The sequence below is a fragment of the Tamandua tetradactyla genome, chromosome 3 (genome assembly GCF_023851605.1).
Source record: "Tamandua tetradactyla isolate mTamTet1 chromosome 3, mTamTet1.pri, whole genome shotgun sequence".
In the NCBI taxonomy this organism is placed as follows: domain Eukaryota; kingdom Metazoa; phylum Chordata; class Mammalia; order Pilosa; family Myrmecophagidae; genus Tamandua; species Tamandua tetradactyla.
Window position 1 is genome coordinate 53,949,594 of NC_135329.1, and position 144,179 is coordinate 54,093,772.

The 144,179-nt window shown below is 41.0% G+C and overlaps 1 long non-coding RNA gene across 1 annotated transcript; it reads right to left on the bottom strand.

Moving 5' to 3' along the window:
- Positions 1 to 745: 745 nt before the first annotated feature.
- LOC143676081 (uncharacterized) lies at positions 746 to 72,236 on the bottom strand. The gene is made up of 3 exons (XR_013171802.1): positions 72,128 to 72,236; positions 68,370 to 68,568; positions 746 to 1,736 (listed from the first exon to the last, which is right to left on the bottom strand). It is a non-coding gene; the product is annotated as an uncharacterized LOC143676081 (long non-coding RNA).
- Between the last annotated feature and the right edge of the window lie 71,943 nt (positions 72,237 to 144,179).

Here is a 144,179-nt window from a genome sequence, read left to right on the forward strand (position 1 = left end):
CTTCTGCAAGGAGTGTCAGAGGGGGGCCTGAGGGTCCCCAGGACCTGGGAAGGGCCATAGAGTCAAAGAAGGGCACTGAAATGGGCAGTCACCTCTCACCATCTTCCTATCATCACCCTAGTGTTATTGAAATGAAGATAAAATATGAAATTCCTTATTCTCTGGACATTCTTAGCCCATTTGAATATCATTTTGTTGAAAATCACAGCTCATGACTTTCTTCTGTCTGCTTCTACAATGTCTTTTCCCTGCAATTTTACACAAGTAATAGTATGTCATTACATCATTTCATCAACAAACTTTAAATGGATATGGGATAAGGTAATTTTTGAAGAATTTCTTAGAACAATGGTCATATTTGATGACCATTCCAGTGATGAATGTCAAAGAAGTACACCTTGCTATCTGTCTTTTTTAAAATATTTACTCTACCAAAACCATATTTTTTCCCAATCAAAAGTTTCATGATGCATTTTCAAAAGCAAAAGGCCCAGCTTAAGCTCAGGCAAAGTCCACCATTGTAATTGAGATATGTCTGGGAAGGACTGGCTGAAAGGTGAGGGTGGACCCTCCAGGGCTCTATTTAAATTAAGAATGAAGGGCCCCCAAGAGATTCATCCTAAGGTTAGATTTCTCTAATAGGAATACAGTTTTCATCCAATAACAGTGCATCGAATTTCACAGGGGAAAGACCATCCCAAGTAATAGAGTGGTCTTGGCTCAGATTTATCCCCCATAGATTCTTGGGTTCATCTTGGATTACAGAAGTTGGACGTGTATTAGAGAAAAAGGCCTTTGGATGGAAGTGACAGAAAACCTAACCACAATGGCTTAAACAAATAAGAAGCTATTTTTCAGGTGCCAGTTCATTGCTGAGTTCTCTGAGGTTGTCCTGGCCTTTTCCTCACAGTTTTCAGTTTGTGGAAATTGCTCCAGCTATCACATCTGCATGTGTTCCATTAGAAAGGAAGAACCAAACCCTATAGCAGAAGTTTTCAGGAACTCTAGGCAAAATCTTACTTGCTTTTTGTTTCTTTTTTGATCAGTGTTGTACCACATGGCCATCTCGAGCTAGAAGGTAGTTTTCTAGTTTGTTAGCTGCTAGAATGCAGTATACCAGAAGTGGGATGGTTCTTTTAAAGGGGGAATTTATTAAGTTGCAAGTTTACAGTTCTGAAGTTATGAAAATATCCAAATTAAAGTAAGGCTATAGAAATATTCAATCTAAGGCACCAACAAGAGGTTACCTTCACTCAAGAAAGAGTGATGAAGTTCAGGGTTTCCTCTCAACTAGAAAGTCATATGGTGAACATAGCAAAGTTTGCTAGCTTGCTCTCCAGGCTTCCTGTTTCATGAAGCTCCCCAAGGGGTGTATTCCTTCTTCATCTCCAAAGGTCTCTGGTTGCATGAGATCTGGTGGTTCTCATGACTCTTTCATGGCTCTCTTGTCATTCTGAAGCTTTCTCCAAAGTGCTTCCTCTTTTAAAGGATTCCAGTAAACTAATCAAGACCCACTTGGAATGGCTGGAATCACAACTCCATGGAAGCCATCTAATCAAAAGTTACCACCCACAGTTGGGTGGGTTGCATCTCCATTGGAGCAATCAAAAAGTTCTCAGTCAGCAATATTGAATGAAGATTAAAGGACATGCTTTTCTGAGGTCCACCACAGATTCAAACCGGCACAGGTAGCAAAGTGATCTGGAATAAGGGTTGATACAACCAGACAATAGTATCTGCTCTGAGGGGAAACAATAACAAAGTATTAGGTTTTAGAGTAAGCAGCAATGCTCTAATATCCATAGTTTCAAACAAGGAGAACAGACTTCTTATATCTGTGAAGAACAAAGAGTGACTCAGGGACATTAAGGATGGTTTCACATTGGCACATTGGTGATGGGAACCCTTTCAGTGTTATCTGCCCCTCACTCCTCACCCAACCCACACCCCCCAGGTAGCACTAGGAGGAGGGCCTGGGAACACTAGGACTGGTCCTCAGAGCCTCATCAAGGCCCTGTCAAGAAGTTTAGACGTTAATATATTCCTCCCAAAAGGAGCTGGAGCAGGAAAGGAGAATAACGGAAGATGACAAATGAGGGATGAGAAGGAACTGTCATGTGTCCGTATAAAGACCCCTGGGTTCTTAGAAAAAAATTGAGTGAGATTTTGCATGGACTAGAGGTCCAAAATTAAAATCCACTTTCTGAATCCAAAGCCCACAATTCTTCCTCAACATTGCACTTGTTCAGATGATTTAAATTTTACCTGAAGGCTAATTTTTAATATTTATAATATCCCATCTTATCTAAGAAGATTTAAATTACTCTTACAAAGACCCTGACACCTATTACTGTTGTGTACTAGACAGGTAGTGTCGTCTTTAAGTTTTGAAGATCAACATAGGTGTTGGGAATCTTACCAAATGTATCAGAAGGTGGGAAATCCAGGTAAAACTCTGAACCCCATACTCCTCTAGGAATATCTAGTCTAAACCAGGGTTAATGCCGTTGCTGCAGAAAAAAGTCACCCTTTAAACTGGTCACAGGATCAGGTCACAAAATCTAAAGGCACCAAAAAACTCAGTAATTGAGATGAATTATATGTGAATTCAATATTTAAAAAAATAAAAATTAATGCAAAAAAAAAAACATGTTGAACAAAATAGCAGAATTTTAAATAAAGTTTGCTTGTTTTATGAGCCTTGCAATATTAACAGTCATTTCCAATCAGCAAGTGGTCCTCAGGTCCATACATGGCCATGTGGACAGCTTCTGGACTGACAATGGGCTATGAACTGGTTGGGCAACATGAGGCTTTATATACATATATATATATATAATCTTTTTTTATTATATAGCTTTTTAAAACTTTTTCCACCCCATTCAGAATGTGGGAGGGTATATTTTTTCAAATTTAAAAAGTAACTTTATTGAGATAAAGTTTATAAACTATTCAATGCACACATTTCAAGTATACAGTTCATCACTAACAAACATTTGATTTATACCATATATAAGTATATATGCATATATATTTTTTAACTTTTTTATTGTGTGATATAACATACACAAAGCAAAGAAAGAAAAAGCAATAGTTTTCAAAGCACTCTTCAACAATAGTTACAGGACAGATCTCAGAGTTTGTCATGGGCTACCATACCATCATCTCAGATTCTTCCTTCCAGCTGCTCCAGAATATAGGAGGCTAGAAGGAATAAATATGTTTTCATCATCACAATTAACTTTTTTCTTTCTTCTTTGTGAAAAACAACACATATACAAAAAAGCAATAAATTCCAAAGCACAACACAACAATTAGTTGTAGAACAGATTTCAGAGTTTTGTATGGGTTGCAATTCCACAATTTTAGGCTTTTACTTCTAGCTGCTCTAAGATACTAGAGACTAAAAGAAATACCAATTTAGTGATTCAGCAATCATATTCATTTGTTAAATCCTATCTTCTCTTATAAATGTGGGAGGATATTTTGATAAGTATATATAGGAATGCACAATTTTCCTTTTGCCTTAGTTTCCAAATTGGTTCTAAAACATGACCCCAAAACAGGTTATCCTTTAGTCACCATAGAAAGACAGACTCTAGACTGAAAAACGAAGAGGTCCTAGGATGTCCCGAATGAGTTTGCCAGCTTTGGAAGGGCTAATCCCTTCCTGTGCACACATACAGACAACTTCTGCCTGCTGGTAACTCCAGCACTGCTTTCCAATCTCTTTTTCTTCGGGAGAGACTGCGATTTAAAAGTGACCCTAATAATATTGGAACAAACTTGTTTCTCCCAAAAGACCCTGATGTATAGTAGTTAGCAGCCATGAAACATGTTCCTTATTAATGGGAGCACTGCTAATTACTTTAACAATAATAGAAAGGCTAGAAGGTATTATATTGGATACATGACAATACAAACAGAACTAGGTTAATTTGCATTAAAAAGGTTGCAAGTGCAATTAGCACCTCATTGGTATGATATAAATGCTAATTTATACAGATCCCAAGTGACCCCCAAATTCCTTTCACCAAACCAGCCTTAGTGATGTTTTAGAAAACACAGCATTGCCCACAAAGGCAGAGAGCAATTCCATCTGCCCAGCCCTCTTTGAAGGAGTGTGGATGAGAGACACAACTGCTAAACTCGAGTGTCCACTTAATCTAGATCACGGCAACGTTCAAAGATGAAAGGCCCTCCTGTGGGAATTCCACTCAAGCCACAGAACACTCTGTGTTCGGAGAGAAGCCCGGGGACCAACATCAAAACTGTGCACACAACAGGACGAAATGACACGAAGACCTTCAGACGGTTGTCGGCATGCTGGGTGGGGAGAGGGCTCCCAGAGAACTGCACAGCCAAGGTTTTCCTCTGCAAGCCAGCAGCTCATGATGATCAAAGTGATTGCCTTAAATAATTGATTTATTTATACCAGTAAAGAAAAGCTCTGGAGGGCTGTGAATATGATGAGGTATAATCACACCCATTGGGAATTAGAGATACTCAGATGTGCCCTGTGCCTGGTGATGCCCTGAAGGTGTGATTAGGGTATCATACATCAAAGGATGGTATCATAAAACATTTTGACCAGTAAATCATTTCATAAAGTTCATTTTACACTACACTGCCAAAGAGATTTCTGCTGCCCTTTTTATTCACCATGAATCCTCTATAGGGTAGGAGGAGAAAAAGTGGGGGAGGTATTGTGAAGGGTAACTGGGGAAGGGGTAGCTCGCTGGGTAGGAAGAATCTCTCATTCTCATTTCTACTTGCAGGTACAATGACATTCAGGATATGGTTAAACATACACACTCACACATACACTCACCTACAACGGAGACAGCTTGTGTCAGAATCTGTCACCATTCAAGATTTTTTTTGAGACTACAGGTGGGAAGATAGTGGAGCAGGAAGCTCCAGGAATCAGTTCTTCCACCAGAAAAACTATTAGACAGACACAAATTGTCAGAATCAAGTATTAAAAACTTCAGAGTCCAATTTAACACCATACAACATCCAGGCAAGAGCAGGAGGAAGAGGCTGGTAAATTATGGCAAATATCTGTAAATAGTTCCACTGAGCAGTGGTGACAATTGCCTATTCCCCACTCTCACAGCAAGCAGCAGTGGGGTAAGGTATCTGGGGTAGTTTGCTTGCCAGAAAAGGACATAAAAATCCACTACCCCACGATCTGGGGTAGGCACAGATCAATCACTGATCACAGCTTTTGATGAGCTGCCCCAGTTCTGAGTGCAGCCATTGCTGCAACCCCCCACGCCCACCCCATGCGGAGGTGGCAGGGCATACGTAAAGACAGTATGTTTCCTCAGAGCTGTGGAGGACAGTTGAAGGGCTACATTTCCTGAACAGGTAAAGAAAACACCGCTTTGGGAGCCCTACAGGAAGCTCCTGGTGCCCTCCTGGCCTCTTGCTCATCACCTCTCCAGGAAAGTTTGGAGGTGGCTTACACTCCCATCATGGGTCCTGGACCTGTTATGCTAGAAAAGACTAACTTGGGAAACTCCTCTCTGGCATGTCCCCACTCCCAAATGTGCCCTCTAGGCAAAAACAGCTTTAGACAAGGAAGCAAGGTAAAAATTGAGGTGGACAGCCTGAGGCAAACGCTTACTAGCTTTAAGTTCAGCAATGGAATGGCCAGGTGTTTCAGTTTGCTAGCTGCTGGAATGCAATATACCAGAAACAGAATGGCTTTTAAAAGGGGTGATTTAATGAGTTGCTAGTTTACAGTTCTAAGGCCAAGAAAATGTCCCAATTACAACAAGTCTATAGAAATGTCCAATCTAAGGCATCCAGGGAAAGATACCTTGGTTCAAGAAGGCCGATGAGGTTCAGGTTTCCTCTCTCATCTGGAAAGGCACATGGTGAACACAGTCACAGTTTCTCTCTTGGCTGGAAGGGCATATGGCAGACACGGTGTCATCTGCTAGCTTACTCTCCTGGCTTCTGGTTTCATGAAGCTCCCCGGGAGGCGTTTCCCTTCTTCATCTCCAAAGGTTGCTGGCTCATGGACTCTCTGCTTTGTGGTGCTACAGCATTCTCTGCTCTCTCTGAATCTCTCATTCTCCAAAATGTTTCCTCTTTTATAGGACTTCAGAAACTAATCAAGACCCACTCAAATGGGTGGAGACATGTCATCCCTTAATCCAGTTTAACAACCATTCTTGACTAAATCACATCAACCAGGGAGATGATCTCATTACAGTTTCAAATATACAGCATTAAATAGGGATTATTCTACCATTAAGAAATGGGATTTATATTAAAACATGGCTTTTCTTAGGGGGCATACTTCCTTTCAAACCAGCACACCAGGAGAGGAAGAAGTTCTGTCTCCTAAGAAGTAGAGGTGGTATTCAAACTCCTGTATACAGGGGAACTCCTTCCTAAGGAGACTAATGAACACAAACCCAGGATTATACACAGGTCCAGAAAAGATGAGGCGAACCCTATACTATGCAGGCTCCTTGGGCAGAATTTCCTAACAGGGGGGCTGACACTCAAGAAAAACTCTGGCATATCACCAACTGGTTAAACTCAAGAAACAGACATCTCAGAGTTACATTAATCCCAGACTTAAATTCTCATATATTAAAATGTACACTGAGCAAAAAGATTACAAAACAAAGAAACAGGAAGCAATGACTATCCAAAGGAAGAGACTAAAAATCCAGTAAACAATCAGTAAGACTAAATAGACATACTGAACAAGGATTTTTAAAAATTATCTTTAATATGCTCAAGGAGAAAAAATTTTAGAAAAAGCTAAAGCTCAGTGTTCATGAGGGAAACAATGAATGAACACTATGAGATTCTCAATAGAGAGAGAAATTCTAAAAAAGAACCAAACAGAAAAACTGGCAATAAGCAGGTTAGAACTAGCAGAAGAAAGAATCAGTGAACATGAAAACAAGAAAACTGAAATCAGTCAGGCTGAGGAGTAGAAAGAAATAAGAATTATAAAAAGCAAAAAACAGCTAATAGAACCTCGAGGACACTATCAAGCATATCAATATATATATTACCGGAGTCCCAGAAGGAGAAGGAAGAGAGAAAGGGGCAGAAGGAATAGTCAAAGAAATACTGACAAAGAAACTTTCCAAACTTTTACTAAAGATGTGAACATGTACAGCCAAGAAACCTAGAAAATACCAAACAGGATAAATATGAAGAAAAAGACACCCTAATATGTTTATTACACTATCAAATGCAAAGAATATTTCCAAACAAACAAAAGCTGAGGGAGTTCATGACCACTAAACCTCCCAAAAGAAAAGGAGCATTCTGAAAAATGCAAGAGAAAAGCAATGTGTTAGGTGCAAGGAAGCCCCAATTAGATAAAGTATCAATTTTTCATCAGAAACATGGAAGCAAGAAGGTACTGAGTTGAAATACTTAAAATGCCAAGAGAAAACAATTGCCTGCCAAGAATTTTATATCCAGCGAAACTTTCTTTCAAAGATAAAGAGAAGTGACATCATCAATATAACAATATAAGACATCCCCTGGAAAGACTTCTCAGAATCAACAAATAACAGGACAAATCTCTCTTGCTTAGAACTGCAGAGGATGATAGAGACTGGAAAAGGAATCCATAAATGCTGAATCAAATAAAAAGAAAAAAATTCCATGATTAGGTAAGAAATTTCTGTCCCAGATTCACTAATATGGAACCCTCCCCTTCACTAGGTCCCTTGCAGCTTGGGAGTTGCATGGAGGTAGCATGGCCAGAATCCCTTCAGCCATACCAGTCACAGTAGTAATTTAGAACCCCATGCATATCCAGGCACAGGAACCCAACTCTGAGGGACCCAGGGAAGAATACAAGCTACTAAATCATACTCCATACAAAAGAGGACAGGGGATGGAGGTGAGGCAGAGAAAGGCTATATTACACAGGCTTCTCTAGATAAATAGAACCAACAAGAAATATCTGTAAATATGAGATTTATAAAGGTGTTTACACAACCATGGGAATGGAGCAGTCCAACATCTGCAGGGAAGTCTGTGAAGCTGGCAGCTGCAATGAAGGGTCTTGACGAACTCCACATGAGAGACTCACTGACTGAAGCAGCAGCAAAAACCCCTATTCTTCCTTAAAGTCTTCAACTGATTGGATTATCTCATTGGTGGGAGACACGCTTGAGTTGATCACAGATGTAATCAGTCACAGATGCAATCAACTGACTGATGATTTAATATGCCAACCTTCTGGTTTATCAACCAAGCATGAAAAATCTTTGTATCAATGGTCAGACCAGTGCTTGCCTGACCAAACTGGGCATCACCACTTGGCCAGCTTGAAACCAGAACCTAACCATCGCAGTTCACCCCTTGTCAACTGGGTAGCTATACATATCACCTTGAATCACACTTAATTTCCAAATAGAACACAATAACAGACACACATTTCATCTAACAATACTCAGCTGTCCTGTATACAACCAGAAACACACTACATCTCTCAGAACAGGGTGCAAATCCTTAGGTAACATTCACTGTTAAACTTCATAGCCTATGACTTAAATACTATAACATAAACAATACAACTACATCTTAGGATAAGAAGAAAACAAGAAATTTGCTCATGTACAGATGCAAACATACTCATAACAAAGCAGGGAGGAAATATTCATACAATCACAGTACATGTTTCTGTAACTGGGCACATGGACATAGTTCATATTTATCACTACCTTTTCCACCTATTCCACGTTCCCTTTACATTCAGCAAACTCTTCAGCTGGCTGTGGTTTTTTCCCAGGTGGGGTGACTCAAACCCTCATTCCTGAAATTTCTGGGCCCTTGGTAGTCCTGCCTGAATTTTGTTGTTGCAGTTTTCCATTGACTTTAATCACAGGGCATGGTCATACCAAGAGACGCCCTGCAGGATCTCCTGTATTCCAGGAAAACCTTTCTTCACCTCCATTGTGTAGTTGCAGTCCTATTTCCCCCTTATAGTCAGGATCAATCACCCCAGACAGAACAGTAATCCCCTTTTGTGCCTGTTGATTCAGCGGCATGAGAAACCCAAAGTGTCCGGGTGGCAGTCTTAACTTCCAGTTCAATAGAATCATTGCTGTGTGTCCTGGTAGGAGCACTCCACCTTTTGGAACTAAGACCTGTAGACCAGTAGAGCTTAAGGTTTCAAGAACAGGAAGCAAATATTTTCCCTGTGGATCATTAAGGGTGATAGTGAGTTGTGCCACTCCCATTTGATTCCTGGCTAGGGGAGAAATAGCGCCATAGAGTGGATGCTGATTCAGAGGATATACAACTCCCTGGAGAACACTGCCTCAGCCTTGCAAGATATTGCCACCTAATTGGCACCACAATTGGGTCTTCAAAAGGCGATTTGACCATTCTATCAACCCAGCTGCCTCTGGATGGTGGGGATCATGGCAAGACCAAAGAACTCCATGAGCATGTGCCCATTCCCACATTTCATTTGCTGTAAAGTGGGTTTCATGCTGGGTGGAATACTGTGATGGTGGATAAGATATTCTGTAAGTCCACAGATGGTAGTTTTTGCAAAAGCATTGAGTGCAGGGAAGAGAAAACCCAAATCCAGCTTATGTATCTGTTCAAGTTAGAACAAATCACTGCATCTTCCATGATAGAAGTAGTCCAATGTAATCAACCTGCCACCAGGTAGCAGGCTGATCACCTCAGGGAATGGTGCCATAACAAGGACTGAGTGTGGGTCTCTGCTGCTGGCAGATTGGGCACTCAGCAATGGCTGTAGCCAGATCAGCCTTCGTGAGTGGAAGTCCATGTTGCTGAGCCCATGCATAACCTCCATTCCTACCACCATGCTCACTTTTTTCATGAGCCCGTTGGGCAATGGCAGGAATGCTGAGAAAAGAAGATGACTTGTCTCCACAGTACAGATCATCTTATTCATTTGATTATTAAAACCCTTCTCTGCTGCAGCCACCCTCTGATAAGCATTCATATGGGACACAAATATTTTCATGTTCTTTGCCACTCAGAAAGATCTATTCACATACCTCTTCCCCAGACCTCTTTGTCACCAATTTTCCAATCATGCTCCTTCAAAGTTCCTGACCATCAAGCCCATCATTAGCAACAGACCATGAGTCAGTATACAAATGCACCTCTGGCCAGTTCTTATTCTAAGTAAAATGAACAACAAGGTGCACTACTTGAAACTCTGCCCACTGGAGTATTTCCCTTCACCACTGTTGTTTAAGGATATCTCAGAATGGGGTTGTAGTGCTGCAGCTGTCCACTTCCAGATGTTCCCTGCACATCATGAATAACCATCTGCAAACCAGGTCCAAGTTTTCTCTTCCTCAGTCAACCAACTATAAGGAATTCCCCAAGAGGCCATAGCTTTGATCTGGAAAAGAGAGGGTACTGTGGCATGAGTGGGGACATGGGCATTTAGGCCACTTCCTCATGCAACTTACTTGTGCCTTAAGGACCTACTCAAGCCCTATCTCTTATATAACATTTCCACTTTATGATAGAGTGCTACTGTGCACACCAATTTTATAGCTTGGTGCATTAGATAACACTCAGCTCATGATAGGCAACTCAGGTCTCATGGTAACGTGGTGGCCCATCATTAAGCATTCAGTCTCTACTAAGGCCCAGTAGCAGACAAAGAAACTGCTTCTCAAAAGGAAGGTAGTTATCTGCAGCAGATGGTAAGGCTTTATTCAAAATGCTAAGGGTCTGCATTGTAATTCTCCTATAATGGCCTGCCAAAGGCTCCAGATAGCAGATCCATCACTGGATTTGCTGAACCATATGGCCCTTAGTGGCAGAGCAGCTTGCACAGCAGCCAGGACCTGTTGCACAGCCTCCTCTCATTCCAGTTCCCACTCAAAATTAGCAGCTTTTCTGGTCACTCGGTGAAGTGGGCTGGAGTAGAACACTCAAATGAGGAATATGCTATCTCCAAAATCCAAAGAGGCCAACTAGACATTGTTCCTCTTTTTTGGTCATAAGATGGGCAACAGCTTATCCTTCAAAGAGATAATGTCAACATGATGCATAGCACTGGACACCTAGAAATTTCACTGCGGTGGAAGGCCCAAGTGTTTTTGTTGGATTTATCTCCCATCCCCTGACATGCAAATGCTTTACCAATAAGTCTAGAGTATTTGCTACATCTTGCTCACTAGGCCCAATCAACATGATATCCTCAATATAACGGAACAGTTTGAAGTCTTTTGGGAAGGACAAATGATTGAGGTCCTTTGGATAAGATTATGACACAGGGCTGGAGTGTTCAAATACCCCTGAGGCAGGACAGTGAAGGTATACTGCTGGCCTTCCCAACTGAATGAAAACTGTTTCTGGTGGTCCTTAATGACCTAGTGAGAAAAAAACATTTGCCAGAACAATAGCTGCATACCAGGTACCAGGAAAAGTATTTATTTGCTCAAATAATGATACCACATCTGGAACAGTAACTGCAATTGGAGTCACTACCTGATTAAGTTTACAATAATCCACTGTCATTCTCCAAGACCTATCTGTTTTATGCACCAGCCAAATAAGAGAGTTAAATGGGGATGTGCTGGGAATCACCACTCCTGCATCCTTCAAGTCCTTAAGAGTGGAACTAATCTCTGCAATCCCTCTAGGAATCTAGTATTTCTTCCCATTCACTATTTTGCTAGGTAGGAGCAGTTCTAGTGGCTTCCACTTGGCCTTTCCTATATAATAGCCCTCACTCCATAAGTTAGAGAACCAATTCAGGGATTCTGCCAGTTGCTGAGTTTGTTGATTCCAATTATGCATTCTGGAACTGGGAAAATGACCACAGAATGGGTCCAGAGACCCACCGGACCCTCTGTGAGACAGACTTGAGCTAAAACTCCATTGATCACCTAACCTCCATAAGCCCCTACTCTGACTGGTGGACCAGAGTAATATTTTGGGTCTTCTGGAATTAGCATCACTTCTGAGCCAGTGTCTAATCATCCCTGAAATATCTGATTATCTTATTCTCCCCATTGTATAGTCACTCTGATGAAAAGCCAAAGGTCTCCCTGAGGAAGGCTTGGGAGTAGGTTAACAGCATAAATTTGAGCCGTATTAAAGGGTTCCTTCCCCAAGGGTACCCAGCCCTCCCCTCACTCAAGGGTCTATGGGTCTGTAAACTGTCTGAAGTCTGGGAATTTGTTGAGGGCTGTGACTCTCTATTTTTATAACTCAAATTAGACTTTTAGTCACTTGAACTAGAATTCTTCTGCTTGTACAGCTCAAACAAGAACTTAGTAGACTGACCATCTACTTTACTTCTAGGTATCCCATGGTCTACTAGCCAATGCCACAAATCTCTGCAAGTAGGATTATTTTGACTGCTGCTTTGAATTTGCTACCCAATATGGTGTCCACATGCACTTTGTCTATGGTGATTAACTGTCACCACATGACTTCTGCCAACTCAGGATCCAGTCATTCCCATTCTCTTTAAGGATTCCAAACCAGTGCCAGCATTTCCCACAGTAATATATGACCTACAGAGAAGGGCAACTACAGAATTGTTCAAGGAGAATGGAACTTGTCTCATGAATTATTTCTCAAGGTTCTGGTAAAAGATGTGTCTTCTGAACATTCCTGGGGTATATGAGCAGGTCTTCCGTGATAAATCCACTCTAACATTCCTATCGCTCTAAGCCTCTGGATCACTCCATCTACATTATATCAGGATAGTTCTGGCATTTCAACCTCAGGTAATGTCAGCCACCTTTGGATTCATGTTTCAGCCAACCATCCAAACACTGTTTCTAACCCCTGGAGATACAACATTGAATGCAGAGTCTCTGCGTAGTGAGCCTATATCAATAATCCAGCTTGATCTAATTTTATATTCCTTCCACCATTTTTCCAAACCCTTTATATCCTTCCCCACACATATTCTCCTGATTTCTGTCTATATAGACTGTAAAACTCATGCAGTTGTTTTGGTTTATAGCGTGCCTTCTCATGGGTCACACTTTGTACCTCACCTTTCCAAACCTATTGAGACTTTAGTATACTTATAAGCCTTGAAGAAAAGAGGGGTAGTGGGAGTGGATCATAAAAATAAATAGACGTGTCTTTCAAGCCAATTACCTCAGGGCATTCCATTGCAGTTTCATCTGATGAAACAGGATTTGTTGCTCCAAACAAGAAAGTGAGGACTGTTTCCACAAGGGAGATGGTTACAGGGTTAGCATGCATTGAAGGCTTAATCTCTTTAGGTGGAGGTTTGATAGCAGGCTCCTCTGAACAGACTGGAGATCAAGAAGCTCTTTCATCAGGTCAGTCTGTTACAGGTCTATCAGGCAAAGACTCAACAGATTTCATGGAATACATCTCCCCATCACCATCATTATCAAGGCATATAATCTCAACCCAAGTTTCAGGATCCCATTCCTTTCTAATCAAATCCCTTATTTTAACAGCAAACACCCTGCAAGATGTAGATTTTAGTTTACATTGTAAATCTGCTACTCACACTATGAGCTGTGTCTGGTTTTCAGAGACCTCAAGTCTGCAACCAGAGGAAATAAGATTTTCTTTCAAGGCAAACTTTCATACAGCATTTAAGTTTTAAATTTGAAGTCTTCAGCTCAGCCCTTTCCCTCATCACTGCATCCAGCTTATCTAATAATGCAACAATGTGAGTGAGCATCATTATACCTCTTAATTCCACAAAACTCTGTAAAGATGTCAAAAACACTGTCACCAAGAGCCTTGCCCCATATAAGTGTATAGTTAAAAGAATCTAATGTGATATTTTGAATATCTCCCTTGCCAAATCAACCCATGGACTTTCAGTGCCACCTTGATTATTAGGAACAGAGTCATTGGTGCCTCTGAGTCTAATCAGAGTAGAAAACCAATCATAAAAGCCAATTTTTAAGATTCTGTTTCTCAACACCACTCCCAGTACCAAGCTGTATTAATCAGGGTTCTCTACTGCCATGGTTAGGTTCATGTGTCAGCTTGGCCAAGTGGTGGTACCTATTTGTCTGGTTGGGCAAATGCCGGCCTGTCTGTAGCGATGAGGACATTTTATAGAATTAAATCATGATCATGTCAGCTACATCCACAGCTGAATACATTTGTCATCAGCCAAAGGGGAGTGCCTTCTGCAATGAGTAATGCTTAATCTGATCACTGGAAACCTTTTAAGGAGGATTCAAAAGAGACAGGCTCTTCCTGTCTCGGCTGGTGAGCCTCTCCTGTGGAGTTCATCCAGACCCTCCATCGGAATTGTCGGCTTCACTGTCTGCCCTGCAGATTTTGAACTCTGCATTCCCATGGTCACATGAGACACTTTTACAAATTTTATATTTGCAAGTGTTCCCTGTTGATTCTGTTTCTCTAGAGAACCTTAACTAATACATCTACCAACAGGAGATATCTGTAAATATGAGATTTATAACTGTGTCTCATGTAACTATGGGAATGGAAGAGCTCAATATCCACAGGGCAGGTTGTGAAGCTAGCAGCTACAATGAAAGGCCTTGACAAACTCCACAGGAGAGAATCACTGACTGAAGAAGCAGTCAAAACCTCTCTTCTTCCTTAAAAAATCTTCAGTTGATTGGGTTATCCCATTGGTGGGAGGCACATCTTAGTTGATCACAGATGTAATCAGCCATAGATGCAACCAACTGACTGATGATTTAGTACACCATCCTTTTGGTTTATCAGCCAGCCACAAAATATCTTTGTAGCAATGGTCAAGCCAATGCTTGCTTGACCAAACAACTGGTCATGAACACTTGGCCATATTGACACCAGAATCTAACCATCACAAAGGCCAAAGAAAAACTTATGGCTAGAGGTGCACACACTCAAATCAGTTTCTATTGGCTGGACCACCTAAATACAAAACAAGCTTTTCTGAAGTGGCACATCCTTCTGAATTGACTCCATTTAGGTCCCAGGTGGGACACTCTAATGGGGAAGAAACAGGAGGCAGAAAATCCTCCTGAAAAGATAAGGGAAATGGGGGGGGGGGGGGATTAAACTGAACCACTGTAAGACAGAACTGGAAAATGTAATGAACAGGGTACACTGAATGAAAGAGAGAATCTAAACAAATCATAGGTGCTAGGGAGAAAATCTTGCACAAAAATAAACCAAACAGTTCAAGATCCCAGAGAAGGAACAAAGGAAAAGAAGATTTCTCCTGAAGGGGAAATAATCCACACAAAAAAGTGCAATTTTAAAAATTGTACCACATATCCAGGGAAAGAATCAGATGAAGAAGAGCTGAGAACACATGAATGGTTAAACCCAGGCTACTTTAAAGATCTAAAATAAGTTGGACCAAGCCCCAAAAAGACCCTTAACAAGGAGCCAATCAACAATAAAATCCTAGATAAGAGGGAGAAATGAACCTTCAGAGTTAACTCATCAAGATAATCAGATGCCCAGATATCAGCAAAATATTACAAGCCATAATAAGAAACAGGAAGACATGACTTAGTCAAGGAAACAAATTAAAACATCAGAGGAGATACAGAATTTGGAACACTAATCAACGAAGTTCAAATAAATCTAAATCAATTAAAGGAAATGAAGGAAAATATAGAAATAGAGCTAAAGGATATTAAGAAGACAATGTGTGTGCATAAAGAAGAATTTGAAATAATAAATAGCAAAAATAACAGAAATTATGGGGATGAAAGGCATAATGATAGGGATTTAAAATATACCAGAGGCATACAACAGCACATTCGAAAAGGCAGGAGAAAGAATCAGTGAATTAGAAGAAAGTAAAATCTAAATCATATAGTCAGAGGAATAGGATATACATCCAAGTGCACATAGATCATTCTCAAGGATAGTCCACATGTTGTGCTACAAAACTAGTCTCAATAAATTTTAAAATATTGAAATTATACCAGACATCTTCTGTGATCATAATCGAATTAAGCTGGAGATCAATAATAGGCAGAGAACTAGAAAATCCACAAACATATGGACATTAAGTAACCCTCTTAAACAATCTTTAGATCAAAAAAATAAATGGTAAGGAAAATCAGTAAACACCTTGAGACAAATGGAAATGAGAAAACAACATATCAAAAGTTATGGGATGAAGTGAAAGCAGTGCTGAAAGGGAACTTATAGCCCTAAATGTTCACATTTAGAGAGAAGAAAAGGCTAAAATAAAAAAACCTAACTGCACATCTGGAGTACCTAGAAAGAGAACAGGAAACTAAACCCAAAACAAACGCAAAGAAAGAAATAACAAAGGTAACAGCAGAAATAAATGAAATGGAAAGCATTAACAAACTGAAAATTTGGTTCTTTGAAGAAATTAATAAAATTGGTAAACACTTAGATAGATTGAAAAAGAAAAAAGATGCAAAAAGTAAAATCAGAAATGAGAAAGGAGATATTACTACTGACCCTACAGAAATAAAAAAGCTCATAAGAGGCATCTTAGTTAACTAATTCTGCCAGAATGTAATATACCAGAAATGGAATGGCTATTATAAAGGAGATTTATTAAGCTACAAGGTTACAGTTCTCAGGCCTTAAAAACTCTGTGACTAAAGAAGTTTTTGCAGGGTCCCCTCAGTGAAATGGGGAGAAAAGAGAAAATATTTGACTTTCCCATTTGGAGAATTTCTGATACTCTCACAAGGTGTGGGGACAACCAAATCAATAGGACAAGCCCCCAATCTTGGGATTTGCACCTAAGAAGCTTATTCCTGTGAAGGGTAGGCTAAGCCTACTTAAAATTATGCCTAAGAGTCATTCCCAGAGAACTTCTTTTGTTGCTCAGATGTGGCCTTTCTCTCTAAGCTGATATGGCAAGGGAGCCCACTGCCCTCCCATCCTATGTGAGACATGACTCCCTTGGGTGTGAATCTCCCTGGCAACGTGGGACAGAAATCCCAGGATGAGCTGGGACCCAGCATCAAGGGATTGAGAAAACCTTCTTGATGAAAAGGGGAAAGAGAGAAGTGAGAAAAAATAGAGTGCCCATGGCTAAGAAATTTCAAGCAGAGTCAAGAGGTTATCCTGGAGGTTATTCTTATGCATTACATGGATATCCCTTTTTAGTTTATGGTATATTTGAGTAGCTAAATGGAAGTACCTGAAATGTAGAGCTGTACTCCAGTAGCTTTATTTCTTGAAGATGATTGTATGAAGATATAATGTTTACAATGTCACTGTGTAATTGTGAAAACCTTGTGCCTGATGTTCCCTTTATCTAGGGTATGAACAGATGAATAAAAAATATGGATAAAAATAAATAAATAAACAAATAATAGCGGACAAAGGTTAGAATATATTGGATAGATGGAAATACTAGTGGTCAATGAGAGGGAGGGGTAAGGGGTATGGTATGTATGAGTTTTTCTTTTTATTTCTTTTTCTGGAGTGATGCAAGAGTTCTAAAAAATGATCATGGTGATGAATACCCAATTATGAAATGATATTGTGAGTCATTGATTATACACCACATATGGAATGTTTGTATGTTAAGAATGTTTGTGTTTGTATGTAGTTTTGTCAATAAAAATGTTTTTAAAAAATTTTTAATGTCAAAATTGAGGCATCTAAGATACTTTGACTCTGAAGGAAGGCCGATGTCTGTCATGTGGGAAGGCATGTGGCTGGCATCTCCTCGTTCTTGTTCCTGGTTCCTTTGCCTTTAGCTTCTGATTTCTGTTTCTTTCTCTTTAGGCATCTGTGTGTTCTGGTTTAGCTGCTCCAGGGCAAAACTCTGGGTTTCATCTCCTACCTTAGCATCTCATGGAAAGGCATATGGTGACATCTGCTAGGCTCTGGTTCCCATCTAGTTCTGTCAGCTCTCTCAGAAAGTGGTGTCTCTTGGGGCTTCTGCATTTCCAAACATCTGCAGCTAAGCTTTCTCCTAAATGTTTCACTGCTAGTTCTTTTAGCAGCTCCAGTAAACTAACCAAGACCCACATTGAATGGGTGCGGTCACATCTCCATCTAATCAAAAAGTCACAAGCACAATTGTGTCACATCTCCATGGAAACTACCTAATCGAAAGATCCCACCCTACAATATTGCATCAGCATTAGAAGAATAAGGCTTTTCTGGGGTATGTATCAATTTCAAACCAGCACAACTGGGTACCATGAACAGTTATATGCCAACAAATTAGACAGCACAGGTTAAATAGACAAATTTCTAGAAACACATGAACAACCTACATTGACTCACAAAGAGATAGAAGATCTTAACGAAGAAATTACAAGTAAGGAGACTGGATCAGTTATCAAAAACTTCTTAACCAAGAAAAAGCCCAGGACCAGACAGCTTCATGGGTAAGTTTTACCAATAATTCCAAGAAGAATTAATATCAATCCTGCTCAAACTTTTCCAAAAAACTGAACAGAAAGGAACACAACCTAACTCATTCTATGAAGCCAACATCACCCTAATACCCAAGCCAGATAAAAAAATGACAAGAACATAAAATTACAGACCAATTTCTCTTATGAATACAGATGCAAAAATCCTCAACAAAATACTTGCAAATCAAATCCAACAGTGCATTCAAAGAATTATACACCATGATCAGGTAGGTTTTACCCCTGGTATGCAAGCATAGTTCAACATCAGAAAATCAAGTAAATACATAACATTAACAAAAGGAAGGGGGAAAAGTACATGACAGTTTCAAATGACACATAAAAAGCATTGGACAAAATCCAGAATCTTTTCTTGATAAAAATACTTAGAAAACTAGGACCAGAAGGAAGATTTCACAATATGATAAAGGGCATATGTGAAAAACCCACAGCTAACATTGTACTCAATGGTGAAAGTCTGAAAGCTTTCCCTCTAAGATCTGGAACAAGACAAGGATGCCCACAGTCATTACTGTTATTCGACGTTGTACTGGAAGTTCTAGCCAGAGCAATTCAGCAAGAAAAATAAATAAAATGCATCCAAATTGTAAATGAAGAAGTAAAAGTCTCCCTGTTTGCAGATGCCATGATACTCTGTTCAGAAAATCCTGAAAAATCCATAACAAATCTACTAGATCTAATGAATAAATTCATCAAAGTGGTGGGGTACAAGATCAACATCCCAAAATCAGTATTGTTTCTCTATAGTTAAAATGGGCAATCAGAAGAATAAATCAAGAAACTAATTCCCCTTACATTAGATTCTAAAATAATCAAATTTCTAGAATAAATTGAATCAAGAATATAAAAGATGGGCACAGAAAACCACAAAAAGTTTCTAAAAGAAGTGAAAGAAGACAAATAAATGGAAGGAAATTCCATATTCAATTATTGGATGACTCCATATTTTTAAGACATCAATTCTGGCCAAAGTGATTTACGGTTTCAGTGTAGTCCCAATCCAAAACCCAACAACTTTCTTTTTCTGTGAAGAAATTGGAAAAGAGCCAAAGCCATCTGGAAAAAGAATAAAATTGGAGGACTCTCATTTCCCAATCTTAAAACTTATTACAAAGCCAAAGTAACCAAAATAGTATAGTACTGGCACAATGATAGACATATAGGCCAATAAAATTAAATCTAGAGCTCAGAAATCAACTCTCACTTTTACAGCTTATTGATTTTTGTCAAGGATACAAAGATCACTCAATTAGGAAAGAATAGTCTCTTCAACAAATGGTGATGAAAAAAAAATTGGATGTCCATGTGCAAAAGATAAAGGTGAACTTCTACCTCAAACTACATACCAAAATCAACTCAAAATGGATCAGAGACCTAAATATAAGAGTCAGAACAATCAAACTCCTTAAAGAAGATGTAGGAAAACATTTTCAGTGCCTGATGTTAGACAATGGTTTCTTAGACTTTACATCCAAAGCACAAGCAATGAAATAAAAGATAAATGAAAGGGGTCTCATCAAAATTAAATATTTTGGGTGCGTGGGTGGTTCAGTGGTAGAATGCTCACCTTCCATGCAAGAGACCTGGGTTCAATCCCATGATCATGCACCCCCCCAAAAAAATTAATTAAATCTTTTGTAAATCAAAGGACTTTATCAAGAAAGTAAAATAACAATCTATTTAATGGGGAAATTATCTGGAAACCATATATCTGATAAGGGTTTCATATCTAGAATACATTAAGAAATCTTTCAACTCAAACCCAAAAAGATGACCTAATTTAAAAATGAACAAAAGGCTTGAATAGATATTTCTCCAAAGAAGATCTACACATGGTCAATATGCACATGAAAAGATGCTCAACATCATTAGCCATTAGGGAAATGCAAATCAAAACTACAATGAGATATTATTTCATACCTAATGGAATGGCTACTGTTAAAAAAAAAGTAAAATTACAAGAGTTGGGGATGTGGAGAAGTCAGAACATATAATGTTTTAGCCACTGTGGGAAACAGTTTGGCAGTTCCTCAGAAAGTTATGTATAGAATTACTATTCACATATGATTTGGCAATCCCACTTCTAGGCATATACACAAAAGAATTGAAAGTAAGGACTTGAAAAGATATTTGTAAATCAATGTTGTTAGCAACATTATTCACAATTGCCCAAAGATGGAAGTGACCCTAGGATCCATCAACCCATGAATAGATTTTTTTAAAAAAACGTGGTATATACAATGGAATATTATTCAGCCATAAAAAGAAGGAAATTCTGTAACATGCAATAATGTGAGTGATCCAGACACAAAAGGAAACCGCAGTGAACCCTAAGTGAAACCATAGACTATGGTGAATAATATAATTATAAAAATGTGCTTTCATTAATTGTGACAAATGTACCACATCAATGCGAAGTGTTAATACTAGAGTGGTATACTAGAATCTTGTATTTTATGTATGATTGTTCTGTAAACCAGTAACTTCTCTGATTTAAAAAATAAAATCTTCCTGGATGTCCCCAATGTAGGGACACCATGACAGCACTCCCTATTCCCCACAACAGCATTTCACCAGATCCATGACTGATCTATGGTGCTGAAGGCAGTGCCTCAAATCCAATTGCATTCACTGTATTCCAAAGACATATTGAGCACCTGGTGTGTTCAAATCCCTCTGCCAGATACTGTGAGGGCTGGAGGGGGTATTCAGAGCAAGTCTCCAGGACAGTGTCATACAGCAAAGAAGAGAAACAGATTGCATGACTGAAAAGGTTTGGACAGTGATAAGGAGATGGAAGCATCCCATGATGAAGAGGAGAGTCTAAACAAAGGCACAGAAAAAAATGCCGAAGAGCAGTAGCACGATTGGAATATACGAGCATGCACTGCATCGCCAGCAAACACACAAGGAAGTAAATACATAAAACGGGAATCAACCCAGCAAATATGAGATACGATCCCTAGATTAGATTAAATATTAGATATCAAACATAATTTAATATTTATTCATTTAATAGTTAATATTTTAACTATTAATATTATTAATATTTTAAAATATTAACTATTAAATAAATATTGAATTTAATGTTAAATAGATTAAATACATCCCAGAATATATTCTCAGTGGTCTGTGGCTTTCTTTCGAAAAATTATAAAATATTCAGTTTTCATTTAAAAGAAAAAAAAACACGAATGCATGCATGTTCTGGGTCACCCACTTATGTCTCTCATAGCCACAGAGCCTCAGTGTTTGGCTTTGGGTTGGCAGTTGCATTGGCTCCACACAGCTCTGCTTTAATTGGTGTAGGCTAATGGGGAAAGAATAGAGCAGACAATACACAAATAACGAAGTTGAGCCAAGTGAAAGGTCAAATGACATCACAGAGCATGATATGAATGAAGTTTCGCAGAAGTTCAAACAGAGGGTCCTGGTGGCAGAGCTGAGTCACTCAGCTGGGGCCATGTGAGAATGCCAGACTCAACAGAACCGGGGCCCAGCAGCCAGAACCAGGCTCGTCCTAAGAACAGCAGTTCCGTGTCAGCAAAACATCATCCTACCAATTTGAATTTTATTGGCTTTCAATTCAGTTTATACTTGATTTTAAAAATTGCTTTGTTTTCTACAAGCAGAAGAGCTATTAAGCTCTCAAAGTTGATCCCTAGTTGTGTGTTCGCATATGAAGCAAACTTGCTTGAAACAATGCCAAGGGATTGAGTGTTTGGGGGTTCTTTCCTTTAAAAGAACTGCAACATTACTCGACTTCGAGGATCACAGCCCCTGACCGTGAGCTTCCTGATGTCAGGGGCCGTGTCCTACCCATCCCTGAACTTCTGTGACAGTCAGCAATGGATAGTGGCAGGGATTTAACAGGACTTGAAGAATCACTGTGGCAGCAGGTATGTGGCAGCAGGTACGCGGCAGCTGCTGCGGGCAGAGAAGGCAAAGCTCCCCCTGTGGCACAGCAGGTTTTCATGGACAATGGCCACCTGGGCCCTTTGGATGGTACCGGATTACTAGAGGAACCGAAGCATGTTACCAAAGGACAGACTGTCCAACCTACGCTTGGAGAGCTGCAATTAACAGAGTAGAGGCCAGGAAAACAGAGATTCCCACTGTCACTGAACTTCTAGGATACCTTTCCCAGTATTTCAAGGGATGCTTTATATATTGTTCTCATTTTCTGAATTTTTATCATAAGCGGGTGTCAATTAGGTTTCGAAAATTTAAAATGCTGAAAAGTATGATTACCATCCAGAATTAACAACTATGAACATTTTATCATATTTGCAACCAATGTTTTTATGCATATACACTTTTAATAACAAATATAATGCAGATACAGTATCTGTAAAAGAAGTAGAAAATGGAGAAAGAGGGATAAAGGGGAAGGAAGGAAGGAAGGGGGAAATAGAGAAGAATATATAAGAAGGGGAGGAAGGAAGGAGGGAGGGAGGAGAAAGAACTAATTATGCATAAAGTACAAGCACATTTTTCAACCAGTCCCCAGTTTGTGGGTTCTGACAATCAGAACCCACAAACATTTTTAAGATTGTTATCAATAATATTAATCTTATTCCTCTCATCCTCTCCCTTCTATACTTTCACATGCATTGACATAAGCCATATAAAACCTTGTTTTGTGAATGTGATTATTTTGTTTTATTCATCAACTTCCTTTAGTTCTAATCATATTGACATGCACATATCTATTTCAGTCCTTTTGATGGCTTTATAATTTTCAGTCTTGTTAAAATTTCATTTTATCCATTTCCTTAATAAAGGACATTTAGGATTTTCCCAATATTTTGCACTTAGAAAGAATGCTACAGTTGCATCCTTGTCCACAGGTTCTTAGGCACTCGGAGTGTTTTTCTAAACTACATCCCTAGAAGTGATTTTGCAGAGTTGTGCTGTGCACTTTAAAAATTTTGTGATTCTGATTGTCAAATTGCTTTCCAAAAATAGCTCTTGTACAAATTTAAACTTCCTCCAATAGTGTATAATGGGTGTCCATTTCCTCACATTTTTCCTAATTCTTGACATTGTCATACTTTACACTTTTACCAAGCTATTTCATAATTTTTAACTTTATATCTTGCTTTCATACACAATTTGGGCATATGAGTAAGATTGAACACCTTTTTATATGCTTGTTAGCAATTTTGTGTTTCTTATTCATTTTCCTATTGCATCATTTTTTTCTTTTTGATTTATGATGCTTAATATACAAAAACACCAAATTTTTAAATATTGGTTTAATTTAACATTTTATAGTGTTCATGATCATGGGAAAGATTTAAATTTTGATATTGACAAACTGTTTTGTATATTATTTGTTTAAAAAATCTCTCCCTACCCTGAAGTAATGAAGATAATCACCTGTATTTTTTTCATTAGTTTTAATTTTTTTATTTTTCAGGTTTAGGTATTTAATCCAGCTGAAATAATGTTTTGCATATGCTCTGAGTTAGTGGTGACTGCTTTTCCACAAGCAAAGATACTTATGTCAATTATACTAATTCCATTCATTTAATAGTAAAACTGCCAACACAAACAGTGGATCCTAAGGTCAATCATGGGCTACAGTTAATAGTACAAATATAAAAATATGCTTTTATCAATTGTACCAAACGTACCACACTAATACAAAGTGTTGATAATAGGGAGGTATAAGGGAACCTTGAATTGTGTGCTTTTTTTTGTAAACCCACAACCTCTCTAATGTAAAAAAAAAAGTTAAGCTGCTTCTTTCATGTGACACATACCACAAGAGTCTCTTTCTGTGCTCTCCTTTGCTCTATTTAGCTATTCTTATGCAATACCACACTCTTTCAATTCTTACAGCTTTGTAACATGTCTTGATATGTGGAAGAGAAACTCTCTCATTCTTTTCTTATTATCTTGGCTCTTTTTGTTGTGGTGGTGGTCTTCATGTATATACATTTTTAAATAATGTTATTGGATTTCATGAAAAAGTTATTATAATGACTGGATTCAAATTGCATTTGATTTATGGATTTTCTGGAAAGAGCCAACAGCTTCACAAAATTAAGTACTTCAATCCACAAATACTATACGTCTCTCCATTCATGTCCTTTCATGTAGGTGTCATCATCTCCAAAGAGATATTAGGAGATGGATGTCCTCTCTTACATCTTCTGCTTGGTTTTGCCACACATGGTGGTGATTCAAAGGAAAGGAGGATCAATTCTTCCATAGAAACAAAAGAACTAGAGCTGGTTCTTTGGGAAAAAGCTGTAGATGTAAGATGCAGACCCTAAGCAGAGGTAATAGAAAATCAAATTCAAGATCATATGCAAATAGTTTGATTTGGCTTGAGTGAGGTGACTGTGGGAGAATGGGTGAAGATGAAATCCCATATGTGGAAAGAAGCTGAGTCATGGTGGAAGGAAGAGTTTCTCCCTATAAATCACCTTCTTTAACCAAAGTGGTTTTCCCTGGTGTTTCCCATTCAAGCAGCCCAATATGGAGGTAGCCATGGCCTTAGAGTGGAAATATTGTCTCGATAATTCGGAGAACCACTGGATGCATGAAAGAAAGGAAGCCTTTGGGATAGGGTCTCCTTGTGATTTCCACAGGTTCTAGGCATTTTTGGCTTCATGGACCCCTTCCTCTATAAAATAATATTAAAAATTAGTAGTTTACAACCATGTTTGTGTAAAGATGAATATGTTCATATTACATATTAAGAGATTTTCTTCAATCTAAAAGTTCCTTGTTTTCTTCTGATTAAAAAAAAAAATTGTGTAAGCCCCTTAAGGTATTATAGGTCTTAAGTATTGTGCCTCTCCTTAATGGATAAACTGACCCTGCTTTGAGATGTTATATAAGGATAAGGCTGTCAATAACGTTGATGACAGAATAGAATTCTTAATGAGGCTATAAATCTAATGGCTCAATATGTGTGAGCTAGTGGCTCTCAGATATTGCAATCTTGATCTGAAGAAGAGGGAAAAAAGAGGAAGGAAGGAAGGGAAGGAGAAAGGAGGGAGAGAAGGAGAGAGGGAGTGGAAAATTCTAAAGGAGTGGAGGGCAAAAGCATGCCTCTGCATACAATGCATCTAAATTACAGAGTTAATGCAACCAACATTTATTGCACACCTACTCTTCATTCGTTCATTCTTTGAATCATCATTCTTTTGTTTCTTCAGCTCACAGCAGAGCCCTACTGTCTGCCAAACTCCGATGATTCAAACGTGAGGAAGTGAGCTCCTTCTTTCTATGGGCAAAACACTTGGGACAGGCAATGCCATACCTAGTTTGTCTCATTATGTTCCCAAGAACACTGATGCAATAGAATCTATTTCCTAGATGGCCAAATTAATTAAAGCTACATGACTAAAAGCAATCAGCTGGAAACATGGGAAAGTGAAGTTTAAAGGAAAGCTTCAGACACTCCCTTTTAAATACAAGCTGTGTGGCCTGACAGCTACCCCCAAAGGAGGTTTTTATAAATTATTTTTATTATTAGAAAAAAAAATCTGGCATGAAGGCATTGGTTACAAAAGAAAATCCTTGCCAGTAGGAATCTTGAGTAGACTGTATCTACATTATAGTTGTCCAAACACAGAGAATTGACTGATTGGAACAAGGGACCAAACAGGGGCCACCCCACACAATGGTGAGTGCAAAACAAGTGAAAATAAAAATTACGCTTTTCACAAGCCCCTCGTTAGAATTAAGGGAAAAGAAGAAGAAAAGACGTGTTCAAAAGTTGCATTTAGGCTTCAAAACCTGCTGCTGAGTAATTAGAAATAGAATACTACCGTTCAGTGTACAAAAGAGTAAGGAGTTTGGATGTGAAAACTAAACATTGGGATGTGAAAGTTTCAAGTAAAAAACACAAAGATTAATTACTATATGCATTGGATTTGCAGGAAAAAAACAGCTACCATCCCTGCCTGCTTTCATGCAATTTGCTGTATAAAGTATAACTCTGAAGTATATGTTTTCCTTAATGATTTTTTTAATGCAAGGAAATATATGTAGTTGATAACATTTCATACCTAAACTCACTTGCCAGGCAACACACTGTTGAAATTGCCAAAATTCAGAAAAATGTATTCGATTTTAAATTCACATTTGGTGCATTTAAACCTTTCCTATTCTCCACACTTTATAAATATTAATTAATGCTCCTTAAACCCGTGGTAAGTATTATCACCCCTGTTCTATAAACAGCGAGACCAGTATAGAGAGAGCTAGATGGATCAAAGAGGGAATTTGGTAGCATGGGGCATGGAAATCTCAAATTCTGGGAAGACATTCTCACATTGAGGCCACTGGGAAAGGATCAAAGCGACAATTCTAGTTCTCTAATTCCAGAGTTAGAATGGATCCTGGCACAAGATGGCACCAAAAAATACATATATGGAAGGGAGGGAGGGAGGGAAGGAGGAAAAGAAAGGGTGGAATAGGATGGGAGCAGAACAGGGAGTGGGGTTGGTGGTGTGTCACATCAAAACTTCAAGAAATTATTCTGAGGGTTTTCCTTAAGGTAAAGAGATAAAGAATAGTGTGGTTGTGCTTATTATTTTGATGGTGAGAATTAAGGGACTGCTTGTGTATAAAGAATATTTTGAAAAAATACAAACTTCTATGAAACCCAGAAGCTATTTACTTACCAGATTGCTCAAAACTTATTTTTTTTATCTTCATTTAATGAAGTTTTTCAGCTACTTCTATCTTTTAAAACAAGTCCATTATGGACCTGAGATTTTTCTCTTTTCTGGAAGTAGAAGTTCCCTTTTAGTACCTAGGACATCCCTGGACCAGCATGGCTCCCCATCACATTTATGTCATTCCATATTAGGATAATCTTACTTGGAATGGTAGGTCCCCACCCTATCTCCCATACACCATTCCCTCCCTTCAAGCTCTTCGAAGAAGACTTTACTACAATTTGTCATTATTAGGAGATGCCACAATCCCCTTCCCTAAGCATGAGTACCTTTCCTGCTTATACTTTTAAAGTTTGCATACACATGAATGTATTTTAAAACCAATATAGCAAGAAACTAAGGTTTATCCTGTGCTCGTCATTAGAACAAAGGCTGAAGGATAAAAAATTGGCATCCTCCTTACATTACTGAAGTGACCAATCCAGCATCGATCTCTTATAAATACCAATCTGGATATTTCTATTCTAGGTATGAGAGCACATGACACTCCATCCACCAAACATGTGCAGCCAGAGATGAGACCCCCAGCTTTGGTGGCAGATGAAGTAAGTACTAGAATCCCCTGGCAGGCTCTAGTGGTGCGACTATTAAAAGTTTTGCCAGCAGTGAACTGGGGAAGGATACGCATGGAAGGGAATGCGTAGACAAGTGCATTCTCAGACATCTGAGAGGTTCAGAAGAAGTAGTAATTATAAGGATGGTGGAAATGAATGACCGTTGCTGAGTGCCACCATTTATTGGAGAAAGAGAATGAAAACCTGATAGTTATTTATCACCAAGTGTGCAAATCAGAGGACCTCCCTGGCAGCATATAAGAAGACTCTCATTTCTTTTAGTTAGAGGGCAGAAAAAGCTGAAGTTCAACTCAGGACAGAGATATAAACCTAGCAGAGCACAAAAAAGTTTGAAATCACAGCTTGACCAGCCTGCCATGACAATGTCAGGATGCTGATAGGGAAAGAGTGGGACCCTGATATTTGGATTGGGGACTCTGGGTCAATGCCTAGAGACCTTGAGAGTCCTCTGAGCCTGCAGTAGTGATCCTCTTTTCCCTGTTCAAGGACAGTATTTCTGCCTTGCTTGAAGATGCTACAGAGAACTCTACCTTCCAAGACAATGTGCACGTCCCCCAGCATCTACTCCCACTTCCTTGGCAACAAGACCAATAACAAGGTTCAAGTCACACCAGAACCCAGATGGAAGCACTGCCTTGCTGCAAGTGGAAAGGGACACTGTAGGACTAGCCAAGACAGATTGGCAGGACCAGGAAAATCCACACACAGCTGAGTTCTGAGGGTGCTGGATCAATAGAGGCAGAGCTTAAGCTTGGAATCAAGGTGGGGGGGTTATAATGGAGGCACATATTCTGTGATACAGGGAATTGAACCCCAGCAAGGCCCTTAGGCTGTGCTGTTAACACAGTACCTGGAACTGGATGGCTCTCAGCAACTTGGAGAACACAGTGGTCCACCCTAAGTAAAGAAAAATGCCAAACTGCCCATCAGACAATAGAATAATGGAGGGAAAGCCTCAGGAAACTGGGACTTTAATAGGAATTATATTACCTAAGGTGGGACAATCAACCATGTTCTCAAGAGAGCCTAGAAAATACTCCATTTATCAAAGTGATAAATAATGTATTGGTGAGAGGGGTTATTGAAAAGCTCAGTGGGACCATTGTACTGTTACAGAACCAGACTGCCTACTGAAAATGGGAATAATAAAATCCTGGAATACTAGAAGCTAGTATAACATTTAGAAGCAAAGTGGGCACAATTATAATGGGCATGAAGGCTAGAGGGGCAGGCAGAGGAGATTGGCCCAGAGAGGGTGATGGAAGTGGTTAATAGAACACAGCATGCCTAGGGTATGATGGATGGGCAGTGAACAAGGGCATTGCTCAATCTATGCACTCAAAAAAAGAGTGGGGACAGGGTGTGCACAGGTGGTTCAGTGGTAGAATGCTAGCTTTTCATGCAGGAGACCCAAGTTTGATTCCCAGACCAAGCACTGCCCCGCTCCCCCCCCCCCCCCGCAAAAAGGCAAAACAAAAATCAAGGAAGAATGATAAAATGGCTGAAGGAAACTGCCAATAATAAAGAAAGAAATCCAAGTCCTGGACTGAGTTTCAGACCTGGGGCCCACTGTCTCAAGGAGATGCTGGGTCCCCTGAGGAAAGGACTCTGCAACACCACAGCAAGTATATACTTTAACAATTCCCCGAGTCCTTCCCAGAGAGAACATCTTCTGCCCCACCTGGAGCTCCTACATGGTTGAGTTTAAGGAAAGCCGTTACCATCCGCTGGAGTCTACCTGGATTTTGTAGGGGCCAGGCTGGTGGGGCCATTCGGCCATTTATTCAGGTAACCACAGAGTAGAGAAAGACATTTTGAGGACCATTGGCCCCAAGATCTGAGATCACACTGATGACTGGGAACCCAAAGCATGTTCATGATCACCTCTGTTAAACTGGAAGTATGTGAGGGTTACTGCTAAAAGGAGGCTTACTTAGGTCTAGCTCAGAGGGGCTCTCTTAGGTCCATAGTAACAACTAGCACTCACCTCCCCAGGCCCCAAAAGTATAATACAAATGGACTTTGGAAATCGGCTGAACATTGGTTTTTTGGTACATGAGTTAAGAGCTACCATAGTAGATCAAATGGAGGCCTCCGAAATGACCCACCACTACCACTAGCACACACACCGAGATAGAAAATCAAAAATAATATTCTGGAGTTGATGCTGGAGATCAAAGGCCTAAAGAATGCAGGGATTGGCCCTAAAGACACCTATTTAATTCACCAGTCTGGCCTCTACAAAATCCAGATAGGCTCTAGAGGATGGCAAAGGACATCCACAAACTCAAGCTAGAAATAGCTGCCAGGTGGGTTAGCTCTACTCAAGCAAATGCACTTGTCCTCAGACATATGGAATATGGCCATTGATCTGGTTAAATATATTCTATTCCATCCTTATTAAGAAGGAGGACTAGAAGCAGTTTGCACGCACATGGGATATTTGATTATTTGCTCAAGACAAAGAAGGAAGATTGGAAGATTGGGGAAAGATATGAGCAACAAGTATGTGGATGGATCAACGGAAGCAGGTACAATGTGTGAAGAACTTTGTACCACATGTAAATACCCACCAGAGTGCATCCACCATGAAAAATTAAAAAAAAAAAAAAATTAAACATCCAAGAAAATAGCTAGCCAGTTGCTGTCAGCTGACCTCTGTCACCTACCCACCACAGTGTTGGCCCAAGGGACAATTCACCTTGACTAGAGTCAATGCATATTCCCATATAGGTTTACCTTTCCTGCCTGAGGGCTCCAGCTATCTCTATTACCCAAAGACCCACAGAGCATTTGATCCATCAACTTGGCATCCCACATAATGTTGCATCAGCCCAGATTTCCTGCTTTACAATGAGAGGTCCATATAGCAAATGTCTATGGAATCCACTGGCAATCCTTTTGGATTCTGCCACTTCCCAGAAAGTTCCTGAACTGACAAAATGGTGGAACTACCACTTGAAGTTGTGGCTAAGGCACCAGCTTTGAGATGATATGCTGCAAAGCTGGAAAACAGTATACATCTAAATTAATCACTGTTGTATAGTGCTATGTCCCCAACAGGTAGAATACATGAATTAAGAAAAAGTGGTGTGAATATAGGAATGACTGCACCAATCATCTTTTCATTTAGGTCATTTGTATTTTACCATGCCATGCAATTTTGATGTGCTGGACTAGAGGTTCTGATTCCCAAAAGGGGATACTTCCACACTTCAGGCTCCTTGTGTCTAGTGGCCAGCAGGCAAGGAAAGGAACCACCACGTTGGCAGGGGTAATTAAGGCTGACCTTCAAGACAGGTAAAGCTACTGTTACACAATGAGGGGAGAAAAGAATATATATGGCACCCAGGAATCCATGGAGGTGTCTCTTACTATTTCTGTATCCAGTTTTGCTGGTAAATGCACAAGATCAGCAGCTTTCACATGAAAAGAGCATGATGACTGTATTAGTAGGGTTCTCTAGAGAAACAGAATCAACAGGGAACACTTGCAAATATAAAATTTATGAAAGTGTCTCACGTGACCATAGGAATGCAGAGTCCAAAATCCACAGGGCAGGCTGCGAAGCTGATGACTCCAATGGATGGCCTGGATGAACTCCACAGGAGAGGCTCACCAGCCAAAGCAGGAATGCAACCTTTCTCCTCTGAGTCCTCCTTAAAAGGCTTCCCATGATTGGATTTAGCATCACTAATTGCAGAAGACACTCCCCTTTGGCTGATTACAAATGGAATCCGCTGTGGATGTAGCTGACGTGATCATGACCTAATCCTATGAAATGTCCTCATTGCAACAGACAGGCCAGCGCTTGCCCAATCAGATGAACAGGTACCACAACTTGGCCAAGTTGACACCTGTCCCTAACCATGACAATGACCAAGGACTCTGCCTCTAAATTGTGAAGGTCTGGGTCACCCTACCAGGTAAAACACCTAGAATAGGTAGTAGAAGATGGAGACATTGAGCATAAGTTGAAGACTCAACACTAGGTGAAGAGACAGAGGTTGTAGTTCATTCCATTAACCTTCCTTTTGAGTTTCCCCAAGAAAAGAGAGTAGGCAGAACTCTGACAGTGCTGTTCCCAGATGAGGTGAACCTACTATATGAAATAAGTGGATCTAAATGATAAAAGGGGTGAGGTGTAGAGGTCGCTGTGATGCACCACCCCAATCCCCCTTCAAGACCAAGGCACTCTCTTCACCAACTGTCAATAGCATTGGCTGCTGAAAACTCACAGCTGAGTCCTTGTTCAGGCATATTTTCCAGCACAAAAATCTCCAACTCAGAGTCTCTTTCCCAGAGAACTCAACCTAAGACATTAATGAAAGAACACAGAAAGAGGATTAAACACAGGACTAAGTTCTGAGAACATGCAACATTAGAGGTAACAAAACAGAGGTCCAGCAAAGGAGACTTGGGAGGAGCAGCCCAAGGAAAGGGAAAGTTAGGAGAAAAGTATCTCCCTAAAGTGAAGAACAATTATTATTTCTGAATGATCAAGAAGGGAGAGAGATGTGCTCTTTCAATTTGGCAACATGGAGTAACTGGTGACTCTCATAAAAACAGTTTCGGTGGGATGGTGGGAATGAAAACGAAACTGGAATTGTGTTAGTTGCTTATTGATACTGTAGCAAATAATCAGAAGTTTGGCAGCTTAAAACAACACAAATGTATTATCTCCCAGTTCCATAGGTCAGAAATCCAGGTGCACTTGGCTAGTGCCTCTACTCTAGGTCTCCCAAGGCCAAAATCAAGGTGTCAGTAAGCCTGGACTTTTACCAAGAAGCTCTGGGGGAGAATCCACTTTCAGATTCATTCTTGAATGAATTGTCGGCAAAATTCAGTTCCTTGCAGATGTAAGGCTGGGTTTCTTTTAATTTGTTTTGTTTTGTTTCTAACTTTCAACCAGGAGTCCCTCCCAGCTCCTTTAGACTTACCTGCATTCCTTGTCACATTGCCTAGTCCATCTTCAAAATAGCAACTCAAGTCCTTCTCATGCTTGGGATCTCTCTCACTTCTTCTTCTGCCATGTCTCCTCTGTTTCTAGCCAGAGACAGTTGCCTGCTTCTAAAAGCTATGTGATTAGATTGGGCCCCTTTAGATAATCCGGGTTAATCACCCTCTTTTGAAGACTTTAACTTTTACTATATTTTCAAATTCTCTTTTGCCATGTAATGTAACATATTCACAAATTCCAGGGATTAGGGTGTGGTAATCTCAGTGATGGGGGAGTACATTCTTCTGCCTTCTTCATGTGGCAGTAAAAAGAAAACTTCTTTCAAATGCTGTTATGAGAAGCATGGGCAGCATTCTACCCACAGAAATGGGTGGTAGATAGGGATAGATGTTGTGTGGAGGACAAAATGAAGGTGCTGGAGAAGATGAGATGATTGAAGGAGCAAAGTCATTCTGGAGCAGTAAGGTGGAACCCAGCACTCCACTAGAGTGCTTCACCTTTTATAGGGGGAGAGACAATTCTTTACTGTCATGTTCATTCATATACTCAAGCACTCATTCAAAAATATTTATTGAGCACCAACTTTATGCCAGGCACACTTCTAGGTCCTGGAGATAAGCAGTAAATAAAACAGGGGTGGGTGGGGGGAATCTCTGCCCATGTGGAGCTTAATTAACACTAGTTGCTATTGTTGTTATTTGCAGAAAATAAAAGATCAGAGATTTGGGGAGGAAAGGGGAGGATGCTTAGAGAAGACCAACAAATAGAGTTCCACTTGGAGGACCTTGTAGCAAAAGGCCCTCAAATGCGAGGTCACTCTGGCTGTGTGAAGAGTGTATTAATAGAGATACTCAATGTAGAAAGGAAGGAACCATGAGAACAGGCAGGCAAAAGCCAATGAAAACCTCGGCCAAGAAGATGGCAGTGAAAAGACTGAGGAGGGGACAGATGTGGTGGGCATTTAAAAGTAATTAGTTCAGGGCAGGCCACAGTGGCTCAGTAGGCAGAGTTCTCGCCTGCCGTGCTGGAGACCCAGGTTCAATTCCTGGTGCCTGCCCATGCAAGAAAAAAAAAAAAAAAAAAGAGCCATTAGTTCAGTGTAGGATATGAAGGCGCACAGGGAGAGTGTAGGGGATGCCCAGCATATAGTTGGTGCTCAATAAATGTTTATTGTTTCCTTCTTTGGTCTTGGGCAACTTAAAGTCACATTAAGGAAAATAGGAACCTGGGAAGAAGAAAGAGGGGGAAATAACCATCTCAGCTTTGGAATGGTCAGGAGTGAGGTATTTGTGGGTTCCCACCCCCAAGTGCAAATTCATGTGTGGAAATTAAAAAAGAAATCTTGACTAAAGGTGGAGATGTATCCATACAAAAGTGATCATTGAAATGGAGAGAGATTTTAAGAGATGTGGAACACTGTGACAAGACTCTAGAGAAGGGGGCCAGGTAGGAAAAGGTGAAAGCAGTAATTCAGCTGGATGACCTGAAATAAGTGAGAACACTGGGAGTAAAAGAAGGAGCAGTTGTGATGTCACATCATGCTGTCACATTCAATAATAGCAAATAGTGTAAATGAATCATTGGCTTTGCCATCATGGATGGAGAAGTGTGATGGTGTTTCGTCTGTGTTAACATTTATACTGATCTACAGAACTTTCCATCTAATTCCTTTATTATAATATAGTCCCTTATCTTCTCTCATCAACAATGAAAGAGGATAAAATTCAGTTAATACATGGATTTGCAGGGTGAGACAACTAAATGACTATCCTTATTTTGTTTGATATATTTTTTTAATTTTGAGAAACTGTGATAATTTAGGGAAAGTCACAATCGTAGGACATCCCAAGCGTACCTGCCTGCTCTCTGCTCTTGTGCCTTAAAGTAAAGCATGTCTGAGACCAGGGGTTGCCCGTGTGTGCAGAGGCCAAGGTCAACATTCTTATAAAGCTCTCCTGGTGAAAAGAGAAATAACTATTGAAACAGAAGAGAACTTTTAAAAAAATTAGCATGGCATTCTTAGAGAGACTTGAGATGCTATTAGAGCCATTTAAGAACAAACTGCTTTGGAAAAGGAACAGAGAGCAAGAAAGCATCTTTGAAGTTTACAAATATGGGTGTGTGTGCTGGTTTGAAAGGATGTATGTCCCCAAGAAATCTAAATCCTATTTCATAAAGGCAGAATAATCCCTATTCAATACTGTATGTTTGAAACTGTAATCAGATCATCTCCCTGGAGATGTGATTTAAACAAGAATGGTTTTTAAGCTGGATTAGGTGATGACAAATCTCCACCCATTTGGGTGGGTCTGTTTCTGGAGTCCTATAAAAGAGTATTCTAGTTTGCTAGCTGCTGGAATGCATTATACCAGAAATGGAATGGCTTTTAACAAGGGGGATTTAATAAATTGCTAGTTTACAGTTCTAAGGCTGAGGAGATGTCCCAATTAGACAAGTCTATAGAAATGTCCAATTTAAGGCATTTGGGGAAAGATACCTTGGTTCAAGAAGGTCAGTGAAGTTCAGAGTTTCTCTCTAGTCAGAAGGCACATGGTGAACACAGTCAGGGTTCCTCTCTCATCTGGAAGGGCACATGGCGAACACGGCGTCATCTGCTAGCTTCATCTCCTGGCTTCCTGTTTCATGAAGCTCCCTGGGAGACATTTTCCTTCTTCATCTCCAAAGATCGCTGGCTGGTGAACTCTGCTTCTCGTGGCTAAGTTGTTCTGCTCTCTCTGAATCTCTCATTCTCCAAAATATTTCCTCTTTTATAGGACTCCAATAAACCAATCAAGACCCACCCAAATGGGTGGAGACCTGTCGTCCCCTAATCCAGTTTAACAACCACTCTTGACTAAATCACATCATTCAGGGAGATGATCTGATTACAGTTTCAAACATACAGTATTGAATAGAGATCATTCTACCTTTACAAAATGATATTTTGATATTTTGATTAAAACATGGCTTTTCTAGGGGGCATACTTCCTTTCAAACCAGCACAAAGAGGAAACATTTTGGAGAAAGAAACAGATTCAGAAAGAGCAGAGCAGAACAACATAGCCACAAGAAGCAGAATCAACCAGCGAGCGACCTTTGGAGATGAAGAAGGAAAATGCCTTCCGGGGAGCTTCATGAAACAGGAAGCCAAGCAAGGAAGCTAGCAGATGACGCCGTGTTTGCCATGTCCCCTTCCAGATGAGAAACTCTGACTGTGTTCACCATGTACCCTTCTACTTGAGAGAGAAACCCTGAACTTCATTGGCCTTCTTGAACCAAGGTATCTTTCCCTGTAAGCCTTTGATTGAACATTTCTATAGACTTGTTTTAATTGGGACATTTTCTCAGCCTTAAAACTGTAAACTAGCAACTTATTAAACTCCCCTTTTTAAAAGCCATTCCATTTCTGGTATATTGCATTTCAGCAACTAGCAGACTAGAACAGAGTGAATTTTAAAAACTCAACTGACAGGTTAAATAAAAGATTGAACATAGCTAAAGACCAAGTTACTTACTTGTATAATAAGTCAAGGAAATTTCCAATAGCGCAGGCTAAAACAGACAAAGAAATGGAAAATATGAAAGGAAAGTTTAAAACATAGAAGGTCCAATATGCATCTAATCTATCTATCTCCAGAAGAAGAGTACAAACTTAATAAATAAAGCATGGGAAAATCCCCTAAGCTAAAGACAGACCTGATTTTTCAAATAGAAAGAGCACACCAAGAGATGAACAAAGGGGAACAAAAAGAACCTCTAACCAGCTATATTCTGTTCACATTTCAGAACTTCAGAGATAAAACAAAAACCTAGATGCCTCTAGAAAGGAAAAACAAAACAAAGATTACCTTCAAAGGACAAGAACTAAACTGGCATCAGACTTCTCATCAAAAGAATGTGGTATTGAAAGACAAGGGATGAAGACATTCAAAATTTTAAGAGAAGGTTATTTTGAAATGAAACTCAAAGCATCCATCAAGTGGTGCACAGGAAATAAAGATATTTTAAGAGTTGCAGGATTCAGAAAGATTTAGATCTCTTTCTGAAAAAATCGCAGAGCAGTGAAAATTTTCAAGGTACTCTTCTTAGCACTTTGCATGTATATCTTTTTTAATCTTCACATCAACTCTATCTACTTCATCTATAAAATCCTAATTTTATATATGAATACACTGCGGTGCAGAGAGGCTATATGCCAGCAAGATGAAAAGGAAACTCAGTATATAAAAGATGCTATGAAGTTTAACTTACTGAACTAGCAAGGAGATCATTGAAAACAAGACCTGGGTTAACAGCAGGACAATATGCCTAGAAAACAATGGGTCCAAATTAAAGAGAAAGTAAGAGGATTCAGCAAAAAAGGCCTTCAAGACAAAAAGCATATTGTATAATTAAGAACCTGGAAATTCTTCAAGGCATGTTAGAAGTGTATGTCCCTTTTGTCGACAGGTATAAAAAATAATAATAATAAAGAAAAAGGAAGCTGGAATCTCCATGGGGATAATAGGGAGCTTGCTATATAAGGAACTCATGATCCTAATATATGACTTAATTTTGAGTAATGGATAGAATTTAAGACCAAAAATTTAGTCTTAAACTTGACCCTTAGAAAATATTTCTTCAAATAGCACTGGTTTATATCATAAGAATATGTCTTTGCCTATTTGTTTTATGAAATATTAAATAATCATAATAAAAATACTGTTGTTTTTTTGGTTTTTTGGTTGTTGTTGTTTTTTTTTACTTTTTATTTCCAGAATTAATCCTTAGAACCATGGAAAATTTATAAACACCATAGAACATATGAATTTTTTAAATCCTGATGACATAAAAATACTGGCGGTAGTTTTCAATGTGGGAAGAAAGCTGTGGATTATACTGGTGCTCATTTCCTCATCTTTTTATAATGGAGAATCAGCAGGTAATGTTTAATGTAATTATCAAGAAATGGATAAACACATTACTTAAAACTTTGAAGCCACAGAAAAACTTCACGTAAACAACAGAAGTCAGATCATGAGAGATGGAAGAAAAAAAGGCACTAAATTCTGTATCTTTTCTAGTAAAGTGAATAGGCATTGTCCAAAGTTGACTGATCAAGAAAATAGAAGCAAAAATAATTTTAAATGAAGTTACGGTGGGAATTTTTAGAAAATTGGAAGTGACTTATTACGGGGGCACAGAGAACTGATTACTTTTTATTTTATAATCATCAGTAATTTTTCTGTTAGGAAAGAAAATAGCTGAAGGATGAAGTCTATTGAAATCTTTCTAGAAGCTAATAATAGATGCCAATAACAAAGCATTACTGAAAATAATGAATTTTTGAATTTTGAAATGCCTGGAAGTTTCTCTCAAATTACAAATCTTCCTGTGTTCCTCCAAGTCCTACTTATCCAACGTACTACTAAGTTCAAATTAGAGAAATCTTACCTGTAATTGAAGCCAGCTGCAACCTTTTTGACAAGTACTAATTGCCGATAATGATTTAAGTGCTGCAAATTCACATGCCACAATTGTTTTAAATAAGGGAGCCTCTCACAGCTTTCGCTGAAAAGAACTGTTAATCTTGGCTGCTGACTTATCAAATCCTTCAGTCACCTGTTTGCCATCATTTTCATGAGCTGATAACGTGTTTATTAGAGTCATAATGTGCAGGTGGAAGGATAAAGGTCTCATTTGATGGCTTTGGAATTTCATTAAGCATTTCTATATGGGACAAGTTGGCACAAGCCTCAGGCTTGGTGATAGAGAAAGACAATAAAGAGACATTTTTTAATTCAAGACAAATGAAAAGTGGGCATTCATTTCACATTAGTAACATTAGATGATATAACTGGGTAAGAGCCATAAACTATCAGATTGTCCTTTTAACCTGCTCTACACCAAGGGTCCCTGGTACCTATCAAAACTGGAGGCTGCTAATTCGAGGTGAGAAGTCTTCCTCCCACATTCTGTATCCTTGTCTCCTTTTGGGTGTGTCTGATCTTAGCAATGTGCCAGCTCCCTTTGTCTACTTATTGCTAGATTTGGGGGCGCATTCACATACTACTAGCAGGAACGTAAGTGGAAACAACTCTTCGTGGTGGAGGGAGAAACCATGTGGCATTATATGTCCAAAAGTTGACATACCTTTTGACTTTGCAGTTCTATGGCTAAGGATTTATCTTAAAAAATAACAATGGGAAGTGTGCAAAATTTTGGCTGCCAGGACCTTAAGCAGAGTATTTTACACAGTGGTGTAAACAAAACCGCCAAATGGCCAGCAATGGGGAACTGGGTCAGCACGTTACAACTCAGACAGTAATGGATAGGGCAGGCGGCCACTGGATGCCTGTAGCTCCGACCCCTGTGCTCAACAGCTGAGACAACCATTTCACAAGGAGAACGCGATCTTCAACAAATTGCTTCAGCATTGTTAGGCGCCAATTCCCCATTTTGCAACATATGAGTGCTTACCTCATCTGGTCATCAGGGGATTAAAATGTACAGTGTCAACTTGATAAATGCTACTTAATAACAAAAACCATTAATATTAATAATATTAAACTATTCAAATCATGTTGAAGATGAAGCTATCCTGATGCAAAAGATGTCTGTGGGAGTTAGTGGGGGGAAAGTAGTGGGTTTTTTTTTTAACCTTGTTAAGGAAATACGTCAAAACAACGTCGATTTTCCCTGAGTGATAGAATTATGAGGATTTTACTTTCTTTCTGATTCTGTGTATGTATAAACTTTCTACCAAAAAAAAAAGGTATTTTGCTTTAATAATTAGGGGAAAGACAAAAGAAATTTTTTTTTTTTAATCTTGTTTTAGATTACTATTGTGCACAGAGCTGCAGAATTGGAAGAAATTTTAAATATTCTCTAATCCAATCCTCTCACTCTTCTGATGAAGAAAGTGAGACAAGGGAGAAAAAATCTGATGCCCTTCCAGCCTCTGCCCCCTCTTTCATACAGAAAACAAGCATCGGAACCCCAGTGGGGAAAGCCAGGTCTCCTGCAGCCTCACCAGCCCAGGTGGAATTCAATGCAAAGCATATTTATCTGGGTATGTCCAGGGACGAGATCTTCATCTGTTCTGGAAATGGCACAGTGTCTGGCATATACTAGGGACTCAGAAGATAGCTGTTGAAAGAATGTATGAATGACTCTGAATCAGTTGCGTACCGAAATGATTGTCCTCTAGGATAGAGCTATGAAAGCAGCAGCCAATCCTCCTGGGGGTATCCAGGAAGGCTTCCTGGAGAGGATACAAGGGAAGGAAGAGTCCAAGAGGTTTACAGATGGAGCAGACAAGCACAGGAAACAGAAATGCATATGAACTGGGGAAGAAGCTATTATCTTAGTATATGGTAAGGCTTAAGTTCTGGGCCAAATAATGTGTTCGGAAACTAGGGAAGGAAAAAGGACCAGAACTGAGTGCCATTCTTCCATGTATTCCTAAGCCAGTTCGCTCCTTAGGAAGAACAATTTAAGGTAAATTGTTAATAGCTGATAATGGTTTAATGTATTTTGTGTCCAGATAACACTTGCCCTTTCCCTGGGGCCTCTGTGACTTCACCCTCAGTAATGTGAGGATTGGATGTAATTAGGGCGGGTCTGGCAGGAAGGGGTTCTGGGCCAGGGAGGGCCAAACACCCTCCGTAAATCACCTCACAGTGACAGCCAGCTTCCCCACCCACCTGTATCTCTCACCAGAGAGGCTGTATAAAAGATAACCCATACACCTTTCCGCCACCATTCCAACCCCCAGACCGTCTCCCACGCCCTCCAACAAATGTGCTCCAGGGGACATTTTTGTGATTTTTTTTTTTCATTTAAATCACGTTATCCCTTCCATCTGCTCTTCCATACCTCTTAGAACTTGAGAGGTTAAAAAAAAAAAAAAAATACAGTCACTGGTTGCCCAAGACTTAATTTTTCACCACTAGTGCCCTGTTTCATAAGCACTTAAGACATCACACTTTGTACTGTTGGAACCCATTATTTCCCTGGGAGACTTGATGTCTGTTTTGATAGGAGCAATTTATCACCCTGGTGAAATCATACTGCTGTTTGGAAGGCAGGGCCCAGGATTTATGAATCCCAAGAATGAGTTTAATTCCCAGGGGTAGAAGCAGTATTAAAAGATTTGGCCTGCTGCACCTGTGGCATTTGAGACAGTGGCTTCCATAGTGAGTGGCAGCTGAGCCTGGCACCCGCCTCATGTCCCACTCACACCCACATCTATATTGTACTGTAAAGTCTTCCCCTTCCCAAGCAAAGAGAAAGCTTGATTTAGGGAATGGAAACCAATTAGGTTGGGGGTAAAATAATGGTTTGGGTTAATAATGAACTCAAAATAATAAAATTGACTTGAAGAGCATTATTCAATCTTTTTTTAATGTGTGACATTTTAAATTGATTTTTGAAACTATGATTAATTGAAAATGTTTTTTCAAGGAACCCATGCTTCAATTCCAAATCAAGTTCTTGTTCTCTTTGGGCCAAGTCCACCTCGCAGTCTAGAGTGTTTATGTGTTCTTGTGTGTGTTGTAGTCCATGAATGATGTCACATCAAGATACTGGTCCTCAACCTTGACTGACATTGAAACAACTTAGGGACCTTTAAAAGCTACTGATGCCTGGTTCCCACTCCTAAAGAGTCTGATGCAATTGTTCTGGGGTACAACCTGACCATCAGGATTCTCTTCCCGGGGGATTCTAATGTACAACCATGTTTGAGAAACACTGTTCCAAGGTAATGAATTTTATATTTTTAAAACAAATGTAGCAGAGTTTCAAATTAGATGTTCTTCTTCTAATTCATCTTTCTGAATAGTTTTATTGATCCGGTCATTAATTGTAGAGATATGTCTTACATCAGCATGGCCAAGCATCATGAATTGTCTTTACTTTCTTTAAAACTAGGGTGCAAATCAACAGTTCTAGCTCTTAGTAGTACTTTTGCTCATGAGTGGTTTCCAACCTATCAAGCAGCTCAGTTGTCTCAGTTTAGCTTCATGTGGTATGTGGTATTTATTCGTTGGACCAAATAGTGGGCCCTCATTTTCTGCTCATACTTCTATTCATCATCCCTGTTCCTCACCCAGTCATGCCCTGGGCCAACCCCCTGGTAGACAGGTTATGTACATTATTTCTCATTAGAATAATGAAGGAGACACAGTTCCTTCCTTAAAGGAGCTGACATCCGGTGAGGAGAGTAGACAAGTTAGCAGAAGGGTGAGAAAGCACCGTAGGAGAAGTCAGCTGAGGGTAAAAAAGGAAGACAGAAGAAGGGCATCTAACAGTCTTGGAGGAGGGCAGATGGCTATCACAATCACAAGAAAAAATACTGGCATTGCTGCAAAGCCACTTTATCACTGAACTCTTAAAATACTGATTATCATCTGTATGGCATGGAAAAAAAACACAATATATAGGTATCATTACTTTTCTTCACACTTTTATTCAGTCCTTCATTGGAACTAAATATCTTTATCCAACAGTTAAGACTGAAAATATCAAGTTTCATACACCAGCTGATGTAGATATTCTTCTGTTTGGGGCAGGGGGGGTAGGTAACATCTACACCAAAGACCCCCTGTTTTCATCTGGTTGGTTTCATGGTCCCTTTAAAAGTATGAGACTTTCATCCAAGGACGTATCTCCACTTCGGTAAGGGGCACACTTAATCTGTCACCAGGGATGAGAATGCTGTGGTTTCTGGGGTTTCGTTTTAAACATCACTGACATTGGGGATTTATTCACATAAGTAGTTAAGCACATCATAAAGCTTGTACCTATTTTAAGACCAAGTGAAGAATACTGGAGACCCAAGGACCATCAAGAATTCCCAGGCAGTAACCTAAGAGAAATGCCACCAGTGAGGAACAGGACAGAATGGGACAAGGTAGACTTGTCCACCCACTCTTAAGGTACAGCTTATATGGTTGCAGGAAAAGTAAGCACAAAATAGGACATAAATCAAAAGATTTGGGGTAGGTCAATAATATGAATAAGGGAGTGAGTTCACATGACTTTCTCCTTTCCCCCATTTGAAATTAATTTAGGATCTGATTTTTCATGTTATGTTCTTGCAGAATTGGAACTCTAAAGGCACTAGAGATAATTTAACCCAATAATAATTTACAAATGAGAACACTAAGGTCCAGAGAGGTGCATTGATGGCTGAGGTCCTGCTGAGTAAAGGTCAGAGTGAGAACTAAAATGTCAGGTTTCTGAACTCCCACCCCATGGTATCCCCAAGACCTTGTAAGATTGTCACTAAAGGTACTCTAATTTCCAATGACACTATGAGAGCAAATCCATCGCTGGTTCACTCATGCAGTGGACACAAATGTTTGGCTACTGATTTTGAGTGTAGAAGAAACCTAAGCTTATTTTTTTTTACTATGACTAAATTGAATTTCCAAGGTTAGATTTTCCTGTACAGAATTAAATCAAAGCTCTAGATTACCTAACGCCAAGATGAGGTAGGGCCAGGTGGGGCTCACAGGTGCACCTAGTCCTTGGTCGCTGTCATCCATCAACATGGTTCCCACAAAAATGTTCTCATTCCATCTAGTTTTCAGGGTCAGTTTATGCAACTGACTCTTGCAGCCTCCTTGGCTCAATCATGATGCTTCTGCAGGTCCAGCAGGGCCACTCATCCTCTCTGGCCACAAAGAAACATTCTGAGCAGTTTCTCATACTATCCCTGGGTAAGACAGGCCACAGGGTCCCTGTGAGAAGGCTGTTTCAGGCTTTTTTTACCTTAATATCGATGAAATTTTTTCACCTGCTAGGACCAGGGAAATTCTGGGGTCCAGCCACTTACTATCCTGTGGCTGCACCCAAGACATTTCAGGGGTGACAGAGGGGCTTCTTCCCTCTAGCTAGGAGTTCTATATGGATCTATATGAAGACATGTTTGGGGATTCTATGTTTGGGGGTTCTGTAGGGATTCTCCACCCACCCCTTGCAACCAAGGACTCAGAACAGGTGAGGGGTGTGGGGAGAAAGCACAGCCTTCTTTCCTATTTCTTCTTTCCTTTCCCCAATCCCTAGAGCCTTTGCTTAGCTTCAGGGCAATGGTGGGGGGGGGAGGTCCAGTATTCTTCCAAATGTATTGTTTATAATTGAGTGTTTTGAAATTCAAAAGCCAAGAATTGACTTCCCTATTCTGCTGTGTTATGTCTCCCCCGTGGCAATGAATGCTTAGCTTTCCCCAGGTAAATGGTTATGGAGCAATAGGGAATACAAAGGAAAGAAGCAATGAGTAATAACTCACCACATTACTCTACCTTACCACTATCAATGTGCCAGCATGGCCAGATGCACAACTGGAGTCTGCAGGTGGGTCGACAATGCCTGATCCATCGCCACATCCTGCTCTTCCCAACCCAGTCAATTGCAAATTCTTCAGCCACTGAGGGGACTCAAGATAAGCATGAGACGTTAGAGAATTAGTACAAGCCATCTCCACTACCAAGGATTGAAAGAAACCTACAAAACAGTATTCTTATAAAGATGGCAGGTAGGGTATGTAAACCCTTTGCAGGGTGCATGTATATAGTTGTTGCACAGTAAATAGTAGCTGTTATTTAAATCTTTCTCTTCGGTACCATCATTAACATCCTTTTTAATAACTGGAGTTTCCACTTGGCCTCTTTCTGGTTAACCAACTGGTAGAGTATTACTGAGGAGATACTAGGCCATAATTTGGGTCATCATCCAGGCTGCGTGGAGGAAGACACGTTTGAGAGTAGCCTACATTTATAAGATTCTCTAGAAAATGTGAACCACTACTCACAAAAGCAATTTGGCAAGTGTATGAAATGACTCAGGGCAAGCCCATACCCATTTCTGGAAAAACAGCTCAAACCACTTTGTCTTACCAAGAGTGAGTCTGTAGCACAATTATTATGAGTTATAGGCCATTATATGAGCTCAAGCAAGGGGTTTCTGTAGCCCCACCCAATGACTATGTTGGTCAGCACTAACGTCTCCCTCCTGTGACTCTCATCAGGGTGTTCTCTCAAGCCTACTTCCCAAAGATTCTGACTCAGAAGTCTTGCCACATGGATGAAAGCGCTTCATGGGGGAGAAAAAATTTCAGAAAACCTCTGCAGGAATTGCACCTGAGAATTCTTCCAACCCCAGAAGGACATTCCAAGTAAGAACAGGTGCAGCTTTGTCAGGTTTCCCAGGCACGTCTTGTTGGATGTGTCCCAGTCAGACTTACTATACAGCATTCACGTTGGTCAAAAGCATAAAGCAAACTTCTACCCAGCCCTTTGTATCATGTGGCTATTCCTCAGATTTGCCTTTGACAAGGTATGCTACTTTCAGATTGTTGTACTGAATAATCAAACTAATATAACTACCATCCTTTCTCATCTTTCATGTTCCTAAGAGCTAGGGGTGTCTTGATCAACAATCTCCTAAAACTGCATTTTACATAAACTTGGAGCTAGCCCTGACTATGCCCAGACCAACACCTCTTGGAATAGGTTTCCCTTCAGTGGAGTCCTTGCCAGGGTAAACAATTTAAGGCACCAATGTTTAAATCCAGTTTCTTCCAGAGCTCTACTCAGGCTCGCGATTCCAAACTGTCTAAGTTAACCAGTTATGCCAATCAGAATAAATAACTGGGAACTCTGCAACATCCATTAAGAAATGGTTTCCATTCAGTCGAACAGTGAACTAGGTCAATTATTCTTTCTCTCTGTTTTGTTTTGTTTTTTTTAACAGCAAAATTCCAAGTCAGACACCAAGAGCTGGATTAAGATCAATGGCTTAGCCAAATAACAACTCCAGAATCGGGACAAGAGTAAAACACTAGCTAAGAACCCCCAATGACATGGTGCTTACTCTACCAGGCTCTTTTCTAAGCACTTCACTTACATGAACTCATTTAGCCCTCAAAATGACCCTACATAGCCAATACCATCACCACCCATCACCCTCATTGATTAATGAGGAAACTGAGCCACAAAGATATTTAGGTCACTCAACTAGTAACTGGTTGTGTTAGTTAGATTCAGTTGTCAACTTGGCCAAGTAAGCATACCTGGTCTTGTTGCTGAGGACATAAGCCAATGGTACGTGAACCTCATCTGTTGCTAATTACATCTGCAGTCGGCTAGGAGGCGTGTCTGCTGCAATGAGTGCTGTTTGACTTAATTGGCTGGTGCTTAAATGAGAGATCGCAACATAGCACAGCTAAGCAGCTCAGCATTCCTCATCTCAGCACTTGCAGCTCAGCCCAGGCCTTTGGAGATGCGGAAAGAAGTCACCCTGGGGAAAGTTGTTGGAACCCAGGGGCCTGGAGAGAAGACCAGCAGAGACCATCCTGTGCCTTCCACGTAAGAAAGAACCTCAGTGGAAAGTTAGCTGCCTTTCCTCTGAAGAACTAACTAAATAAATCCCCTTTTATTAAAAGCCAATCTGTCTCTGGTGTATTGCATTCCGGCAGCTAGCAAACTAGAAGGCGTTTGGATGTGGGGCTAAGGACAGAGTTTTTTCAGAAGCACGATAGTCACTATGTAAACTTTAAACAAACTCGTAAAAGCACCAACCTTTTCTAAGGCGGTATCCAATCATCCCCACCCGTCACCTCACTTATTCAGGTTTACACAATCAGTTTTTCTTCCATTGAGCAGGTATCATGCACTTGGAATCGGGCAAGGCTCATAAATTGAATAAAATGGATTACCCAGCCTCAAGATGTCTGACGATTGCAATGCATCATCACAATGATCCATGAGGGCTACAATAGGGGTGAGAAGGCTACTTCCTTTACGAAGATGGTCGGAGAGCTCTTATGGCCATTTCCCAGTTAAGGAATGCAGGACCAACCCCACCTTGCAAAGTTTCTCTAGACAAAACCTGTTGAGCCCAGGCATCCTGTCAGCTCAGCACACACTATAATCAGGCCAAAGGATAAGAAAAAAGCGACCACTCACTGGTTTCTGGGCATGGCTTCCTCTTGCCTTCCCTCCAACCTATTTAAAGGTGATAAGCCGTTATCGCAGAAAGTGGAGCATGGCGTGTTTCCCCCTCCGTGAATCCATGTTCACAGAGAGACAAAGGGAAGGAAACCATCCTGAAGAGGAGACCCTGCCCCATTCTCCAATTCAAATGTGGAGAAGGAACCAGGCAGGTTATCGTGATGAAAAAGGAGCCAATGTGGTCCAAGATAAGAGCGGATATATCCATAAAGGCAGAAGATGAGGTGATTTCAAAAGGTCTTTAATTTCCTCCCAAATCCATTCATCCGTAACAAACTTAATATTTTCATTTGACACCAAAAATATGCCTTCATGAATTACTTGTAAGAAGCATGTTAGCAGAAAGCTGTTTCCTTTTGATCCTGTTACTAAATACAGTATAGTGGATATAACTCATGGAAGACACTCTTAATTTACTCACAAGGATGTGCTCAGACAGAGGAGTCAGAGGGCAACTGGCAAAGTGTCTGCTGAGGGAGCTTAGGACACTCTTTTCGGAGTCTTCAAAACTAAGGCAGATTCTCACTGATTAAGGGCCCTGTACAATGGCATACGGAAGGAATACTGACGTCTCAAAGTTCTTACTAGAATTCAGACACTTCCTCCCATATCACTGATTCCTCTCTCACTGAAAGAGGACAGTAGAGCATCAAAATGTCCTCCCAAGTGATGCAAGGAATCCATTCCGTCTGTTCATAGTTTAGCACAGAGCTAGACAAATGGCAGGGACTTGAAAAATATGCCTTCCTGGAGGAGAACACAGAATCTGCAAAAAGAATAAGATTCAAAGGTTTCTTGGGCAGGAAATGCCAAAGAATGAGGTGCCTTGAAGACAACTAAGAAGGAGAAAACAGTATGGTCTCTGAAAACCAAACCACCCTGCTCCCCCAAAAGCCGTTCAAAGGCTCTGAAATATAAGGCCTGTTTGCAGTATTAAATCAAAGACCCCTCTTCTCTAGGCTTGGCTATGAATCAAAGTGTCTCCTGGGCCAACTTCCCCCTTCCCCATCCCATCCTCAGCAAAAACAAAAGGAAGGGGACACTGCAGACAAGGCTATGCTTTGTTTTCAAGGTAGTATGTCTCTTAGATTAGGTGATCTTCCAAAATGAACAGGTGCAGACCCAGCCACTCAGAGTAAGTCTCAATTGGGCAGTTTGCAAACTGTGTTGAGTGTTGGTCTTAGCCAAGGCTCCTCTCTCACCTGCAACCTTTATCATTGGGCCATTTTCAGTGCTCATTTTGGGGATCCAACTTTTAGATGGGCAGCAGGCAAGTTAAGTGTTGGATCCAAGGGACCATCAGAGCCCTTGCTGAGATTCTCCGCCGCTTGGCCAGAACTGGTCTGGAATAACCCGCAGACACACACTTGCACCTGCAGCCCTGTGGTGGCCGCCTTTGGAGCCCCGGACACCTCGAGGGGGCAGTCAGACGCCCCCGCCTGTCCCAGGCGCAGGGAGGGGGGAGGAAGATGGAGGGGAGGTGCCCCGAGTAAGTCCCCTGCAGAGGGAAAGCTACACTCGCCAAGTTTCCGAGAATGCCGGGCCCTCAAATGCATTCTCAGGACTGTCGCGTCACCTGTGTCCACTAAGCTCTGGGCGGAGCGCAGTCCCCGCCCCTGCCGGGGTGGCAGGGATGTGCGGCCTGACTCCCGCCCCGCCCAGGGCGCGTGCCAGCTGCTCCACGGTGCTGGCCGAGAGGGGCGACGACCTCTGTTTCCGGGCGGCACCCCCACTCCGAAGGGACCGATGCACCATCCTCTACCATCCTCTGTCCCCATTCTCTTTGCGCGCCACCGTCACCACCACCCCCCCCACACCCCCCCCCCCCACACCCCGGCCTCGGGCCGTTACCCGGGCTCCAGCTGGCTCAGTTTCCCACCCGGTGCCGGGGAGGGAGGGGGTGGGTAGAGAAGAGCAAATTGGGGGTGCGGCGCCCACCGTGCAAGAGGTCCGTGCAACCGCAAACTTCTTTCTTTCCTAACGTCACTTAATTTTTTTTTCTCTCGATTCGCAATTCCAGGACACCTTGTGGATCTGCCTTAAGGAGAATTAAAATCAATCCTTCCAGGAAAAAAAAAACGAGCCTTGAGAAATAAGTAGGGTCTTACTGCTGTATTTAAGTGCTGTTAAGTAGATAACTGAAAATAAGCACAATCACACAGCCCTGGTTTCAGTGGCCTTGCTCGCAACCGTGGGTAAATCCATAATGTGAAATAAAACGTCAAAAGCCAGAGGCTGGCTAAAGGGAAGGAAGAGAGGAGGGACTGCAAACAGAGTCTTCCCACAGGAACAATGCCTCCTTCCCCTGGAGGTGTGGATAAACAGGAAACTAGTGATAGCATTCTTAAAAGGTTAGATAAGAAACGCAGGTGCAGCCCTACCTGGTATTTATCTTTCTGGCTTTTACTTGCTAGAAATATTTATTCTTTATTATCTACTATACTATATTTAGGAGCCCATTGGATCCTGACCCTTTCTGTTCATCTTTCTTCTTCTTCTTTTCCTTTTTCTTCTTGTTACCTTGTTGACATAAGCAAGCAGTGGTAATTGCATGTATAGACCTGTGAACGATTCTCACTCCCACGCCCTTCCCATCCCACAGTCTCCCCTCTCTTCACAAGTAAAATAAAATCAACGTCCCAGGTGTTAAAAGCACACTGAATAACAATTATACAATCAGAATAAAAATTAAGCGCTAGATTACACAACAGGAAAATATCCTGTATTTTTTTCTGCCTGAGCACTCTATTAGTCCCTTGAACTCCCACAGAGCTTAACCCCACGGTTGCAATACTTTTCTTCTCATTGATTTTTAAGGTATTTCTTGAAAACCTAATTTCCAACACAGGGAATGAATGCTGTTCAAATGTGACACGCAACCAAATTGATGGGAGCAGAGAGGAGATTCGAGTAATTGCTTAGCATGGGCCGGCACCTGGAATCGAACCTGGGTCTCCGGCATGGCAGGAGAGCTCTACCTGCTGAGCCACGGTGGCCTGCCCTTTTCTTTTTTTTTTTCTCTTTGAATTTGTTGCTACAACAGGGAGTTGGGGGGACGGGACTAGTCTTACGGGGTCATGTTATAGACCAAACAGCTCCTCTAGTTTCATAGGTTATTTTCGTGTTTATGATGTGTTTCCCACTAAATAAGTCTTACCCCGCTGCTGGCTCCGTTATAAAAGACACTGCGGAGTGGGGGAAGGGTGAGCATGCTCATGTTCGCACAGGTGCACAGTCAGAAGAAGCCGGGATGCCAGCCCAGGTCCCACACCTTGCAGCAGCCCATCAGCCCCTATTCTCACCTGTGGTCAGGCCAGCTGGCCCACCGAGCATTACCTCTGAACTGATGTCAGGATTCAAACTCAAGCCTCCAGGCATTAAATCCCACCCATCTCTCCATCTGAGCCACAACTGTTGAAAGCACTGTGACACGACCAGGTAGAATTTTACATTACGTCGCACACTGGTTGTACCACTGGAACAAACCACAACACCTCTGCAAATGCAATTTTCAAAAGCCAGTGGGTTCCCAGACTTCTGTTTGGCTCGTAGAATTGCACCGGTCTTTTTCACCTTAGTAAGTGCCAGCTCTTCCCTATCGAGCATGCATGTTTCTTTCCACTACACTCCATACACTCACACATAAGAATCTGACACAGCAAATCTTTCCAAGTGTCCTTCTCAATTACTGATTCCCTAAAGCAATCAGAAAGTAGTGATGACTATCAGATCACATCATGGTTTCATTAGATCCTTTAAACCCTACTAATTTTTTAGGAAATAAGCATACGCAGTAAGTTACGCTCTAATACAGTGTCTTATTCATGGTAGGTGCTTGGTGAATGTGCATTGTTGGACCCACAAGCACTGAAAAAGCCTCTGATAATTAACCGCCCTTCTGCTGCTTCTATTTGAATGCACCTAAGAACTAACATGTTTGTTTTGATTCCTGATGCTCTGATGCCACCTTACCTTCCTTATCTCTAACAAACCCTCCAATTCACAGACAAAACAGTCACTGATCACCATAAATTAGCCTTAATGTGGATTTCACATGAGGATATTAACTTCCTTGCCTCCAAACCAGCACAAATATAACTTTAAGATTCACCTTCCCAAAGAAAGAACTGTTTTCTTCCTAATCTCCTCAAAAGTCTGCAGTGGCACCCCCTTACTGCTCAAATTAAGTAAAATGCACTGATCTCAAGGCCAATGAGTATTTCTTGAGCAAATGAATATATAAATAAAAGAATGAAAATAGTTACTAACAATTCCCATTTTCTAACTGCCCATTTCTCCTTGTGCGGCTAGGTCAGCCTCTAGCACTTTTAGACTTCATGAATCACTGAACTAAAAAAAAAAAAAAAAAAAAAAAAAAAGACTGGGGCCTAAAAAGAAAGTGGAGTTTCTAACTTTCTATTTTGTCAAGTCAAGCTATTTTTGAAGGACCGCCTTCACCATCATTTCATAAAAGAAAAGTCCGTTCTAAAGAATAAAAGAAAGTTCTTTCCATTGCACAGATGTAGTAAGAAAACCCTTTCATAATTTTTCTTATTTCACCCAAATGATTGAAAATTTTATCAATAATTGAAGCTGGCCTGAGCAACACCATTTGGGAAACATTCTTCTTTATCATACCCTCTGCTCCCAGGCACACTTCCCATGTCTCTGACACCTGCTACACCATTCCCTGTTATCCATTCTAGAGTTGGCAATGGCTATCTCCTTCCCCTTAAACCCTGCAAAAAGCCACCAGTCTCCATGAAACAGCTTAGATTTTCCTTCCTGGAGCATTCTGTGACCCAGGCATTTGGGAAGGGGCCACCACTGATCTTTAGGGAGCACACAAACCCAACTGTGTCTGCATCTTAAGCAAGAAGAGAAACCATCACCTTTTATTTCTTTTTATCTCATGTTCCCCAGCATCCAGACCAATGTCTGTTCATATTATTGACTAATTTACATTCTTACACAGCAGATTCTGCCCACTGGGGGGAAGGAAAATGGGCCCCACTCCTAAAGATTTCTTTAACATGCAAAAGAACTAGAAACTTGAAATCCAGTCACTGTCCAAATGAAATTCCTTACAACTGATGTTATAGGCAATTTAGAGTCTGAATAAATAACAGGTCACTTTTGGCCTCATCAGAGATTACCTAGCCTGAGGTCAGACTGCCCAACATAAACAACGGGACAGAGAAGTTCTGTCTCTTAGACATGAAGAAGGCAATGTTTTGAGTTATTTGTTTCCCTGACCTAAAATGCCCTCTGCCCGCCTCCAAATCCTGCCTGCCTTTCAAAACTTAATTCAGGTCCCACCTTCTCCAAACAGTCTTTCTTGCCTATTCCAGCTCTCTTGAATCTCTTCCGCCTCTAACTCCAACATCACTTCTAGTCCTTCAGATTAGCATTTAATTATAAGTCTGTCTCGTCTTATTCTCCATAGTTTCACGTGGGTTATTCTGGTCTCCCTAAGTGGATTTTAGTGGGCAGGGCCAATGTCTTCATGTCTTCTTCTTTTTCTGAGCCCTCCCCGAGAGGCCCAGGTGTAGCCCTAAGAACAAGGAGAAGCTGAAATGACTTAACTGATAGGTTGATTAGATCTTTCCATTTATGATCGCTAATGCATTCTCTCTGTGACCCAAGACAGGAATTTGCATAAGAGTTGACTGGTAAGACTACTTTCAAAAGCTGGGCAAGAGCTGTTACTTTGATTCATTAAAACAATATTCTAGCCAACTAGTCTACCTTCTCATTAGATTCTAGTTGGGAAGTACAAGGGGAAAAAAAAACAGTAAGCAATTATTATTTGCAATGCATTGTACTACCTACCCAAATAACTATAAGATATGGACTACAACAAGTACAGTAAAAGAAATGCAAAGTGCTAATGGAGCTCAGAGGAAAAAAAAAAAGAATTTTTGACAGAGGTGATCAGGCATGTGTTCATAGAAATGGAGCCAGTAGTAGAAGTTGCCAAAATTGTAGAATCAATCAGGCCTGGCTTTAAGTTGGGGCTCTGGCCTCTCCTGGTTGTATGATGTTATGCCTGTGATACTTTGTTTCTCGAAGTGTAGGCTGGGGATGAGCAGCATGGGCTTTATCAGAGAGCTTGTTAGAAATGCTGAACCCCCCACCCAGAGGCTACGTACACAGTAAAGTTTGAGAAGCCTGCTGGAGGGGATGAAAGTTGCTACTGCATCCTGGCATCCACTTCTTCCATGACAAGTAGTGCTTCTGTTTCACTTTGAAGTAACTACCCCTCCCTTGTGAATCACTTGCTGTTTTTGTTTGGCAAAAGCTGAGGAAATGCAGTATACCAGAAATGGATTGGCTTCCACAATGGGGATTTACTAACTTATAAGCTTACAGTTCATAGGCTATGAAAATGTCCAAATCAAGGCATCAACAGGCAATACTTTCTCCCTGGAGACTGTCTACTGGGGATCCTTAGCAACTCTGTCACATGGCTAAACACATGGTGACATCTGCTGGTCTCTCCCTTCTCTCCCGGGTTTTATTGCTTTTAGCTTCTGGTTTCAGTGGCTTCCTTTCTGTTTCTGTGTTTTCTCTCTCAGCTTCCTTGTGGCTTTTGTTTCTGTGTCTTTCACTCTGTCTTTTATCCTCTTATAAAGGACTCCAGTAAGAGGATTAAGACCTACTAGGGATATACCTCAAATGAAATAACCTAATCAAGATGTCCCACCCACATTAGGGCTACACCCACAGAAATGGATTAGTTTCAAGAACATGATCTTTTCTGGGGTACAGACAGCTTCAAACCATTACACTCGCCAATTGGTTCAGAGACAGAGCTGAGCTTGCATTCAGACATTCAGAGTGACTGGTCTAAAAAAGGCATATGGTCTAGGGCAGGACAGGCAGGTAAGTTAGACAAACCTAGGACTGGTGTTAGAACTCTCTGGAAAGCTGAATTACTCTTTATCTCAAGATGAGAATTACAGAGGGGTTGTCATGACTGAATAGCATCTTATGACTGCTTGGGACCTGAAAAAAATGGATCCAGTGGGCCAAGGAAGTGGAGCAGAGAGGAGACAAGTTAGACACCCTTCTGGGTCATTGTTTGAGACTGGATGGAGAGAGATGTGTCTGAAGAACTGTTTGATTACATGATCCAACATTCCCTATTTGCTTGAGTTAGTTAGGATGGGGTTTTCTGACATTTGAGAATTAAGCTCGCTTCTCCATTTTGGGACACAGGAGATGGTCTGAGCACTGCTAGTCCTGATGCTCCTTCATGATTGTTATTGCAGTTGGCTTGCCTTGAAGTCTGTGCAAATTATCAATCACTCCAATTTAAACTGGATGAAGAAGGAGAAACTCCAAATAAGTTTTAGTGAATGTTGACTAATTTAGACAAATGGAGCTTTTCAGGCTAGAAGAGATCAAAATCAGAGGGTCAAAAATTGAGGGGCTTGAAGGTGTAGGGCCTTAAAGGAGAGAGCATGAGACCAGCAGTATTAATAGAAGTCCTTTGTAAGATATCCCGTTATCCCAAGAGAGAGAAAAATTCTTCCCATCCCCTAATGTGTCCTTCTAAGTCTGAGCTGGAGATAGAGAGAGCCTATTTGGTAAATTTCAGAAGCTTACTTCAGCTTTGCCCTTCTTTTTCCTCTCTGGAGCAAGCCAATTTGCAGACCACATGTTCTGCTCTGCTGTTCTAGGATTGGAGTCATACCTGAACCAGCCCCTCCATGTGAGTACACTTGATCCAGGCTAACTAAGGTATCCTAAATCTGAGGTCATTATAGCAAGCCATGCAGCCAACATGCTTAAATGCATACGTACCAGTTTGAAAATCCATATCCTTTAATCCTGATTCAATATTGTAAGGTGGAAACCCTTTTGATTACATTATTTCAATGGAGATGTAAGGCTCCCAGTCATTTGTGGGCATGACCCTTTGATGAGATTATCTCCAGGAAGGTATAGCATGCCAAATTGTGTTTGTGGCCTTTTGGTTAGATGGAGGTGTAACTCCACCTGTGCAGGGTGGGTCTTGATTAGTTTATTGGTAGCCTTTAAAAGAGGAAACATTTTGGAGAAAGCTCAGAGCTGATGCAGATTCTTGAAGAACAGTTGCTTCAGAGCTGACAGAGACACAGATATTTGGAGATGCTTGGAGTGCTGACAGAGAGAGCCAATTCCTATACACATGCAGAGCACAGCAGATATTGCCGTGTGCCTTCCCATGAGATGCTAAGCAAGCCAGAACCCACAATTGTGTTCTGAAGAAGTTAAGTGAAGGCACACAGACATTTAGAGAGGAAATCACAGAAAACACAGGCTGTAAGCAATAAACCCAGGAGCAAGGGACCAACAGATGCCAGCCATGTGCCTTTCCAGCTGACAGGCATTCCAGATGGCATCAGCCTTTCTTGAGAAAAGGTAGCCTCTTTAGTGCCTTAATTTGGACATTTTCACAACCTTAAAATTGTAACTTGCAACATATTAAATTCTCTTTTTAAAAGCCTTTCCCTTCCTGGTGCCTGCCCATGCCAAAAAAGAAGCCTTCCCTTTCTGGTATATTGCAGTCTAGCTGCTTAAACATACAGCATATCCTTCAACTGGGCCTCCATTTGGAGTTAAAAAGCTTCCACCTTTACTCAATGTTTCATTTCTTAATGTGTTCTGAAGCCTGGCAGGGAAGAACAGTGCAGTTTTTGGGGACCTCATAAAAGCTGTGGTATTCAGGATAGGTTGGAGAGGGCTTAGATGGAAAGACAGGAGCCAGCTTTGAAGCCATTGCCAAGGAAAAGGCCTGAGCTAGTGAGATAGCAACTATAGAAAAGAAAGGACAGGTGTGAGAGATACTGAAAAGGAAAAAAATCCATAGAAATTGGTATTTTCTGGCATGCAAGCAAGATAGAAAATGAGAGGGGAAGCATCAAGGGTGAGTTCAGTTTGGGGTGCACAGGGTGTCTTGATGGATAAATCCAGTGGGAGTTAGAAACATAGGACTGAGGTTTAGGAGAGGGAAAAATAGTACTGCATAGAAATGAAATGCAGACATATAGCTGTGAATGAAATCCAGGGGAAGAAAATGTGGAGAGAAAGAGAAGTCAGCTACAGACATAGCCATGTAGACCATCCATGTTTCAGAGATTAGAGGACAAAGAGGACTGGACAAAGAAAATTAACAGTCAAAGGCCAGAGTCCCAGGGGAAGCATGGAAACCAAAAGAGTAGAACTTCAAGAAGGAGAGACTCTCACAGGGATTAAAAATACATAAATAAATAAACTACAGGAGCTCAAGGAAGTCAGTGAGAAGACCCCAGCTTGACCCTGATTGACCTCAGAGAGCAGTTCAGGGAGCAGGAGGTAGCAGAAGTCAGGTCACAAGGCCCAAAAGGCTAAGCAGTATTTTAGGGCACTCTCTTTCATTCCCATCCAGGAGCTCTGCTGGCCACAGAGAGAGTGAGCACAAGAGACAGAGCTAAGAGAAGACTCCTTGGGCAACTGAAACTGCCAGTTTGGATGGGGAGCAAATATCATCAGGATCAAAATCTTGGTAAAATGTCATGGTCCCACCTAACCATATAAAGTCCATACCACCTGACAGGGAAACAGTAGTCCTAGCTACAGCAAGTGTAGACACCCCTTGCCTGCTGCTGAATTCCTGCTCCATTACTCCATGTTGTTTCTGATTTCAGCTGAGATGATGTCCCAGAAAGATAACTATTTTCTCATAGTTATGCTTCTTTAAGTACTTATTAGGGAAAAGAAGGAAATAGAAAAAGAAAGCTGCATAGGAGGAACCACAAGATTACAGAAAAAAAAAAATCCTTCTGATAAGTTGCATTCAAATCACCTACTTAGGAAAGAAATTAATGTTAACTGCTAAGGTCGAAGAGTGAAGGGAAGATGCTGCTCTGAATTTCTAGCTCCAATTTTTCATCCTGGTCACACATTATGATTTCTCTGTGGATTTCAGACTTTTATTCTACCATTTAAAGCAACCACGCAAATTTTTACCAGCCCACAGTGTCAGAGAGTGGCTAGCAAGCTGCCTGAGTGAGTCAAACTGAACTTGGCCCATTGTAAATGGATTCTCCCACTGAGTAACAAGGCCAGGTGCTTTTATTGTCAATACTCACCTGCCACTGGCATCTAAGGAGAAAAATTCCCTCTGAGGTCATCAAGGGTCAAAATTCTACTTAACAATCTCTCCTGGGGATGGGGTATTTTTTAAAGTGGGGGGGTCAACCAACTTAAGAGAAATATTTTACCCTAAGTATTTCAAATTGAAAACGAAAGTATACTTTCTACTTTACAACATATCATTCTCTCCACTGATGAGAATGAAGGATAGGAAAGGATTTGTAGAACTCTTAAGGAAAACTTTTGCAGGATGAGGATATTTTGATAGATTCTGCAAGGCCAATTTAAAGAAACTAATTTGGCTGAAGCATTTCAAGAGGAAGTGTTTTACCAATGTAATTTTTCTAAGATGCTTGGGCTGAACACTTAGACATTTTAATTTCAATTTCGAACTAATCTCATTGTTCAACTCTACAGACATTATGATAAAAGGACTCAACTTCCTGCGAAGTGAAAGAAAAAGCCCTGTAACACGTCCATATGGGCCTATTATTCATCTCTTGCACTGTGATTACTATGTGCTCAATAAATACACATTAAACCTTTCACCAGTCTTAATTACTAACATGAAAGCAAATTTTTGCGTGAAGTCTATTTTATGAAAATATTATCACGGTCCTCCACACTAAACTAATCGGACACTATTTTCAGATTCCTTGCTTTAAATTGAATCTATTCCTAGTCATTACTTAGAGCCCAAGCAAACACATTCCAGAAGCCATCAACACTTGGTAATCTCAGCTGCAAAGGTAATGATTGTTCAACTCCTTCCTTGCCAGAGCAGTGGAGAGCAAGGACTTTAATTAAAAGGAGCGGCAGGCTTTTCCACGGGCTTTGGCACCCAGTTGAGAGTCTGCCTGATAAATTAGGGTTGACCAGAGAAATGATATGGCCACAGGTTCATTGACAGTGCACTGGGCATCTAGCTATATGCATGTGGGTAAAATCAAAGAGTTTAGCTTGAAGAGGGAAGTCATGGCTCTCTTCACATACCTATACACACACACACACACGAACACACACACACACAGATACCTCTCCGTGCAAAGCAATGTTGTCTCTCATTTCTGTAACCATCCACTGCCCCTTGCCCACAGTAGGAAGAGAACTGCATCAGCAAAATAGGCACCACCATTCTTTCTTTCTCCCACTTGCAATTATAGCCCAGCATCTCAGCTCAGCTCGCAGGGACACTCACTTCTGACCCACTTTTAAAATGTGCTTAAAAGTGATCAAGTCAGGGTGCGAAGGTTGTTCAGTGGCAGAATTCTCGCCTGCCGTGCAGGAGATCCAGATTCAATTCCCAGCCCATGCACATCCCAAAAAGCAAACAAACAAGCAAAAATTCACAAATGATGCTGCAATAATGGGATGCTCACATGGAAAAGAGAATGAAATGTGACCCCTACCTTAGAGCATACAAAAAAAAAAAAATGATCTAGTCATTTTTTTAAGAAAGGATGCAGATGGAACTTCGCCTGGCTATTTTATGAACATTACCTCATACTTCATTCTAATGAGAAACAGCCACACTTCAGAGAGGTTGTCATTGGTTATGATGTAGTTATGAAGTGTCTTTCCAAAGAGGCTGTTAAAGTGGGCCCTGTTACATGTGGGTTTACACTGGAGTCTGAAACAATGGGTAGGAGCTTTGCTTCTAACAATGCAGCAGGCGGCAGCCACTAAGAGTTTTAAGGCATCTCCCCTCTCTCAGCTTCAAGCAGCTCCTCGGGCTGTGATCAATGTTTCCAATTGAAGTGTGTGCCGGAAGCCACACACACCCCCATTAAACAATCAAGTATGACCGGCACCATATTAGGCACAAAGAATACAGAGATGAGTAGGTCCCAGGACATCCTATACTGGGAATGCTTGACAGGTGTGCACCATTAGACTAAGTGTAACTCTAGACCCTTAGAGGTAGCCTACTATTTGACCTGAACAGATTTTCTACTTGGGTTGCCATTAATTAAATGAGGGAAAGCCAACATACTTTTCTCAATAATGTATGTGACCTCGATTATACAGTCGTTGGTATGCCTTTAAAGTTGTTTTTGGAACTATGGCATATTTCAAACGTACAGAAAAGCATACAGAATAATGTAACAGATATCTGCATAACCATCCAGGAGATTTAATCATCTTTAAAGATATGTGGCAAAACAATTCAGATACAGTTGAAGCCCTTTTTATGAATCGTGTTAATATAGTTTTGCCTGTTTTAAAATATTATATAACTGAAATGTGCTACTTATCTTTCAAAAATTAGCTTCCTTCACTCAGTTTTGTGTTTTGAAGAGTGATTCACACGAATGCAGTACATGTACCATACGTTTTAACTGCTGTATAATATTCTGTTGGGTGAATATACCACAAATTTGACTATCCTGGTCCTGTGATGAATATTTAGGATGTTTCTAATTGTTTTTCAACGCAACTTTTTCCCATGACTCTTTAGGCAACGTGTTGGAGAATTTCCCTAGGGTCTATCGGTAGAAGGAAAATTGCTGAGTCAAAAGTATGCAGAGCTCCACCAAATATTGCCAAATTGTTCTCTGAAGAGACTGTATCAATGGACATGTCCACACAAGGGTGTATGACAGTTCTCATTGCTTCACATCTTCCCTAATACCTTGGTATTAAAAGACTTTTGAATTTTTGCCAATCTGATGGGTATGATAGTGAACATAATCTTTGTTTGATTTGCATTTCCCTGAGGTTGAACTTGTTCTCATATATTTACTGGTCTTTCAGGTTTCCCCCTCTTTGAATTGTCTGATCATATTCTTTCCCCATTTTCCTTTTTGTTTGTCTTTCCTTACTTTGAAAGAGTTATTTACATATCTTTAAACTTCTTTTTTATTGGTTATATTGCTGCAAATATCTTCCCCCCAATATATGGCATGTCTTTACCCTTATTTAACAGGGAGTTTAGTTTTGGTTTCATTAAATTTATCAATCTTTCCTTTAGAGCTATTGCTTGTTGTATCTTGTTTAAGACGCTTTTACATCCCAATGGTAGAGATTGTTCTTCTGTATTTCTACTTTCTCATCTAAATCTTTCATCTCCTGAGTTGATTCTCTGTTTTTTGTAAGGGAAGGATCTAATCTAATTCTTTCCCGTGTGGATAATCAAACATCCCGAATGGCAAACCCACACATTTCCCATCGATTTGCAATTTCACCTCTGTCCTGGGCCAACTTTCCATATGGGTCCATTTCTGAGCTTTCAGATCAGCCCAACTGGTCCCTTTGTCTGTTCTTGCCCTGATGTTCCATTACCTTAATAACTATAGCTTTTAATTAAAGAAGTCTTGATATTTGAAGGGCAAACGTCCACATAGTTTTCCTTTCAAATGGTCTTGCCTACTCTTTCTCTTACATATTAATTTTGGGTTTATCTATCCAAGCTCTATGAGATAGAATTTATAGGTCAACTTTTAAGGGTGAAAAAATCAAATTTATAGCATTGAATTTATAGATCAACTTTTAAAGGTGTATCAAAATCTTTGTGATATTGTACCTTTCTATCCTTGAATACCCATATAGGTCTTTATTATGCTGGTCTTCTTTCATCTCTGAAAATAATCATTTTTGCCATTTCTTCCATAAAGACACAGTATACCTTTAGTTAGAATTTTCTGTTCTTATGCATTGGGTCTCTCTCTATTGTATTTTCCAACTGAATCTTGTGATGTAAAGGAACATTCTAGATTCTTTTTACATCAATTTTCCAGTGTTGGGAAACTTTCACACTAATTCCAAAAGATTTTCTGTAAATTCTCTTGGATTTTCTATGTATACAATCATACCATCTGCAGAAAAAAATGTTTATTTCTTTCTTACTGATATTTAATACTCATTACATCTTTTCCTTGATTCGTGACTTGGGCTACAACCTCAAATACAGCATTGAATAAAACACTGTTATAGGGTATCCTTGTCTTGTTTCTGGCTTTAATGGAAAGGCTGTTGCAGTCTAACCAATAAGTATGGTATTTGGTGCATGGTTTTGTTGGCTTACTTGCTAGATATGCTATAGCAAGTTACTGAAATTTTCTTTTTTATTTCCTGGTTTGCTTCAAGTTTAAATGAGCATTGAATTTTATCAATTGCTTTTTCTGTATGGGTAGATTGTTTTCTGTTTTTCCCCTTTAATCTAGTAGTGTGGTAGGTTTTGTGTTTTATTTTTTGTAGTTGAAATATTCTTTCATTCCTAACATAACTCCCCCCCAATCATGATGGATTATTTTTCTTAAATGATACATTTTGATCATGATATGAGATCTCATTGGCTGGTATTTTATTCAGAATCTTTGCCTTTCTGTTCGTAAGTAGACTTGTTTATGGCTGTTGTTTTCTTGCACTGGTTTACTCTGATCTGTTTCATCCTAGGGTCTAGTATCATGATGATATCTAAATTAGTTTCATAAATTAAGTTGGTTAGCTTTCTCTCTTTTTCTACACTCTGAAATAGTTTTTATGTAATAGAGATTGCCCACTTGTTCCTTAATAGTTTACATAAATCAACAACAAAAAAAATATCTTTGGGCCCGGAGTTTTAATTCAGGGACAGAGTTTTGACTATGAATTGTATTTCTTCAAATGTTATAGGATTATTCAGGTTTTCTATTTCTTCTTGAATTTCAAATTTATTGGCACAAAATTGTTCATAGTATTCTCTATTAATTGTTGAAAACATCTACTATTTCTGTAATTATACCATCCTTTCTATTTCTAATTCTGCTCATCTGTGCCTTCTCTGCTTCTTGCTAAAGGGTTTAATATTATCATTCTTGTTTTTTTTTTCCAAAGACTAACTTGTGTCTAATTTTTTATTTTTGTTTCTCTCTTTCTATTTTGATCTCCTCAATTTGTGGTTTTGTTTTGTTCCCCTTATTTTCTATTGATTTATTTGTTTCTATCATCACTGTCCTTGGGTTTATGCCATTATTTTTCCTAGTTTCTTGAGTAGAGCACCTAACACATTTTTTCTTTCTCCTGTACTGTAGCAAATGGACTTAATCTATAAAGTCACCTGTAATAACCACTTTACCTATGTGTCATTGTCATTAGTTCTAAATATTACATAATCTTCATTACAATTTCCTTTTTATCTTGTAGTCATTTAAAAGTGCATTTTTAAATTTTCCGAACATATAAGGGTATTTTAGTCTCTTTTATGTTATTATTTCTAATTTAATTATAGTTAGATGAAAGAATGACTTTTTCTTTGAAATTATTTGAGGTCCACACATATTTTAAATGCACCATTTGTACTTAAAAAGAGAACATGTTCTTTGACTTTTAGGTGTAAGATTTTATATGTATTTTGCATATCATTACCTTATTTGTGTACGTCAAATATGATATAGTCACTAATTTTTTAGTCAAGTTAACATATCAGTTTATGTTAGACTTGTTTGAAAATTTCTCATTGTGATTATATTTTTAATTTACCATTTACTTTTTTTTTTTTTTTTTTTTTTTTTTTTTTTGCATGGGCAGGCACCAGGAATCAAACCTGGGTCTCCAGCATGGCAGTGAGAACTCTGTCTGCCCCTGCCATTTACTTTTATCAATTTTGCTTCATAGACTATATCGTTAGAAACATATCTTCTTGAGGGATTGTTCCTTTTTTAATCTTTATACAGAGTCCCTCTTTATCCTTTTTTAAAGTTTTTGGCTTGAACTCTATTCACCTGATATTGAAATTTCAAAATCAATTTTCTTCTGGTGAGAATCTGACTGACACACATTTTCTATCACATTTCCTTTGACTTTCTTTGTCATCGTTAGTTGGTTGTGTCTCTTGTAACAAACAACTGGAATTTACATTATATCCCAATTTGATAGTCTCTGTCTTTGAATATGTAAATTTAACCTATAAGCATTTGTTATGTTTATTAACTTGTTTCAACCACCTTATTTCATGTCTTCCGCATACCGTATGTTTTTTTCGGGGAGGCAGAGAGTACTTCATTTTTCCCTCTCTGCTTTCTGCTAAATTGATTCACCTCGTCTGGTTTTGTGATTGCTCTATCTGCCCGCCATGTCCCCTAGCTCAGGTTTGGTCTGGTGGTTGCTTCCTTGGTCTCCTAAAGTTCATAGCCCCTGATGTGTCATTGCTCTAAACACCTGCTAGCAGCACCTATTCTCCTCTTTTCCTGAAATGGGAAGCCCACTTCAGGCCCTGGTTTCAAACCGTAGACTGGCTCAAGGCCCCACATAACCTTGGGCATTTTTATTTGTAGTCATCCCAAAGGAGCTGGATTCCTGGTTGCCCCCTTCAGCTTCTGGACCCAAAGCCTAGGCAACCCTCTGCCTTAGCCTCACTCACACCTCTCCATCTGGGTCTCGCTTCTCATCTGTGGAAAAAGAGTTTGTTTTTGATCACATCTATGATTCTTAAAAATTGTCTTTGCATGCATTTTCTATCCTTGTTATGTTTGGAGCAGAGGGTTACTTTCAGAGTATCAAACTGCAATACTTTTTTGACCAGCAGTCTGTTAGACTCTCATCTTTTGATAGACAGTAAAGGGTCTCTTGGAGTTCAGTGAAGCATTACATATTGAAATATCATAATGTTTTATTACTGTGTCATGGGACTTAGGGGCCTAGTAACCAAAATGAGCATCTTCCTGAACCCATGATCATGATGAAATGACCTCCGATTATTCCAAGCTCCCATCATGGAATTGGGATGGTAGAATGATAACAATACAGACTTTGAAAGGAAAGAAAGTCTGTAAATAGCTGATATATTTTCTGATGAGAAAAAAAGGCCCAGAAAGAAGAAGAAATGGGTGCAAACCAAATAATACAGGGATGGGACTAGAATCCAGGACTGTACCAGGCAAGAAGGGATCCCAGATATGAATTCTTCATTTGCTAGAGCTGCTAGGACAAATACCACATGAGAATTTATTTTGTCACAGATTTGGTGGCTAGAAGTCCAAAATCAAGGTGCCAGCCAGGCTATGCTTTCTCTAAAGTCTATAGCATAGTGATGATGGTATTCAGACAATTCTCTGTCACATAGGGATCTGTCTCTTCTCATCTCTTCCTCTGGCTTCTACATCCATGTTCCATTTTCTTTGCTTAGAAGGTCTTGAGCCATATTGAATTAAGGCCACCCCTCTCATTCAGTTTGGCCTCACCTTAACTGATAACATAAAGTCAATATTTGTAGGACAATGGGCTGGTATGGAATGGGTCTTTTGTGGGAGGCTATGATTCATCTCCCAAGATCCCCACACCAACTACTTCATTCTACAAATAATGAAACTGTGACATGTCCAAGACCATGCAGGGAATCAGTGTGAGAGCCAAGACTGGAATCCCAAGTCTACTTTCATAATGCTACTTTCATTATCTTAAACTAGGGATTCGCCCCCCACCCCTGCCACCCTCTCAATGACAAAGCATGCCTTTCTATCCTCTGCCTGTATATATTCAGGAATAAAATCATTCATTCATCCAATTTTCATTTTAAGTGCCAACAGGCCTTTTGGCTGTGCTTCTGGGCACCTACAGAAGGATACAACTGCAGGGAGCTAAGCAATGGCCCCAAGCCATCACTTGACTATTAAAAAATGGCTTGAAGCCCCTGTAAATGATCAGTGAAGAGAGGTAGAGGTAGGAGTTGTAAGCAAAAAAAAAGACACAGAGGTTAGTGAAAGGAGTGTGACATTGGTTTCAGAAGCTGTACCTGTGAGGACTACAGGAAAACTGTGCTAACTCTTGCGAATCAACCCACAAGAAACCAAAGTACAGAAACCAGAATGCCAATGTATTCATTCATGATGAAAACAAAATCCAACTGCCAAGGGGATCAGCTCTTACTTACTAAGGCCAAACAATGACTTCCTGTAGGCAAATTCCACGGGAAACCAAACTACAATCAGAAATTTGCTTGGCAACCTTGGAGTGAAAACAGGGAAAATCGGATATGATTTCACTGTCTCCTGATGTTAGGAGCCACCATTTCTATTTTAGGGCATCATGGGATGCTGGAGGTCAATGACGCCAGGACCAGGGGAGCTTTTCCTGCAAAGGATGGATGCAGCCAATGTCTGTGCCCTAACTCCCTTTCCTCTGCTTCCCTGACTGCCCAGTCTCTTCAGAAACATATACTGTCATTAGACATGATAATACCTTTTATCTGACTATAGTCAACCAATGCTTAGGAGAGAGCCAGGCTCTTTTGTTTCTATAATTTGAGTTATACATTAATATTTAAAGCAAGTCCAACATATTGAGGGCTAGAAGACGCCTCATTTGGCCAGCAAGGAAACTGAGGCTCAAAGTGGTTAAGTGGCTCACACATCCAGTTTGCACAGATAGCGATTGTCTGAACTGGCTTTCAACTGAGGTTTTAATCCAATTAAAAGGGTGAAAATACAAAGCACTGAAGGTTAAGTGGCTAAATTTGGCATCTAACCACATCAACCTCTGAGGTTAAGAAGCTTGAAAAGTAGGGACCATGACTTCTACTTCCTTTATCACTTCCTGTAGTGCCTGATCCAGAATGTTAGTCAATTCAAGAACTCCCTACATGCCGGCAGTGAAGGTCTTCATGTTTTCCCAGATGGACCCAGACATACACAGAGGCATAGGATACTACACATTTTTTTTTTTAATTTTTCCCATGAAGTCACCTTTCCATCTACACCAGGTTTACTTCAAAGGAGCATAGAGTATCTCTTCCTGGATCTGTCTCCCTCTTCTCCCTGCCCCCCATTCCTCTGGATCTTTTCCACCCTTCTTCCCTCCCACCCTGGAGTGGCTCTTTATTCTCCTGGAGTTGTGACTATTATTTCTGTCTCCATCCTTAGAGGCTGAGGTAGTCCTACTTGTGTGTCCTGGACTAGCACACCTCTGTCTAACCATGGCCAACACCCTCATCCTAAATTCACCATCTTTCTTGGCTGACAAAGCCTCTATGCTTTTCTCCCATCCAACCACCCATTTGTTACACTACACTGAGTGCTGAATATGAAGTCAGGAATGGTTCTAGTCTCTGCTCTCCCACCAACTCAATGGGTAACCTTGAAACTAACAGTCTAACTTCTCTTGGCCTCTGTCTCCCCTTCTGTAAAATAAGGAGGTTTGAGCTGAATGGTCTGTGAGCTCCATTCCATCTCCAATAGCCCATGATTCTTTGTACATGGGCATTTTTAGGTATTATTGAAATGGGGCATAAAAACATTATAGTTTTATGGCAGACCACAGTGGCTCAGCATGCAGAGTTCTCGCTTGCCATGCCAGAGACCTGGGTTCGATTCCCAGTGCCCACCCATGCAAGATTAAAAAAAATATATATATATATAGTTTTAATAAACATGTATAAAGAACTATATTCTGATGGAATAATAGGTCTTCTTAAGATTATTATACCAATATTGTAACGTGACCGGGAATGATTTTGTGGAAGTCATTGCTACATGGTTTATAAATATGAATGACTGCCTTGATCATAAAATATCTGAGCAAGAAATTTAGCTTTCCAATATACTGTTTTTTATGTTTTGTCTTTTCTGGTAGAAAAAGATATCTAGCTGTATAATGCCCAGATGATTTGTCCATTTTCAAATACACATTACAAACAAGAAGAGTAAGTATTAAACATGTAAGGTAATGCAACCATGTTTATTTAAACTTGTTGTGTGCAAGCAACAAATTCTAAATATATAAGTTGTACTGGCAATTCCATTTTTAAAATCTGTTTCTATTGAGGAGTCTTTCCTTTCTGATATCACTGGCTTCCCTTTTCCTCATCCCATGGATTCCTGAATTAAGATCCACTGATATTAAGAGGCTTGTGGATGTATTCCAACGGGCCCTTAATCTCCTAAAATTGTAGGGGGAAAAGTGTTGAGATTATGCAATTTTATAGTCTAGATTTCATTTTATTCTCATAAAGCACCCTTGACCCCAAAATGGCCTCTGATAATGCTTTTTGTTCATATGCTGAGTAGAAAAAATTTCAAGCAAGTCCTATGAACAAGCAGCTTGGCAGAAAATATCTTGGCTTTATGTCCCCACCAACATCAAGGAAAACTAGAGCTTAACCCCACAAGAATAGCTCTCAGTTAACTAGCACACCCCATAGAGCCTCATGTATCTATAGAAGTAAAATAAAAATGCAAGTCGATAAACTAAACTTCTTTGAACTCAATGTTTCTTTGCCTGCAGAAGTTAGATTTTCCCTCATGAGTGGCTTCTATGATATCTTCATTGAGACAGTTGGCTGAGAATCTCCATATACCAAATGTCTAATCTAACACCTCACCTTGTACAGCTGTTACTGGAAGAGACTTGGCTTCCAATCTCACCCAAAATCTTTGCTTCAATTTTTTGTTTTCTCCTTCCATCTTTGCCAACAAAGCCACTTCCTTGTCTTCGAGGTGCCTCAGGATCCCACTTCTACTTCTTTCTTTACTTTCATTTCTCATACCTTGTCTTGAGCCATATCCTCCTGCTAGAAGCAACTCCCACTTCCTGCTAGCCCAGAACCTTTTAGGTACTTCCTCCACGGCTGTAGTCTTTATCAGGAGCTTCTACACTCATATCTCTAGGGGATATTTCTAAACCACCCAGTGTACCCTGGTTGAGAAATCAGCAAGTTGGTGGGTTCTCTATAAAATAGGTTGGGTGCTAAAAACCAGGAGGCTTGTCCTATTTCCCCATGTCCTGTTTGAGACCACATAAACCTGCTAGTTTCCACCTCTAAGCAAATGCAAGAGAATATTCCTCATACAAGTCCCTGTAATTTGGTGCCTAATTTTCTTTTCCCATTTTGTTAGGATAAAGATGGTGAGCCAGTGTTCAAATCCCAGCTCCAGCATACCAGCACTAACTAGCTTGTGGCCTTGAACCCCTAACCTGTGTAAGTCTCAATCTAGCAGGCAGATAAGACACAGTCTATACAGAAATAGCAAATTCAAAGTGGGTATTAGATGAATTAGATGGGGATTAGGTGGCCAGATGAGCCAAGAGCTGTAGGATAGAGAGAGAGAGAAAGAGGGATCCTTTCCAGTCACTTTGTATTTTCTATTTGTGTATAGACCATATCTTACCAGCCTACTAGATTTCCCATAAGAAACGAAGCCCATATCAAGAAACCCAAACTTAACAAGGTATTAACAGCACCTTAATGGTCTTGGTCATTTCCCCAGGGAGCTGGACACATCCCAGGGAATTACAGATTTCTCAAACTCAGTCAAAAATCAATGCCCCATGAGGGCAGTGCAATGGTGGCTATGTGGCCAAATTCTTGCCTGCCGTGCTGGAGACCCAGGTTCAATTCCCGGTGACTGCCCATGCAAAAAAAAAAAAAAAAAAAAAATCAATGCCCCATTTTCTGGACTTATAAGTCTGTTGAGAATCCAGAAAGACAACCAAAGTGCAGTTTTCGTGGTAGTTCTGTTGGAAGCTATTCCCAAACATCAGTGTCCATTGTTTCAGCTGTTAGATTTGGCTCTTAATGGTGCCCAGGATGGTCAACACCTGAGCTCCCTACCCACCTACCCCCACCAGGTATTATCAGGTGAGACGTCCTGGTTGGATACTCTTCAGGAAAGACCGATGAATCATGTTGATGAAAGCTGCAGAGAACAAGGACTCAAAAAGGATCTCATACCCACCTTATCCTCAAAGGGCCATAGGAGCTACCCCTGTTCGACAATGCCACTACCAAAAATACCACTCAGGTTCTTACTTCATCAAATCCTTCAAGAGAGTGCTGCAATGGAAAGAGCACCAGCGTCAGGCCTAGCTGCCTTGGCAGTTATCAGTTCTGTGACCTTGAAGAAGTTCTTGAAATTCCCCAAGTCTTTGTTTCATCTGTAAAATAAAATTAACAACTCCAATTTATAAGGGTTCCATAAGAATTAAAGGAGATGGTGTGGGCAAAGTCTTTTGCACATGGTAGGTCCTCAATAAAGGATAGCTAACATTGTTATCATCATCATTTTGTTGCATACCTAAAACTGGAATGATTCATTACAAGAAAATCTAAGAATTGTCCCAGTAGGAGCCTGGAAATCCTACAGTCAAGAACAAATTGTGAGTATGAGCCTAATAGTCCAAATATGGTAAAAAGCACCACCACCACCCATCCCAAAACATATACACACACACACACAATTAGTGTTAGAATCTGAGGGCCCATAAAAAATTGCTAGGTCCCTGATGCACAAATTAGATGCATTTCTTAGGGGAAGTTACAATGTTTAGTTTCCCTTCTATTTCTGGAATCAAGTGGTCCCAGTAACCATCTCCAAAGGCTAGAGACTGATAGCTGCATTTGGTGTCAACAAATTGTTAAAAGGCAGATCATTTTCCTGTGGTTTCTCACCCTTGCCCCCTCCCAGCAAGTTACATCAAATTATCGATAGCTGCCATGGCAACAGTTAAAACCCTACTCACCTGAGAGCTCCCCCCAACCCGGCTCACCCCACCTCACCCCCACCCAACTTTTGGCATAGTCCTGTTTGCAATCAGTCCTTTCAGATCCCTGAACAAAGATTATGCTGAAATGGCTTACACAGCCACGGCCACGAGGTGAGTACTTTGTTCCTGAAACCAGGTGCTGAGATGACAAATACTTCCCTTTAACCGTTGGGGCTTATTATCAAACAAGGAATCACAGGTCTGATGCGCATTAGAATAATCTGATTGATGGAAACAAGGAAGAACATTAACCAGACCATCAACCTGTGAGCAATTTCTGGAGAAATGTGAGCCAAAGAAGTGATACTTGGCTCTACAAGTAGCCATTGTTTATAACATTTATACAATGGCACCACCTGAGAAAGCAGCCACTCTTTTCAGTGCTTAACAAAAAACAACACAAAAACTTCCCTAAAATCAGCATAGCACGAGTCAGTATAACAACTTCCACCTGCTAGCTGTTAGGGCTGTCTTGAACACTTTGCCATATTCAGAAATGTTGTTTCAAGTACATTTAAGCAGCAAAAATCAATAAGGGAAAATCACAAACTCTAACTACAAGAAACTCAGAGGGGGAGAAAAAGCAAGCTTTCCGAACCCATGTAGCTCTTTGCCAGACAAATGACAATGACAGGTGTTGAGATTAAAAGAGAAGGGACACAATGCCCTTTTCATTGAACTTCAAGGGTAAGTTCTTTTGGTTTGCAACAGCATTTGCCAACCCCTTACCTAGGAGTCTCTCCAGGGATGCAGGAGACATTTCAAGCCTCTCAAAAGAACCCACAAAGTGGCTTTAGAAATAGAACTAACCTTTCGCAAGGTGAGAAGTCTGGTTCCATTATTTATCTTAGGGAGAAAAGAGAACTATAGGGAAAAAGACCAGAAATAATGCCACAAAGAATACCAACTAACTGAATTAATAATTTTGAATACTGAGGAATAGATCTACTCTTCTTTCATTCAGCCAGCATTTATTAGACACCCACTATCTACTGACACCATGGGAGTTACTTGGGGATATAAAAATGAATAATTCTGGGTCTGTGCCCTGGAAGAGCTCATATGGGAAAGATATGCACTAAAAACACAGTTATGAGACCTTGAACAATCACTGTACCCAGAGTAGGTATGAGCTGGTATGGAAACCAACTTCTCTCCTTGGAAGTTCAAGGACAGGGGAATTTTGCCAGAGAGAGGAAGGTGGAGATGGGACGAGAAAGTATGATATTGGAAGTCTAGAAATGTGAGTTCCAGCCAGACCCTAAGGCACACCTTTTACTTCCTTAATGCTTTACTAGAATGTCTGCCAACTATAGCTGATGACCAATGTAAAGTTTGTTGAGAAGATACGAGAACCCATTCTGAGATGTTTTAAGATACTAAAATAATTACTTTTGAGAGGTCTTTCATATTAGCTGGACTTTTGGTCCTGAGCAACTTGATTCATCTTGCCACATTTTTATTACTTATTAAAATCAACTATGATTTTGAAAACTATACCAAAACCTTAAAGATCTTCAAATATAGTTCTGTATTTTGATCAATTAGGGAGTATTTACTGAACACCTCAACTGCCACAATCTGCTTGACATCTATAAGTAAAGCCTTAAAAATGCAACTAAGCAAGAGCATATCAATAGCATCAATTCTCTGGTTTCCCTTTACATTTCTAATGGTTTGGTACTCAGCTAGTAAATGCAATTTTTTCTTCAAGAAAAGATCTGGCCAATTATCTTTGTCTGTCTTCTTCTGTGCAAATTGTTTAACTTGCAGCAGAAATAAGGGTAATGGCATTTGGCAAGAGAAATAAATGTTATAGGTAGGGGTTGGGGATTCACCAACTCCAGCAAATGGACCTACAAGCTAAAGTTGCATATTTGACATGTATGGTACTTACAGCAGTAACAGATTTAAGAGAACCAGTTGATGACTGGTACCAACAAAAGTCAGCAATTCGTCAGAAGTAGCCCAGGTTCAACCATACAATAGAATCTGTACTTTCCTTCTATACACACATCTGTCATTGGTCCTTGTGCTTTGCAGGAGGGGGTTTTCTGACAATGCCCTGACTCTGTCTCTTTCCCCTTTCTTGTCTGAGCTATATCTGGGCACTTTTTTTTCTCCAAGGGGACAGAGGAGAAAGAGTGCCAAGATTACTGGTGCATTAAACGATTGAGAAATGTTTGCCATTTAAAGCTGTTTCACTTCCTGCCTCATACCACAAAGAAGCTTTTTAATATAGTCTTTGCTTTTCTTAATGGCACTATAGATCTGGCTTGTTTTGTCCATTTTTAGTTTTCAAAACTGGGTATGACCATGAAATGCTTGATTTCTACTGCTTTCATAAGACATGTTTTGAGGCAACCAATTTAGGGAAGAAAGTCAGTGGGTTCTCACAGGAGGGCAAAGAGGAGGATTGGAGCATATGGGCATGGCAGAGTGGGAGCAGAAGACAGGCAGAGAACAATGGTTTAGGTCTTCATTCTGCTCTTTTTAAGCCCCCAAGTGGAAGCCTGTGGCAGCTGAGAAGGTTCCTGAATGTACTCAAGCCAGCTTTGGTTCCCATAAGAAGCTGAGCCCTCAGGCTACTGTGGGACAATGATGAGTTTAGAAATTCCCAGAGCAAGTGTCCCTGAGCTTGGCAGCCTCCCTTGCTTGCTAAACCCAAGGGTTGGCATGTGACTTTTCCCAGCTCCAGCCAAAAAGAGAGACATTATGAATTATTTTAAGACTCCCCAAGATTATTCCCAAAGCAAGAAAAACCCATACTGCATAAGTCCTAGCCCTGAAACGCAGCAAACATCAGAGCTAGCATTGCCCTGTCAAGCATGCTGTTGCTACTAAAACCCAAGTTCTCCATATGACACGCAGAATACCTAGTGCAAAATAAATAAAGCTACAGCTCCTTAAGCGCTTACTCTGCCCCAAGTACTCCACATTTCACACTCACCTTCTCATTTGACCTTCTTGACCAGTCCTCAAGAAAGATGTTGCTGTGTTTCTCCACAGATGAGGAAATAGAAACATACAGAGTCTAAGTGATTTGATCCGAGTCAGCTGCTAATACAGCAAAGCTCGAAGGGTGTGAATGTACAGTCATGCCCTTAATAAGTATGAACATTGCTCTGTGGCTTCCTGGTCTACCCCCGAATTCTTGAAAAAGACCCATTCCTAGCAGTGTGACCATATGTATTTCATTCAATAATTATTCAGCAAAGTCCTACTCTTCTGTAGGCACCGGAAAGGAACAGACGAATAGACCTGCCTTCAGTAATACAGTAGCTACTGACCACATGTAGTTATTGATCACTTGAACTGTCTTTAGTCCAAGTTTAAATGTGTAAAGTATAAATTACAAACTGGATTTTGCACACTTAATACGAACAAAAAGGAATGTAAAATATCTCTTTCTCCATCATTTTTCTATTGATTACATGTTGAAATAACATTTTGAAGATATTGGATGAAATAAAACATTTTCTAATGAATTTCACCTTTTTATTTTTTATTTTTGAAACGTGGCTGCTGGATAATTTAAAGTTCCATACATGAGTCACGTATTTCTAATGTCAGCACTGCTCTAAAGAAGCTGATATCTGGTGAAGCTGGCAAGTAAATAGAGTTATTCCTATAATACAGGAAGGCAAAGAAAGTGAAGGAAGCACAGAGGAAGGTTATGGGAAAGCAAGTAAAATACTGTACTTGGGTTTAATGTACTAAAATAGATTGAGCCCATCTTATCAGTGGTCTAGCTGACTAGGTGGATAAATCTACCACACTCACCAGCTTTTGCCACTGAGACCCAATAACAGCCTGCTAAAATTACAAGGACTAGATTAACAGTCCAACAAACTTTGGCAGCACGAAGACTACTGGATTCGGTTGTGGACTCCAACTTCAGTTTACATACATGTTCTGCTCTGATTTACACTTTTATCCAGGTTTCAATCGTATCCAAAATTACTCCAGACCCCAAACCTCCCTCTTGGCCTGGAGAAGTTCAAAATCCCACCTATCTTATTTTTTGAATGAGACCAATCAACATGGCAGACTGTGACATATACTATCTGTTGCCTATTCAGTATCTTTTCCTCCCTTCCTTCTTTCTAGAAGAATCCCATTCAGATTCAGAGCAGCCATGTGCCCAACCCCCAGGTGATGGGTCACGATGGGGCAAAGCCAATCTTGACAACCCTGCTTCTCAGTCGCTGGCCTCCTTATTAGATAGGGCTAGTGTGTGACCCAGTTCTGGCCATTGAGACTAAAGTAGGAAGCTGCTTTGGGGCCAGTGTCTGGAAAGTGGTGTTTTCTTGATAAAATAAGAAGAAAAAAAAGAGGGGGCGGGAAATGGCTCTCCTTGCCCCGCCCGCCCTCCTTCCTTCCTCAGACTCAGGCGTGACGGCTGTAACAGCTATCTTGCAACCATTTGGGGAACCCCAAGAAAATTGCAGAACCTTCGTGCTAACATCACTGAACTGCTAAACCAGTGCCAGCAGCCACATACTTCTAGTCTTTTTGTGATGTGAGGGAAAATAAATCCCTAATTATTTAAACCACAGCAGTCAGATATGCTGTTACTTGCAGCCATTGACATTCTCTACTGATATACAAACCAAATGTGAAAAGGGAAAATAATTTGTCCAAAAACTTAGACCTACCCCAAAGAAACTCGGTCATCTTTGCCTAACAGCCTCTTTCAACCAGAGTTCCCAGGGTTCTCTTTGGACCTCTAGGTATCCTTTCCTTTTGGACTTCCTTCTGCATCATTCCCACACCTATTTGAGAGATGGGAAAACTGAGGATCTATACTAGCAGTTATTGTTGAAGATCTACATGCAGCGTTCTTATTTCCATATTTCACAATTACAGTGACAGGTTCGCTTCACCAGTATAATATGTGTAATTGGTTTCTGTCCCGAATGTATAAGAACTTACAGAAATTAATTTATTGCTCCAAAAGCAATAAAATGTATGCTCATTTCCTGTCTGCAGAAGCTTAAAGTCAAATATTTGTTGATTAAAGAAAAATTATTTTCCTGTCCTCTCTTTGTGGAAAATGCTGTCTGGTTGTCTATCCAATGGCAATTACCTTTTATTCTTCACCATTCAATACCCATTTTTATTCAGATATCTAGAGCCATAGGCTTGGGGACATCCAGCCTCTCTTAGCCTTAGGGAGTAGGTCTTTATTATTCCAAGCTGGTAATGATTATTTCATTCCCCTTCACAGGGAATTGGTTTAGGAAAGGACATGAAACATAATTCTGGCCAATAAAATGTGAGAAGTGTACTAGGGGACTTCTGAGAAAACCTCCCTTCTTCTGAAGAAGGGACATTACATAGGCTAGGCTACAGAGACAGTGGAACTAAATCTATAGGAGCTCAACACAGTAGATGTTTCTTTTTGCTGCCTTTAGAATCCATTTCCAGTGGCTGGGAAAAGGGGAATAAGGGAGAAGTGTAGGGTGTTCTGTGCCGTGCAGTTATTCAGAGACCCAGACCCAGGCAGATGGTCACTGTGCCACCTTTAACACATGACTTCCAAAGTCCACCTGGGGGTCACATCCCAGTTAGTCACATGTGAAAAGAGCCTCAAGGATCATGCCTGGAGGATATTATAGGCCAAGCATGGAAGTGGTACACGCAGTCCATTGATTAAACTTAGTCACATGACCATACCTGACTGCAAAGGAGGCTGGGAAATGTGGTCTAGTTGTGTGTCCAGAAAGAAAAGGGAACAGATTTGGTGACTACCTACAAGTGTCTGCCTCTGGACACAAGAAAGGTATGTGCCCTCTTCTTCTCTTTGGTCATGAAGGTGTGATCTTTGTCGCTGCTGCAGCACTCTTGTAACCTGAAGGTACAAACCTGAGAAAAAAGCCAACACAATGAGGATGAGCAAGTTAAAAGGTAGCACAAATCTCTCAGTTCCTTGAAAAGGTTAGTAGGCTGGAATTAGCCATCCCTACCACTGCCCTGTCTCCAGACTTTTTGTGAAGTAGAATAATAAACACCCTCACTGTTCAAGCCATTCACATATCCCAATCTACTTCCCAGGAATTTTTACCCATGGTGAGAGTATCATTGACTGGAACAACTCTATTCCTTCTTCCACATGGCAGTCATTCAGATATTTGAGCCTATTGATCTCATCTCACTAGGACTCCTCTCTTCTCCATACAAAAATTCCTAATAGAAACTCTCTCCCATTCTTGGTCACCAACAACTCAATAGGGAAGGGAGACAATCCTGAGTGAGAATCTACTTAAATTCAGGCAGCCAAACATGGGAAGAAGGAAAAGACAAAAGCTATGGAGTCAAATGGAACTAGATGCTAATCTCAGCTCTGAATGTGCAAGTTATTCATGTCCCTGAACCCACATTTCTGCATCTGATAAACCTGGTTCCTAACACTTACCTTGCAGGTTTTTGTGAAGAATAAATGAGATGATTGTATATGGAATCTAGTAGGTACCTAATTATAGAAGATAATAGTATTCAATGATACATCAGTTACAGGGTGGTATGCCTTCTCTATTTTAAGATTTGTACAAAGGCTCACAGAGATGAAGTAACTTACCCAGGGTGACTCAGCCATGAAGTAGCAGAACTAAGGCTCAAACCCAGCCTGTCTGACACCAAAGCCTGCCCTCTGGTACTAAACATGCTCCCTGCCAATTATCAAGCCCCAATATTTGTGGATTACCACATAGTAATAATGACATGCTCCAAAATGACAAGAAAGCCCCAACGTAAACCAACAAGAAAAACATCATGGTATATAATGGGACTGCTAATGAAGATTTGATTTAGGATCCGCTACAACTGGTATACCCATCCTTGGCTGCACACAGCTCAGATACACATATCCTCCATTCCTTTCAGTATGAATCCCCTGACATGCCATGATCACACATACATGCACAAACATATGCCTGGCTGCCTGATCATGACCTAATTATGAATTAGCTACTTCTCTTCCCTCTGTTGGAAGTGTTCCTTCCACTTCTCTCAGGACCCTCTCAACCTTCTCCCTTGACCTCCATGAAACCTTCCTTCTACTTTCAGCCTATTCCTGATGTCATAGAGCAGTGTAAAGAAATGAAGATGGGCTTTAATGTTAGCTGATTAGGCTAAAATTGCTCCTCTGCCATTTTTCATATGTATAATCATAGGTAAGTTATCTACCTCTCTTAAGCCTCAGTTTCCTCATCTGCAGAATGGGAACAAAGAATCCTTCTTTGCATGTGAGAAATAATATATGTAAAGAGATGACACAGTGTCAGGCAAGCATAGGGTCAGAACAAGCTAACATAATTTATGAGGTCCAATACAAAGTGAAAATACAAAGTCCCTTGTTCGGAGATTACTTAGAATTTCAAAACATTGACAGCAGAGCATTAAGTCAAGATGGCCTTTCTAAGCACAGGGCTCTCAGCAATTGCACACTTCTCACCCAATGAGAGAGTAGATGCTCATGAAATGGTAGGTAATACCATCTCTTCCTTGCCTGGCCCTACTTAGTACCTGCTGCCTGAGCCAGAGGTTTTCCTTTTGGTATTCTACTCTATGCCATTTTTCCTAGTAGCTCCTTCAGGTCAGGGTGACAGAGCATCCCTGAAAGCAGTAGGCACCTGAAGTTGCTAAATGTGAGTATCCTTTAAGCAAGTGGATGCTAACTGTTCGTCATAACAATTTCACAAAGAAAAAGAAATCATACAGATCTGAAGATCTAATGTGGCTTTGAAAAAAAAAAAAAAGACTAAAATCAGTTTAGCAAATCAGGTTAAACTTGTGGCCTGCTCCTCTTGACAGCATTCCCTAAAAGTACAACTTAATGACTCGGCAAACAGTTGCATTTTTATTGGATGCTAGTAGTAAACGTGCACAAAACAACTCTCTGCTGAAATGGAGAATTCTTTGGCACCACTTTAACCAAGCTCATTTGTGTATTTTAAAACAATTTGCATCTGGCCTCATGCTATGTTGCTCTTGCCTGCATTACACCATGGTGCAAATGTGGGATCACTGCAGTAGAACATACCCCCAGCCCCCAGACAGCTCAGCTTCCACAACCCACCATCACCTTGGTCATGGCCATACAGCCATAACCACTATACCCTCCTTTCCAGCCAGATCATCTAACAGCAACCGCACTGGCTTCCAGAAAGGGGTCTGGTTGGATGCCCGAAGGACAGGTTCAAACAATACAAATCCAAAAGTTGGGACCCAGTGGCAGAGGCCACGCCAGGCATTTGGGAGCTTCCAAGTAGCATCTCAGCTATATTTTCACCCATTCATGAAGTGATGATAATAATGACAATGAGGCTCGTTCTGTTTGAGTTTTCCAGGCTTCTCCTTTCCTTATTGAGAAGACAGAGATTGTCTTCAAAACCATTTGTTCAGCGTCTCCACTTAGCGACTTGTGCCTAGAGGCTGAAGGAGGACAGGGTATGGTCAGCTGGCGGGCAAGAGTGGACATGGAGGATTCTAAGGGTTGGCCAGCAGCTTTTCCCCATTAACATGTTAAAGAGAGGAGAGAGAGAGGGAGAACAATGCTGACCCCGTGGAGACAGTTAACTCCCTTTTTTTGACCTCCTTCTCTTTTTAGCACAGGAGACTCCCATTTACCCCATCTGGCATAGGTCCAGGAGGTTGTAAAATGCTGTTCATTCATAAACTCCAAAGCTTTAAGAAGTGGGTGGTGACAATGGTCTTGGGTCTGTTTATCAAATGGGAAAACACACACACACACCCCAAACACAGGGCATTTACTGTAGATCATAGACGACACTAGGCTCTTTTCTTAATATCATTTCACAATCTTCCCATCATGTAGAAGCAGCAGCTCAAGCTCTTAGAGGTCAGGAGACGTTGCACCAGGTCAATGGCTGTTAAGTGGTGGAACTGGGATGCAAAGTCAGATTTGACTGAATCTTATCTGCTACCTTCCACTGGCACCTAGGACAACTAGCTAGGCCAGGGAAAGAGGAAGAGGCCCAGGAGGAGGCCCAAGACACAGGAGTGTTGGGCCATCTTGCTGCGAGGCCCCAGAGTGTTGGAGGGATGTTGGCCCTCCTGGTCTTTAGTATTAGACCTGCAAGGTGCCGTCTCTGCTCCTGCCTGTCAGTCTCCTCGGCAACATCTGCAGTTCCAGAGATGGGACAGGGCAAGAGTAGGGGGACCTGGCTTGGGAGCTCCTGATGACAAGACCTGGACTAACCCATCCTGCATTCTCTGCTGCATGGTTAGTTTGTTGAATTCTGTTACTTTCTGTTGTTTGAATCATTTCAAAATATTTTTAGGTCGTACATGCTCAGTAGAGAAAATTAGGAGGAAAGAGTACTATAAAAAAGAAAAATAAAATTATCCATAAGCCCATTGCTTAGCTATAACCAATGTTTATATCTTGATGTACCTTCTGGTCTTTTTAAACGAGATTATTTATACATAATTAATTCCTGGGAGTGGAAAAATGTTCAGTAAAAAGGCTGGGCACATTTTTAAGACTCTTAATCAATATTGCCAAATTGCTCTCCAGGAAGGCATTACCAAGTTGTGCTGTCTTTGTTGGTTGCCTAATGAGATTAGTTGGAATTTTATATAGGTAACAGGGAATTTTTAGCTGGCTGAGCTAAGGTCTAGCCTGCTGTACCTTCTCCTAAACAAACAGATCAGATCTATTTGCATCCAAGGATATACAAGGAAGTTTTAAATTTTGTAATTAGGAGAGTAGCTAGGGGTATCTACTGTGGGGGTGGAGGAGGGCCAGGAGGAAAATGGAGGAGAGGGTATGATGTTTCTACCCCAACTGTCCTCCAGGTTGGGGCTCCAAGAAAGAGGAAAAGATAGCAGGATTGTAGACCAGATGTGCTGGGGGACTCTGGAAGGCAGCAGATCTGCCTCAGCTCTAGAAGACTCTTGGAAAGAGGCCGTTCTTCCTATCTCTAAAGATAGCCTAGCACCCTTCTGGTACCTTGAGGGTTGGAAATTTGGGGAACCCCTGGAAGATAACACCAACACAGATAGTCGCTTCTCCCAGTAGACAAGGGCAGCAGGAAGACATCTGCATGCTCATTCACATTGTAGCCTCGACTAGACAGAAGGCAGAATAAGGCAGGAAGATTAACATGGCCCCAAGCAACTGGATTTGGGAGATAGGGGAGATTTGATGGGATGTCAGAAATAATTGGGGGTGCTATGAGAGGAAGTTCATACTATCACTCAGGTGACAGCTCCTGAGCAAATAGACAACTAAATTAAATATTCAAAATTTTTCTCCATGACTGGTAAGTATTGGAATTGGTTTATCATGACTGGAATCTACTCATCCATTAAGGAACCAAGGCTGAATGGCCCACATTTGTGGCTTCCTACCTCCATTAATCTTGGTTGTAAAGAGAAAGGCAGGCAGCAAAAGCCTCAACTGCCAGATCTGAAACTCTGAGCCTGAGTTCATAATCCCAGAACTCAAACAAAATTTCCATCACATTCGTCTATTTCTAACAGCTAAAACCTAGGGCTGGCTAAGAGCTTCACAATGCAGCAGCTACAAGAAAATGTCGGAGTCAGAGTAAATTACACAGTTAGAGTATACGTTTGGCAAAATTAAGAATAGTGCTTTAATTTATACTTCCTTAAAAATAAAACTGTTTATTCAAGAGAGCTTTCTGCCTTGTTAACAGAAATTAGCAGATGAAAATGTATTTCTACTTCACAAACGTGGTGGAGGTTCGCAAATCGCTCATTGCACACTTGAGACAAAGTCTGAGCAATGTTTTGATTTATGAAGGCCAGGAATCAAGGCATAGGGCTTTTCCTTAAAGTTCAAGGCCTTACGAGAGATATTTTAGAAGAGAAGTCTAAATAACCACCTTTCATATATCAGCTGTCTGATTGATATTTTTTTTTTTTTTTTTTGCTATAGACTTGGCCAGCATTCATGTGGGCCACCAGGGTGGTCATATGATAACCCAATAATAAGATTAAAAAATAATAATAGCAACAACAAAGAGCTACTGATTGTAAAATACTTGTTACTTAAACGTATTAGCTCATTTCATCCTTACTACACCTCTGTGTAAGGATAATATTATTAAACTCATTTCACAAACGAGACCACTGAGACTCAGAGAATTCAGTCATTTGCCCGTATTCAAATACTAGGTAACTTACTCAAACCAGGTCTTTTCTAACTCTCTGAATTTTACACTCTCAATCCCTCTGCTCATGATGCACTTGCCCCCACAAAATTAAAAGTAACCCCCATTTATGGGTTGCATACTGTCTTCCACATATTTTCGTTTTTGTTTGCTCTCTGGCAGGGTCACATTTCATCATTTTCCATATGAGTAACTGTTATTGCAGCACCATTTGTTGAATTTTTGTTTGTTTGGTTGGTTTTTCTTTGTTTTGCTTGTTTGTTTTTTGTTCGGGAAGTGCATGGACCGGGAATTGAACCTGGGTCTCTCACATGGCAGGTAAGAATTCTACCACCGAACTACCCTTGCACCCCCTCTTCCACATATTTTATATACACTGTCTGGAACCCAGCAAACCTCTCCAACAGACCATCACCTCCACAGGTAAGGAAACCAAAGTTAGTTAGTAGGAGAGCCAGATCCAAGCCTGGGTATCAGATCCCAAAGCCTGATTTCTCCCATTTCAAGTTGTTCTCTTTTCTGCCAGCCTGGTAAAATCAACTGAGGGATTTCTAAAAAATTCTGATGCCCAGGCCTTACCTGAGAGATTCCTATTTGCTTGGGACCCAGCCTTCTGCATAATTTTTATAACTTCTCAGAAGATCTTAGCATGTGCAGCCAGGTCTGATAACCACTGCATCGCCTCCTTCATTCCTTGCAAATGCTTCCCCAGTGGGCACTAGGCACTGTGCCTCTGAGTTTACCACAATGAACAAGACCCACTTCCAGGCCCATAAGAAGTGGACACAAATGGCCATACAACTTGAGAGGCCTGTTGATCAGAGATGCCAAGAGAGCTTAAAGGAGGGATGTAGGGACCAGTCTGGCTTGGGAAGGGGAAGGGGACTTGTCAGGAAAGGATTCCATAATGGAGTGGATGACTTAAGGGTCCGCCAAAAGGAAAAAGGAGAAAAATAAGGCTACCCACTATAATGCCTCCTACTTCACTTTATTGCTACATGGGCTGTAAAATACAGTTCACTGGGGACCCCATCAACCTCGGCCTCTGCCTGCCCTTTCATTCCTGCTTGTGGTGGGCAGGAGGGCACCCTTGCCCATCAGGCTGGAGTTGCTGAAGCACCAACCAATTTGCTTCATACATGAACCCAATTAAGTAGGAACCCTAGAAGTCAATTTTCACTTCAGCTCTAAAAAGCAAAGTGAGGTTCTGGGCTGAAGCAGAGTGGTTCGAGATTTTTCACTCTAATTTGGACACCTGCAACCTAGAGGCTAAGAGAGCTGGTGCTGGGGGTGACAAGGAAACATTCCATTCCCATGGGGATAAAAATTTGAACTTCCAGCAGCTCAGCTGGGGTCACAGGAAGTTCCCCTTTACCAAGACTAGTTCCTATTGTCAGAAAGAACAGGGTGACTTCTGAGCAGCTTTTGAAGGGCTGAATCAATCACCTACATTTCAATTCCCTTTTCTCATCAAATGCCAGCAGTGAAATTGCTGAGCTCATCAGAATTCTGCAGCGATGGAAGACGAGACCACAGGAGTTGAGAAATAGGTCACCTAATTGGGTGGGAAGGTTACCGTGTGGTTTCATTTAACTAGGTTGCTGGAAAGCACCCAGGCCCACAGTTATTCCCTGCATCACCCTCTCACTCTAAAGGACTAGATTTTCAGCTTCAAAAATTCATTCCTGTGGAGAAAGCAGCATGGGATGTGGACAGGGCACAGAACCTGTTTTTGCAATCAGACCCATTCATGTTGTAAAGATTTCTGAATGCCTCCCAGAAGCTGCACATGTGCTAGGCACCAGGGAAACAAAGTTCAAAAATGCTCAGTCCCCACTCTCAAGGAACTCATATTCCAGCTGCTCTCATAGAAGCTCACTTCACAGGGTAGAGAACTGGAGATGGTGCAGGAAGCCAGAGTGCAGTGGTGATCCAGGAGGCCAGCAGGAGGCAGTGGGATTGCTCAGAGGAGAAGCTTCAGGGCCACAGAGCTGAGCTGGTTTTGAAGGATGAATAGGAGTTTCTTGGATATAGAAAAAAAAGACAAGAAAAGTGGAGATGGGGAGCAGGAAAAGGACAGGGCAGAAAGGACAAGTTAGGAGCAGTGAATTTAAAGAACTGAAGACAGAGAGAGCCTGGACCCATTTGGGGAGCATGGAAGGGAAGGGGAGTGAGGGAGGGGCTGATAGGGCAGCCCCGTGGAGTGGCTGTTTAATAACTTTGCTCTGCTAGGCAGGGGGAACATTATCCCAAGGGTACTGGAGATATTTTTTGATGGGTTTTTTTGGGCAAAGGAGAAACACGATCAGATTAATGTTTCAGGAGAGCCCTCTCGGCAGCATGGAAGACGGTGGGCATGGGAGCAAGCCCAGCAGTCTGCAGGACTGGGGAAGAGGCAACCTCACCAAGTGAGAAGCAGTGATGGCCTCGCAAAAGACAGAAATAAGGGACAAATCTTCGAGGTAGACTCTGTGACTGAACAGGAGAAATAAGGGAGGTAGGATCAAGGATAATAGCTGCTGTCATGTGATGCCCACCCTGCCCTGGCTTAACATTTGATTTGCATTATCGTGCTTAATCTTCGCAACAATTACTTGTTGGAGAAGCTGTTATTGTCCCCATTTTGTAAACGGGGAAACTGAGGTGCAGAACAGCTCAGATCACAGAGCCACATTCCCTCCATTGTCCAGTCCCCAATTAGACCATCCTCAGGTGGCTCACGTGGTCTGGCTCGAACTGCTGGCAGGATGGTGGCCAGGCACAGAGGAGCCGGAGACTAAAGGAGAAGCATTGGAGCGTCCAGGGCAGTGCTGTCCTCTAGAATGTTCCATGATGCTGAAAATGGTCTATAATTGTGCTCTGTCCAATATAGTAGCCCAACCGAATATGGCTACTAGGCATTTGATAGAAGGCTAATGAAACTGAGGAACTGAATTTTTAAATTTTATTTCATTTTACTATATTTAGTTTTAATTTAAATAGCTATATGTGACTGATGGCTAGCATACTGGCCAGCTTAATCTAGGGTTTATATCTAGCAAGTACTTTACACAACTAAAGCTCAGGAGGGTGCTTGAGCTAGAAATTTATTAACAATAGTTTCCACTTACCTGGGCCAGGTACTGTCTAGCTTAGATAATATCCATCCTCAATTGATGAGAAAACTAAGGCTCAGAGAGGCGAGTAGCCCTAAAATTGCACATTAGCAGTTGAAGAGTCAGGGCTTTCCACCTCAAAAGCCCACGTTGTCAGCTCTCTCTTGCCCCACCCCACACGCCCCACCACCTGAGTCCTCTGTCAGGCATAAGGATGAGAGTGTAGACCTTTGAGCTTGAAAACTGCAAAACCCAAGAATGCATAAAATCACACAGGGAGTGTGGAGAATGAAATACTTAGGAGATTTGGAGAAGACAAAATGAAAGCTAGGAGGAAGCACCCAGAAAATCAGAAGAAAATCATCGGTCATTTTTTTTTTTCATTAATTAAAAAAAAAATTAACTAACACAACATTCAGAAATCATTCCATTCTACATATGCAATCAGTAATTCTTAATATCATCACATAGATGTATGATCATCATTTCTTAATACATTTGCATCGATTTAGAAAAAGAAATAGCAAGACAATAGAAAAAGAAATAAAATGATAATATAGAGAAAAAAATAAAAATCAAAAATACAAAAAATATATATAAAAAACAAAACAAAACAAACAAACAAAAACAACTATAGCTCAGATGCAGCTTCATTCAGTGTTTTAACATAATTACATTACAATTAGGCAGTATTGTGCTGTCCATTTTTGAGTTTTTGTATCTAGTCCTGTTGCACAGTCTGTATCCCTTCAGCTCCAATTACCCATTATCTTACCCTGTTTCTAACTCCTGCTGGACTCTGTTACCAATGACATATTCCAAGTTTATTCTCTAATGTCGGTTCACATCAGTGGGACCATACAGTATGTGTCCTTTAGTTTTTGGCTAGTCTCACTCAGCATAATGTTCTCTAGGTCCATCCATGTTATTACATGCTTCATAAGTTTATTCTGTCTTAAAGCTGCATAATATTCCATCGTATGTATATACCACAGTTTGCTTAGCCACTCGTCTGTTGATGGACATTTTGGCTGTTTCCATCTCTTTGCAATTGTAAATAATGCTGCTATAAACATTGGTGTGCAAATGTCCGTTTGTGTCTTTGCCCTTAAGTCCTTTGAGTAGATACCTAGCAATGGTATTGCTGGGTCATATGGCAATTCTATATTCAGTTTTTTGAGGAACTGCCAAACTGCTTTCCACAGTGGTTGCACCATTTGACATTCCCACCAACAGTGGAAAAGTGTGCCTCTTTCTCCGCATCCTCTCCAGCACTTGTCATTTTCTGTTTTGTTGATAATGGCCATTCTGGTGGGTGTGAGATGATATCTCATTGTGGTTTTGATTTGCATTTCTCTAATGGCCAGGGACGTTGAGCATCTCTTCATGTGCCTTTTGGCCATTTGTATTTCCTCTTCTGAGAGGTGTCTGTTCAAGTCTTTTTCCCATTTTGTAATTGGGTTGGCTGTCTTTTTGTTGTTGAGTTGAACAATCTCTTTATAAATTCTGGATACTAGACCTTTATCTGATATAATGTTTCCAAATATTGTCTCCCATTGTGTAGGCTGTCTTTCTACTTTCTTGATGAAGTTCTTTGATGCACAAAAGTGTTTAATTTTGAGAAGCTCCCATTTATTTATTTCTTTCTTCAGTGCTCTTGCTTTAGGTTTAAGGTCCATAAAACTGCCTCCAATTGTAAGTTTCATAAGATATCTCCCTACATTTTCCTCTAACTGTTTTATGGTCTTAGACCTAATGTTTAGATCTTTGATCCATTTTGAGTTAACTTTTGTATAGGGTGTGAGATACGGGTCCTCTTTCATTCTTTTGCATATGGTTATCCAGTTCTCTAGGCACCATTTATTGAAGAGACTGTTCTGTCCCAGGTGAATTGGCTTGACTGCCTTATCAAAGATCAAATGTCCATAGATGAGAGGGTCTATATCTGAGCACTCTATTCTATTCCATTGGTCAATATATCTATCTTTATGCCAATACCATGCTGTTTTGACCACTGTGGCTTCATAATATGCCTTAAAGTCCGGCAGCGTGAGACCTCCAGCTTCGTTTTTTTTTCCTCAAGATACTTTTAGCAATTCGGGGCACCCTGCCCTTCCAGATAAATTTGCTTATTGGTTTTTCTATTTCTGAAAAATAAGTTGTTGGGATTTTGATTGGTATTGCATTGAATCTGTAAATCAATTTAGGTAGGATTGACATCTTAACTATATTTAGTCTCCCAATCCATGAACACGGTATGCCCTTCCATCTATTTAGGTCTTCTGTGATTTCTTTTAACAGTTTTTTGTAGTTTTCTTTGTATAGGTCTTTTGTCTCTTTAGTTAAATTTATTCCGAAGTATTTTATTCTTTTAGGTGCAATTGTAAATGGAATTCGTTTCTTGATTTCCCCCTCAGCTTGTTCATTGCTAGTGTATAGAAACACTACAGATTTTTGAATGTTGATCCTGTAACCTGCTACTTTACTGTACTCATTTATTAGCTCTAGTAGTTTTGTTGTGGATTTTTCCGGGTTTTTGACATATAGTATCATATCGTCTGCAAACAGTGATAGTTTTACTTCTTCCTTTCCAATTTTGATGCCTTGTATTTCTTTTTCTTGCCTAATTGCTCTGGCTAGAACCTCCAACACGATGTTGAATAATAGTGGTGATAATGGACATCCTTGTCTTGTTCCTGATCTTAGTGGGAAAGTTTTCAAATTTTCCCCATTGAGGATGATATTAGCTGTGGGTTTTTCATATATTCCCTCTATCATTTTAAGGAAGTTCCCTTGTATTCCTATCCTTTGAAATGTTTTCAACAGGAAAGGATGTTGAATCTTGTCAAATGCCTTCTCTTCATCAATTGAGATGATCATGTGATTTTTCTGCTTTGATTTGTTGATGTGGTGTATTACATTGATTGATTTTCTTATGTTGAACCATCCTTGCATACCTGGGATGAATCCTACTTGGTCATGATGTATAATTCTTTTAATGTGTTGCTGGATTCGATTTGCTAGAATTTTGTTGAGGATTTTTGCATCTATATTCATTAGAGAGATTGGTCTGTAGTTTTCTTTTTTTGTAATGTCTTTGCCTGGTTTTGGTATGAGGGTGATGTTGGCTTCATAGAATGAATTAGGTAGCTTTCCCTCCACTTCGATTTTTTTGAAGAGTTTGAGCAGAGTTGGTACTAATTCTTTCTGGAATGTTTGATAGAATTCAGATGTGAAGCCGTCTGGTCCTGGACTTTTCTTTTTGGGAAGCTTTTGAATGACTGATTCAATTTCTTTACTTGTGATTGGTTTGTTGTGGTCATCTATTTCTTCTTGAGTCAAAGTTGGTTGTTCATGCCTTTCTAGGAACTTGTCCATTTCATCTACATTGTTGTATTTATTAGCGTAAAGTTGTTCATAGTATCCTGTTATTACCTCCTTTATTTCTATGAGGTCAGTGGTTATGTCTCCTCTTCCATTTCTGATCTTATTTATTTGCATCCTCTCTCTTCTTCCTTTTGTCAATCTTGCTAAGGGCCCATCAATCTTATTGATTTTCTCATAGAACCAACTTCTGGTCTTATTGATTTTCTCTATTGTTTTCATGTTCTCAACTTCATTTATTTCTGCTCTAATCTTTGTTATTTCTTTCCTTTTGCTTGCTTTAGTTTGCTGTTCTTTCTCCAGTTCTTCCAAGTGGACAGTTAATTCCCGAATTTTTGCCTTTTCTTCTTTTCTGATATAGGCATTTAGGGCAATAAATTTCCCTCTTAGCACTGCCTTTGCTGCATCCCATAGGTTTTGATATGTTGTGTTTTCATTTTCATTCACCTCGAGATATTTACTAATTTCTCTTGTAATTTCTTCCTTGACCCACTGGTTGTTTAAGAGTGTGTTGTTGAGCCTCCACGTATTTGTGAATTTTCTGGCACTCTGCCTATTATTGATTTCCAACTTCATTCCTTTATGATCCAAGAAAGTGTTGTGTATGATTTCAATCTTTTTAAATTTATTGAGACTTACTTTGTGACCCAGCATATGGTCTACCTTTGAGAATGATCCATGAGCACTTGAGAAAAAGATGTATCCTGCTGTTGTGGGGTGTAATGTCCTATAAATGTCTGTTAAGTCTAGCTCATTTATTGTAATATTCAAATTCTCTGTTTCTTTATTGATCCTCTGTCTAGATGTTCTGTCCATTGATGAGAGTGGTGAATTGAAGTCTCCAACTATTATGGTATATGTGTCTATTTCCCTTTTCAGTGATTGCAGTGTATTCCTCACATATTTTGGGGCATTCTGATTCGGTGCGTAAATATTTATTATTGTTATGTCATCTTGTTTAATTGTTCCTTTTATTAGTAGATAGTATCCTTCTTTGTCTCTTTTAACTGTTTTACATTTGAAGTCTAATTTGTTGGATATTAGTATAGCTACTCCTGCTCTTTTCTGGTTGTTATTTGCATGAAATATCTTTTCCCAACCTTTCACTTTCAACCTATGTTTATCTTTGGGTCTAAGATGTGTTTCCTGTAGACAGCATATAGAAGGATGCTGTTTTTTAATCCATTCTGCCAGTCTATGTCTTTGATTGGGGAGTTCAGTCCATTAACATTTAGTGTTATTACTGTTTGGGTAATACTTTCCTCTAACATTTTGCCTTTTGTATTATATATATCATATCTGATTTTCCTTCTTTCTACACTCTTCTCCATACCTCTCTCTTCTGTCTTTTCATATCTGACTCTAGTGCTCCCCTTAGTATTTCTTGCAGAGCTGGTCTCTTGGTCACAAATTCTCTCAGTGACTTTTTGTCTGAAAATGTTTTAATTTCTCCCTCATTTTTGAAGGACAATTTTGCTGGATATAGAAGTCTTGGTTGGCAGTTTTTCTCTTTTAGTAATTTAAATATATCATCCCACTGTCTTCTAGCTTCCATGGTTTCTGCTGAGAAATCTACATATAGTCTTATTGGGTTTCCCTTGTATGTGATGGATTGTTTTTCTCTTGCTGCTTTCAAGAGCCTCTCTTTCTCTTTGACCTCTGACATTCTAACTAGTGTCTTGGAGAACGCCTATTTGGATCTATTCTCTTTGGGGTGCGCTGCACTTCTTGGATCTGTAATTTTAGGTCTTTCATAAGAGTTGGGAAATTTTCAGTGATAATTTCTTCCATTAGTTTTTCTCCTCCTTTTCCCTTCTCTTCTCCTTCTGGGACACCCACAACACATATATTTGTGCGCTTCATATTATCATTCAATTCCCTGAGCCCCTGCTCACATTTTTCCATTCTTTTCCCTATAGTTTCTGTTTCTTTTTTGATTTCAGATGTTCCATCCTCCAGTTCACTAATTCTAGCCTCTGTCTCTTTAAATCTACCATTGTAGGTTTCCATTGTTTTTTTCATCTCTTCTACTGTGTCTTTCAATCCCATAAGTTCTGTGATTTCTTTTTTCAGACTTTCCATTTCTTCTTTTTGTTGATCACATGCCTTCTTCATGTCCTCCCTCAATTTATTGATTTGGTTTTTGAAGAGGTTTTCCATTTCTGTTAGTATACTCAGAATTAGTTGTCTCAGCTCCTGTATCTCATTTGAGCTATTGGTTTGTCCCTTTGACTGGGCCATATCTTCAATTTTCCTGGTGTGATTTGTTATTTTTTGCCAGCGTCTGGGCATTTAATCAGATTTCCCTGAGTGTGGGACCCAGCAGGTTGAAAGACTTTTCTGTGAAGTCTCTGGGCTCTGTTTTTTTTATCCTGCCCAGTATGTGGTGCTTGTCTGTCTGCGGGTCCCACCAGCAAAAGATGTTGTGGTGCCTTTAACTTCGGAAGACTCTCGCTGCTGGGTGTGTGGTGGAGACAGAGGAAAGGCTGTAGGTTTGTTTTAATGGCTTCAAATTGTGAAGTCCTGGGATCTGAATTCCTTGAGAGAGGGATTCCACCTGAGTTGTGTTTCACCACTCCCGCGGGGAAGGTTCAGGTGATAGAGAGCCCTGAAAGCAGCCTGTTTCTGCGTTCAGGGCAGTTGCAACCTGTGTAATCCCAGCACTGAGCCCAGAGGCAACGAAGCCTCTGTAGAAACAGCTGCAGAACGCTCTGTTTCACCCCCTTTCCTCTTTTTCAGTTAGCCCAATCGGCGACTTCTGCCTTGATCAGTTTCACCTGAGCTGAGGGCCTATTTTTAGTAGTCAGAAGTTGTTCCTTAAGGCCACTATTGGTGTTAGGTTGGGCTCAGTCTCTACTACTGTTGGAGACTCTTTCCTTTCCCTCCGGGAAGCCACGCATGGGGGAGGGGCTCCAGTTGCCAGCCGCCGCAGCTTGGGGAACCGCCAATCCGAGGCTCCCAGCTGGCCCGGGAAGCCGTGTGTGTGGAAGGGGCTCCGGTTGCCGGCCATCGCGGCTTGGGGAACTGCCGATCCGAGGCTCCCAGCTGGCCTGGGAAACCGCGCATAGGGGAGGGGCACCGGCTGCCGCGTCTTGGGGAACCACTGATCCGAAGCTCCCAGCCAGCCCGGGAAGGAGGGAGGGAGGGGCTCCAGCCACCAGCCACCGCAGCCCGGGGAAGCGCGCGCCTCTCGGGGACCTCACCGCAGTGGAGTCTCTTAGTCTGTCCAGCAGGTCCAAAATGGGGTACACTGTGTGTCTGGTCTCTGTCGTGGCTCCGGGAGCTGTTCTGTACTGTTTCTAGTTCTTTAGTAGTTGTTCTGGAGGAGGAACTAAGACCCGCGTGCCTTACTAAGCCGCCATCTTCTCATCGGTCATTTTTATCAAATAGGTATAGGTACTATTCCTACCTCAGGGCAGGGGTGGGAAAGAAATGGCCTGGGTCTCTGTGAGTCTATATTCCAAGGCCTATGCTACAAGGCCGAAAGTGAAAACCATTGTCTGGGAGAGAGTTCCCTCCAAGGCTATTGCAGGTACAGGAAAGCGAGCAATGACTTATAGGTGATCTAACCAGGAAGGCTTCCTGGAGGAGGAGGAAGATAGCAATTCTTAGAAGTTAATGTCCAATACATGGGAGAATTCCCTTGGAATGGAGTGGAATTATTCCCTGGGAATAACTAAAGTGGATTTTACATGGAAGAAAAAAAAAAAAGCAATGTTGTGTTTGTAAGCTTTCCAAGGTAGCCTCAGAAATTCAAATGTCTTGCAGAGAAATGAAATGAAAAAGTGCCAGAGAGTGGTTTTCATTAAGTCATTACTTTTATTGAATCATAAAATTTCAAGCAGCATTGCTTTTATTTCTAAAAAAGAAAAACTCAAGAGACACAGAAACACGTCAAATGAAGTTTGTTTGTTAGCTCCATTAAAATATTACCTGCCAGAGGAAAGTATGTACTATAATTATTATCCATTCTCAATGCATATTAAGTACCATCTTCGTGTGACCAAAGGTTTATTTTCTTTTCAACTTCAATGCTGCTCTTTTAACCATTTCAGAGAAATAAGCTCTTGCAAGTCAAATTAGGGTTTAAATAAATGAGACTCGGATTCAAAGAAAAATAGTATCACTGCCACCGATTTCATTGTTTCAAATACAAGATTTTATTTTGAGAAGAAAGTTTAATTAACCAGAGGTGGATCACTAAATTCTTTGACTTAAAAATCGTACTTTCTGCAAGATTTCACCTGTGAAACCCACAGCCTTTAATTATTGCCTCACATCTTAAAAGGGAAGACTCTTTCTTCTGAATGGCTAATAACGTTATTATAAGAGGTAATTATACATCAGGTGTCTAGGGTCAATAACACCAAAATACATGGATTTAGACATTCTAATTCTTGAACTTTGAAAGTATTTTGTTAGGGAAAGATTTCTCTCCCACCCCCACCGCACCCTGAAAAAAAAGTTGATGTTTTGGATTTGTTTTTTGTTCTTTTTTTTTTTTTAAAAGGGTTGGGGGGAGAAACATTTAGAAATCCGTCCTTTACTGGATGAATTTCTTCACTTCCCAGAAAGCAAGAAAACAATTGTTTCCTGTAATTGGACAGTTTGATTGGAGGCAGGTGGTGCTGAGTCGAGGCAACTGGAGCCGCAAAGCCAATTTTGGCTTCAAGCGCATTTCCTTTAGTTCTAAACTCCAGCAGTACAACATGTAAATTGGCTCCACAAAAGACGACTATAAATTTAGTTCCCATTTCTTTAACAAATACCTTATAAGCGATGAAGAGTTTTAGCAAATGAGGACGAGGTACAGATTTGACATGATGATAAAGCTGCCCTGAGATATCCCAGCATTAATTTCTCGAACATGGTCTTGCTGCCACAAAGCAGAAATTTATGAGCAATTCTGGAAGCAATCGCATGCCATTGTTTTAAAATATGGCGATATTTTCTTTTTCCAGGTTAATTGGTCTTCGCAGTCCCTGCGCTGCGTTATCTTGAGTTAATATTTGCTTGCAATATTTTTCAGCAACAGGCCAAATCATATCAACATAGCACTGCAGATTGCAAAATATCAGTATTGGGAAGGGCCCACAATCAGACGCATGGAGGATAAATGGGAGTTATTTATCATTCTCCTGGTGCTTTCTATCCAAAGATTTCTGAGCCCCTTCATTATTCCTCTTCCTAAGTGCTGGCTCATTCATCTTTCTTCCTGTATAGCAGCTGACGAGCAATATCCCTCTTCTACAGATGGAGAAACTGAGGCCCAGAGAGGTTAATGGCTTCAGCCAAGGTCACACAGTAAGTCAAGAGTAGAGAGGAAACAATAGACCAAGAAGCTGGGTTTCCACCTCATTGCTTCAATTATGCATTTCTCTATTAATTTCCTCCCTACTGTAAATCCATAATTTTAAAGTTATTTTTAAGAAACCTGGGGGCCAGAAAAGGCAGGAGGGAATTTATCTGGTAATTCTATCAAATTATTGTCCTTCTTAAACTCTGCATATTAAATCAGTTACTTCAAAGGTCCCACATATTTTATTACTAATTTCTGGCCACGTTTAATTTTTTTCAAATGTTATTCTAATGCCTGGGTGAGTTCTGAGCTTCTTACTTATTTTTAGACCTGGCAAGTAACCTTTCCTAATCCCAAACAGATTAGTGGCTAAAATAATGATCTTGTTCTCAGAAACATTTCACCTGTAAAATCTGCATATCTGAATAAAAGCATTTTTCAAAAGCAAACTGCAATGTTTGCTTACAGTCCCGGAACTGCAACACCCTGTCTTCCAAGGTGAATGCATCAAAGGAAATGCCACTTGATTTTCTTCTCCAAGAAAACGGATACCTGCGGTTGAAAATCTTGATTTTGTTCATGAGAGTCTCAGAAGCTAAATACTTAAGGCTAGATTGAAAACACCAGATCTCCCAAGAGCTATCAGGACACTTTTCCTTTCAACGTCTGACTAAAGATATTCTCTAAAGACCCACCAGTTAGGGAACAAAGATGATCTCTTTTCCAATCTGTTTAAGCAAGAACACTCCTGCCCTTTCAGGTGTTATAATTATCCCACTTTCCCCTAGACAAACACTTGAACAGAGTGACTGCCCCGCGATTGCGAGGGGCAGGCAGGGAGAAAAAGAAATCATGCACAACATGCTGTGAGCATTTTCTTAACTGGACTGCAGGCTGATTAAACCTGTGAGAAGGCAGATTGAGTTTGCACAAAGAGTGCTTGGTTGATAGTAACTCAGAAATCTTGGCAACATTACAGGACCAATATTTTTACAGAGGTGGCACCATCTTAAACAATATCTCCAGTGTGCAGGACACAAGTAGTCCTTCTATCAATATCCAGCATGCACGATTTTCTCCTCTACCTTTTCTGAGCAAACAGGCTAATGAAGGAGCCGTGAGTGGGTACTGGGAGCAAGAAGGGTTAGGTAGAACACACAGGAAAACAGGAAAGCCATTTTCACTCGCTCTCTAAATAGGCACAGCTACCTCCCGCAACCAAGCTCAAATCTGGCCAAAGCAGAGTATGGAACATGCATTGGCCCTTCTGAATTCTCTAAGGTACCTGGAGAATTTCTTCAGTCATCCATTACTCAACCCACCCTTACACCCTCTGAAAGGAACCATTGGCCAAATGAAAGAGTGATTCTATCCAATCTGAGCTTGCTCACTAGTAAGCTGAGCCAAAGGGACTTGCCTGTTTTCTACCACATGGCCATCTCTACTATGAACTCCCCATCATATGGGGAAGAGCTGCATCCTGTAGTAGATGGAGGATAGGCTTTGAAATCAGGATGGCCTGGTCTCAGCCCCTGAACTCCTTACTGGCCAGATGATGGTGAGTAATTTACTTCATCCTTTTGGATTGATGTCCTTGGGGTGGTGTCTAATAATCTGCATCAGCACATTATTTAAAACAGATAATATAGGCAGAGCACCTAGTACACTGCTTGCTGCATAGTAGGTGCTCAACAAATGGTAACTACCGTGAGGTTTATGTTATCTCTCCTAATGAAGAGGCGTGGACACATCACGTTCTGTCCAAAGTGGTCATCAGAATTGGCACACCCAACCAGCCAAACATGCCTTCTCGGGCTCCTGAAAAGTGTCAACAGAAGTAGAGAACCCACAACAGAGGCTGGCTGCCTCCTTCCCGTTATCCTCACCACACAGCACTCTTTCAGACATCCAATCCTGAAAAAAATCCAGCATCACCTCAGATTCCCTCTTTTATGTCTTCGCAGCCAAGGGTCTTCCTTTGGATGTCTTTCCATCCATCACCGTTCCTTTCCCTGCCGCCATAGTAACTCTCCCACAGTCCAGCTCACTTCTCTTCTTAAAACCCGCTTCAAAAATTCAATTATAGTTCGTCAATTCAATTATACGAACTTTTACTGAGCCCCTCCCAATCCATATTTCCTGATGCCATAGGAACATAAAAAGGAGCAAGAAACCATCCCTGCTGTCAAGAAATCCATTGTCCCAGTAGGGGAGAACAGCCTGGCAGACATGGACCTGACATCCATCTCCTGCCTCTTCTCAAACCCTCTACTCCCCATAGCAAGGAGGGGTGCCACTTGTCCCTTAAACTCACCTTGCACTCTCTGACTTCTGCGCTTTTCTCCCATCAGGCTCTCTGCCTGGATTTCTGGCCCCACACCTTTCTATGAGTCCAAGCCCTATCAATAATTCAAGGGCATTGAGTTCATCCAGGAACAGTTTCCCAGCAAACCTAACCCAAAGTTATTATACCTACTTCAGAATTTTTACCCCAGGTGGCACAAATCGTACACTGTCTTCCGTTGTTACGAACTTCTCGATGTAAACCCATCTTCCCTCTCCAACTAGAAAGCAAGGGTCTTGGTGGTGGGAGAAGTTGGGCTTCATCCTTTCGTGTCATCAGTAATGTGAATAATAGGGTCAGGGTTCACCAGTCCATGTCTCTCCACCTAACTGGAGATCCTATCCAAGGACACACCCCCACAGGAAATAGTCCTGCTCCAATCACTACACTCAACATCACTCTGTTTGGTTTGGATAGATTTCTAGCTATGTTCTCCACATAATGAACACTCTTATCAGACAGGAGGCAGATGGGCAAGGGGACCGCTTCTCCCCAGTTTGGAAGCCTTCCCGCTCCCTAGGAAAGGCCTGCATGATCCACCAGACCCTTGGCACCATCAGATTTGGAAATTCCCAATGTCAAAATTTCCTCCTCCTGCTTTATCTCATCAAGGAGTCATCAACTTTCTCCTCAATTTCTCCAGTGATGGGTGTTCTCTTCCCATGAAGGCAGATTGGCCCCTACTGAAGTAGTTCTAATTGTTGGGGAGAAAAAGGAAATCGTTTTATTGAGCTCTTTGTTGTAGGCCAGCTCTTCTGGGTGCCTCTAAGTGTATTTCCTCTTCAATCCATACATAATTCCTTGTTTGTGAATTATGTAAGCATCTCCATTATAGATAAGGAAACTGACTCAGAAGAATTAGGATGCTCCAAGTCTCACAGTTAATAGATAACACAGTCAGAATGGGAGCTGATTCCAACTCCATTGCTCTTTTCTTTACTCCACATGTAGTATTCAAAGATCCCTCATTTCTACTGCATTCAGTTTCACCACAGTGTATTTTACTCTCTCTGACTGCTGTTTATATCTTTGCCCACGAATAACCACTTGAATCCCATTTTATATGACCATCCTTCAGACATCTGGAAGAAACCTGTCCCTCTGATCCATTCCTGTGTTTCCAGGGCCTGGTCTAGGATTAGGGAGTAGACTGCAGATATGTTAGATTAAAGAATTGGGACACTTTCCTCCTTCAGCCTCAGCAACCCCAGCTCCTCAAAGCATAAGTTCCTAAGAGTCATGGACTTCTTTCTTCAGTCTTTCCAAAAGGCAAAATGCATACATATTTATTCATGCCATCAGGATGAGTCTCAGAAGGGAGGCACTGCTAATGCAATGTGATCTGAGCTCCCTCACTCCAAAGAATGGTGCTACAGCTCCTGTCGCCCAGACTGCTCCTGCTCAGATAGTCCCTAGAATGGAAGGACAACATCTTCCATTAGGAAGAAGATTAGAGCACTAAGTCCCTGGAAGGAGAAACACAGAGACTGAGAGTGTTACTAGGACATAAGTATTTGAGTGTTCAGTGCTTCCAGTGAGCAGAAAGAAGAATCCCAGGGGGAGCTGGAGAAAGGGAGAAGCACCATCCCTGAGAGGTCCACAGCCAGCACCTGTCAGTTACCCAGGAATGCTCTGGGCTTATCCATTGGAATCTTCACCCCATTCCCACCCTGCTTTGAAGCATCTTCTCTGCACAACTCCAGCCAGTACACGGCATGTGCACATCAGCACACTCTCAAACCAGACCGAGCTCATCAAATAAACCCAGTCATTCCTTAAAGCACCCACTTTTATTATTTATTTTATCTATTATTTATTTTAATAACTAAACATTTTTATTGAGCACCTACTTTTTGTCCAGCATTACAGGAGCCCAAGGAGGTTAGTCCACTTAACAGAATGAACTCCCACAGGACTTGTAGGCAGACCTGGTTCTTATCAGGTCTGCTGCATGGCTGAGCACCCTATGCAAAACGGAGGGAAAATGGAGGGAAAAAATATTGTCCAGCTCATAGAGTCAGGGTGAAGGTAAAATGAGGAGGCTGCAAATCTCCCAGAATGTGGGAGATGTTCAAACAACAGTTTCTTTCTTCCTGACCTTATCCACATTAGATGTCAGGCGATTATTGGTTGTTCATGAGAAGCTGTTATCACTGGGAAATAGTCCTGATAGAGTATTCATTTGTTCCTTCACAGATGTTAGGGATTCAGGGAAACATCTATTGCATCCTTGTTAAAGTTACAGAAACATTTCTTTATCTTTTCAATTTCTATCATTTTTACCCCATTTCAATTTTGTTGATATTCACCTTTAACTTTCCGGTTTTTATAAATTCCACAATATGCATAATTTAATCCCCACTGATGTAGTTAGAGCTCCACACAGAGAGCTACTACTACTGGGTATCCCCAGTCTCCTCACCAGAATAAGTCTGTCCTTTATTTTCAGTGAGGTGGTATGGCCCATATTTTGACAAATGATGAACTGACCTGGCTTCTTCCATGAGAGGCAGCTAGAGGAGTGGTTATAAGCATGCATCTTAGAATCAGATTGTCCAGGAGCAGATTCCAGCCTCACCTTGTCTGAGCAAGTCACTTAACATCTTTAAACTTCATCTCATCTATAAAGTAGTGAGTGAGTTCCTTAACTCATAGGGTTCTTCTGAGAACTAAATCACATCATGCAAGCCCAGTGCCTGGCCCATGGTGTGTTAGTTTGATGTTGTTAGGCACCCTAGAAAGGACCATGTTCTTTTAATCCATTCCTGTAGACCTATTGTGGGTGGGACCTTTTGGTTAGGTTATTTTAGTCAAGGTGGGTCTTAATCCTCCATAGGATTAAGGGGATAAAACACCTACAGAAGCTGAGAGATGAAACCACGAGAAGTTGATGGAAAAAGCTCCAGAGAAACTGAGAGGAAGCCACTGAAGCCGGAAGCTGGGTGCAACAAAACCCAGGAAAGAGTGACCAGCAGACACGAGCTATGTGCCTTCCCTTGTGACAGATGTGTCCTGGATGCTGGCAGCATCTTCAGAGTCCAGGCATTATCCTGTCGATGCCTTGAGTTGGGGCATTTTTATGACCTAAGAACTATAAATTGTAAGTTAATAAATCTCCATTGTTAATAGCCAACCCATTTCTGGTATATTACATTTCAGCAGCTTTAGCAAACCAAAACACATCGTAAGCATTCAATTTCTTGTAGCTATTGATAATCTTTCTTCTTGAACACAAATGCAATCTACAGTACATACAGATTTTTATAGAATGTCAAGTATAGGTCAAAAAGTACAAGGAAAAAAAGCTGATTACTTCCTCATGCTTGATAGCACAAAGACTCAGTACTAAGCTGCCCTTTTTCTTTTTCCCCATGGAGTAGCCCTGAGGGTCAGATCATGCACTGATTTGGGAGAGTGTTTTTCCTATCACGTGAGTCAGCTGAAACTGGAAAGAGAATTTATTTGAGCAGTCATGCCAACATCCTCCTGGAAATTGAAAGGCACTGAATGGTCTCAGCCAGGTCACAGAAAAAATCCTTGCAATCACCTTTGGCTCTGCTGGCTGCCAAAGATGTTCTATTGAGCCTCTGGGCTTGTATCAGAGAGGGTTTGCCATAGAAACCAAACCAAAAGGATATATGTATTCAGAGATTTATTAGAAGGAATTGGCTTCTGCAGTCATGAAGGCTGGCAAGTCTGAATTCCATATGGCAAGCCAGAGGTTAGAAATTTCCAGAAAAAGTGATGTTGAAGTCTGGAAACTCAAGAAGGAGTGGAGGGTGCAATCTTGAAGCAGAATTCTTTCTGATCCCTGGCACCCCCAGTTCTCATTCCTAAGCCCTCCATCTGATTGGATGAGGCTCACCCACCTAGCGGAGAATAACCTCCTTATCTAAAAGTCAACCTTATAGATGCAAATTCCACTTACAAAATACATCCATGCATCAGCTAGGCTAGCATTTGACCAAACACCTGGACACTGTCCCCTAGCCAAGGCGACACATAAAATTAACCCATCACAGGGCTCCTGGCTGTCCTCAGCCTTCCTGGAGCTGAACTTGGTGCAGGAGGACTGACTGTGACGAGCCCTTATCTCACTTCCCTATGGTGCCCAACCCCAGGCTGTCAGGCTCTCTCCTTGCTCTCCCAGGAGTCCAACTGCCCTGCCATATAGCAGCCCCAGTAAGCCAGACCTGGCTCAGTCAGTCCCCTGTGGAAAGACCCTGGCAACTAAATGAGGTTTCCATGCTGCTATCTTTTGCATGGGGAGTCCCTTAGAGGCAGACCCTGTGTAACCCAGCTTGGCCTTTGGAAGGAGTTGGGGGCCATTTCGTTGCCACTGAGCCCTTTATCCAATTGCATTTTTATTGCTCTTTTTCTTTCTGCTGGCTCTTCTAAACTGAGAAGACTCTGAGAGCAGGGACTGTTTTCCAACCCAGGTATTCTCAGCAACAAATAGGTGTTAGATGTATAAGTAAAAGAACAGGCAAGGGAAAGAAAAGGAGGAAGAGTGAAAAGGAAATAGTTTCCTAGAAGGCATTTTTCCCTTTCCTTCCTGCAATCCTCTGCTGGTTTCATTCCTCCCCCTAAATTATAGGGAATAAATAATTCTTCACCATCCATGGGCTTCAATTTTGCTGTTTCTTCCTTTTCCTCTGCAACTTTGTGAATAGATTTGTCTAGGGTAGTTTTGACTTTAATATACCCAGCCAGGAAAAAAAAATTACAATGCTCTCTTCCTAGTGCTTCTTGACATAATCCTTTGACAAACAGTGCATTTGGAGCCACGAGTAACAAAACAGTGAAGCTGTGTGTACTGAAGGCCAAGTGAACAGACCTTGAATTGAGTCACTGGAGCTGGAGCACATAAGAAGCTGTAAGTTCATATTTCAGTTGGTTTGAAGGTATAGGGAGCATCAGTGTGGTGTGAGAGTCCCAGGACTAAACTCCTGAGCCCCAGGTGCTACAGGCTTGGCCAATGGCAAGTCCCTTGGCCAGAGAACTTACATCTGCAGAAACCTTGCTCATTTGATTCTCAACACAAATCTATCAGCTATTACTATCACTTCCATTTTTAAAATGAGGAAACTGAGGCCTGGAGAGGTTAAGCAACTCACCCGAGGTCAAGTGCATGAAGGTAATAAAGCCAGGACTCAACCTTTGGATTCCAGACCCCGTGTACTTTCCCACCTTCATCAAACTGCATCCCCAGAGAGAATCTTGTGGTGATCTGGGCAACCCCAATCAAGCACCCAGATCTCAGGGGATGGTGAACCTCATCCCTCACCCCAAATATCTCTCCTGGACCACTGCCCACTACTGCCAGAGTCTTCAAGCTGACCTTGTCCTAGTCTCCTTATTCTCAAAGGAGAGAGGGTCATTGTCCCCAAACAGAGAACGAGCAGGCTCCAAATTTTTTTTTGATTTTTCAAGTGATATTCTGAACTTCTGCAATGAAAGACCTGATGTGGACACAAGGTCACCAGTTATTTCTCTTCTCACAGCCCACACAGGAGTCTCTTCCCTTGCCCTCCATATGAAGATACATCTGAGCAACAGTGAAAACACTCTTCCCAGGCACCCAAGAACCTGGGTTTCCCAGGCTTGAGAAAATGCTGACTTCCAGCCTGGTCAGGTCTCTCCCATCCTTTCCCGAAAGCAAATGCTGGACCCATGTGGACACAAAGGAAGACCTGTCAGACACGTCAACTGAAGTATCTTGGGCAATTAGACTCAAAAAGATACCGTATTTTTTCTAGTTATAAATATATATGTGTATATATATATATCATAGATTTTAAATATGTAGGAGGATTCAAAGAAAAAAAATTAGAAAATCACTTCTGCTTGTCACCTAAAGATAGTCCATGTTAATATTTTGCTTTAGTTTTCTTCCAAATATATATGAATATTTGTGAGTATTTGTATATAATTTTTAATTATATATAATTACGGCTGTTTGACTACATATAATTTTATATACATAGCTATATGTAACTTTATATACTTATTGTCTCATTTCTATCTTTCTTCATAGGATTAAAATTTTCTAAAGATATCATTTTTAACTCATACAATACACTAATGCCTCAACTTACTTTGCAATTCCCTGTTACTGGGTACATACACTCTCTGGTTTGTTTGTTTGGCTGGTTTTTTTTTTTCATTATTAAAATCATATTGCCACCAAGTTATCTGAACATAATTTTTTTTCTGAACACAAATATTATGTGAATTTTAATTATTTGCTCACAATAGATTCCTACAAGGGTCATTTCTGGGAAGGGGAAGGGATGGCAAACTGATTTTTGCTAGGACATCTTATGTTTGAGCTGGGAAAAATAAATAAATATAAGAATAGCTCAAAAGTGTCTCACAAATGGCATCAGAGAAAATCCCACCTTCCATTACCTCTAAAAGACAGTGCTTCTGCTGAACAAACAGAAGTTCCTGGATCAGAACTAAAGAAAACAGTTCTTCTTCATGGCTGAAAGTGGCACAAGAGCTGACATCAAGCCTTGAGTCCTACCTGGTTTGGACTAAAATTTCCAGTGTTACACTGGGCAAGTGGACTCCTTTCTCAAGCCTTGTGGTCTCTCCACCTGCCAAGCAGGGAGTCTGCTATGACCTCAGGTTTCTTCCTTCTCTGGCATTTCATGATTTGAATTCACTTCAGAAACGAAGCCGAGCTATTCATTCTTCTAGTAGGAGTGAGAGTTGACACAATGCTTTGAAAAACTGTTTATGGCCACGTGTCTCGAGAGGCTTTGAAAGAAATGTGTTCATATACTTTGAGCTGTTTTCGCCATCTGGGAGTTCGTCCAAATGAAATATCCCAAATAAGAAAAAAAAACACTTTATGCACAAAGATGTTCACTGTCTTATAATTTATTGAGAATATACTATATTCCAAAGACCTGGAAAGCACATGAATATCCAACAGTAAGGAAATGGTGATGTACATTAAACTATGGTTGAATGTGCATTTATTGAAAAGATACTATTTAGAAAAAGACTGTAACATTGTGGGGAAATGCTAGCAATCTAATTTTTGCCTTTTTCAAAACGTTTTTTATTGTGATATATACAAAAAAGTGATAGATTTCAAAGTAATTACGGAACAAACTTTAAAGTATGGTATGGGTTACAGTTTCACAATTTCAGGTATTTCCTTCTAGCTGTTCTAATACACTGGAGACTAACAAGTAATATTAATATAATGACTCAGTAGTCATACTCATTTGTTAAATCTTATCTTCTCTGTTACAACTCTTCCCTGTCATTCGATCCTCCTCTCAATCTTTAGGGATATTTGAGCTATGACCATTCTAACTTCATGTTGAGAAGGGGTGTTGATATTATGGGGTAAGAGGATGCAATTGATTGATTCTCGTAGAGAGACTGTCCCCTCTGGAATTCAGGGCTTATTTGGCATAGAAACAATCTGAGTGAAATTATTTGAGTCTCAGATACAACCCTGGATATTCTTTAGGTGTTTTCAGGAATACTCTTGGTTTGGGTTTGGTATACTGTGCCAATTTGAAAGGATTATGCACCCTAGAAAAGCCATGTTTTAATCCTGTTCCATTTTGTGGAGGCAGCCATTTCTTTTAATCCCTATTCAGTACTGTAGGTTGGAAACTTGATTAGATTATCTTCACAGAAATGTGACTCGCCCAATTGTGGGTATTAACCTTTGATTTGAGGGAGATGTGACTCCACTCCATCCAGGTGGGTTTTGATTAGTTTTATGGAATCCTTTAAAAGAGGAAGCATTTTGGACAAAGCTTGAGAGCCACGAGAGTGCCACGAGAACCACTAGAGCCCACACAGCCAGAGACCTCTGGAGATGAGGAAGGAAAACGCCCCAGATGGAGCTTCGTGAAACAAACCTGGAGAGAAAGCTAGCAGATGTCATCATATTCACCATGTGCCTTTCCAGCTGAGAGAGAAACCCTGAACATAATTGGCTATCTTGAATCAAGGTATCTTTCCCTGGATGCCTTACACTGGAAATTTCGATAGCCTTGCTTTAATTTGGACATTTTGGCCTTAGAACTGAAAATTAGCAATTTAATAAATTCCCCTTTTTAAAAGCTGTTTTGTTTCTAGTATATCGCTTTCTGGCAACTAGCAAACTAGAGCACATACCATAGCAATCTGCAATATCTAGGTGAAGCTTGCATAAGAATAACCTTCCAACTCTATTTGAAATCTTAGCCATTGCAACCTTATTTTGTTACGTTTCTTTTTCCCCCTTTTGATCAAGAAGGCATTGTGAATACCAGGATACCAGGGCCAAACTCATACCCAGGAGTCACATCCCACATTGTCAGCAAGACCTACATCCCTGGAAGTCATGTCCCATGTAGGGGACATGACTAAAATTAGACTACAATCTAATTTTATATAAAAACAGTAAACCTCAACCTGGACATATAATCATTGTTTTACAAATTTATTTACAACCATTTATGGAATATCAACTGTGTGCCATGAACTGCAAGTATTAGTAGTAGAGCAGAAAACAAGACAGACTATATCTAAAGGAGGCCGCCACCAAATGGTTGATTTGTAAGAAAATCCATGTATAGTCAAAAATAGACCAAAACAAAGTACACCTAAAAGTAATAGTCATTGTCTTCTGGTTGTGAAATACAGGTGGTTTCTTTCCTTTCTCTTATTTTTACTCATTTTGCATTTTTAAATTTTAAAATGCATATATATATATATATATATATATATATATATATATATATATGTACTTAAAATAGATGTATATGTACTTGATTTTTTAAAAATACATCCTCCTTTTTTTCCGTGCTTGACTCCTAGGTGCCAGGCTATGACAGCCTCAAGTCAAAGACCACTTCTGTTTCCTCTTAAGTTCCATTATGTAGCCCAGATCTTGCATGCTACAGGCATTTGATAAATGTCCCTAAGAGAGGCAGCGTGGTCCTATAAAAAAAGCTGAGTTTTGCAACAAAGCAGGGCTAATTTGAATCCCGTTCATCTCTGCCCTTCTCAAGGGTCTCCAAGTCCCTCATCCTTCCTTCCCTGTCCTGTGGGGTGAAGCCTGAACCTGCTTCTCAGAGTGTTGTAGACACAATGCTTTTAAGGGCACAAGAGGCTCTCAGTTAGTGACGGTTATTATTTGTTGAACTTAATTGAATATGGCTTACCTTCAACAGTTGCCCCAGTTCCGTCATTCTGTTCTTTGCTTCCATTTGACAAAGGTAACTAAAACCATTCATCAGACCACCTCTTAAGACTAATCCTAAGAGTGTTTGAGTGGGCAATGGGGACAATGCCCAAGAGGCTAAGTGGCATGGACGTGGCCTGGGGGCACCCATGGTAGGTACCTCCAGAGACGCACCACAGGAACAAGCTCCACACTGCAGTTCCCCCAGAAAAGCGCTGCAGTAGCAAAGACAGGGGCTGAGGTCTTGTTGAGGAGAGGCTCAGCAAACATGGTGCCAGGGAAAGGGAAGGGTTCAGCCAACACGGTGCCAAGGACAGTACTGCACTTTCCTTTCTGCCTCCAGCACCTTCTATGGCATGTAACGCTGCACAGGTTGGCCCCTGTTTCTCACCTGGGTGTCACCTAGAGAAAGTACAACTGTAATTGGCACCACAGTTTTCTGTAGAACATAAACAATGCCAGTGATCAGGGTAATTTTCAGAAGAATCAAGATAACTGCAAGTTTCTCTGACCCTACAGTCATTTTCACACAATGGACATATGATAGCATTCAACTGTTTCCTAATAACTCCTCCAGACAGCAAAGAATGAACAAAGGTTCAATGAACCCAAATAAACAGAAGCAATTCCATGTGGAGAAGTCTTTTAGAGTTTTTAATGTGTTGGTTTTTTTCCACCTTAGACACTTCTGAATCTAAAGAGAATTTTTTTTTTTACTTTTCTTGTGTCCCGCAGGAGTATGATATTGTGAAAAATATCTCTGGGGTGATGGCCAGGAGATAAGGGGTCTGGAATCAGCTCTACCTTGGGTGGGGGTGGTAACAGGGTTTGTCTCCCCATTGGGCAAATGCTAAATCCAAGACCCCCAGCTCAAGGAAACTTTGAGTTGGCCCAATCTGATTGGTCAACTCAACAATCAAGACTCACTGATAGCCCATGAATCCACTGTAACCAGCAAAAAGGAACCATGTCATTACACAATGGCATTTTCTCTCTGTATTGTGCAGAACTGTCACATCCAAACTCTTAATGTAGAGGCAAGAAAGCCAGACCCAGAGGAGTGGGCGATTTTTCCAGATCTCAGAGGAACTTAGTGTTAGAGATCAGAGTTGAGTGCCTGTCTTTTAAAGCAGGCTTTCAGCTCCCAGCAAGCCTGTAATCATATTCCATCCCGAATAAGTTTCCACTTGTCCTTTTATGGAAAAACATTGGATTTGAAGATCTAAGCTCCATGGCCCAGGTCCACCAGCTCTATGGTCTCTGGCTAGTCATTTAAACCTATGGAAGCCTGAGTTTACTCATCTGTTAAATGGGGAGGTTAATGCTAAATCCATGAGATAAGAAAACCTGAGTGATGCCAGCCCTGATAAACTTGAGCACCACAGGAGGCAGGAATAGGAAGAATGGAGGACCCAGTGAAACAGAAATATAAACAGGGTCCTTCAAGACCTCAGGCTCAAGAAAACTCTGAAGACCTAATCTCATTGGTCAACTCCTCAACAGTCAAGACTCCCAAGAAATTCCTTTTATAAATGCTTTGCAAGTTTAATTTTACAAGAATAATTCTAATTAAATCACATAAGTCTTAGACATTAAAGCAATTCTTCTGCCAAGGGACCCCTTCCAGAACAAATCCAGTGGATCTTTGGGGGTTTTGATGTGTTTATAAAGGAAAGAGACTGCAGTCCTTCTGAAGCATCCATGACTGCAGACACACCCCTGATTCATACAGACATATCCCTAATGGGACCTAAAGGCCGATTTTCTCTGTCGCCTGTTAAGCATCTTCCCAGGAGTGTCACCCAGTTGAGAGAGGGCCACCTAGCATCCTAGAAGATGGAAAATCCCTGAGGTTCCAGAGCTGGGGAGTTCCCCAAGGTTCATTGTGAAATGAGAGAGGAGAAGGCAAACTTTGCTGTGCTCTAATACCATGGTGAGGTAGGGAGTATGTGGGCTTTGTGGACAGTTGGACCCAACTCTTATGTTCCCCTCTTAACTGGGTGATTTGAGACAAGTGTCATCGTATTTCCCAGCATTAGTTTCTCCTCTTGACAAATGAAGATCACAATATAATTGTGTACCATGGTGCAAATGTGAAGCTCCTTATGCATATTAGCATACATGTAGAGTTATTGCGAGGTTTTACTAAATATTTATGTAAAACTCTGGGAATGGGCCCCAGCACACAGTAAAAAAAATATTATTTTTTAAAAGTCAAAAAAAAAAAAAAAGCATAAATTCCCCCTACATGGGATATGCCTCCCAGGGATAAAAATTTCCCTGACAAAGTAGGACATGACTCCCAGCAATGAGCCTGGCCCTGGCATCATAGGATTGAGAAAGTTTTCTTGAACAAAAGGGGGAAGAGAAATGAAACACAATAAAGTTGCAATGGCTGAGAGATTTCGAGTAGAGCTGAGAGGTCATTCTGGAGGTTATTCTAACACACTGTGTAGATACAGTTTCAGTTTCTGGTGTATTAGAGTAACTAGAGGGAAATACCTGAAACTGTTGAATGGTAATCCAGTAGCCTTGACTTTTGAAAATGATTGAATTACTATAGAGCTTTTAAGGTGTGTCCATGTGATTGTGAAAACCTTGAGACTGACACAGCCTTTATCCAGTGTATGGACAGATGATAAGGAAAAAAAAAGGACTACATAAATATACTGTGGGGAGTATGGGGGTATCAGATATTTTGAGTGTTCTTTTTTACTTTTATTTTTATTTTTATTGTTTTGGGAGTAATGAAAATGTTCAAAAATCTATTGTAATGATGAATGCACAAAGCTATATGATGATACTGTGAGCCATGATTATATACTTTGGATGATTATATGGTATATGAATATATAGTATATCTCAATAAAAAGTACATATATTAATTTCCTCCCTATGTTCTGCCAAACAGGCTACATGTACAAAGTCTTTTTTTCGCTCTAGCTTTTCCATATATTCTAATATTACCTTAACTATGTAAAGTGCTTTGCAATTAGAAAGCATTTTCCATTTTCCTAGCACCTAATAACTTTATAGGTGATTGTTCTAGTTTGCTAGCTGCCGGAATGCAATATACCAGAGACGGATTGGCTTTTAATAAAAGGGGGTTTATTTCATTAGTTCTTCAGAGGAAAGGCAGCTAACTTTCAACTGAGGTTCTTTCTTACATGGGAAGGCACAGGATGGTCTCGGCCTTCTCTCCAGGCCTCTGGGTTCCAACAACTTTCCCTGGGGTGATTCCTTTCTGCATCTCCAAAGGCCTGGGCTGAGCTGTGAGTGCTGAGATGAAGTATGCTGAGCTGCCTGGGCTGTGCTACGTTGTGCTCTCTCATTTAAGCAACAGCCCATTAAGTCAAACGTCATTCATTGCAGCAGGTAGGCCTCCTGGCCGACTGCAGATGTAATCAGCAATAGATGAGGCTCACGTACCATTGGCTCATGTCCACAGCCATAGAACTGGGCACCTTCACCTGGCCAAGTTGACAACTGAATCTAACTACCACAGTGATCAATAAATGTTCCTTTGATAATAAATTGATTAGTTTAATATTCAAACCTAGAGAGGTTAAGTAACCTGCCTCAGCTACTCTTAACTTAGATCTTCTGATGCTTCCATGACAACCAGAAAAAACCTTCTTCCTCTGCATAAAGTCCAGTGATCTGCATTGCATTGAAAACTATAATGGAACTTTCTAGCAAGGGCACTGAACCTGCTGGCTTTCACACTAACTGGCTAACTAGTTCTTCCAGTGTTCTCCCTAAAGTTTCTTTCATTTGATTTCTAGCATTCTCCTGGCTGGCTCTCATTTCCTTCTTTTAAAGCTAAATGCTTCAAAACGTTTAAAAGGAGAAAATAAGGAAAGGAGGGGAAGAGAGGGGATGGAAAGAAGGAAGAAAGTTATATACTTTAGACCTCCATTGTCATCTTGATGAGCTATTTTCCTCTTTGTTTGACAAGATGGGAGGACAAACTGAGAGCTTTCCTTGTGAGACTTCAGTGGTGTTTGCAGCCTTGTACTCAGTCAAAGAAATATAGCTTCCCCACAAGTTCCTGTCACCCCTTTCCAATTCTCCTACTAAGGTCAGGAGGCACCACCAGTGGGACAGAGATATAGAAGTAACTGGGAGCTTTGCTGAAATCCTTCCCAGTCTGCAGTCTGCTCTGAAAGCCGAGCTGAGCCTACCTTATTTCTCTGCCATCACCAGAATTTGCAGGTTGTGCAATATTTCCAGTTCCTCTTCCTCGTTTTGATGAGGCTTCTGATAAATGAACTCTACCTCTGGTAGGTGCCACCCTTCACCTGCTGCTGGTGGCACCAGGTCCCCAGGTCCTCCCAACAATGCCAGCCCCCATCCCCGCCCCTCCCAGCCTATAACAATGGCCACATCCAGCAACTCCCAGGCCAGTAATTAGCAGCAACTGGACACCATGGCATCTGCTCAAAGGTTCAACATTTTAGATTCAATGGCTAAATTCGGTAATAACACCACAATTTCACCAAAAAGCATTATAGTGATTACTGTGTTATATTAGGAGCTTATTTAAGATAACATCTTATTTGCACAATGTGGTTCAAATAGATGGTTAGTACAGTGAGTGCAATTGTTAAAGTCCTTATGTGCATTAGCATAATCACTCTGGAAGTGTGTACCACTTTTAAACATATGAACAGCTAAAACCGAAGGCATAAATATATGTCTTTTAAGGTGGTGGCTCAGTGAGAATAAGAGGGTTTAGGTTTGTATGTAAACAGGAATTTAGCTGTCTCTTTAGCACAGTACAGTAGGTTGTAAAAAAATCTCTTCAAAATCACTCTCTTAAGAAAGCTAAATCTGCTATCCCAAAGTGCTGCATTTTACTGATAGTAATGGTCTCTGCTTATCAATACCTTTTGTGTACCAGACACTGGTGGGTTCTTTACATGAATACTGCCTTCTGTTCACTCTTCCCTGCATTTCTATGGGTAGTATTATTAGTGTTTGACAGAAGGTAAAATTGAGGCTCTAAGAGCCTCAAGAGCAAATGACTCTAAGAACTCTAAGGCTCTAAGAGAAAATGGCTTGCCTGGGCACGTGGCTAGAATTCGAATTTGAATCTAATTCCAGCAACCTCTGGGCACCATCCCATGTTTCTCTATTCCCCACTTGGTGGACTGAAATTTGTACCCCAGTTTGGTCACGTTCTTGTTCTGCATTCTTGTGGGCATGTACCCATTGTAAAGAGGATCTCTTGAAGATGTTAATTCAGCTAATGTGTGGCCCTACTGAATTGGTTTGGACTTTAATCCAGATTCAAGTGTCCTTTACAGACAGTAAAAGTCAGATGGAGAGAGAAGCCAGAGTGAGCAGCCAGAAGCTGAAAGTCAACAGAACCTGGAAGAGAAAGGGAAAACGCTGCCAGAATTGTCATAGGATGGAAATGCCAAGGAACCCCAAATATTGCCAGCCAGGCAGAAGATATTGAGTCCTGTAAGAAGCAAGTCTTCTAACCTCTGAAACCAAGAGCCAATAAATTTCTGCTGTTAAGCCAACCCACTGTATGGTCATTGTTTTAGCAGCCAGGAAACGAAAATACCACCACCAAATGTAGATGCTCGGGTGGGTTTTGCAACAACCAGCAAAACATCAGAACTGACCCAGGAGGTCTGGAGTAATTCTCCAAGTTCCTAAATGTGCCTATCCATGGATCCTGCATTTCAGGATCTGCTACAGGATAAACAGGAACGAAGCCACAACTCAAAGACTTGGGCATACGGGAGAAGCTATTTCCCCTCCCTGGCTTTCCTTCTTGATCCACTCAGATGATACCAACACCATGTGCTTTGACATTCATAGGAGCTGCACATTAGAACACCCACAAAATCTTCAAATTCTTCAACACCACCGTGGCCAACTTACCACCATTCTAAAGAATCCATGATGGTTTTTATCTGGCTAAGAACTATCATTGCCATAGCAGATAATTTTCACTGTTGGACTTATTTTTTAACAGAGAAACACAATTGTGTTCACTTTACAAGAATATGTGTGGCACATGAGAAACAAAGCCATACCGAGAAGGGAGGCTACTGATTCTACAGGACCCACCTCACCCACATACCAGCCTCAACTGGAGCTCAGATTATTACAATTCAAGTTCTATGCCTCAGCAGGACTCAGATTATTACTTCTCGACTTTTGAAGTCATTCCAAAAGAGTCCAAATGCTACTCCCTCCACGCCAAAGCTCTCCTTTAACTCCTAACAAGACCTTCAACCTTCCTCCTCTCTGAACTTGGTAAGATATGCTAATCAGTAGATTCATTGACTAATTTGAATTCAACCTTGACTGACCCACTGGCAAGAAAGCTATAGTGCAGGGAATTAACTAAGGCACCAATTATATAACCCATAATATAGTTAATCGTGTATTATATTTCATGCATAATATATATTCAGGTAGTGTAGCACATTAAATTATATTGCAGAAGGGCCATAAACCTGCTAAGGTTTTTCTTTTTTAAAGTATTCTTTTATAAGTTCATCAAATGGTTCATGATGAGGTTAATTCACTTTGCTCTTTACAAACATTGCTAAGGTTTGTCAGCCCTTGTAGCAGAGGCTGCTGGTGTCCCACGCAGCATCCCCTGATTTCCACCTCTTCACACGGAAGGCTGCTTGCTGAGCACCTAGGGTACTCTTCCAGGGGACATTTCTCTTGCTGCTGACCCACTAGACAAGATAGAGTGCTGGAGAGTAGGTACCCTGGAAGCCTTCAACTAGTGATGGATGGTGAGTGGGTGCATAACTCCCTCAGCTTTCTCACCCTCGACTGGGATAACTCAGGGGTGGGCCACACTGTTTCCCAGAGACTCCCAGTGGGATAGAACCCCAATTGCCCGTAGTGATAACTGGCTTAATAACCCCCTTTTTACTAGTGTCCTTCCCTTTCTCACGTCCTACCAGTGCTTCAAAGGATCATCTTCCAAATGAATTACACTAAAATCCTTGTCTCTGCATCTACTTCTGGGGAACTCAAACCCAAACAGCCTGAAATCTCATTTTGATGTCCAAATCAGTACAGTAAAAATTCACAAAGTGGCTCTTTGTATCTAACATGTAAATCCTTTCTTTGAATTGGAATTATTCGGTGTGGCTGTAACTGCCCTAGCTCATGGGCACAGCATCAGCAGCCCTACACCAGGGCAGGTCCATGGTGAACCAGCTCCATCTCCAATCACCAGGCAGAGTGATCAGACGATGACACTGGTAGGGGAGACACAATCATCAATAACACAAAAATTTTGGCCAACCTCAGGGCAGATGACTGGGTACCTGTAAGTGAGTGAACAAGCCTGAGCCAGTGGCCACACAGGTGGAGCTGGGATGGGAACTGAAGCTGTGAGAAGCAACACGGGGGAGGGAAACACACAGGCTTTGAAATCAGTGACTCACATTCTGCCACCTACCAGCTGTGGGACTTTAAGAAAGAACATACATTCTCTAGGCATTATAATGAGTGAATGGATGGATGGATGGATAGATGGATGGATGGATGGATGGATGGATGAATGGATGGATGAAGTGCTGAATTGAGAGACATGTGCCCTTAGCAAGTCAGTTCCAATCTCTAGGCCTCCACTTCTTCATTAGGGTCTCACATGCTCACAACCTCTGTCCTACCCTCTGGCACTCCAGAAAGCCCTCAAATTTCAGCAGCTCAATGTGGAAACATTGAATCCCTTTAGTGCCAATGGTTTGTGATTCTCTCTCAACTTCATCACTTCAGAAATGTCATCATTTCATCACTTCAGAAATGTCTGGCCTTTAATTCTGATTTAGCATCTTAATCAAAAGCTAATGACAAAGTACAAACCCTTAGGTTGAGCTAACTAAGCAATCAGCAAGAACGCGTTTGCTGAAGGAAGTCACTTTCAAATAACTCCACTTGCTAGGTTTGAACTTGCTTTCATTGGTTTTCTGGAACTAGGGCACATAAAAAAATCTAAATGTGAAAAGCTTCTCAGTGAACCTCCAATTCCCAAATGACTACTTATCCCAAATAGTCAAAAGAAATGGAAAATTCTTTAAATACATTAAAATTTTTTATCAGGTTTCCGTTGCCTCTTTTATTTTTTGACAATGCTTTTGAAAGCTCTTGGAACTTTGACCATCATTGGATGGTCATTATTCTGGTTATGTTCATAACTTTAGTGCTTTAAAAAGAAACCCAGGGGTTCCAGGCAGCTGAAGCCAAGCATTATGGCTTAAGCATTAAGCAAAAAGTCAGCTCATACTTCAGGGAAGATGGCAGTATAGGATAAGTCAAGTTCATTTCTGCTCCCTGAAACAAGAAGAGAAAGGACAGAAAAATGGCCAGGACTACAGCTCCAGGTGACCAGAGAAGGTCTTCTACATTATATAGGGATGCTGAATGAAAAGCGGAGAAATTAAGATGGACAGAACAGGCTGAGAGAGCTCTGGCATGGCCCCACCAGGGGCAAATGGCAGCACATGGGGAAGTGCAAGTCTAAAGGAGTGGATGGTCCCTCCACTCCAGCCTACCCGGCAGCTAGTTCGGGAGATCTTCCCACACCACTCTGCACTGGGAGCGCCCGTGGGGAACCAGGAAGTGCACCCAGCTGCCCAAAGTGACTAGCCGCCCTGCAGGGCTTTGTGACAAGTACCGCCCACCCCCCACCAGGTGCCCTGAGCAGGTGCCCTGAGCAGGTGCTGTGCCAGGAACTGTTGCCCTGTTGCCTGCTGGGATCAGCCACCAGGCATTTCCGGGCTAGCTGTGGGCAGGGGCAGCTGAAATACCCAGTCCCACAGCCCAAGGTCATCCCAAGCGGGAGCCTAGGGGCCACCAGACTCATCAGGCCCATAAGTGTTGTCTCCACGGAGGTGCACTCTGCTCACCCGCCAACCCCAGAGTTGGTGGCTCTCAGTGTGCACCGGTGACCAGTGGCCCTGGCTAGAATTACATCGAGTCCCCATCTTGCTCAAATGGCCACCACAGTCGGGAAGAGGCGGGCCTGAGGAGAAGAGGCAGCTCAAGAGTGCCATCTGTTGGGAAGCCTCAAGTAGAATTGCATCCCCACCGTGACAGCTGGGCCTTGGGTTGTGGGGGACAACTGACAAATCAAGTGCAAAAGGAGACCTTCAAAGCAAACGTAATCAAATACAAACCTTAGACAAGTGAAGGAAACCATCTTACAAAATACCTTTATCAAGGTAATCCAATGCCCCAGATGCTGTGGAAAGTCACAAAGCATGTGAAGATTCAGGCAGATATGGCCCATCCAAAAGACCAAATTAAAACATCAGAGAGGCATGGGATTTGGAACAACTGATCAAGGATGTACATAAGGACATAAAGGATAACAAGAAGACACTGGAAGACCATGAAGAAGAATTTGAAAGAACAAGTAGAAAAATAGCAGGTATCACAAAAATTAAAGATACTGTAGACCAAATTAAAAATATACTAGAGACACACAGCAGCAAATTTGAACAAACGGAAGAAAGAATAAATGAGCTAGAAAACAGAACAATTGAACTCAAGCACACAAAAGAACAAATGGCAAGAAAGGTGGGAAAAATGGAAGAGAATTTCAGGTAAATGATTGACAACATGAAGAGCAAATATATAAGAATCATCGGTGTCCCAGAAGGAGAAAAGAAAAGTAAAGGGCTAAGAAGGTTAGTTGAAGAAATAATGGAGGAAAACTTCTCAGCTATTATAAAGGACATAAATAAGAAAATCGAAGAAGCCCAACAAACCCCAAATAGAATAAATCCAAATAGGCATGCTCCAAGACACATACATATCAGATTGTGAAATTTTGAAGAGAAGCAGAAGTATGATATATTTAAGATCCTGTATGAGAAAGACTTCCAGCCAAGAATTCTTTAACCAGCCAAGCTGTCCTTCAAAATTGAAGGAAAGATGAAAATCTTCTCATGCAACAAAGGCTAAGAGAATTTCTCAAAAAGAGAACTGTCCTATAAGAAATACTAAAGAGTGTTGTGTTGCTGAAAAAAAGAGACTGGAGAGGGAAACCTGGAGAAGGGCACTATTCTAGTTTGCTAGTTGCCCGAGTGCAATATACCAGAATGGAATGGCTTTTAAAAAGGGGAATTTAATAAGTTGCTAGTTCACAGTTCTAAGGCCAAGATAATGTTCCAATTAAAGCAAGTCTATAGAAATGTCCAATCAAAGGCATCCATCCAGGGAAAGATACCTTGCTTCAAGAAGGCCAGTGAAGTTCAGGGTTTCTCTCTCAAGTGAGAAGGCATATGGTGAACATAGTCAGGGCTTCTTTCTCAGGTGGCAGGGCACATGGCAAACACAGCATTATTGGCTAGCTTTTTCTCCTAGCTTCCTGTTTCATGAAGCTCCATGGGAGGCGTTTTCCTTCTTCATCTCCGAAGGTTGCTGGCTGGTGGACTCTTTGCTTCGTGGTGCCGTAGCATTCTCTGCTCTCTCTGAATCTCTTAGCTTTCTCTCTTGTCATTCTCTTTTATAGGATTCCAGTAAACTAATCAAGACCCACCTAAATGGGTGGAGACACTTCTCCACCTAATCCAGTTTAACAACAACTTTTGATTGAGTCACATCTCCAGGGAGATAATCTAATTACAGTTTCGAAATACAGTACTGAATAGGGATTAGAAGAAATGGCTGCCTTTACAAAATAGGATTAGAATTAAAACATGTCTTTTCTAGGGTACATACATCCTTTCAAACTGGCACATTCCACCCTCTGGACCATAAAAAAGATGTTTTCCCCATATACAAAATACATTCATTCCATAGCAATATCAGAGAGCCATAAACCATCCCAGTAACATTTCAAATACAAGATTAATGGAAGATTAAAATCAGTACAAAGTCTCATCAAAGTTAGTTAAAGGCATTCACAGTCCTGAGGCAAAATTCTCTCCATTGGCTCTGGACCTGTAAAACTCAGAACAAGTTATTTGCTGACAACATACAAAGGAGGCATAGGATACATATACCCATTTCCATAGGGAGGAAGGAACACAGGGGTCATTGGACCCATACATTTCCAAAAACCTTCAGGGCAAAGTCTATTAGATTTCAAAGTCTGAGTCATTTATCTTTGGGGCTTCTGAAAGTGGCAGTGCCATTCTTTCCAAGGCCCTACACAGAGGCCTGTCTCTCTCCAAATGCAACCTTGGGGGATATTGGGGAGACCACCTTTTTTCTTGATTCCACCCTCTCTAAGGATCAGGGCTGCACCCTGGCTCTCTGCCATCTCTGGGGCACACACTCAACCCCTCTGATGGGCTTGGGTGGGTCCACTCTCCTGGTCCAAGTCTTCTTGACTTCAGACCCCGGCCTCCATGGTTTTGCCTCTGAAGTTATTTTTCCTCCGATGTGTCCCTTCTCTGAACCCCCCCAGTCCAGACTGGCAGCAGCTCTGTTTACAGAGATCCCACAGTACTCTCCTTGGCTTTCTTTGCAGTAGTCTTGGATCATGCCCATCAGACATAAAGAGTTTCCACAAATCCTTCCTGGATAACTCCATGTCCAATCCTGGCTTTCTTTGAAATGGCTGGCTGGTTCCACATTTGGCCAAATCTTCATGTGGAGCACTATTCTCTGGGGTCTCCCTTCCTGGAAGCCAGAATTTTCCAGAACATCAATTTCTGATTTCTTTGTACTCAAGAGTTCAGTTCTCAGCTTATCTCTTTCCTGTCACATTTCACTATTAGCTGTGAGGAGACAACAGGTTGCAGTTTCAACATTTAATTTGGAAATCTCTTCTGCTAAATATCCAAGTTCATGGTTTTTAAAATCTGCCTTCCAGCCAAGGCCACTAGTCAATTTTGCCAGATTATCTGCTATTTTAAAACAAAGATTGCCTTCCTTCCAATCTGCAATAGCACACACCTCATTTATATCTAGAGCTTGGTCAGAGGTATCTTTAGAGTCCATGTTTCTACCAACAGTCTCTTCAAAGCATTCTAGGCCTTCTCTATCAAGCTCCACACAACTCTTCCAGAGTTTTCCCCTTATCCATTTAAAAAGCCATTCCAACATGTTTGGTATTTGCAAACCACAGCAGCACCCCACTCTTGGTACCAAAATATGTTCTAGTTTGCTAGCTGCCAGAATGCAATATATCAGAAATGGAATACCTTTTAAAAGGAGAATTTAATAAGTTGCTAGCTTATAGTTCTAAGGCTGAGATAATGTCTCAATTAAAACAAGTCTATATAAATGTCCAATCAAAGGCATCCAGGGAAAGATAACTTGGTTCAAGAAGGTCAGTGAAGTTCAGGTCAGGGTTTCTCTCTCAAATGAGAAGGCACATGGTGAACATAGTCAGAGCTTCTCTCTCAGCTGGAAGAGCACATGGTGAACACAGCATCATCTGCTATCTTTCTCTCTTGGCTTTCTGTTTCATGAAGCTCCATGGGAGGCATTTTCCTTCTTCATCTCCAAAGGCTGTTGGCTGATGGTCTCTCTGCTTCATGGTGCTGCAGCATTCTCTGCTCTCTCTGAATCTCTTAGCTTTCTCTCTTGTCATTCTCTTTTATAGGATTCCAGTAAACTAATCAAGACTTACCCAAATGGGTGGAGACACATCTCCATCTAATCCAGTTTAACAACCACTCTTGATTGAGTCACATCTCCAGGGAGATAATCTAATTACAGTTTCAAACATACAGTGCTGAATAGGGATTAGAAGAAATGACTGCCATTACAAAATGGGATTAGGATTAAAACATAGCTTTTCTAGGGTACATATGTCCTTTCAAACCAGCACAGGCACACAGAATTGAAGAGTATCAGAAAGAGTAATTAAAGGATAAAAACAGAAACAGGGAAAGAATATGTAAACCTGACAAAAAAAAATAAAGGAAACTCTGATAGACACAAGAACTGCTCTTGAAGTAATAGCTTTGAATGTTAATGGATGAAACTCACCAATTAAAAGAAGCATATTGGCAGAACGGATTGAAAAACATGACCTATCCATATGCTGCTTATAAGAGACACATCTTAGATTCAAGGATACAAACAGATTGGAAATGAAAGGATGGGAAAAAAACTTCTATGCAAGCTGTAACAAAAGAAAGCAGAAATAGCTATACTAATAGCAGATAAAGTAAAATTTAAGTGTTAAGGTGTCATAAAAGACAAGGAAGAACACTACAAATTAATAAAAGGTACATTTCACCAAGAAAAAGGAACAGTCATAAATGTTTATGCTCCTAATCAAGGAGTTCAAAACTACATGAGGCAAACAATGGCAAAACCAAAGGGAGCAATAGACGCTTCAACAATAACAGTGGAGGACTTCAATGCACCACTCTCATCTATAGATAGAACAAACAGACAGAGGATCAACAAGGAAATAGAGAACTTAAACAATATGATAAAGGAATTAGACCTAATAGATATATGTAGATTGCTATACCCAAAACACCAGGATATACATTATTTTCTAGTGCTCATGGTACATTTCCAAGGATAGATCATATACTGGGATACAAAACTGGTCTTTATAAATTAATTTTACAATTAAATTTATAAAAGTGCTTTATCTGAAGCACTTTCTCTGACCACAGTGGAATGAAGCTGGAAATTAATAATCATAAAGAACCAGAACTTTCATACATACATGGAGATTAAACACACTCTTAAATATAATCAGACAAAAAAGAAATTGCAGGCAAGCCACAGTGGCTCAGCAGGCAGAGTTCTCGCCTGCCATGCTGGAGACCCAGGTTCATTTCCTAGTGCCTGCCCATGAAAAAAAAAAAAAGAAAGAAAGAAATTGCTAGAAAATTGGTAAATATCTGTAGATGGATAAAAATAAGAATACAACATATCAAAACTACTGGGATGCAGCAAAGGCAGTGCTGAGAGGGAAATTTACTGCCACATGCATATAATTAAAAAAGAATGAGGGCAGTGCAACAGTGGCTCAGTGGCAGAATTCTCGCCTGCCATATTAGAGACCCAGATTCGATTCTCAGTGCCTGCCTATGCCAAAGAAAAAGAATGAGCAGAAATCAAGGACTTAACCACTTTCCTGGAGGAACTCGAGAAAGAACAGCAAACTAACCCCAAAGCAAACAAAAGTAGAGAAATAACAAAGATTAAAGCAACAATAAATGAACTGGAGAAGAAAAAAAATGAATGAATGAATCAACAAAACCAAAAGTTGTTTCTTTGAGAAAATCAATGAAATCAGTGGACCCCTTGCTATGCTGACAAAGAAAAACAGAGAGAGGACACAAATAAACAAAATCAGAAATGAGAGGAGGATCATTACCATGAATCATGAAGAAGTGTTTAAAAAATCATAAGAGGATGCTATGAACAACTATATGTCAATAAACTAGACAACTTAGATAAAATGGACAAATTCCTAGAAACACACACAAACTATACTGACTCAAGAAAACATAAAATATCTCTACAAACAAATTACAAGTTAAGAGATTCAATCAGTCATCAAAAATCTTTCTACAAATAAAAGCCAAGGTACAAACAACTTCACAAGGGTATTTTATCAAACATTCCAAAAAGAACTAACTTCAATCTTGCTCAAACTATTCAAAAAAATTGAGGAAAAAGAAATGCCACCCAATTCATTTTATGAAGCTAACAGCACTTGAATAGCAAATGAATATAGAATGAATACAGATTCAAAAATTCTCAGCATAATACTAGCAAATCGAATCCAATGACTTATTAAAAGAATTACACATCACAACCAAGTCAGGTTAATCCCAGGAACGCAAGGATGGTTCAATAAAAGAAAATCAATCAATGTAATACAGCACATTAACAAATCTAAAGGGAAAAATCACATGATCATATTGATTGATGCTGAAAAAGCATTTGACAAAATTCAGTAACCTTTTTGATAAAAACACTTCAAAAGGTAGAAATTGAAGGACACTTCCTCAATATTATAAAGGGCAATTATGATAAACCCATAGCCAGCATCATACTTAATGGTGAGAGATTGAAAGCATTCACCCAAAGATCAGGAACAAGACAAGGATACCCATTGTCACCACTATTATTCAACATTGTACTAGAAGTTCTAACTAGAGTGATCAGACAGGAGAAAGGAATAAAAGGCATTCAAATAGGACAGGAAGAAGTAAAAATTCATTATTTGCAGATGACATGATCCTACACTTGGAAAATCCTGAGGAATCTATGACAAAGCTACTCGAGCTAATGAACAAATTCAGCAAAGTAGTGGAACACAAGATTAATGTATAAAAATTAACAATGCTTTTATACTAAGTAATGACTCGACTGAGTAGACAATTAAGGGGGAAAAAATCCATTCAAAATAGAAACTAAGAGGTGGATCCAAGATGGCGTCTTAGTAAGGTACATGCGTCTTAGTTCCTCCAACTCCAAATCAACTAATAGGTGAACAGAAACAGTACAGAACAGCTCCCGGGGCTACAGCAGGGAATGGACACACAGCGTAACCAAGTCTGGGCTGGCTAGTCTGACTGCGAAACTCGGCTGCGGTGAGTGAGATCCCCGAGCGGCGGGCGATTTCCCGAGCAGCCGCAGCTGCGGCGGTCCAAGCTAATCCCTCCCTCCTTCCCGGGCTGGCTGAGAGACTCGGAGAGACAAGCTTCCCAGCCAAGGCGGCCGGCGCCACACTTTTGCGGGCGGCTGCGAGTCTCGGCTTCGAGTCCGCGACTACGAGTCTCGGATCAGAGGGCTATCCAAAGTCTGGGCTGGCAAGTCTGACTGCGAGACTTGGCTGCGGCGAGACCCCCGAGCGGCCGCAGCTGCGGCGGTCCGAGCTAATCCCTCCCTCCTTCCCGGGCTGGCTGAGAGTATCGGAGAAGCAAGTCTCCCAAGCTGAGGCAGGCGGCGCCCTTCTTTTGCGGGCGGCTTCGAGTCTCGGCTTCGAGTCCGCAACTACAATTCTCGGATCAGAGGGCTATCCAAAGTCTGGGCTGGCAAGTCTGACTGCGAGACTTGGCTGCGGCGAGACCCCCAAGCAGCCGCAGCTGCGGCGGTCCAAGCTAATCCCTCCCTCCTTCCTGGGCTGGCTGAGAGACTCGGAGAGACAAGCTTCCCAGCCAAGGCGGCCGGCGCCACACTTTTGCGGGCGGCTGCGAGTCTCGGCTTCGAGTCCATGACTACGAGTCTCGGATCAGAGGGCTATCCAAAGTCTGGGCTGGCAAGTCTGACTGCGAGACTTGGCTGCGGCGAGACCCCCGAGCGGCCGCAGCTGCGGCGGTCCGAGCTAATCCCTCCCTCCTTCCCAGGCCGGCTGAGAGTATCGGAGAAGCAAGTCTCCCAAGCCGAGGCAGGCGGCGCTCTTCTTTTGCGGGCGGCTTCGAGTCTCGGCTTTGAGTCCGCGGCTATGAGTCTAGGATCAGAGGGCTATCCAAAGTCTGGGCTGGCTAGACTGACTGCGAGACTCGGCTGCAGTGAGACCCCCGAGCGGCGTGCGATTTCCCAATCAGCGGCAGCTGCGGTGGTCCGAGCTACTCCCTCCCCCCTTTCCGGGCCGGCTGAGAGTATTGGAGAAGCAAGTTTCCCAAGCTGAGGCAGGTGGCACCCCTCTTTTGTGGGTGGCTTCGAGTCTCTGCTTCGAGTCCGCGGATACGAGTCTCAGATAGGAGGGCTATCCAAGCCGCGGAAGCCCCCCCCCCATGGGAGGCTTCCTGGTCCGGTGGGGAATTCCCCAGGCCCGCTGCGGCCCGCAACCAGCCACAGGGTCCCCTCAAGCCGCGGCAGCTGACGCCCCCACCACGCGCAGCCCCTGAACCAACGGAGAGAATTGGATCCGAAATCCCCAGGCCACGGAGATCGGTGACTGGGGGAGACCCATTCCAAACACTTGAGACAAACGTGTGCCACGTGCGCCACGTACTGGGCAAGATAAGAAAAACAGATCCCAGAGATTTCACAGAAAAATCTTACAACCTTGCTGGGTCCAACACCCAGAGAAATCTGAATAAATGCCCAGACGCCAGCAGCAGAAGATAACTGTCCACGCTCAAAAGATTGAGAATATGGCCCAGTCAAAGGAACAAACCAATAGCTCAAATGAGATACAAGAGCTGAGACAACTAATCCTGAATATACGAACAGAAATGGAAAACCTCTTCAAAAATGAAATCGATAAATTGAGGGAGGACATGAAGAGGACATGGGCTGAACATAAAGAAGAAATAGAAAAACTGAAAAAACAAATCACAGAACTTATGGAAGTGAAGGATAAAGTAGCAAACATAGAAAAAATAATGGATAGCTACAATGATAGATTTAAAGAGACAGAAGATAGAATTAGTGATTTGGAGGATGGAACATCTGAATTCCAAAAAGAAACAGAAACTATAGGGAAAAGAATGGAAAAATTTGAACAGGGTATCAGGGAACTCAAGGACAATATGAACCGCACAAATATACGTGTTGTGGGTGTCCCAGAAGGAGAAGAGAAGGGAAAAGGAGGAGAAAAACTAATGGAAGAAATTATCACTGAAAATTTCCCAACTCTTATGAAAGACCTAAAATTACAGATCCAAGAAGTGCAGCGCACCCCAAAGAGATTAGACCCAAATAGGCATTCTCCAAGACACTTACTAGTTAGAATGTCAGAGGTCAAAGAGAAAGAGAGGATCTTGAAAGCAGCAAGAGAAAAACAATCCATCACATACAAGGGAAACCCAATAAGACTATGTGTAGATTTCTCAGCAGAAACCATGGAAGCTAGAAGACAGTGGGATGATATATTTAAAATACTAAAAGAGAAAAACTGCCAACCAAGACTCCTATATCCAGCAAAATTATCCTTCAAAAATGAGGGAGAAATTAAAACATTCTCAGACAAAAAGTCACTGAAAGAATTTGTGACCAAGAGACCAGCTCTGCAAGAAATACTAAAGGGAGCACTAGAGTCAGATACAAAAAGACAGAAGAGAGAGATATGGAGAAGAGTGTAGAAAGAAGGAAAATCAGATATGATATATATAATACAAAAGGCAAAATGTTAGAGGAAAGTATTACCCAAACAGTAATAACACTAAATGTCAATGGACTGAATTCCCCAATTAAAAGACATAGATTGGCAGAATGGATTAAAAAACAGGATCCTTCTATATGCTGTCTACAGGAAACACATCTTAAACCCAAAGATAAACATAGGTTGAAAGTGAAAGGTTGGGAAAAGATATTTCATGCAAATAACAACCAGAAAAGAGCAGGAGTGGCTATACTAATATCCAACAAATTAGACTTCAAATGTAAAACAGTTAAAAGAGACAAAGAAGGACACTATATACTAATAAAAGGAACAATTAAACAAGAAGACATAACAATCATAAATATTTACGCACCAAACCAGAATGCCCCAAAATACGTGAGGAATACACTGCAAACACTGAAAAGGGAAATAGACTCATATACTATAATAGTTGGAGACTTCAATTCACCACTCTCATCAAGGGACAGAACATCTAGACAGAAGATCAACAAAGAAATAGAGAATCTGAATATTACTATAAATGAACTAGACTTAATAGACATTTATAGGACATTACATCCCACAACAGCAGGATACACCTTTTTCTCAAGTGCTCATGGATCATTCTCAAAAATAGACCATATGCTGGGTCACAAAGCAAGTCTTAACAAATTTAAAAAGATTGAAATCTTACACAACACTTTCTTGGACCATAAAGGAATGATGTTGGAAATCAATAATAGGCAGAGTGCCAGAAAATTCACAAATACGTGGAGGCTCAACAACACACTCCTAAACAACGAGTGGGTCAAAGAAGAAATTGCTAGAGAAATTATCAAATATCTCGAGGCGAATGAAAATGAAAACACAACATATCAAAACTTATGGGATGCAGCAAAGGCAGTGCTAAGAGGGAAATTTATTGCTCTAAATGCCTATATCAGAAAAGAAGAAAAGGCAAAAATTCAGGAATTAACTATCCATTTGGAAGAACTGGAGAAAGAACAGCAAGCTAACCCCAAAGCAAGCAAAAGGAAAGAAATAACAAAGATTAGAGCACAAATAAATGAAATTGAAAACATGAAAACAATAGAGAAAATCAATAAGGCCAGAAGTTGGTTCTATGAGAAAATCAATAAGATTGATGGGCCCTTAGCAAGATTGACAAAAAGAAGAAGAGAGAGGATGCAAATAAATAAGATCAGAAATGGAAGAGGAGACATAACTACTGACCTCACAGAAATAAAGGAGGTAATAACAGGATACTATGAACAACTTTACGCTAATAAATACAACAATTTAGAGGAAATGGACGGGTTCCTGGAAAGACATGAACAACCAACTTTGACTCAAGAAGAGATAGATGACCTCAACAAACCAATCACAAGTAAAGAAATTGAATCAGTCATTCAAAAGCTTCCTAAAAAGAAAAGTCCAGGACCAGACGGCTTCACATGTGAATTCTATCAAACATTCCAGAAAGAATTAGTACCAACTCTCCTCAAACTCTTCAAAAAAAATCGAAGTGGAGGGAAAACTACCTAATTCATTCTATGAAGCCAACATTACCCTCATACCAAAACCAGGCAAAGATATTACAAGAAAAGAAAACTACAGGCCGATCTCTCTAATGAATATAGATGCAAAAATCCTCAATAAAATTCTAGCAAATCGTATCCAACAACACATTAAAAGAATTATTCATCATGACCAAGTAGGATTCATCCCAGGTATGCAAGGATGGTTCAACATAAGAAAATCAATTAATGTAATACACCATATCAACAAATTAAAGCAGAAAAATCACATGATCATCTCAATTGATGCAGAGAAGGCATTTGACAAGATTCAACATCCTTTCCTGTTGAAAACACTTCAAAGGATAGGACTACAAGGGAACTTCCTTAAAATGATAGAGGGAATATATGAAAAACCCACAGCTAATATCATCCTTAATGGGGAAAAATTGAAAACGTTCCCCCTAAGATCAGGAACAAGACAAGGATGTCCACTATCACCACTATTATTCAACATTGTGTTGGAGGTTCTAGCCAGAGCAATTAGACAAGAAAAAGAAATACAAGGCATCAAAATTGGAAAGGAAGAAGTAAAGCTATCACTGTTTGCAGACAATATGATACTATACGTCAAAAACCCAGAAAAATCCACAACAAAACTACTAGAGCTAATAAATGAGTACAGCAAAGTAGCAGGTTACAAGATCAACATTCAAAAATCTGTAGCATTTCTATACACTAGCAATGAACAAGCGGAGGGGGAAATCAAGAAATGAATCCCATTTACAATTGCAACTAAAAGAATAAAATACCTAGGAATAAATTTAACTAAAGAGACAAAAGACCTATACAAAGAAAACTACAAAAAACTGTTAAAAGAAATCACAGAAGACCTAAACAGATGGAAGGGCATACCGTGTTCATGGATTGGAAGACTAAATATAGTTAAGATGTCAATCCTACCTAAATTGATTTACAGATTCAATGCAATACCAATCAAAATCCCAACAACTTATTTTTCAGAAATAGAAAAACCAATAAGCAAATTTATCTGGAAGGGCAGGGTGCCCCGAATTGCTAAAAACATCTTGAGGAGAAAAAACGAAGCTGGAGGTCTTGCGCTGCCAGACTTTAAGGCATATTATGAAGCCACAGTGGTCAAAACAGCATGGTATTGGCATAAAGATAGATATATCGACCAATGGAATAGAATAGAGTCCTCAGATATAGACCCTCTCATCTATGGACATTTGATCTTTGATAAGGCAGTCAAGCCAACTCACCTGGGACAGAACAGTCTCTTCAATAAATGGTGCCTAGAGAACTGGATATCCATATGCAAAAGAATGAAAGAAGACCCATATCTCACACCCTACACAAAAGTTAACTCAAAATGGATCAAAGATCTAAACATTAGGTCTAAGACCATAGAACAGTTAGAGGAAAATGTAGGGAGATATCTTATGAATCTTACAATTGGAGGCGGTTTTATGGACCTTACACCTAAAGCAAGAGCACTGAAGAAGGAAATAAATAAATGGGAACTCCTCAAAATTAAACACTTTTGTGCATCAAAGAACTTCATCAAGAAAGTAGAAAGACAGCCTACACAATGGGAATCAATATTTGGAAACGACATATCAGATAAAGGTCTAGTATCCAGAATTTATAATGAGATTGTTCAACTCAACAACAAAAAGATAGCCAACCCAATTACAAAATGGGAAAAAGACTTGAATAGACACCTCTCAGAGGAGGAAATACAAATGGCCAAAAGACACATGAAGAGATGCTCAATGTCCCTGGCCATTAGAGAAATGCAAATCAAAACCACAATGAGATATCATCTCACACCCACCAGAATGGCCATTATCAACAAAACAGAAAATGACAAGTGCTGGAGAGGATGCGGTGAAAGAGGCACACTTATCCACTGTTGGTGGGAATGTCAAATGGTGCAACCACTGTGGAAAGCAGTTTGGCGGTTCCTCAAAAAGCTGAATATAGAATTGCCATACGACCCAGCAATACCATTGCTGGGAATCTACTCAAAGGAATTAAGGGCAAAAACTCAAACAGACATTTGCACACCAATGTTTATAGCAGCGTTATTTACAATTGCAAAGAGACGGAAACGGCCAAAATGTCCATCAACAGACGAGTGGCTAAACAAACTGTGGTATATACGTACGATGGAATATTATGCAGCGTTAAGGCAGGATAAACTTATGAAGCATGTAATAACATGGATGGACCTAGAGAACATTATGCTGAGTGAGTCTAGCCAAAAGCTAAAAGACAAATACTGTATGGTCCCAATGATGTGAATCGACACTCGAGAATAAACTTGGAATATGTCATTGGTAACAGAGTTCAGCAGGAGTTAGAAACAGGGTAAGATAATGGGTAATTGGAGCTGATGGAATACAGACGGTGCAATAGGACTAGATACAAAAACTCAAAAATGAACAGCACAATAATACCTAATTGTAAAGTAATCATGTTAAAATACTGAACGAAGCTGCATCCGAGCTATAGGTTTTTGTTTTGTTTTGTTTTGTTTGTTTTGTTCTTATTATTATTACTTTTATTTTTTTTCTCTATATTAACATTCTATATCTTTTTCTGTTATACTGCTAGTTCTTCTAAACCGATGCAAATGTACTAAGAAACGATGATCATACATCTATGTGATGATGTTAAGAATTACTGATTGCATATGTAGAATGGTATGATGTCTAAAAAAAAAAAATGGTCAGCACAATACTGCCTAATTGTAATGTAATTATGTTGGAACACTGAATGAAGCTGCATCTGATCTATAGTTTTTTTTTGTTTGTTTTTTTTTTCTCATATATTTTTGTACTTTTTATTTTTATTTGTGTTTTCTCTCTGTGTTATCACTTTATTTCTTTTTCTGTTGTCGTGCTATTTCTTTCTCTAAATCGATGCATATGTACTGAGAAATGATGACCATACACCTATGTGATGATATTAAGAATTACTGATTGCATATGTAGAATGGATTGATTTCTAATGTTGTGTTAGTTAATTTTTTTAATTAATAAAAAAATGGAAAAAAAAAATAGAAACTAAAAGAATCGAATATCTAGGAACAAGCTTAACCAAGGATGTTAAGGTCCTGTGCACAGAAAAATAAAAAACATTGCTAAAAGAAATCAAAGAAGATGTACAGAGATGGAAAGACAAGTGTATTTCTGGATTCTGAGATGCTGTGTTACATGTGTATATGTACATGGAACTTTTGGTACCTCTGTGACAGCTGACACTCAGAGCTTGAGTTCTGTACTCTGAAAGTCAGTATTGCTATATACAACTGTAAAAAGTAACTGAAAAAGAGGTAAGCCTTCAATTACAGATAAAAATGGCCAATTTGGTTAGGGCTGAGGTAAATCAGAACACAGGACAAAGGACAATAGGGTATGTATTCTAGAGCTTCATTTACTGTATGAGGCCAAAGGCAGAAAGGTTTATTGTATCAATAACCTAAATCTATTGTAACACACAATCTAAATCGACCTGCCTGGATAGCTCATTTAATAACCCAAAAACATGGAGCCCAGAATAGGACAAGGCCTTGTAATTTTGTTTAGCTTATGTAATTCCCAGACTGTGGTAGACTGATAATTAAAAAGTATTGGTAGAGTCCCTTGAGGGGGTGGAGAAAAAAATTGGAACTACTAAACTTACACACCTGGAAAACCCCTGGGACTCTGTCAAACATTAGGGACTCCCAAAAAAATAGGCCAAGCTCCTGATTTTGAGGCTTGCCCTTATGAAACTTATTTTCATAGTGAAGAAGCTAATATTACCCATAATTATGGCTAAGAGTTCCTCCCAGAAACCCTGTTTTGTTGCTCCAGTTCAGCCTCTCTGTTTCCAAGCCCAACTTTCCGAGGAAAACCATTACCTTCCCCATTACAAGGGACATGACATTCAGGGGTGAAAGTCTCCCAGAAAACATGTGAAATGACTCCCAGGGATGAGCCTGGCCCTGACACCATGGGATCAACTATTCTTTCCAGATCAGCAATGCTTTCCAGACCAAAAGGGGAAATAGAAATATAACAAAATAAGTATCAGTGACTAAGCGAGTTCAAATGGAGTCAAGAGGTAATTCTGGAGGCTGCTTGTCTTTTTTTAATATTTTTATTGACAACTCACATACATACAGGTCAGACATAGTATATAATCAATGGCTCACAATTTCATCACATAGCTGTGTATTCATCACCATGATCACTTTTAGAACATTTGCATCACTCCAGAAAAGAAACAAAAAGGAAAAAAAATTTATACACCCCATACCCTATTACCTCTCTCTCTCATTGTTCACTAGTATTTCAATCTACCCAATTTATTTTACACCTTATCCCCCTATTATTTATTTATTTTTTATCTAATTTTTTTTACTCATCTGTCCATACCCTGGATAAAAGGAGCATCAGACAAGGTTTTCACAATCACACAGTCACATTGTAAAAGCTATATCATTATACAATCATCCTTAAGAACCAAGGCTACTGGAATATAGTTCAACAGTTTCAGGTACTTCCCACCAGTCACCCCAATACACCATAAATCAAAAAGAGATACCTATATAATGCATAAGAATAACCTCCAGGATAACATCTCAACTCTGTTTGAAATTTCTCAGCCACTAAAACTTTATTTCGTTTCATTTCTCTCTTTCCTCTTTTGATAAAGAAGGCATTCTCAGTTCCATGATGCCAGGTCCCAGCAAATTCTAGGAGCTCTGTCCCACATTGCCAGAGAGATTTACACCCCTGGGAATCATTCAAAAATACTAGGGAGGACAGTGAGTTGAATGAGAAAGAGAGACCACATCTGAAAGCAACAAAAGAGGTTCTCTGGGGGTGACTCTTAAGCATAACTGTAAGTAGGCTTAGCCTATCTTTTGCAGGAATAAGTTTCATAGGGGTGATCCCCAAGATCAGCCTATTGATTAGGTTGTCCCCACCGCTTGCAAGAATATCAAGAATTCTCCAGATAGGGAAGTTGACTACTTCCTCCTTTCTCCCCAGTCCCCCAAGGGAACTTTGCAAACACTTTTTTTCACTGCCCAAATTACTCTGGGATATATCTGGGCATCACACTAACCTAAACAAATCAACAAGATCTCATGCCCTATTCAAGATTCCATGTACTAATGGTGTTCAACTAAACTGAACATACAGGTTAAATTAGGTAATGTGCTACCCAATATATAAATCTTGTACCAAATAAACATATCACCCTTTGGTCTCACACAAAAGTTGAAGCTTTAAAATATGGACCATATCATCCTGTACCCTGAATCCTGATATACCTTAGATCAGCTTCATTCACATCTCTAGTTGAAGTCTTATCCCTTATTCAACTTTTTAAACAGTTCCTGTATGGGATACTGCTGACTTTCACAGCTTCAGAGCTCTAACTCTGAGTCTCAGGTGTCACATAAATACCCAAGGTTTCTGGGAATGACCAGATTATATACAAAAAGCTCAGTATCTCAGAATTAAGAAATAACAGAACTCCTGAATATATGTGACTGCTGTAAGAGCTTACAATCTAGAACCCTTTACAATAGGCCCCAACCTGATAACCCATGCTCTCTACTTCAGTACACCTGAGTTTTTATATTATAATTAGTCCACCTAAGTGAGGAATGATATTTGTCTTTTTGTTTCTGACATTTCACTCAACCTACTGTCCTTGAGGTTCATATACCTAGTTGCAAGCCTCACAACTTAACTCCTTCTTGTGGCCACTCTGTAGTCCATTGTATGTAATCACCGCAGTTCCCCCTTCCATTCCTCAGTCGTTGTACCCTTAGGCCACCTCCTTCCTCATGAACATTTCTTCCTAGTATATCTGAGTAACAGGGTGGCAGGATCATATGGTAACCCCACCCCTGTCGGAGGCTACTCTTAAGTAAGCTTAAGCTAGATATTGCTAATTGCCACAGTTTGCCAAACCCCAATCAACATAAATCCTGTCACTAAAGAACACCAAGGGCTTTATCTGAAATTCTACAAAAGTTTCACACAGTAAGTTTGCTTTTCAGAAACCTAAAACCTCCAGATGGTACCTAGGCCAGATAATTCCTGAAACCCAGGGGGCCAGTCTCTCCAAGTTCCATTCCCCTATCCTATATTGTCAACATGCCTTTTCAACATGAAAAAGTTAGAATGAGCAGAGCCCAAATATCCTTGGAGATTGAGAGAAAGATCAAAGGAGAAGGAGTTATTATAACAGAGAAGTTAGGATTTATCAAATGAGTATGACCACCAAATCATTATATTGATATTCCTTTTTCGTCTCCAGTGACTTGGACCAGCTAGAGGGAAAAAACTAAAATTGTGGAACTGTAACCCATAGCAAACTTTGAAATCTGTTCTATAACTACTTGTTAAAATATACTTTAAAATTTACTGCTTTTTTGTATATATATCTCACAATATTAAAAAAATTATTTTTGATAATTTTTAAATAAGTATTTTTATTTTAAAAAATACTTACTTTTTATTTAAAAAATAATTTTAAATAAGTATTTTAAGTATTAAAAAAAGAAAGAAAGAAAGAATAAAGAAACCCAGGGTATCCTTTTATCAGGCACTGGTTGCAGAGAAGTTGGTGGTTGGATAGGAGAAAGACAGGATACCTCGGGCTTTCCTTTACTGCAAATTGAGTAAATTTACAGCCAAATTGAGACGCTCACATGACCCTCCTTATGGTCTACAGCTGTGGGAAGGCAAAGCACAAACAACAAAAGGACTTCAAGGAACAACCACATGTTTCATCCTGAGCAGAGCCCTCCTGACACCCAGAACTCAGGGCCCAGCAAGCTCGCCTCTGGGCTGCCCAGCTTAGCTCCACACGTCTGGTGTGAGAACCCCAATGGCTATAGAGTATGTTAGTTGCCAGCATTTCCCTCTCTCTTCTCTCCTTTGAGAGTGACCCAGCAGGATTTTTCAGGTCCTTCCTGCCTGACCAAAGACATAAATCTTATGGCCATCACCCAACTTTAGTTTGTCTCGCATTAAAGGTAAAGAGCAGCTATTGAATGTGCGATAAAAAGCAAAAGCCTACAGTTAGAGCTCTGGTCCTATTTCTGCCGCTCTCTCTGACCTTAGACAAGCTACCCTTTTGTCAGAGGAGTAGTCAACACGAGAAGACCTCCAGTCCCTGATAGCTCTGTCCATGGATGTCTATGACCCTGACAATACACACACGTAAAGCATCTCTCTCTACCTCAGTTTCCCCCTCAGTATAATGGGCATACATCCCACACAGCATTATTTATGAGGAATCCATGAGATAAATTCCAAATAGCCCCTAACCTTGGTGACTTGCACACAGAGTAGGTGTTCACCCACTGTTAGTATCCCCTACACCAGCTTCACCATGAACTTCCAGCACAATGCTGCCACCTGGGATGCCTTAATTTGACCTGCCCCTTCACCTTAAAGAAAGCCCCAGTCTCTGGTGGCTTCAGCAGGAATGTTATGTTATCTCCTGCCATCTACCAGCCTTGCCCTGAGATTCTGACAGGCCCACAGGACTCTGTGGCTTTCCACCCCAGAAGCAGCAGCTACAGAACCAGCAGGCCCCTGTCACTTCTCACCACCTTTCAGAAATGTCAGAGATTATTAGCCGGGGCAATGAGAAAGCTCTGTCTGCTCCCCAGGTGTACCCCAGAAGAATTCCACTCACAAGAAAACTATCATCAGAAAACAGGGCAAAATTTTTGTCCACTCAGCAGTTTTCACCTACTGAGTAATTCTTCTTTAGGTCACCTATCTCATTAGAGCCAATTTAGAGTTATTCTAAATGACCAGAGCAAAATCATGTCTCAATCTCCGTCAGGCAGAGTCACCAAGGACACCGAGGTTTGCTGTTGGTAATGCAAAGTGACATGTGACTTATAGACATTTGCACCCAACCTCGGAGTTTGCAGCTCCCCCAAAGGAAAAAAAATTATAGTGATATCTAACCTGTTTATCCACGGATGTGGTTTATGTCACTGTTGGCTTTACAAAGCAAGAGACAAAGAAAGACCACAAGCCAGAGCTTTCATGGTTTGAGTTAGGTTTTTAAAAAGTTCTAAATGCCCTCCCTCATCACCTGGGCCCTGTTACCACTGTACCGCTTACAAACACAACCACTGTTTGAAGTGCCAACTCAAGGCCAGGAGCTGCATATGGTACTCCCAAGTACTTCCCTTGGCTTCTCACAGCAACCCCATGACAAAGGCATCAATTCTTCCCATTTATCACATGTGAAAACTGAGACAAATAGGATAAGTGACCTTGCCTGGCTGGTAAGGCACAAAATCAGAATTTGATCTGGATCTGTCTCTTTCATTCATTCCAGCAAACATGTTTCAAATTTGAGGCACTGAGCTATGATGGAAACACAGAAATGAGAAAGACAGAGAATGACTGCTCTCAAGAAGCTCACCAACAAGTGAGAAAAGTGCAAAGCAACGTAGTACATGGGGTAAGAATATGCATGAAGTTTCATGGGAAGTTTGAGAGGAAAGCATATGGGGGTGCTTTGGGGGGTAAGTGATTCCAAGGCTGTTGAAGTAGGAGGTTCCCATGCAAAGGGAAGGAAAGCAGCAGGGTCCACTGGAAGAGGGAACTACATGAGATGACAACTGATCTGGCCCAACCTATCTCTGCCATATTGCTAAGGTTCTGCGAGAGGAGGCTGGAGAGACAAGCAGAGCCACATGGGGTTACTGTGCATGTGCCATCATGGGATGTAGACTTCATCCTAAGAGCAGTGGAGGCCCGTGGAAGGTTTATAGGCTAAGGAAGGTCGTGGACACTAGCATTTTAGAGGGATCATTGACAATGATGGGACTGGTGAGGGGGCTTGGAAACTGCTTAGATATGGTCAGGAGGGAGATCAAGGAATCTAGGAAGACTCCCAAACTGCAGGCTTGGATGGAGATTCCACCCATCAAGGCAGAGAAACCAGGAGGAGGCACCTTGAAATTGGTGGGGTCAATTTCTAGTCATAGCTCTGCTCTACCATGACTTTATAATCTTGGGCAAATCTCTTGATCTCTTCTATAAAACTGAAATGAGAATGGTTACCAACTTCATAGGGCTGTCATTAAGAATGAATGAGAAAGCAAAGGCAAAGCACTTAGAACAATGTCTAATAAACACACACACAAATACTATTTTAGTAACTGGTATTTATACTGGACACATTGGTGTGTTTCTCCCTTGGAATGTAACATATTCCACATAGTTTATCATGAGAGAATGCTTCTGGACTGAGCATAATATCCATAAACACTACCTGAATATACCAGTCTTAGGTATCCTTTGAACTTAAAGAAAGAACCATACATTATAGAAAGAAGCTATTCCCAAACTCACCAAGCTGAGTTAGGTGCTCCTGCCCCAATCTCACACTTGGCGCTGCCATAATCATTTGTGTGCCTACTGCCTCTCCCGGACTGAGTCCCTCAGGCCAGGGCTGAGTCACATTTATCGCTGCCCCTAGTTGCCCACACAAGACTACTAGTACAGAGGAGCTCAGCAAATGTTTATTTATTAAACTGAAGTTGCCAAGTTTTCCCTTGCTCATGATTTAAGCAAGAGTTTCAGTTTCATTCCTCCAATAGCTGCCTGAAGGTGGATTTTGAACTGATAAACACAGCTGTGGACAGCACACTGGGGGATTCACCCAGTTCCCTGGTGCCTCCTTTTGGAACAGTCAGTCTGATGGCAAAAATAGTAAGAGGAACCTTCCACATGCCAACTGCCCACATGCGCACTATAGGGGACTCATGTGCATTCTCTCATTTGATCTCAGCCCTACAAAGTTACTAGAGTTGGTGCCATTTTACAGATGAGCAAACTGACACTCAGCAAGGTCTGATTTGCTAAAGGTCACACAGCTGCTAAGGGTTCATCTACATTCAGTGTCAAAAAGCAATTACTGTCTGTTCTAGGAATTAGGAACGGGGATGTTGAGAACGCTCAAAAATAGCCCCTGTGCTTTTTCCCATTATTGAGAACAGGTTTACTAATTAGGGACACGGCTGAAAAAATAGAGGAAACTGACTCAGTTCCCAGCTAAGTGTCATTTCTCCTCTTTAATTTGGGACAACCCCAGCAAAGCACAGCCTAGAAGCAAAAAGAAAGAAAAAAAGGAGAGAAAGAAACAGAGAGAGAGAAAGAAATGAGAGAGAGAGACTGGAGGAAGAGAAAAAGGGAAGAGGCAGAAGCATCAGTGTGAAAACCAAAATGATTTTTTCTGACAAGGCCCTGGAGCTTTGGTTCAATTCCGGGGGTGCTTGCAAGCACGAAAAATGCCTGCTGCAAAATCAAGGGCCGGAGGGCTCATTTCCTGTCTTCTAAATATACTCTTGTTCCGATGGTATCTGATTCCCCTGCGTCAAAGAGGATGGTTGCCCTTTAAATTGCAAATATCTCAGGAACCCTTCAGCCCAAAGGAAGCCCCAGTGTAAAAAGTTAAACTTTCTCAAGGCCTTCAGGAACAGAACACTCACCCTGCTCAGCTACTGGGAAGTGCCTCCTCCTCCTCTCTCGTTAATCCTGCTCCTCTCCAACCTCCTCCTCTTCCTGTCATCCTGCTCCTCCCACTCCTCCTCCTGCTCTCCAGCCCTTTTCCAAATGCTCAGTGTGAGCAGTGAAGGTCCTGCAGGGTTGCTCCCTATGAATGTGATAAGAGGAAACACTTGAGAGCCAAGGAGCAAACAGAAGCCACCTGCTGTCATTCTGTCACTCAGCTACCTCCAGACTCCCCAAGCTCCATCCAGGTGTCCTTGTAAGAAGAAAGGGCCCATTCAGGACTGTGGGCCTTGGTTCATCTGCTGAGTTCTTCCATCAGGGCAGAGAGAAAGGAAATCCAACCTTCTGATTGACCTGCCAGCTCTAAGCAGAGCCCACCTGAATCCCATCCAGCTGTGCCCTGCTCTGTGACTTTTAGGTGGCCTCAGGCCAATCATCTCTGCATTGGGTTGCTGAGAATTATGACTTATAGGGTTTCCTGAGGGTTAAATGAGATTATGTCTTAACCCACTTAGCATAGTCTTAACCACTTAGCATAGTGCTTGACACTAAGATTTGAAAGCCCAGGTGCCCATCCAGGCCAAGTACAGTCATATGACCTTGTTTCACATTTACAACCATGCCTCTTTCCTCCCCATTCCCACTTCTATTCTAACCCCAGCCCTCCACCCCACCACAAACATGCAACCTTCCAAAGGTGGCTCCAAATCCAACAGGCTGTTTCACCCCTCTGTATCTTCCCACAGACCCTTCTCTCTACCAGCAACTCCAGCCCACACCCCCACCCATATACACACAGTTCACCTGGCTAACTCTCCTTCAGAATTTAACATTTTCCTCCACTTCTAACCAGACATCTGCTCTCATATCATGCTGGTTGGTCATGCTTAGTCACCATTGATTTAGTGGTCTTCTTTCCCTCAAATAGATTTGAAGTTCTTTTGGGGGAACCATGTCTTCTTAATTCCTATACTTAAAATAGAGCCTGCCACAGAGTAAGTGCTCAATAAATGTTTGCTTGTCATATAATCAACAATTATAGTTCATTTCATGGCTAGTGTGGTAGTTAGGCTCAGATGTCAACTTGGCCAGGTGTCTGGGTCTATTGCTGTGGACATGAGCAAATGGTGTGTGAACCTCATCTGTTGCTGATTACATCTGCAGTCCGCTAAGAGGTGTGCCTGTTAAAATGAATGATGTTTGATTTAATTGGCTGGTGCTTAAATAAGAGAGCTCAATGTAACACGGCAAAAGCAGCTCAGCATACCTCATCTCAGCACTCGCAGCTCAGCCCAGGCCTTTGGAGATGCAGAAAGGAATCACCCTGGGGAAAGTTGTTGGAACCCAGAGGCCTGGATAGAAGGCCAGCAGAGATCACCCTGTGCCTTCCCACATAAGAAACAACCTCAGTTGAAAGAACTCAGTTGAAGAACGATACGTTAACTAAATAAATCCCCTTTCACTGAAAACCAATCCATCTCTGGTGTGTTGCATTCTAGTAGCTAGCAAAGTAGAACAGCTAGAGATAGGAAATGAAGGCTCAGCAAGGTAAAGTAACCTGCTCAATGTCACAGAGTAACTATGTGACAAATCTAGATTTTAAGTCCTTCTAATCAAGGTCCATTTGAGTTCTACTGCTTCTTAGCAGTCTCTCCCAGATGTAGAATGCACCTTCAGTGTAGTAGAGGCAACACTTCCCCAAGGACATGACAATGTAAGAACCTAAGATCAAGTAGATGAAGGAGGTACCTACATCCAGCCTACATGTGAAAGGACGTGCTATGATTTGCCATTAAGCTCTCTGTTTGGGCTGGGAAATCAGAGGGCAAGCATAAGTTCTCCCTTCCAAACAAGCTAACCTCCACCCCTTCCAACAAGACTTAAAGACCTTATGCCCAGTATCCAGAGACCACTAAGCTGAATATAGATAATTGTCTAATAGCTCATCTTTATTGATTATAGGCTCAGGGCCAGAGACTCTTTCTAGAACATGATTAAAAGTATCTAGAATCCTTTAATCCTTATGACAACCTTTTGAAATGGGTGCTATTATTATCAGAATTTTATAGATGAGGACACTGAGGTATAGAGAAGGTACGTAAGTTGCCTAAGAGCACACACCTAGGAAGTGGTGTAGCCCAAAGCAAATTCAAGCAAAAGTACCAGCATCAGTACTTTTAACCAATTTTCCCTTTGGTTTGGTACAATTTTTTTTTTCAGTTTTTAAAGGATGAAGCAGGAAGAGGCTCCAGAGGGCATTCACTGAATCCCACTGCTGTGAAAAATCACTTCCTGTTCAAGACCCTTTGGCCAAGACCATGGGTCAGCTGAGCCCTGCTCCCTCCCCAAGGCTGACCCCAGTGTCCCAGTGTGGACCTGGCTCAGCTAGTTTGGTGAAGCAGCTTCTGTGGTGCTTCTCCAGTGCTCCTAGGCAACTGCTAAGTGTCTTCTTCACCCCTTGGGACACTATCTCAACACCATACATCTTCTGGCTCCTTCCTAGGTCTAGAAGAAGGGGGAGGGAAGGAGGAGCTGTCCTTGGGTGAGGGAGGGTAAGCTTGACGTATGGGGTGGAAGATGGGGTGGTGACCCTATCTATACTGAGAGTCTGGGGAGAAGTTTTTCCAAGCAGCAAGTCAACACTGGTTCTTTTCCCTCTCACCTGCTGGGGAGAAGGAGAATTCCTGAGCACTCCCTCCCTGTGAGGTCTAGAAAATGAAAGCTTAGTCACAGAGCTGGAGGCAGGAGTCTTGGGATAGAAGCAGAGCTTAGCTGTGTGACCTTGGACAAGTCACTGAGGTTATCAGGGCGGGGTGGGAAGTTTTATCAGGGCTCAGTGATCCTACCCAGCATTGTGTCCTAATACCAGTCCTTCTGGAGAATGGTCAATGCACCTGGCTTCAGGCTCTCTTCCACCTTCAGGATGAGGTCACTGCCTCCTCATAGCAGTGCCTCCTTGTCCTGGAAGCCTTTGTTTCCTTTAATCTTCCAGATCTTCAAGCCAGTTGGTCATGCATCACCATTTATCTCATAAACACAGGAGGATATTCCAGTAGGTCTAGATGTGGACCACCCGAATCAGTGGTGCACTGGAGCCAGCCCCCACTGTATCATTTAACCAATTGTGAGCATCCCTCCCAAATGGGCATTCAGCAACGTTACATTGGTAGCTTGAAATCTGCCATGGCAAGACTATTTACACCAGAAATTGGCAAATTCCACAAATCAAGACTTCTGTATTTAAAAAAAAAAAATTTTCTCCAAAACATTTACTAGCATACAATTGGAGCCCATGGGAGCCTATTCTACCAATAGGTAGAATAGAATCTCACCCAACACCCTCAAGATTCCATCTTATACTTTTATTGCACCAAGGAGCCCCCCTGGGGATTGACAGACTTCCAAGTGAGCAAGTCACTTTCCTATAGCTGGTAGAGGACATACAGCATGGTACTAAAGCATTGGTATGCATGTGTTTCTATCCTACTCCTACAATTATCAAGTGATCTTTAAAGCACCATCCCTAAAGTCCCAGAGCTACCCAAATCTTTTGCAGTTGTCTCCTCTGCAAAAGGAGACTGCCACTTGGAATAGCAAATGAAACAGTGGCCCAAAAATTATGAAGCCCAGAGCAAATCCCAACCTTTGGTATTTTGCTTGCGCTTTACCAAGCTTTCCACAAGTTTTTCTTCCCCTAATTAGCTTTGATCTCTCTGAACTCTCAGAAAACCACCCAGTGAAGTGCACTTGAAGTCTGACAAACACAGGAACAAAGAGTTACTTTTCACAGAAGTGCTCACGACACTTTCACAGCTCAAGATCCAAACCATGAGCTAAAAGATACTGTGGAAATTTACCCCAAAGTTGGAAGGTTATCACACACCCTTATTTAACAATTGGGGCAACTGAGGCATGTGCAAGGTCACTTATAAATATAGTAGAATACTCAAAGCACAAGCAATGAAAGAAAAAAAAGATAAATGGGAGCTCCTTTTTGAACACTTCTGTGCTTCAAAGGACCTTGTCAAAAGGGTGAAAAGGTAAAGCAACTCAATGGGAGAAAATATTTGATAGCCACATATCAGGTAAGGGTTTGATATCAAGTATATAAAGTGAAATCCTACAACTCAACGATAAAAAGACAAACAACCCAATTATACAATTGGCAAAAAACATGAATAGACATTTCTGCAAAGAGGGAACACAAATAGCTAAAAGCACATGAAAAGATATTCATCTTCATTAACTATTGGGGAAAAGCAAATCAAAATCACAATGAGATATCATCTCACACCTAGAGGAAGGGCCACTATTAAGCAAACAGGAAACTACAAGTATTGGAGAGGATGTGGAGAAATAGGGACACTTATTCACTGCTGGTAGGAATGCAAAGTGGTACAGTAAGAAGGAATGAAGTCCTGAAGCACACGACTACATGGATGAACCTTGAGGACATAATGCTGAATGAAATAAGTTAGACACAAAAGGCAAATATTGTATGATTTCACTAATATGAGCTAAATAGAATATGTAAACTCACAGTCATAAAACATAGGGAAAAGGTTACCTAGAGATTGACAGTTGCTAGAGAAGGAGGAGTGGTTGCCTAATATGTACAGAATTTTTAACAAGATTGAACTTAAATGTTTGGAAATGGACAGAGGTGAGGGTAGATCATTATTGAGATTATAAGTAATAGTGCTGAATTGTGGGTGAATTTGAGTGAAAAGTGTAGTTTACAGTCATGTATGTCGCTGATTTTACAAATATAAATAAATTCTTTATTTGATCTAGTACAAATGTACAACACTTGTACAAGGAGTTAATAGGGTGGTATATGGGAGAAATTACCTATTACAAGCTATGGACTATAGTTAATAGTAGTAGTTAATATTATTTTATCAACAGTAACAGGTGTACCACACCAATACTAAGGGTCAATAACAGGGGGAAATAAGAAGTAAGGAGTATTGGAGGTTTTCTTTTTTTGTGTGTCTATCTGTTATTTTTCTTTTTGGAGCAATGAAAATGGTTAAAGCTGAGTGTAATGATTGAACAACTACGTGATGATACTGTGAGACTCTGGATGGGTTATACGATATATGAAAATATCAATAAAATTTGCAGTTAAAAAGTACTGTAGAGTAGATACAAGGAGCATCTGGTTATCTCATGTTGGAATTGAGATAAATGGTTGATTCCCATTCTTACCCATTGAAGTATGACATATTTCTGAGTCAAGCTTTTCTTGAAGAATTAATATTGCACAAATCCACTTTAGCCATCTGGCACCCTTTGGCATTGCCCGGTGCGTGAAGTCCTCTCTAATGATTCATTTGACCACCACTCTTAGAAGAGTTGGAAGGCATTTCCTAATCTTCCTTACAACTAGGGGTCTGAACACAACTTAGTTCTCCACCCAAAGATGCATTCAGGAAACAGAAATGAGATGAATATCCTCTTGTCCTCTTGTTGCAGTGTTTGACTGTTGATGCTGACAAACTAGGTCATAGAGATATAGGGTTTCTAGCAGCAGTTTGAGAGTGACTGTCCTACAGCCCCTGGGTGCTTTGGCCTGGTTTCCTAACCCCTAAGGATTTCAGCCTCCGGTTGTCCATTCTGAGAGGTGCAATGCAATGGCAGTTCCTTGTTTCCAGCATAGCTCTAGGGGTAATCTCACAGGTAGCAGCTTTCCCAATGGTCATTTCTATATTCTTCTTGAAGTCAGTCTAGGAGCCCTGGCTTAGGACTTACTCCTTCAGCCCTTCCACTGATTTTTTAAAGACTGAATTCCCTGCATTAAACTCTTTCTGCTTAACATACCTGGAGTAGTTTCAGTTTCTTGTCTGAACCCTGACATTTCCTAGGCTTCTTTACAGCTAGAGCTCTGGATATAACTAGTTCTCCACCAAATGATGCATTTAGGAGACAGAAGTGAGGTGAATATCTTCACTTAGGTGAGGATCTTATCTTAGGTTCCCAAACTTAGGAAAATTCATGTGTCTTGTGAATTTTAGGAATGGCAATCTGAAAAATGTATAAGTCTATATAAAATCCTTCTTGGACTCTGTAATCAGTTCTAGAATAATGTAAGGGGAAGACTGGAACTCCACTTTTTATAGGCTTTTCTGTTTATAAACATCAGACTTTATACTATGCTGGGCTGTTTCTTGCACATACAAAACAAACCTTCAAATACATACTGATACAGTTTGGTCCTCTAAAAAGGAAAATTTTAGGGACCCAAACAAAAGCATACCCCGACTTAGACTGTAGGGGGGAAAAACCCCTATTGATCAATGGAGAGTTGAGAGTTCATTCTCCCTCTGCAAAATCCTTCAGCTCAGTTTTAAAACTAGGGCAAGGCCAGGATCTTCCATTCTTCTGGTCAGCCGAACAAATCCGTGACTCTAACCATGATAAATCCCTTCCAAAAGGGTCTTTACAGGTCATTCACTCAGTGGGGAAAGATTCAAGGTGGTGCTGTCAGGATGACTGGCCTCTGTTCCTCTTTGGACTCTACCCACACACACACACCAGAGCCAGTGACCGTCCTGCCCACCAGAACTGAGATCACCCTTGGAAAAAGCAAAATCACATGTTGCTTCGCTGTCTTCCAATTCATCTCCGTCATCTGATTCAAGGACTAATTTCAGATCATCTTCCCATTTTCACTTCATGTTGTGTCGTCAAAGGCACATGTCTGTTTGGTTGGCAGAATTAGAAATTTACGTCACCCCCAATACAAGAGCAGAGAGGGGTTTTCCTAAAGAGTTAGTTTCAACACTGCTCGCTCTCTGGAAGATGATGCAGCAAGAAAATAATGAAGACCCACACGAAGTAAATGTTTGATAGATGAGGGTGTCAGATTCTCCCTTGCTTGGTGCCCTATCTCCTTCCTCTTCCTCATGGCTATGCTGGGGCTATGTGATCCCCAAGCACAGTCTCGGCCCTAATACAGGCTCTCAGACAAACCCAGGTGGCAGGCAGGAGGGTCTCCCATGGGCATTATTGACAGCCAGACTGCTCACCCTTGGACTTGGCCACAGAAACCCCATCAATAGCCCTTTCCCCCTGCAAACAGGTGCCACAGGGAATGTCCCCAGACTCTGCCTCTTGAATCAACGCTTTCAGTCTGGCATATTGCATACCCTTCACTTATCTCCCTTTAATTAATTCTTTTCTATTTACAAGTCATATATAGACACAGTAGCAGAATAATAAAATCAGAGCACTAAAGAGTATGTAATGTAAAAAAGTAAGCTATCTCCCATCTCAGATCCCACACCCTATTTCCAGAGGCAATCACTATCCATAGTCCTCTCCTTACATGTGGCAAACACTATTGATTGGCTAACTTAGCTGTTTCCAACTCTGTTTCCTTCCTATAGTGGCTAGAAAACCAGATATTTGCTTTCTCAGTCTTCCTTGCAGCTAGGATGGCCATATGAATCTGTCCTGCTCAATAAGATGTAAGGGTAAGTATGTGTGGGGAAGAAAAGGGTGGGGGTTGGTGAAGGCACTGTTAGGTGGTATCTGGAAAACTTGTGCTTTCTAGGCCAAAAAAATTTTAAAGACAATTGCATCTGGCACTAGCTGGCTCCCTTCTTCACGTCTTGCACTTGGATGTGATGTCTGCAGCTGCAGCAGCCATCTTGGGACCATGAGGTAATAAGAACAAAAAGCCAGCATGTTTCATGAAGGTGGAATGGCAAAAAAGAAAGAATCTGGATCCCTAAAGACAGTCTAATCCTCTGAAACTAGCAAATGCTTGCTTCCAAACTGGGGCTGCAAGAGAAAAAATTTTTTAATATTTTTAAATCAGAATTTGTCTGATTTTCTGTTACTTGCAGGAGAACCCATCCTAACTCATATAATATACAACTACCATTTGTAGATTTTACTTCTGTTCAAATGCATGTATTCTCTTCACAGTGCTCTTCCTCCTTTTTTTCACTAAGCAATGTGTCTTTGCAGTGTTTCCATTCCAATTCGTGTAGGCCTATCTCATTCCCTCCCATGGCCCCAGAGTGTTCCACAGTTTGGATAGATATGATAAATAAATGGACCTTTTGTTATTTTCAGCTTTATCCTATTCCAGGCAGTGCTGCCATGAACATCTTTGAATATACATCTTTATGCACATGTGTAGATAAATCTGTACATTTGTAGAAGAGGGAAGCCGCTATATCTTTCCCTTTGGATTCTGTCTTTGCCCTTTATTCACTCACTTGGACTTGACTTTTTGAGTCTTCCTTAGCTTTCCTGGGCCCACCATTGCCAGGGCTCACAGTGATTCCCCTTTTCCTTCTTTCACTTCCCTGCCCAGTCCTGAATCCTGAGACACCCTCTGCCTGGCCAGAGCCCTGGGGTCCCACCAACCTGTGTCCCAGTTTGACTAGCTGGTCGTCAGCCTTCTCCCTCCAGGACTGAACCCCGGGCTTGCTCTAATCAGGCCTTCCTCCCCCCAACACACACACCCCATGCTAAGCAGACAAGCTGCCAGCACCTGGCTCTGCAGCCCCAGCCCTTCCCCATCACACTATTTCCAGAACCAGCCCCTCCCGCTCTACCCCCTTCCTGCCACGGTTAACTGGTCCACATGGGGCTGACAGAGGTCGAACTCCCACAGGAAATAGAATGAGCTGCCACACCCCACTCACATCCAGGCTTTGGCCCCTGGTTTCAGCACCTGTAACCCGACCTCGGAAACTCACCAAAAACCCAACCCTCACACCCCAACCAAAATCCCACTAGTTAGCAGGAGCTGACAAATACCACTGTTGGGTATAGAGCGACCTTGAGATTAAAAAAAAACAGATGTCTAAGAACACACGAAACACGTGCACATATTTGGGTACCAATGGGAGCAAACATATTTAGCATTCTATCAGATTTCACTGGTTCATGATCGCCAGCCCAGCCCAGCTGCAAAGAGCTGAAAGTTGCGTGGGGACTCAACACAGATGTGCAGGTCGCGTATTCAATCTAAAATATTTCCTTCTAGGGCAAAAGGTCATTCTTGATCAGCAGATTTGCAAAGCTGATTCCAACGTGAGGCCAGGGGACTGGTCAAGGGCTGGACCTCTGAGCTCCCTGAGCCACAGTCCACTGGGCCCCCCACCCAGCTCGCATTCTTCATCACCCATCCCCCCCAACCAGCTGCGCCTGGGACAGCAGAAAGGATGGGTCTTCAGAAACCATCTGATCCAATGCCCTGATTTTGTAGATAAGGAAACTGAGTCTCAAAAAGAAGTGGCACAGCAAGGTCATGCAGTTATTTAATGGCAGAGCCAAGTACTGGAATACTACAGCTGTCATTTTCAACAACCTCCTACATGCCAGGCACAGTCCACACTTGTCTGCAATGCTCACAGCTCTACTTTAGATACCTACTATTGTCTCCACCACATAGATCAGAAATCGGGGGGCTGATGGACATTAGAAAACTTCCCTTAGTTCACACAGCTCCAGAGGAGCAGAACTTGAATACAAACTCAGCCACCTGACTCTCCATCCAGTGCTACCCCAGCCACAAATCCCGGCACAAGTGTGAAAACCGTGGGGCAGGGAGGAAGAGAGAGAATGTGCTAACAAAAGGGATTGTTACTAAATAATGAAAAGACAAAGTGCCGAAAAGAGAATCCAGCAGGTATTCAGGCAAAGTGAATGCCTTTCTCCTTAAGAAAGGAAGTGCTCAGAAAACAAAAAGACAGGGGCATGTCAAAGGGACCCAGAGGTCAACCTGAAAGAGAGCTCTCCCCATGGCCAAAGCTGGGACAATTTAAGCCATAAAATAAATAACGAACAGAGAATCGTATTACAACCCCAAAGTAGAGCATATCCGAATCCATACTGAGAGAAAGGAATGAATGAATGAATGAACGAACAAATAGGAGGAGACAGTTCTCCCTTACAGAAGAATTCCAAATAATTCATGCAGATAATTCCCCCTCTCCAAAGGGTGGAATATAACAACCCATCCCAACTTTGGGGGGGGAGCTGTGATTTGTGGCCAAAGACTAAGCTTGGGAATGGGGAGGGGGCTGGGGGGTAACTTCACAGTGGGGAAACCTGTCAAACATGACCTCAGCGAGGTGCCCAAGGTCAGCACCGACAGGGATGAGTCCCCTACCCTTAATGAGGTGAGATGACGATGGCATTTCACCCCTGGGGCCTTACTCCCCAATAACCCAGTCTAACCCTGAGAAAAACTTGAGCCAAGCCCAACTGAGGAATATTCTACAGAATGTTTGACGAATGTCTATCAATACTGTCAAAGTTACCCAAAACAAGGAGAGTCTGAGAAACTGTCACAGCCAAGAGAAGACTAAGGAGATGTGACGACTAAAGGGAATGCGTTCTCCTGCCTGGGGTCCCAAGATAGAAAAAGAAAAATAGGGGAAAATTAGTGAGATCCAAATAAACTGCAGTTTAGTGAA